The sequence below is a fragment of the Notolepis coatsorum genome (genome assembly GCF_963971535.1).
Source record: "Notolepis coatsorum genome assembly, chromosome: 18".
NCBI lineage: Eukaryota > Metazoa > Chordata > Actinopteri > Aulopiformes > Paralepididae > Notolepis > Notolepis coatsorum.
Genome location: NC_140182.1, coordinates 101944270 through 102088448, shown reverse-complemented (window position 1 = coordinate 102088448; position 144179 = coordinate 101944270). Strand labels below are relative to the sequence as shown.

General features: G+C 45.1%; 2 protein-coding genes across 3 annotated transcripts; both read left to right on the top strand.

Moving 5' to 3' along the window:
* The first annotated feature begins 58417 nt into the window (after window positions 1-58417).
* On the top strand, window positions 58418-117907 carry cat (catalase). Of its 2 annotated transcripts, none has more exons than XM_084334960.1 (13): window positions 58418-58555; window positions 65526-65697; window positions 69082-69192; window positions 80896-81026; window positions 82556-82660; window positions 90616-90741; window positions 99013-99204; window positions 101039-101191; window positions 103170-103308; window positions 105613-105743; window positions 108306-108413; window positions 111914-111997; window positions 113532-117907. In XM_084334960.1, exons 1-13 carry the CDS (start codon window positions 58490-58492, stop codon window positions 113595-113597), a joined length of 1584 nt encoding a protein of 527 aa, XP_084191086.1. In that variant the 5' UTR covers window positions 58418-58489; the 3' UTR covers window positions 113598-117907. The 2 variants fall into 2 exon arrangements, with proteins under 2 accessions (XP_084191086.1, XP_084191085.1); XM_084334959.1 differs by having other exon boundaries at window positions 111914-112045.
* A 13310-nt stretch (window positions 117908-131217) lies between these two features.
* On the top strand, window positions 131218-132651 carry LOC311245468 (dispanin subfamily A member 2b-like; the record flags this gene model as incomplete). Its single annotated transcript, XM_084335311.1, has 2 exons — window positions 131218-131427; window positions 132496-132651. The coding sequence occupies 2 exons, from the start codon at window positions 131218-131220 to the stop codon at window positions 132649-132651; spliced, it is 366 nt and encodes a 121-aa protein (XP_084191437.1).
* Between the last annotated feature and the right edge of the window lie 11528 nt (window positions 132652-144179).

The following is a 144179-nucleotide window of genomic DNA, read 5'->3' as shown; positions in this document are numbered from 1 at the left end:
TGTGTTCTTGCTGAGTAATGTAAGTTAGTACTCAATCCATTGTATATTTTGATAATTGTTTGTTCTCAATCAATCAGGCTCTCTTCACCCCATTGGGTTTGACTTGAGCAGCCTGTGCTAATTAGTCCAATCAGTCAGAGGCAGGCTTGTGTTAAATACAGTTGCCTGTGCACACATTTCTCTAAAACCTGAGCTGACTTCACTGTGTTCTTGCTGAGTAATGTAAGTTAGTACTCAATCCATTGTATATTTTGATAATTGTTTGTTCTCAATCAATCAGGCTCTCTTCACCCCACTGGGTTTGACTTGAGCAGCATGTGCTAATTAGTCCAATCAGTCAGAGGCAGGCTTGTGTTAAATACAGTTGCCTGTGCACACATTTCTCTAAAACCTGAGCTGACTTCACTGTGTTCTTGCTGAGTAATGTAAGTTAGTACTCAATCCATTGTATATTTTGATAATTGTTTGTTCTCAATCAATCAGGCTCTCTTCACCCCATTGGGTTTGACTTGAGCAGCCTGTGCTAATTAGTCCAATCAGTCAGAGACTAGCCCCCTACAGGTGTGGGACAATATTCAATAGGGATTTAAGTATAGTCTATCCAAGCGCCAGCAGAGCGCCGGCGACCGACTAAGACAGACAAAGACTTGGAGTTTTCCTGCTGGAGTTAACCGAGGAGGCAACCGAGTGCATCAGAGTATCTACTGCCCCTCACCTGCCCTCCTCTAGCAGGCCACTCCTTTGTACCTGCATTTTCTGGTCTTGCCTTGTTAGCTTGTCAACTTACTCGACCCACTGGTTTTAGCTCCTTAGCTAAACCTTCAATCGGCTTCATACACATAGCCTTTAGCAGTTGATCCATAGTACTTCGTATCTTTATTTGTTCCTGCTCTACCTGGTGTAAGCTTGGCTATGTGTTCTGTCTGTCCTGTCTGTCCCTCTCTCCTAGAAAGGTTAACTCTGTTAGAGAGTCGTGTCCTTGAACTTGAGTCAGGAAAACAGTTAGCTTTAGACGTCCCGGACACTATAGGCTTTTCTGAGGAGCCTCTAGCGAGGTCTTCTCGTCTGGAGAGTCCCAGACATAGTGCTCAGGACAAGGCCTTTGCGCCCATTACGGAGCGGCAGTGTAACCGCTCGGCCTCAACAGCACCTGCTCCGCAACATGATTTTACACGTGTTGCGGGTTCCGGTCCCAGTACGCAGCGGCTTCCACTGCAACCCCGTCTTCCCGTCCTTGTGATTGGCGACTCCATCACCCGGCATATTATGCTAGATAAGCCAGCCGAGATCAAATGTTATGGGGGAGCCAGAGCTACCGACATTGAAGCCAACCTGAGATTTCTGGCGAATAGCATAGTCAAGGCAAAAAGTAACCCACATATCCCACCCACTGAAGATAAATTCGACCATATTGTTATACACGTCGGAAATAATGACTGTAGGATGAAAGTCTCTGAGGTCACAAAGATCAACATAGTTAGGCTTTCTGACCTCGCCAGAAAGATGAGTCGGCATCGAGTAATCTTCTCTGGCCCCCTGCCTGTAAACCGGCATGATGATGAGTTCGTGAGTAGGACAGCTTCTCTACACCGATGGCTGGAAAAATACTGTAAAGAACAGGGCTTAGGGTTCGTGGGTAATTGGTCCTCTTTCTGGGGGCACCCTGGCTTGCTGAGAAAGGACAGCGTGCATCCTAACATGCAAGGCGCCTCTCTCTTATCTCGCAATATAGACAAGATTATAGCTTCGGGCTGACAGCCACCCCACAAGCATGCCAGGGTGCAGGCTCTTAGCGAGCCTGCTAGTCATGCTAAACTGATGGACCCTGCCAATCCTTATACCTTTCTTGCACCCTCTCTCCCTTCCTCTCTTACTCTGGCCCCCTTGATCTCTTTACAGACAAACTTAATGCCGCCCTTCATAGCACGCTCGACATTGTCGCTCCCCTTAAACCTAAAATGAAACGTGCTCCGCAAAAACTAACTCCCTGGTTTACGGAGGAAACGCGCTCCTTTAAAAAGGCTTGTCGCAAACTTGAACATAAATGGCGTTCGACCAAACTCGAAGTATTCCGCCTCGCCTGGAATGATAGTTTACGTAACTACAAAAAGGCACTCTCACTTGCCAAAACCTCTTATTTTTCCAGGCTCATAAATGAAAACAAAAACAACTCAAAGTTTCTGTTTGACACAGTTGCAAAACTTACGCAGAAACAACCAAGTGCCCTAAACCATGCGTTCTCGGCTAACGAATTCATGACATTTTTTACCAAGAAAATTGACCTCATTAGAGATGAAATTGTTGCTTTACTCAACAATCAGAGTCCCTCCCAACCTTTGACGGGCATTCCCCCTGACTTTGATTCCAGTCATACGCTATGCTGCCTTGAAAACGTCTCACTTAGTGCCCTCTCTAAACTGGTTGGCGCGGCTAAACCTTCAACCTGTCTGTTTGACCCTCTCCCAGCAACTCTCATCAAAAAACTCTTCCCAACTCTAGGCCCTGCCCTACTCAATATCTTCAACACCTCTTTGTCTACTGGCGTGGTGCCCCTGGCTTTTAAATCAGCCGTCATTAAACCACTACTTAAAAAACCGAACCTCGACCCTCTAATCTTGAAAAATTACAGACCTATCTCCAATCTTCCATTCCTATCCAAAGTGTTAGAACGGATCGTCGCAACGCAACTTACTGACCATTTATCAAACAATAATCTTAATGAATCATTTCAATCTGGCTTTAGAGCCTTACACTCCACCGAAACGGCGGTTACCAAAGTCACAAATGACTTACTGCTCTCTCTTGACTCAAACCTCACTTCTGTGCTCTTATTGCTTGATCTCAGTGCAGCCTTTGACACTATCGATCACTCGATTCTTCTAGGTCGGCTTGAGAATCATGTTGGCATCCGGGGTCTCGCACTAGCTTGGTTTAAATCCTATTTAACTGATAGAACACACTGCGTGGTCTATAATGATTTAACATCTGAGACCCTCCCAGTGCAATGTGGTGTCTCACAAGGCTCTGTCCTGGGCCCTTTGCTATTTTCGATTTACATGCTACCCCTCGGCGATATCATACGCAAATTTGGCATAAACTTTCATTTTTACGCTGATGACACCCAATTATATATACCTATTAAGCCAAATGATTCCTCCCAACTACAAAACCTTGAGGCCTGCTTGCTTGCCGTCAAAAAATGGATGTCGCAAAACTTTCTACTCCTTAATGCAGATACAACTGAGATGTTAATTGTTGGCCCCCCAAACCACAGAGGCCTGTTTCAGGACATCTCCCTCAACTTTGATACCTGTCATGTATCCCAGAGCCCCACCATAAAAAACCTCTGAGTCATTTTTGATTCCTCCCTCTCATTTAATGCACATATAAAAAATGTCACCAAAATTGCATTCTTCCATCTTCGTAATATCGCAAAAATACGCCCCATTTTAACTCTGGCTGATGCTGAAACCCTGATTCATGCTTTTGTCTCATCACGTCTGGACTACTGTAATGCACTTTTTTCAGGCCTACCTAATTCAAGCATCAAAAATCTTCAACTCGTGCAAAATGCGGCTGCACGGATACTAACTAGAACTAGAAAATTTGATCACATCACACCAGTTTTGTCCGCCCTACACTGGCTTCCTATCCAAGCCCGTTCTGACTTTAAAGTGCTACTCCTCACCTACAAAATTTTAAATGGGCTTGCACCGCTCTATCTATCCGATCTCATCTCCCGATACTCGCCCGCTCGTGCTCTGCGCTCACAAAATGCGGGGCTTCTATCGACCCCTAGGGTTAAAAAGAAATCCGCCGGCCACAGAGCCTTTGTCTACCGCGCTCCCTACCTGTGGAACAAATTACCTGCCGTCATCAGGGGCGCCTGCTCTGTCGAAGCTTTTAAATCCCTGCTTAAGACTCATCTTTTCTCTCTCTCCTTCAACCTACCCTGATCTCACCTGGTCGGGGACTGACCTTTAGATTAATCTGTGTAGTTTAGTTATGGTACAGGGTACTACATGGTACCACTGGGTAGTTTACTACAGGGTAGTTTAGTTAGGGTACAGGGTACTACATGGTACTACATGGTACTACATGGCACTACATGGCTCTACATGGCTCTACGTGGCACTACATGGCACTATAGGGTACCACAGGGCACTACAGGGTACTACATGACTCTACAGGGTACTACAGGGTACTACATGGTACTACAGGGTACTACATGGCACTACAGGGTACTATTGGGTACTACATGGCACTACGGGGTACTACATGGTACTACATGGCACTACAGGGTACTACATGTCTGCTCCTTTGCAGCACCACAAACATGGGAACTCTCTAACTCTCCCCCCCCCCCTCTTCCCCCCCCCCTCTTCCCCCTGTCCCGTCTCCCTGTCTCCCTATGACTTGCTGTCCTGGAGTGTTGACCGGAGTGTTGGACATCCCGTGACGAAGGCCGGGAGGTTGCGACCCCCTCTGCGTGCCCCCCTGTCTCCGGAGGTCTCGTAGTGGTGACCGGAGTGCCGGATGTCCCGCGATGATGTCGGGGAGTTCGCGACCCTCTCTGCGCCGCCCCCTATCTCCCTGTCTCCGGCTGTCCCTGAGCAACGACCAGAGTGTTAAATGTCCCTTGACTAAAACGGGGAGGACGTGACCCTCTTTGCGCCGCCCCTGTGCCTCAAATAGATTCGCTATCAGCTCTATCTTTAATCTTTCAAAATGTTCAGTTGCTATCGCTATTAGCTCTATCTTTAATTTTTCAAAATGTACAGTTGCTATTGCATGCACTCATCTGTGTTTCACCACACACATGAGTGCATGCTTACCAACTGTCCGTCTGCAACACTACTATCACCAACATCTAAGAAGGGAGATCCCCCCTTGAATGGCCCTTCTAAGGTTTCTCTCCTCCACACTGCCTGTGGAGCTTTTTTCCCTATTGTTAGGTTTTAGTGAGTTTTTCCTTACCTTCGCGTGGGGCATGTCTGGGAGTGCTTGCATTCTTTCATTTATTTGCATTCATCTAAAAAAATTTGGATCTTATGGTGTTCTTGTGCTGTTCTTGACTTATTGTTATGTTTTCTTCTTGACTTGTTTAAAGAAGATCTGTACGGCCCATGGGGACATTAACGTGTGTTGTCGGGCCCTATAAATAAATTTGATTTGATTTGATTTATGTGGGATTTGATGGGGAGCCAGTGCAGGTGGATGAGGGTGGGGGTGATGTGCTGCCAGGGTTTGGTGCGGGTTAGAACCCTGGCAGCTGTATAATGTACATGTACATTATAGTGAAATGCTTGCTTCTGGGCCCCATAAGATTGTGCTTCATACAGTAAAAAAGAGTAAAGACCTAACACTATACACATTGGTCTTATAAATATACATTGATCCCCCTCACTACTTCTATTGGAGAGTTGCTTACACACACCTGCAACTGTCACCCAGTTTTTTTTACTGTAATTTCATGTATTACATACCTTGTAGTTGTAATTGTATGTGGTTGTGTGTTTTAATTATTTCCCTTCTGTGATGTACGTACTATACCATCTGTCTCTTTTCTATTTATTTTATTTGTCCCCTTTCCCTGTTACCCTTCGAGGGGACCTTTTGTCCTCTTGCCAGGCCTCAAAACCCACCTGTTCTCCCTTGCCTTCAACCCCCCCCACCCTTAACCCCCCCCCCCCTCCCCTCTAACCTGATTGATGTCTGTCTTCAGTCTTTTTTGTGCTATCATGCTGTCTCCCCTGTTCCCCCCATGGTCTCATGTTCCTTTTGTTTTTGTTTCTTTGTTGTTTCTTTGTTTTTGTTTCTTTGCTTTCATTTCTTTGTTTGTACTCTTGCTCCCGACTACTGTCAGCGACTTCGGGTTATTGAGAAGCGCTATATAAATTAAATGAATTATTATTATTATTATCATTGAAAATAAGAAATTGTTCTTAATTTACCTGCCTGGTTAAATAAAATACGAAATATACAATATACAAAATGCAAAAATGAGATAGAAGAGGTAGTGCAAATATTTTAGGAATTAATAGATAAAATATGGTGTAGTGTTTTAAAAAGTGTCTAAAGTAAGTGAATATTTAAGGTGAGTGTTTAAAGTGAGCGTGAGAGGGCGGCTAGGTGGTGTAGTGGGCAAGGCGCTCGCCATCAACGCTGGAGATGCTGGGTTCGAATCCAGCTCTCGGCGTTGCTATCAGCTTGGCTGGTTGTTCATATGTTGTATATTCCTATATGAATATCCATTAATTACAGCACAGTAGTGAGGTTGCTAACTAGAGGAAGGGAAAGATCACAGTGTGATAGAAAACATGGTCCTCATCTGAGCTCCCAAATTTAGCCAGTAGAGAATAAGTGTATACAGCCAGACAACCAGCAGCTATGGTCCAATATTCATTTAATTGCAGCGTGGGCCGAGTGGAATAATGCATTGGTTACACACAGGACACTTCAAAACATAATACATGATTGTACAAAAGGATTTGATGCAGGTAAATCACAATAGCCCTCGTTGGCTTTTTACATCAAAAGACAGTATTGTACATACATTTTAGTCATGTTATGTTAATGAAATAAGACCATAGTACTCTCTGTCACCACATGATAAAACCTGGGCCTAAGATAGGCATCTTACTCTAGTTATCACATTATTCCATATACAGTTTCTACTCACATAGGGACAAAGTAGACCATGGTCGTGGTGGTGGTGGAGACCAAACTCAGACCCCCTGGGTAACGGTGTGTGGCGGGTGTCCTGAGCTGGCCTGGCCCTCCTCACCAAAACCCACTGTTTTATACCCTGACTTCCCACATAGTTTCCTTGCCTCCACACATGGCGCCCCTCCCCAGATGGTCAGCCTCCCCTTGACCTCCCCGCCGGTGTCTTCTTCCAGTTCCCAGCAGCGAGGAGGTCCAACGACCTCAGACCTTTTAACATTCCTCTCTGGGGCTTATTTCTGGGGCTTATCGGTCCCAACATGTCCTTCCTTGTGGGTTGTGGCCCCCTCCTTTTTGGACAGAGGGGTGGTTTGACTGTGGCCCCCTTTTGAATGAATCTATCATGTTAACATTCCTTCTATTTGGTTCTCCTGTAAGTTACTTTTCTAATAGGTTACTATACTCTTGTTTTATTATTCCAACATTGTTTTTCATTCTAAACTAATATAATGCAATTATGTTTCCTGTGACCTCTAATCTTGGTTAGCGCAGCTGTCTTTAGGTCACCGTTTTTCTGTGGTGTGTGACTGAGTAAACAATGTCGTCATGAGGTGTCGCCTGGTGGTGTTCAACTGATGAGGTCTGGTGACTTCTGCCTTAATAGTGTTTGTGTTGATATAATATTAACCCAGTATAGTCAGTGCGTCTTAGGTTAATACTATTCAGTCCACAAGAGCCATCCCAAAACCCCATCTACCAAACTGACACTTTGTATTACTCTATGAAAGGAACCAGCTTTGGCATTCCTAAAAATGGTAATCTATTATTGTATAGATTCAACCATATTTGTCTTGTCTCACAGAGGCATCTACGCTTTCAGCCTCTCTTGCTGTGCTCAACCATCACATGTCTAAAAGGTGTTTGGTTCTTGGGGGACTGGAATGGCTCTTTCTCAAACAACCCTATCATTATAGGCTTGGCCTGCAGGCTTTCTCCAAAATGTGCTCTGAGAGTCTATGTAATGCCTCACTACAGATATTTTCAGTTTTCAGGGTTAGTCTAACAATTTGATTATGAAATTATGAAATTATGAAGTCAAGGTTACCACAGCTCCTCCCTTTGACATTTTACTAATGTCATATTACAATTATCTTGACTTAATTTCTATACATACTAGCCATACAATTTAACATAATAACAAAAATCATAAAAATTTGAATTTTTCTCAATTTTTCTTCTCAATTTTTTCCATTCTTCTTTGGTCCATCTCATCAATTTTTGCCTTCTTGTCTTCTTCTTTTCTTTCCCACATTTCCCCTGACTATGGCCCCCTCCCGGGGAATCCAAATGACCCATTCATCCAGAACCCCAATTAACCTACTCTGCCTTAAATGAAACAGTGTTTACCACTCTTTCATCAGGCCTCGTCCTCTGGGCACGTTGAATATGCTAAAAACAATTAAAACAATTTAATCTAAACATTACACAATTAAAGTCTAATCAATCACAATTTTTTAAAATTACAGTATCCGTTTACCTGATCTGAGGGGAGACAAGATCCATTAGTATCACAATATTTTCATTTTACATTCATTCTCTGAAATAATCTCTTCTTATTTTTCCTTAAGATAGTACAATCACGTCTGCACATTTAATTAATTGCTTCCCACCTATCCTCCCCCCTTTTATGACACATAACGGTCATAAACTTGTCACTTCTTGTTCCCTCAGCTCAGTTTTGGCAGAGGAAAACAGAATTTCAACGAAAATTTTCTTTTACCCATTCTCCTCACCCTGGCCATATCCTTACTTATGTGAATGCATCTATATCTGACCCTGCGTTGTGTAATTTACCCGCCCTTTGCCTGCGCATTTTACCAAATCAATGTGCACAAGACAAAGCCCATCAGTATCTATCCAGTCTCGTCCCTGTCCCCGCAGTCCAACCACAACTCCCCAGAGAACCTTGTTTACACACTGTCAGCTCAGTCTTCAGACTGGCCCCGCCCCCCCCAGGCCAGGTCATCCCAGGTCCAGCCATTGATTATCTCATGACAACCCGTCGTCAGATGATTATAGCACGGAAGTTCCTCCAAACCACATCTGTTCAGTTTTTACAACCTGGCCCCACCCGCATGGGGTTCGTACAGGCAGGGGTCTCTGTGTTACAAGAATTCTCTCACCTTCATTGGACTGCAGAGTAACAGGGAAAAATGAAACCCTACGTCACTGCTTCTAATGAAATGTATTCATGTGTCCCCCATCGTCGATCTGCCTTCCCCCTCCCTTTTCTGAGCTGTTGAAGACACAAGCACAGAGCAAATTTTTTTACACTATGTCAACATACTCAATAAGGGAAGCCATTAATTCCATATTCAAACCGTGGTGGCACTACTTAACTGTCATTGATTTGATCCAATGCATCTCCTCTTCCAACAGTCCTCTCCCCAGATCATTAACAAAAAAACATTTGGGAAGAAAAAGAGAAAAAAAATCAAACAATTAACCAAATATAACACATCCTCCGACCACATGCCTTGCAATTTCTACATGTGAGACTATCAACCACATGCCTTGCAATTTTTACATGTGAGACTATCATTCATACCTAAAACAGCAAATCAATGAAACAAAATAGAAACCAGGTTTTCCAAAACCATCCATTCAACCTCTATCATCAATTCTCACACACACCCTCAATTGGAACAGCATCCTGTCCCTGAGACTCGACACCTCTTAAGTCAGCACAATCACCCCTACTGGTTCCTATTCAAACACCTCTCAGTCCACACAACTACAGATCAAAACACTTAGAAAATAAATTTAAAAATGTACATTCACGCTCACTCATACATACAAAAATCAAATTTAAATAAAAGTAGTATCTGTACCAAAATAAAACTTTAAACCTTGAATATGACCTAATCAAACGCTTTCATCCAATTTCTCATTGTCACAACCCATTCAATCCTGAACATCAGAGTTCTTAGAAAAGAAATAAAATCCAAAGCCAATCAAACCTCACAATTCAACATCATCCACACATCCTGAGCACAGGCTGTTACCTTAACCAAAACAAACTCTCATTCAAATGATATGAACTGAAATCAAAAAATGACATCGCTCACTCCTTCACTCCTGCATCAAAATCCCTTCTATACAAAATAATCTCTCAACCACACAAAATAACCAACATCCTCTCTCATTCTCAGCCACACAGATCATCTCCATCCTTCATATTATAAACATATACTTCCACCACACTCGTTAATCATTCCACATTCTTGACAAACAAAGGTTAGTTCGCTTCTCCCTCTCCTGCTCTTCCATCAGGCTACACTCATTATCAGGCTAATACCATCTCTTCTTTATCCCTGCACTCAAAAAGGTCTAGCAGAACCTCTTTTTCAACCTGTAGACACCCCAGCCTGCTAGAACTGGTTATCTCCAGGTTATTCCTTCAATCAAACAGGCCGCCCTAATCAAATGTAAATAACCTCATCTGATTTGGCTCCTATTCAACAGTCTCCTACCCTCTTCTTAAATTAGCCGCTTCCTGTCTCAACCTCTCCCCCGTCGTAAAAATAACTGTCATCACTTTACAACTGTCTTCTGCATCTTCACCTCTGACCTCTACTTCCCCTGCTTCTAACTGCCTAGCTCCATTCCGTCTCCCTGTTTGCAGCTGTACAACTGTACACTCCTATCTTCACCTCTGTGACCTCTCTCCTGTTGCGTCCAGTCTCACTCCCTGCTTGCCCCCCTCGGGCCGTTTACTGCTTAGTAAAGATAGCCCGGGTCACTCTTTATGAGTTCCCGTGACCTAAAATAAATCTCTTTACCCCATGACCCCCCTGAAATTCAACAAAAGGTTAGTCATTACACACACAAATCATTTATAATAACTGCTAAAACACAATCTTACATCAAGACAGCTACTAAACAAACCCCCTGTCACTATTATCCCACTGTGACCCAAGGATTCTGCAACCAATATAGATATACCATTCTAACAGCAATTCAACATAGCAATGCAACAAAATACATATATCAACAAGTCCATATCTAAAGATTTGCAGCTAAGCTCACAATTGTACATGTCACACAGATCAAAACAATTACTTTTTTAACACAACATCATCTAAGTAATAAAATTACCACCTAAGCATATCCCACAGACTTAATGTATATTTTTTGTTCCCACTTTTAAATGATACATTTACCCAGAGTAGTTAAATTGTGTGTCTAACTTGGTCACAGGCAAACGAAATCATTCTCTACTGATAGACACACTGCAATGTTTTGCAGTATAAACCCCCATTGATTTTCTCCCCAATGACTATCTCCCATAATCTACAACATCACACATGTACACACTTGTTTTGTGCAGTGCACACAGTATTTCCCTTCTCAACCACTAGTCACTGATAAGGTTAGTTTTGTGAAATCCTAACCTATCACCGGCAACGTTCATCAACTCATCCCATTATTACTCCCAAACTGTGTATCATGTATGCAATAAAAGTTATGATGTATTTAAAACGGGGGACTCCATTTCTGGTCTGCCTCCCCTTAACAACTGTATGTTTTTATCTGTACTATTTTTAATCAACTACTCATTCCCCCCTGGTTAAAAATATACCTGTGTATCAAAGACAACAACACAACCTACCCAGTTCAGCCAGTTTTATGAATCCCAGCTTAATTTATGGGCATGTATATTAAATCATCCACACTCTGACAACGTCCGCAGCCTATTCTCAACTTTCTCCCTTAAACCAACCACTGATAAGTCACCTACCTCTACCCCTGCGTACACACAAATACAATATACAAATATAACCATAATACATAATATAGAATATCCTCTCACCCGTTATTCCTGTCCCCTGAGCGAATTACGAATTACGAATGCATTGATCCACGTTGTATCGCGCATGCGCAGTGGCCAACGTTGCTTCCCGGACGATGTATTCCGGCAAAGCATAACTACACACTGCCACGACATTCACAACATGCCACGTTCTCTACTGCGTCCACCACTACTCCCAAAACACCATTTCTCATACTCTAATCATCCCATATGTCGCCCGCAAACTCACAAAACAGCCGCATGCAAGCTAATAGCCTAGCCAGCCTCCATGCGTGGTTCAAGGCCCTCACGGGAGCCGTGCCTTCCAAGATCCATTCATCCACGCAATTCGCTCAGTACCAATCAAAGCATAAACAATCCACACATGTCTAAAAACCCACTTTAAAAGAACAAACTATTGTAAAAGAATTTAAAAACATTCTCATATATCAACGCCGTTACACAGATCAACATTAATCATTTCTCCTACCCTTCTCTCTGCCTGGCCCCGCGCGCCGCGAACGTTACACACTCTCCATTCAACACCATGACGTCATCATCATGCGACTTCTTTCATTCACCATGACTAACCATGACGTCATCATCCTGCGACTTCTGTCATTCACGTTACTCTTGTACACAATTTCTATCGCATCATATACAACCACTAAAACGACCCCAATCACTGCAACGAACGCATCGACTCGCCTTCTAACAACAATTTCTCTCACAGCGTTTCGCAAATGTCTTCACAACGGCGCTCTAACATCTCTAGAATACCGCATCTTCTCCGCCAAGCTAAACCAGTTAGCTCCAACCTCCAATACGATTTGCTCCAGACTAGTATTGATCCGATCCACGTCACAACCTTCGTCAAGCTTGCTACTGATCACATACAATTTACACAAATACACAAATACAAACAAACCGAGACATCGATTACATGGCGCAACGCTATTAACCTTGGATTCTTGTGTAAGCCGACTTCTCATCTAAAAAATGATCACTGAACATACACTACACTACATTCTTTCCTTAAATATTTTACCTAAACTAAACCCTTGCTTCGTACATTGTCCCTCACTTAGGCCGCTCCCGCACGTCGCCTCCTAACTAGAGATTCCTCATCACTCTTTTCTCTTCGCGGAATCAGGATTTCCTGTACTACACCACGGTTCTCAGTACCCTACACTCCACTCCGTTCTCTGTTCTCTTCGTGGAACCAGGCTGCCCTGTACTAGACCACGGTTTTTCTCTTCGTGGAACCAGGCTGCCCTGTACTACACCACGGTTTATCTCTTCGTGGAACCAGGCTGCCCTGTACTACACCACGGTTTATCTCTTCGTGGAACCAGGCTGCCCTGTACTACACCACGGTTTATCTCTTTAAACTCTTTACCTTACCCCCTAATGAACCACTACGTCACGCACAGTCCCACTTCCCGCTATCTGTGACTAATCTCCGTTCTACTGCTCCTACGCCGGTCCCCTCAAACATGACTAATAACTCTTCGTCGGCTGCCGCTCTTATATAATCAAAAAAAAATTCGCAAGTTTCATCCTCCTGCTCACAACGACATTGCACAAACACGCTGCTCGCATTCACTGTAATACAACTCAAAATAAGCAGGTTCAGTTTTGGACATCCTAATCTAACATCACCACCAGTCCTGTAAGCAAACAATACACATATCCACCCTGGGCCCTACTGTGGCTATACACGACCATCAATATTCCTATTCACCCCATGTCTCTCTCATCCTCCAGACAGCCTCTCACCTCACTCTGTACTGCAAATTTCCAACCTCCCGGTTCTTTTTCTGCATGCTCATTATGTGAACAAATCAGAACGGGTCTTAAAAACGGCACTAACTGTTGTATATTCACAACATGAATATCCATTAATTACAGCACAGTAGTGAGGTTGTTAACTAGAGGAAGGGAAAGATCACAGTGTGATAGAAACAATGGTCCTCATCTGGGCTCCCAAATTTAGCCAGTAGAGAATAAGTTGTATACAGCCAGACAACCGGTAGCTATGGTCCAATATTCATTTAATTGCAGCGTGGGCCGAGATTGGAATAATGCATTGGTTACATACAGGACACTTCAAACATAATACATGATTGTACAAAAAGGATTTGATGCAGGTAAATCACAATAGCCCTCGTTGGCTTTTTACATCAAAAGACAGTTTTGTACATACATTTTAGTCATGTTATGTTAATGAAATAAGACCATAGTACTCCTCGTCACCACATGATAAAACCTGGGCCTAAGATAGGCATCTTACTCTAGTTATCACATTATTCCATATACAGTTTCTACTCACATAGGGACAAAGTAGACCATGGTCGTGGTGGTGGTGGAGACCAGAACTCAGACCCCCTGGGTAACGGTGTGTGGCGGGTGTCCTGAGCTGGCCTGGCCCTCCTCACCAAAACCCACTGTTTTATACCCTGACTTCCCACATAGTTTCCTTGCCTCCACACATGGCGCCCCTCCCCAGATGGTCAGCCCCCCCTTGACCTCCCCGCCGGTGTCTTCTTCCAGTTCCCAGCAGCGAGGAGGTCCAACGACCTCAGACCTTTTAACATTCCTCTCTGGGGCTTATTTCTGGGGCTTATCGGTCCCAACATGTCCTTCCTTGTGGGTTGTGGCCCCCTCCTTTTTGGACAGAGGGGTGGTTTGACTGTGGCCCCCTTTTGAATGAATCTATCATGTTAACATTCCTTCTATTTGGTTCTCCTGTAAGTTACTTTTCTAATAGGTTACTATACTCTTGTTTTATTATTCCAACATTGTTTTTCATTCTAAACTAATATAATGCAATTATGTTTCCTGTGACCTCTAATCTTGGTTAGCGCAGCTGTCTTTAGGTCACCGTTTTTCTGTGGTGTGTGACTGAGTAAACAATGTCGTCATGAGGTGTCGCCTGGTGGTGTTCAACTGATGAGGTCTGGTGACTTCTGCCTTAATAGTGTTTGTGTTGATATAATATTAACCCAGTATAGTCAGTGCGTCTTAGGTTAATACTATTCAGTCCACAAGAGCCATCCCAAAACCCCATCTACCAAACTGACACTTTGTATTACTCTATGAAAGGAACCAGCTTTGGCATTCCTAAAAATGGTAATCTATTATTGTATAGATTCAACCATATTTGTCTTGTCTCACAGAGGCATCTCCGCTTTCAGCCTCTCTTGCTGTGCTCAACCGTCACATGTCTAAAAGGTGTTTGGTTCTTGGGGGACTGGAATGGCTCTTTCTCAAACAACCCTATCATTATAGGCTTGGCCTGCAGGCTTTCTCCAAAATGTGCTCTGAGAGTCTATGTAATGCCTCACTACAGATATTTTCAGTTTTCAGGGTTAGTCTAACAATTTGATTATGAAATTATGAAATTATGAAGTCAAGGTTACCACACATACTAACACAATTGGCAGTGTTAGGGGTGGGAAAGCTGATGGGTGGGTCCTGGGCATTGTGGACAGAGACCCCTACAGTTCGGTCGGGGTGCCTGCACAGAGAGGGTAGGATCTGGAGGGAGGTAGTGTGACCTTCCACACGTTACACTCTCCCGGTGAGAATCTGCGCTGCCAGGCTGGCTGCTGGCTGGCTGCACATGCGTCGGAGGAAAGCATGTGACAGTCTCCGGCCTCCCGGACCAACAGTAGGGGGGAGTGCGCAACAACCAGGAAGGGGGTTGGGAATTGGCATAACGACTAACAGTGGGATGGGAGAAAAAGGAGGGGAAATTAACCGATTAAAAAACAATCCGTAAAAATGAACCGATTTAAAAAACAATCCGTTTCGACAATGTTGACTGCAAACAAGTCATTGATAAGCGACGGCCATATTAGACAATTTAAGATATAGTTTATGCATTCGCAAATATGAGAGCTCTGTCATTGAAGTGGAAGACGGCAGTCGTGTAGCGCGGAAACAGCTGCTCGCGCGTCACTCGGGGGGCGTGCTTCAGCGGCCAATCAGAGCGCAAAACGGGAACCCGGAAACACAACTGCGTTGGTAAAAGCACGCAACCCGGACATGGACATCCTGCTGACCAGGGCCTTGGAGCAGATGCTGAACTACGCAGACAACTGCACAGACAACCAGGTTGAGACGGATGAACCCGAGCCGGAGGAGGTCACATGTCCGCACTGTCCGCTTCCAGTCATTGTGCTAAGCTAGGCTATCTTTCAGCCAGATAGCTTTCTACTGAACGCACAGAGAGGAAACTGGTATCTATCTTTCTTTCTTTTTTTATCAAATTTATTTTTATTTTCAACTTCAACAAACGACAACACAATATTAACTCATTCAGCGCCAGCTATTATCCCTATCCCTGTAGTCAATGGGCCACGCTTTAAAAGATAGGCATTTTCACTGTGCGTCACAATGTTTGCAGAGCTATATCTATATTCTATAATAGATATAGATATAAGTGAGATGTGAATTGGAAGAATGCGCCAAAATGAGAATTAGAGACATAGACCCCATTAATATAAACCCACATAGCTAGAAAACAATGCTAAACACTGGAAAAGGCCATTTATAAGATAGTTCCCCTTTAAGTGGTGCTAAGCACAGGCAACGACCATAATCACAATAACCAATCACAGGCAACGACCCTAATCACAATAACCAATCACAGGCAACAACCCTAATCACAATAACCAATCAACAATAATAATTTTATTTTTTTATTTTTTACTGCTGTGAAGCAGACTGCAATTCTTGTATGAAAGGAGCTATACAAATAAAGTTTATTATTATTAATAATAAACGATAACCAATCAACAATACTAAACAATGACCAATCAACTATAATAAACAATAACCAATCAACAATAATATACGATAACCAATCAACAATAATCAACTATAATAATAAATTCTATTTGTAACGCACTTTATATTTGTAACAATCTCAAAGTGCTACATGAAAGGAGATACATATTAAAAAAATTAAATGAATAAAACAACCAATGAAATGGAAGAAACATTCAGATCAAAATCAAAAAACCAATCAACAATAATAAACAACAATAACCAATCAATAATAATAAACTATAATAAACGATAACCAATCAACAATAAGTTGAGTTTGACTCGCCTGCACTCTCCCCCTCCCCTGCTGGAAAGAAGCACTTGTCTTTGTGCCCCCCCCCCCCCCCCCCATCCTCTAATCACAACTGTTGCTTCCCTTTGTCAGAGGAAAGCGGTGGTGGTGACTGGAAGGATGAAGAAAATACGGTGGGGTTTGAGACAAGTTCGTTTTGGATATTTTAGATTTAATATTATATATGCATACACATTTTAGTTTCTATTTTAACCTTGTTGCACTGCTCTGGGCTGGAGGAACAGTTTTGTTTTTTTATGTATGGAAATACACAAGAAATTACAGTAAACTAAATCTTGAATCTTTGCTTGTGAGAAAACATTGCATTATAACGTAAGGTTATCCTATAACCCTAGTTATATGATACTGGCTGAGCGTCTCGCTCTGCCTTCTGAGATAACCCATTATCTCCAGCACCTAGTGTGCTCCGGGGAACAAAACAAATGCACCCACTTGCACGTGACCACGCCACTCCCATGCGTCCCCTATATTACGCCGGAAGTGGTCACGCCTCACCAGTAGCGGCGCCAGAGAATTGGCCTCGCGGGAGCTTTGGAGGGGCTGGATTGTTTATAGCAGGGGCTAATGAATTTTAATGCAACAAACAAAATACCGGCTAATATAGGCTAGGGGTCGGCTATTAGGTTTGGCCACGGGCCATATTTTCCACAAGCCGTTTCTTGGCGGGCCAGGATCAAAAACAATGGCTAATTTAATATACTGATATTGAAAAAAACTAAAAACGTTTTTCTCTGGTCTGCATCCCCTTAACAATTGTGTGTATTGCGCCGTACTGTATTGTACCCATTCTGCAATCTGTTTTTCATTCATTCATTCATTCATTCATGAACAGCAGATCAGCTGTTGCAGTCAGATCACCGCGGCGGGTGACGAACAGATCAGAATGCATGCAAACACGACTCACCCTACCTTGTTTGTTGTTAAGTCCTCCAAAATCCCTGCTAATGTTTGAAACATGTCACATATCCACTCGCCGCCCTCCAATTCCAGATTGGCGTTGAATGCAGCAGCTACTTTATCTGCCAACTTGCCTCGTTGTTGTTGTTGTCGCCACATATTATGCAGAGAGGACGTCGGCTCGGCACGCAAGAATCACCGACCTGTTGCGATAAACCCGTATTTTATGTATGGCTCCTGTTTATTAAAAGAAGCGTTATATTTCCCCGAATCGTTCTTATTTATATCCAAAGATGTTTGTTTTGTTTTTTGAACTCGCACACATCTCGAACACGGAAGTGAAAGTGCGTTAGGGACTATTGGTGTAGTCCCGGTGGGACTATTCCATTGGTTCTCCCAGTCCACGTGACCATTTCTAGCATTTCAATTGGCTATAGTGACAGACATGCTTTTGATGACGTCCGGTAGATAGATACAGCTTCACAATAAAAGAGGTGGAGATACTCATCACGCAAACCCACGATAATGTTGCCGTCTCTCTGCCAAATTTCTCAGTTCTTTGCTAAAATACATTCGTAATGTATTTTATATATAAATAAAATAAAAAACATAACTGGGAGGGGGGCTTAGAGGGGGCTAAGCCTTTTTCAGAGGGGGCTTAAGACCCTGCTAGCTCCTCCCCCCCGCCGCTACAGCGCCTCACCCTTCTCAGTTTGATTTCCATAAGCGGAAAACATCCAAGGGACCTCATAGCGCTAAGAGCGAGACGCTCAGCCAGTATCATATGACTAGGGTTATAGGATAACCTTACATTATATATCAGCTGGCCTCGCGTCTCGCTCTGCCTTCTGAGATAAAGGGCAGAGCGGACGCGTGGCCCCGACAAATGCACCCCCTGAGGGCCCGTAAGCCTCAGCCAGGGAGGAGGGGAGTCCCGTCCACCCGCCCGTCCTAACGAAGGGGGGGAGGCAGTCAACTCCACCAAAGTGCGAAAAAAGTGGGAACCAGGCACCGCTGAACGCACAGCGCAAGCGGGACCACGTGTGACACAGCACCCCGCGGTCCACACCCACACACCCCTGCTAGCCCACCTGATGGCGGGATGCAGGAGAGGTCCCGGACCTCAGGACCGCCTGGGAGACAGAACCCCCAGTCATGTCCATGAGGTAAAACCTAACGAAAGGACTCGGGGAGGACCAGGAGGCCGCAGCACAAATGTCCTCCACGAGGCCCCCCCTAACAGGGCAGCAGAGGCCGCCACATCACAAGTGGAGTGCGCCCTGACGCCCCCGGGGGGAACCTGTCCAGCCAACGTGTAGCAAAGGGCAATGCCCTCGCACAACCAATGTGTCAGGCACTGCTTGGACAGCGCCTCACCTGCGCGAGGGCCACCGTAACAAACAAACAGTTGATCGGAAGCCCTGAGACCCTGCATGCGACTAAGGTAAACCCCCAGCGCACGGACAGGACACGACAGGTGAAGGCTCGACTCCAAACCACTAGCGTGAGGAGGAGGATGAAATGCCTGAATCACAATATCCCTGGAGCGAAAAGAGCTCCGGATATTCTTTGGCACGAAGACCGGATTAGGCCTCAGAGTCGCCCCGCTATCGGCCCGAATAGACAGGCACTCAGGCCGCACCGAGAGAGCACAAAGCTCACCCATGCGTTTAGCGGAGGTGATGTCCAAAAGGAACGCGGTCTTAAAGGACAGCCGATCGGCGCCTGCTCAAGAGGCTCAAATGGGGCCTCCGACAACCGACCCAGGACCAGTTGGAGGTCCCAACTCGGAGACAGCGAGAGCGCTCCACAGGCTTGAGACGCTGAGCGCCAAGCAGGAAACGTTTCACTAGAGGGTGGCTGAACAGCGTACCGCCCTCAAGGCCCACGTGACAGGAGGATATAGCCGCGACGTATACCCTCACCGTCAAGGCCGACAGCCTATCCAGGATAGACTGGAGGAAGGAAAGAACCGAGTCCAGGGGGCAAAACACTGGGTCCAGGCCCCCAACCGCACACCACTCTTGAAAGATACGCCACTTCCCAGCGTAAACCGCGGTGGACGGAGCACGCACGTTTCGGATGGTGTTAACCACAGTAGGGTTCAGACACATCTCCTCCAGATTCACCCTTTCAGCAGCCAAACCATCAATGGCTACCCCAGAACAGGACACAGAAACAGCGTCCTGTGAGCCTGGGAGAGGGCCCGCGGTGACTCCGGAACAGGCCACGCCGGGGCCACCAAGAGCTGAATCAGGGCCGGGAACCACACAGCCATGGCCCGGTCCGGCGCGACCAGGATCAAAGTCCTGCGCTCCCGACGTACCCGCTCCAACAGCTGAGCTATCAGGTGTATGGGGGAGGACGCGTACAGAATTCCGGGCGGCCACGGATACATCGAGAAGGCATCCACCCCCAGAGGGGGGTTGTCCTTCCGACTGACCGAGAACTACAAGGGGCACTGGTGGGACTGTCTGCTCGGAAACAGGTCCACCGTGGCCTTCCCGAATTGGTCCCAGACCTGTCTGACTATGTCTGGACCGCCCCGCGACATCACATCTGCACCCACACTCTCCCTGCCGGGGATGTGGAGAGCCCTCAGGCTGCCCAGATTGAGAGACGCCCATGGCCCAGGCCGAGCCGCTTGAGGACCAGAAGGACTGCCTTCAACACATTGATATGTAGAGCAGACCGGGCAGCATGGTACTGCCATCTGCCCCCTACTATGTGGGCCCGACACGCCCCCCCCCCCATCCCGCAAGGGAGGCGTCGGTGAAGACCGTGACGTGTGATAGCCTGCTGCCCATGGGGACCCCGCTGGTGAGGGCACCAGGCCTCCCCCAGTGGTCAAGATCCCCCAATACTGACATGGGAACCTTCAGCCGCTTCCACTTGTCTCTCACCGGTTCTATTTTCATCCTGGAAAACCACCTCTGTATCCTCCTCATGAAGAGGAGGCCAAGAGGAACCACAGAGTGAGCAGATGCCATCATACCGAGCAGGCGCATCACGGACAGCGCCGTAATCGTCCTGCCAGGACGGAACCTCCTGAGCGCACCGAGAATATCCTCCCGCCGCTGCTCTGAGAGGGTTGCCCTCATGGGCCTTGAGCTTAGAACCAAGCCCAAGTACTCCACCTGTTGACTGGGAAGAGGAGTACTCTTCTTCCAGTTCACAGCAAAACCCAGACTGGTGAGGAATTCCACCACCAGCCTGGTATGAGACCTGGCAATCTCCTCTGACCGGCTGAGGACCAGAATGTCGTCGAGGTAGAATAAGATTCATATCCCCTGACGACGCAGAGGGCCCAGCGTGGTCTCCACGCACTTGGTGAATGTGCAAGGAGCCAGAGAGTAGCCGAACGGCAGCCTCTGGTACTCGTACGCTATGCCCTGAAACAGGAAGTGTAGGAATTTCCTGTGAGGAGGGAAGATCGGGATGTGAAAATACGCATCCTTCAGGTCTATGGAGGTGAACCAGTCTCCCACTCTGACAGCGCTTAAAAGGTGTTTGACGGTCAACATTCTGAACTTTCTCGCCACAATCAGTCGATTGAACTCGGACAGGTCCAGTATAGGTCTGACACCTCCCGATTTCTTGGGCACCAGAAAATACCGGGAGTAAACGCCACACATCGCATCCTCCCTTGGGACCACGACGATGGCCTGCTTTGCCAACAGCGATTGGATCTCGTCGGCCAGAGCTGTCACTGCTGCGGACCCTGACAAAAGGGTCTGTACCAAACCCAAAAACGGAGGGTGGGGTTGTGTAAACTGTAACACAAGCCCCTCCCTCAGCGTTCTCTCCATCCACCTCGACATATGGCACTCCTGTAACCATACGTGATGATAATCCCAAAGCGCACCCGCCGCCAACTGGCGCTGGTCCGCCAGGAACCGCAGATAGGAGGCCCGGTCCCTCCCGCTGTGTGTTGCCAACCCTGGACTCGCCAACCGCACGAGCAGGGTGTCTCGCGGAGCCGGGATATTGCACCCTGACTACCAACGAGGCAATCGCACCCAAGGGGGGACCCCGACAGAAAGGGCCGGCCTGATATGGGGAGAGCGGCCATCACCCCTGGTGACATAGGCTCCCCCGCTGAGCATCTTCCCGGCATAGACTGCTGAGGACAGCCTGCTCTGCAGCTGGACATGCAAGGTGTGTGGTCCCCATGCTGCCCGATAGGGTGAGTCCCTACACACCGTAGCCCTGTAGTGAAATTACTACCACCCAAATCACGCATGCCTGACTGACCACCGCCGGTCTTCCGGTCGGGGGAGGCACTAACGTAATACCCGGCCTGGCGAGGGCGGGGCTGGGGGAACCCATGCTGCGACCTCCTGGGCCTAGAGTTCCCCCTCTGACAAAATTTTTACAGGGAACCCTGCTCCGTCGACAGACACAAGACCAGGCTCACCGAACACAGACGCAGGATGTGTGGTGTGGGAGCCGCTTGACAGCACAGCATTCTCATAGACAGACCCAGGCCTAGCTAGCAACTGGGTGTCAGCCCCTGTCTCCATGAGAAGTGAAATGTGGGGCCGCTTGCGCTTCACTGGAAGAACGCGGCCCGCAGCCAAAGGGGACAAATCAGAGCCCTGTGTCCCGTAGTGTAGCGGGGGGGAGTAACCGGAGAGCGTGCTAGACACAGCTAGATGCCGACGGTTTTTTAGGGCGTGCCCATCTAATGTAGCCAATCCCTCGGCCGCCGAGGCTGTCGGCCTTGTGATCACCGGTTTTCCTTGTGCCCAGGGTATCTCAGGCGGGGGAAAACATGGCCGCTGGCTGGGGGCCTCGCCGCGGCCGCTGGCGAGGCCATGCTCTCACCTCTGGCTGCGCGGTGTGGAGCCCAGGTCAAATACCGCCCGCGCCCCTGCGGACAGACCAAAAAGTCCATCTGCGGAGATGGGAGCCCTGAGGAGGGGAAGTCTCCTCTCCTCCTCAATGGGAGATTGCTCCAACCAAAGATGCCTGTCAACAAGCGTTGACAGCATCCTAGCCCTCCCTGCGGTTATAGCTTGCGGCTGGGTCAAAAGCTGTATAACCTCAAAAATTCACGCAATGTTTTTGACATCGGCTGGCCCTAAGCCCTGACAAAATGGTGTCGACTACCCGACACCATTTTGGACAAAAAAGCAGCCAATTGAGCAATGTTATTGGTTGCTGCTCAATTCCGTCCCGCGGCGGTATAAGCTTCATCAGCCCACTCAGCCACCTGCCGGGCCGACTCGCCCTCCGGCGTCGGCTTCCGGGTGGGATACCGTTCAACCATGCCAGGGCAAAGGACCGATGCTACCTGCTCCTCTAAGCACGGCACACCTGTCTTGAGCCCTGTCGTCAGCCCATCCACCCGTGTAAAGGGTAAAAAAGCCTCAGCAAAACCCTCAACATTAGACACCGATTGACCTTCAGCAATAAAACGGTTAAGAGGAGGGAAGAGTGGTGAAAACCCCGGTGGGGCACATGGGAATGGCACCCCAAACAACTTAGCATTAGCAGTAGCTGCGCGCTAGGATACTTGGAAAAACATCCAAAAGAGAGTCATGACGACCACGTTTATCCAAGCATCCCGCCCCCTGCGCCAATACATCACTCGGTCGTCTCACAAGACAACGAGCAGTATTACACATGCCAGTACCAATGCCTGCTGGCGCAGGCCCTACCTGGGCACGACATGGCTCGACTGCCAATCGTCGTGCGAAGTCCCTCGGTCCGCTGTCGTGCGACGAGGAAAACACAGGATAGGATCACCGCGCTGTTAGGACGTGCCAAAAAGGTTCCGGGGGCTGGCGAACTTCTGCCGAATTCCCAACATTGTGTAATTTCTCCTTCTGCTTCATAACAATCTCCAGTTCAGAAGTGCATCTGAGCTGCTTCCGCGTTGGAAACGAATGAGGAAGGGTGAGGCATGACCACTTCCGGCGTAATATAGGGGACGCATGGAAGTGGCGTGGTCACGTGCAAGTTGGTGCATTTGTTTTGTTCCCCGGAGAACACTAGGTGCTGGAGATAATGGGTTATCTCAGAAGGCAGAGCGAGACGCGAGGCCAGTTGATATATAATGGTGAGCCTGTTCCTCTTGTGGAATAATGATCCTTTCCCCCCCGTCAAACAATCTCCAAGTCATGTTGAAACGCCCCTCCCATTCCCATCCCCATCCATTCACCTTTTGTCTCTCACCTTCAACCCCCTCCAGCCTAACCCCAACCCATGTTTTCCCCCCTCCTCCTCCTCCTCCTCCTCCTCCTCCTCCTCCTCCTCCTCCTTCTCCTCCTCCTCCTCCTCCTAATTGACTCCTCCAATCCAATCGTCCCTCTCACCTGGGAACAGCCCATCTTCTCTGACTATAGATCAGCGTTTCCCTCGTCTCTGGGAGCTCGTTTATGAGACCCCACGGCCAGGGGTTTCACCGGGTCTCTCAAGACAATTCTCATGGGTTGCAAGCTAAATAAACCTTGTTAACTACATTGTCTACATTTAGTCTGAATACTTCCGTACTCATGTTCTATTCCTCTCCACTCTTCCAGGGAGATGTTGGAGCGAGCTCTGGTGAAGAGGCTCAAGGACTCTGACTGGGACTCTGACGAGGCAGAGGCAGAGGAGAGCAGCAGCACCGAGAGGAGCAGCACAGACAGACCCACAGACATCCTGACCACAGACAGACCCACAGACATCCTGACCACAGACAGACCCACAGACATCCTGACCACAGACAGACCCACAGACATCCTGACCACAGACAGACCCACAGACATCCTGACCACAGACAGACCCACAGACATCCTGACCACAGACAGACCCACAGACATCCTGACCTCAGACAGACCCACAGACATCCTGACCACAGACAGACCCACAGACATCCTGACCACAGACAGACCCGTGGTGGACACACAGGTACGGCCGTGCAGCATGTCAGACCAAGTGGGTATTATTACCCAAATCAACCAGAGGGCTAATTCCACCTAATCTCTCATTTTATATCACCTCGCCATCATCATGACCAAGATCTTGTCATTCTCAAGTTCAAGTTTCAAGTTTAGTTTCATTTGTCACAGATATAAGGTACATGTACATTACAGTGAAATGATTGGTTATGTATGAGCCTCCTGCGAATGTGCTTCAATCATACAGTAAAAAAAAGTTAAAAGAATAAAGACCAAACACTATACAAAATATACAATATGCAAAACTAAAATGTACAAGATGCTAAAATGAGGTAGTGCAAATATTTTAGGAATAAATATAAAATATAATAAAATAGGTAAAATATGGTGTAGTGTTTAAAGGTCCACAATTGTTCACTATTTGGGCAATTTTACACAATTCAAAGTGACGGGATTGGCTGCCTTATTTCGACACATAGCATGTTGGATCTCTCTGATGGAGAAGAAGTTTATTATATCTAAATACAACTTTGTCCATTGACCCCAAACTGATGGTTTTTTGACTTCATACAAAAAACAATACTTCACATCAATAGAGACCTCAACAAATAACAATGGGTCTCATTCACCAACATTGCCATAAGATTTCTCTGAGAGAAAGACTCCTCTGAGAGCTTTATTTATTTATATATATATATATAGAGAGAGAGAGAGAGAGAGAGAGAGAGAGAGAGAGAGAGAGAGAGAGAGAGAGAGAGAGAGAGAGAGAGAGAGAGAGAGAGAGAATTCCTCTTTTAGCCAAAGCCTTTAGTTAAATACTATTACAATGTGCTATTGAAACAACAGGTCGTCACGTGTCACCAATGCCCATAGTTCAGAGAACACCAAAGTCAAACCTACTTATTTTTTTTTTTTACTTAAATTTTTATTAACAGTTTTAGACAAACAGCAATTACAAAAAAAAAAAAAAAAAAAAAAAAAACAGTGCACATAAATATTTACATGGGTATCATGGTTAGTTGTCTGGTTCCCCTACAGTTGTTTTCCAGGTACTTAATACAAAGGCTGATTGTGTACCTCCCTTAAACAGACATAAAAAAGTAATTCCTACTCAAAGATGATAAATACTGACTAAGGCATGTATGTGTGATCTGGGTCCAGAGACCCTCCTTGAGCTTCTTTCTTCCCTTATCCTTCGTCCTTTTTTTTTTTTTTTTTTTTTATTAACTTTCACTTTGCCTTTTGATTCACCCATACACAAACCACATCATCCCTGAATATTAATATCACACCGTTAAACAGACATAAATAATAAAGTATAAAAACATAAAGCAAAGGAATGTACTTGTTGAGTGTTGTGCTAACGAGCTAACACTTGGCTAACAAGCTATATGGCGGATTATACACGTTTATCAAGCTCTCCTGCCCTGGACGTTTCAACTAAACAGTGAGTCTCTCTCTCTCTCTCTCTCTCTCTCTCTCTCTCTCTCTCTCTCTCTCTCTCTCTCTCTCTCTCTCTCTCTCTCTCTCTCTCTCTCTCTCTCTCTCTCTCTCTCTGTGCTTAACGTTAACGTTTGTAAATAGTTTTTTTTAGGAGCAGTACTGTTAGGCTACTGCTGGCCATTCATGAAGCGAGACATTGCTGATTGTTTATTTATTTTATAACACAAGACTATGACTACCAACTGCCTAGCCAGCCGTGTATCAATCTTGGATGCAATAATAACGTTACTTACCACACTGACTATGTCGATGGCTCATTGATTTAACTACTGCAGCTCTCTCGGATTGAAAATACGTGGATTTTGGCTTGTTCAATATCGTCTATGTTTGAATGAATGAATGAATGAGAACTTTATTAACAGATTGCAGAATGGGTACAATACAGTACGGCTCAATACACACAATTGTTAAGGGGATGCAGACCAGAGAAAGACGTTTGTCTTGTTTACATCAGGGTCCCAGATTTTCGATTCATATCGATAGTTTAATAGCTAGCCTTGGCTCGTTTAACAATATGCAAAATATGTGTACAGCCCTGTACTCATACTGAAGTTATTCTTGGTATATAATAGGTCTGATTGTGTAACGAATCGATTCCACGTCGCGCTGTGTGTGAGAGAGAGAAGGAGAGAGGGAGAGATCTGCCTGTGTTTGGAGACGGGCGAGTTTTGTTTCTAACTTTTCTATTTATATTGTGTTTCAAGTTGTGAATTAGAGTCTAGACTATACTTTATTTGACTGGTTGTGTGTTGTTGTAGTAACAGCTGAGCGACTCGTTCATAAGAGCCGATTCATTGCCGTGAGCGTGAGTCGAATCGCTCACGTCTTGCCATGAGTCTTGCGTGGTACAGTACTGTACTGTACATGTTTGCAAAATATTTGGTATAGCGCCCCTAGTGGCGAAGTACCCACCGGCCGCCACTGTCTTTGACAAGGCAACACGCATGTCATCCTCATGTAGATTAGATATGTACAATTGCAAAAATTACACAAGATTATGCACATATTCTTGAGGATACTACATCAGCACACACACACGCACGTACTGTATAGTCTATGTGCGTAATTAATGAACGCAGTAGGCTTATATTAATATTCTAATGACATCTCCACAGAGTCGGGCCTGAGTGGACCAGACTCCACAGTCTCCACAGTGCTGCACCGGTGTCCCACAAAAGGCTGCTTGTTGGTTGACATCGAACTGCATTAAATGTAGTAAACTGCCACGAGAAATGTAGGACATTTGTACGCGGTGGTAAGCTTGACTGAAACCTCAAACAATTGCGGACATGCCGCGCAGAGTCTGGTCCGCTCACGCCCGCTAAGATGTACGTACTGTACTACTGAGATGATCCTTTATTGATCCGGGTGTCAAAGCAGCATGGGGGGGGGGGGGGATACAGAACCCCACTCTGCATAGCTTCACAGTCCTATACACACTATAGGTACTGTAACTGAGGGGTACAATTCCCTGACTGTATTACTAGATATGATACTTACTACCACTACCTTTGTACTTTATATTCGGCCACCCAGTACTCGGCATAAATATATTATGATAAACACTCTCACGTAGATGAAACGGATCCAACACAAATGTACGAAGTCGAAGTATGTATTTATTACTACACAGCAATGGTGTGTAGAGCAAGCACTTAATCACTTAATTACATTTATGAATTGAAATAGTATGCACTTTTATGGCAAAGAGTATTCGTCGGTATATCAATAGAGAATGTCCAATCTCTGATGGCGCAGGTGGTAAATATACGACCTGGAATAGTTAAGGAATAACAGCAATGATACTTTAATGATTATAAGACTGGATACACTAGGGGGGGTAATCCGGTCGCTTGTAAGACAACAGGAGTAGGAGGGGGGGGGGGGGTAGAGTCTGGCTGCCTCGTCCGGCTAAGGGTATCCTGGGTGAACCCACAGTAGTGCAGTTCAATGCGCCAGCGATCCTTGGACCACAGATGAAAGCAGCTGGACTCTCTGTGGGCCGGCTCTCTCCGGTCCACGGAGGAGAGACGTGAAGCGGCCTCGTCTTGCAGAGCGCCTCCTCACCTTGCGTCCTCTCCAGGGGGGGGGGGGGGGGGTTCCCAACACACGGCTGTGTCGGGGGTCTTTATCCATGGAATAATCAACGTATACAAAGCATAATCCGTGCCTGGGAAGGCGGGCTGTCGTCGGTAGAATAATCCGGTATACAGGTCCACTCGCTCGTCGGCTCTGGGGCTCCTCGGGTGCAGTCTCACATGGGGTCGATCATCCTGGATAAGCAGCCAGTTCTCTGCCCGAAACGATGGGGTGCTGACTACGGTAGTATTCTCACCGTACGAAGCACTATATATTAACAGACTATTATTAGCTTAATAGACTACGTCCAACTCGACGATATAGTGCCAAATATGACTATTCAAATATTAATATACACGATGTCTCAATACCGATGGTAGGCCGAACTTGGCCTTACTCCCACACGTGGCGTCGCGGGGAGGCTTTACGTCTGTCACTCTATTGGAGGGTAAGAAACTGGACTGAAAAAGAAGTCCTACTTTAGTAGCGCAGTATATATACGCACTATGAACAAATAGTACCGTTAGTGGTGCGGTAGCCAGATTCCTACGCGGAACTAGGACTTGTTCGTACATGTTGAGCGGTACGTTTGAACTGGGTCTGGGGGGTATGGCAGCCTGGCACCAAGGTCTCGACCAATAGTAGAATGGGGACTATTATGGGATGTTCAGTAGGCTAGAATGGATATTCAATGCATATCGTACAAGGAATATACAAGGGATATCAAGGAATATTAGAGAATATACAAATACAATTAAATATATATATATAAATAAATATATATATTCGGTTTAATCTGGCCCTTCACAACAGCCACCCCCTGATTGGTCCCAGACCTAATCAGTTAAGCAGAGACAGATTAATCGCGTTGTCTATTTACACATAAGGGTTTGCTGTAGGGGTCAGTCAACTTCACAAAGTCATAGGGTTATAGGGTCATGGTCATCATCGATTGTGTCTGGGAGTCGGGGCAGTTCTATGAGCCTCGCCACGGGACGGGTGTAAGTGCGACCCTGGACAAGCACTTCAGCTGCTCGGACCTTGCCGTCGGCACCGGTGATCACTTTGCTTACGCGGCCGGCCGGCCACATAGCTCTGGGCAGTGATTGATCAATAATCATGACGACTGTTCCTTCTGTCAAATTGTCTCTCTCCTTTACCCACTTCTGGCGGGTCTGTAGAGACGGTAGGTAGTGCAGTAGGAAACTGCTCCAAAACTTGTCGGCTAATACTTGGCTGTACCTCCACATTCGTCGGCCGTTCGCTTCTTCAGGCCGGTACATTGTCTGGGGTAACGCGGGATCTAGCCGCCCCATCAGGAGTGTGTTGGGGGTAACTGGGTCGATATCCGCCACATCGCTGGAGACGTAGCCGAGGGGCTTAGAGTTCAATACTCCCTCAATCTCCGTGAGGACTGTCATTAGGACTTCTTCCGCCACAGTCTGGGCCCCAAGTACTGCGTACAGGGCTGTCTTTATGGAACGCACTTCCCGTTCCCAAGTACCACCGAAGTGGGGTGCGTTTGGGGGGTTGAATTGGAAGTCAATCTGTGCTGGAGCGAGGTGGGTCTTAAGTTCTGGGCCCATAGCTTGGAAGCTCTCTCTCAGCTCTCTTTCGCCGCCTTTGAAGTTGGTCCCTTTGTTGTGCACTCTCTATGGTAGTGCAATCATCTATGTTGGGGTCTGCGGAGATAACAGTGCTCAATCCACAGAACACAGGCTTCTTGTTCTCAGCCTCCTCCTGACTGGCTTCCCTCGGGATAGGCGTGGGCCACTCTCCTTCCGGGAGCTTTAGGAATGCTGGGCCGTCACTGTAGACATTGCGACGGGTGAGGTCATCTAGGGGCATTCCCCGGGTGATGACGTCAGCTGGGTTCTGTTTTGTATCAACGTAGCGCCACTCTGTTTCTCCGGTTAACTCTTCGGTTAAGTCTTGAATCTCGGTGACTCTGACTCCCACGAAGACTTTGTACTTGCATGAGTCCGATTTGATCCAGGCGAGTACTGTCGTGGAATCTGACCACAGGATTGTTCTAGACACCGGTATGGTGAGCTCACGTTGGATGAGCGTGGCTAAGTGCGCTCCGGCTAGGGCTGCGCAGAGCTCTAGACGTGGGATAGATTGTTGCTTGCGTGGGGCTATTCTCGAGCGGGCGAGGACAAATGCTGTGTAGATCTCTCCCCCCTCTTCTTGGGCCCGCAAGTAGGCTACTGATCCGTATGCGACCTCTGAGGCGTCACTGAAGACGTGTAAGTCCATTTTACATGTCTCTGGCCTCACCGTGGGTGGGAAGTAGCTTCGGCGCATATTAACGCCTGGGAGTGAGTGGAGCTCCATCTCCCACTCTCTCCAGGTGGATGCAAGGTGTGCGGGAATGGGGTCGTCCCAGCCCTGGTCCTTGTCCCACAATGCTCGTACAATCATTTTTGCCCTGGTGGTGTACGGTAGAATACATCCTAGCGGGTCATATTGTCGGGCGAGTGTTGTGTACACACTCCGTCTGGTGGTCGGCGCCGCCGCCGGCCTTCCCTGCTCCGTAGTCAGGGGCTTGTGTCTGTAGTGAAGCGAATCTGTTTTGAATCGCCACACCAATCCCAGGGTCATCTCCTGGGCTTCTCCCGGGATTGTAGCCATCCAGGTCTCGCTGCTGGCTGCCTTGTCCTCGGAGGAGAGGCTGCGCAGTACTTGCGGATCGCTGCTGGCCCACTGCCTGAGATCAAAGCCGCCTTTGATCAATGAGGCGCGGAGTTTAATCAGGAGAGCCTCGGCTTCTTCCTGGGTTGAAAGGCTTTGTAGACAGTTGTCTACGTAGAAGCTGTTCTTTACGCTGTGTCGGACCTCTTCGTCCGCTGCTGGGTCCTCTGCTACATGTTTCTGTAGTGCAAATGTAGCACAGCAGGGGCTGCACGTCGTTCCGAAGGGGAGGACTTCCCATTGGTAGATGGCTGGGTGCTCATCTCCTGGCTTCTCTCTCCATAGGAACCGTAACAGGGGCTTGTCCTCCTCTACTAATCTCACCTGCAGGAACATTCCTTTAATGTCCCCGCTGATGGCCACCTTTTCCTGGCGGAAGCGGAGTAGAACGCCGAGTAGGGAGGGGCCGAGTGTGGGACCGGGCAGTAACTCTTTATTCAGATTTTGGGATCCGATCTGGTAGCTGCAGTTAAATACTATGCGGTCTTTACCGTTGTGATGGACCTTGTGGTGAGGCACGTACCACGATTCAGTGGTCTGGTCAGCCTCTTTAATGTCCATCTTTGTGACGTGTCCCGCTGTGATGAGCTTCTCAATCTCAGCGCGGTATACACTCTCTTGGGCGGGGTTCTTGGCTAAGCGCCGCTCCGTGTTCAGCAGGTACCGTTCTGTGGCGTCTGTCTTGGCGTGGAAAGTAGGCATTCCTTCTCGCCGCAGGAGTGGCGTGGCGTATCTCAACACGCCGTTGACCGGGACTCTCTTGGTCCCTGTCTCGAGGAGGTGAATGGCGTAAATGTCATCTTTAGAGCGAATGTCTTTCTTTCCGTTCTTAAAGGGCATTTGTTCCAAGGTCCATAGCCGCTCTACGTGTTGCAGGAGTGCGGTTTCTCCCTCTGTGACTCGGGAGTGGAGACATCTAGTGGCTGTACTTCGGTTGAGAGATTTGGCGAGCGGGCCTTGGAGAGTCCATCCCAAACGGGTCTCGACTGCTGCAGGACAGCCTCGGGGTCCGGTATGAACCCGGTCTATCGGGACAATGAGGTCTGCATGGTCGGAGCCTATCAACAGGGTCGGCATAGCATTGTCTATGAGCGGGATCGGTAACTTGCGCAGATGTGCATATTTCTCCATCAGCTTGGCGACGGGGTATGTGTACCGCGACAGTCCTATTTCTTGGCTGGTGAAAGCGTCTGTAATCTGGTACCGTCGCTCAGGCTGGCCGCTTGCTGCGATAGAGAATGAGACATTCTCGCCCTTTATCGTCTTCAAATCTCGTCTTATTGTCCGAATTGTCATTTGGGTTTCGCTTCCCCGCAGCCCTAGCTGGGCCGCAGCGGAGGCGAGCAGAAGGGTCTTCTCTGACCCGTCATCGAGGACGGCGTAAGTGTCCAGGACTTTATTCTGGTAGCTTAGTGTCACACGCACTACTTTTAGGAGTACTCGGGCTCCACTGCTGCTGGCGGGATCGATGTACATGACGCTCGCTTTGCTGCTGGATGGTGCGGGTGAAGGGAGCCGTCTGTTACTGTCGTGAAGTATGTCCAGATGGGCTCCATCGCACTTGGTGCACCTTTTCTTTAAGCGGCATTCGGCTGCCATGTGTGAGCGCGCACAGCGAAAACAGCGCTTGTTGGACTTTATCCATTGACTTGCTTCCTCCGCGTTCAGCTTGGGGAAGGAGTCACATTGCGCTAGCCAGTGTTCTTTCTCACAGTAGGGGCACACTATCTTCCACTTCTCCGTTCTGGAGGGGGTACTGTGGCTCCTGCTGCTCGGTACTGACTCCGATTGGTGCATCACAGTCACCGATCTTCTTCCATCATTTAGTCGTCTGGTTCCTTCTCTGGAGCCAGGGGTGCTCCGTCCAAATGTATCTAGCCGTAGGCTGCTGACTTCTCTCGCCAGGAAGTCTGCTAGATCGAGGAGGTTCGGTTCGGGGCCATTCGGGTCTCGGTGGTCTCTCTGCCGCCTAAAACGCTCCTGTCGAGCGGGCGGCAGCTTCTCCAAGATCCTTTCCACATTTGAGTTGGCGTAAAGTTCATGCCTCCCCTTCTCTCTCTGCGCTCCCAACATCCCTACCAGGGACTGCACTCTGATGGACAGGTCGTCCAGTGCTCGATTGTCTATTGCTGGGGGTAAGCGGTCGATGTGTCGGATCTCCTGGATCACGTAATCCCATATGCGCCCATACCTCTGGTCCAATGCTACCAGCGCTGCTGTGTATGGGGTGGTGGAAGTCGCGTAGGCGAGCGCTATATTATGTGCGCGGGGTACCTTTAAGTGCTTCAGTAGGATGGCGTATTTATGGCGTTCATCCAATACATCCACCAACATGGTCTCCAGACACATGCGGAGTTCTGTATACTGGGCCCGGTTCTCTTGGGTGAAGTCGGGTACCATAGGCGTGCCAATGTATGACGCTGACTGTGGATACATCGGCGAGCGTTGGGGGAGAGGCCTCCTAGGCGAGTCTCCTCCCGCTCCTTGGTATGGGCTGGTACCGGCAGTGTACCATGGCCCGCTTGTCCAGGTGCTGTTCCTCGGTGCGGGTCGTGCGTCGTGCTCACCCGGGTATAGAGTCGGGGGTCTGTAGCGCAGCTCCGCGGGAGTATAGCCTGGGCTGTACCGGACCTCCTGGTCCGGTAGAGTACTGTGCTGTCGTCGGGCGTGGTTCTCCTCCTCTTCCTCTTCGTCTTCAGTTAGGTCATCCAGTGCTTGTAGTCTCTGGTTTAGCCTCTCCACAGGATATGCTGCTCCTTCCCGGTTGCTAGGTCTCGCTTGGACCGGTGGGGGGAGGTGGTCTGTGGGGGGTATAGACCTCGTCTGTTGGTCAAGTTCAGGGTTGTTTACTCGGCTAGGGGATGCCGCCCTGGAGGTGTGTCTAGACGAGTTCCTGGAGCCTCTGGCGGAGGGAGAGGGTGTTGTCCGTCTGATCAGCTGTTCTATTAGTTGCGCTTGCTGTCTGTCGCGCTCTGCGTCCCGTAGAGCACCAGCAGCTGCTCGCTGGCTGTCTGCTTGGTCTCGGGCCACATTCTCTTCCCTCTGAATGCGTCTTATTTCTAGACGTATATGCTCTTCTTCGCTCCGCTGCTGGATCTGCAGTCGGTCGCGTTCAGCAGCGGCGTTCAGGCTGATGAGGAAGGCCTGCTGTAGGGTCCTCTCTGCCTCGCTGGGAGAAGGCGGTTGTATAGGGGAGCCTTCCCTCGGGGTACTCCTTGCGGAGCCTTGGAGCTCTATCTCCACGGTGCTCTCCCCGTCTTCTTCCGTGCCGAGTTCTCTCTCGGTAGCGTTGTATTCCTCCCGGGACTCATCGGGGACTACTTCTTCAGTACTGGCGGGGTGTGAAGTCATGTCTGGTTCCCACTGGTCCCCACCGTGAACTTGGTCAGTTACATTAGAACCCGTAGGGGCCTCTATGGTCGGGGTAGTCTGGGCGTTGGGGTTAGACATACTTTTACTTTCTAGTTTTACCGCGTTTACTGTTAGTAGAAGACTAGGTTGTTGACTGACAGCGTAAGCCTCTAAGTACTGAGGGAGCCGTCGTTCGCGCTGCGGGTGTTGGTTAGGAGGATCGTTTCGTGGAGTGTTCATCATAGGCCATTTCAATATTAATAACACTATATTAATATTACACTAATTACCATCCGGCTCGAAGGACCAATTGTAACTGAGGGGTACAATTCCCTGACTGTATTACTAGATATGATACTTACTACCACTACCTTTGTACTTTATATTCGGCCACCCAGTACTCGGCATAAATATATTATGATAAACACTCTCACGTAGATGAAACGGATCCAACACAAATGTACGAAGTCGAAGTATGTATTTATTACTACACAGCAATGGTGTGTAGAGCAAGCACTTAATCACTTAATTACATTTATGAATTGAAATAGTATGCACTTTTATGGCAAAGAGTATTCGTCGGTATATCAATAGAGAATGTCCAATCTCTGATGGCGCAGGTGGTAAATATACGACCTGGAATAGTTAAGGAATAACAGCAATGATACTTTAATGATTATAAGACTGGATACACTAGGGGGGGTAATCCGGTCGCTTGTAAGACAACAGGAGTAGGAGGGGGGGGGGGTAGAGTCTGGCTGCCTCGTCCGGCTAAGGGTATCCTGGGTGAACCCACAGTAGTGCAGTTCAATGCGCCAGCGATCCTTGGACCACAGATGAAAGCAGCTGGACTCTCTGTGGGCCGGCTCTCTCCGGTCCACGGAGGAGAGACGTGAAGCGGCCTCGTCTTGCAGAGCGCCTCCTCACCTTGCGTCCTCTCCAGGGGGGGGGGGGGTTCCCAACACACGGCTGTGTCGGGGGTCTTTATCCATGGAATAATCAACGTATACAAAGCATAATCCGTGCCTGGGAAGGCGGGCTGTCGTCGGTAGAATAATCCGGTATACAGGTCCACTCGCTCGTCGGCTCTGGGGCTCCTCGGGTGCAGTCTCACATGGGGTCGATCATCCTGGATAAGCAGCCAGTTCTCTGCCCGAAACGATGGGGTGCTGACTACGGTAGTATTCTCACCGTACGAAGCACTATATATTAACAGACTATTATTAGCTTAATAGACTACGTCCAACTCGACGATATAGTGCCAAATATGACTATTCAAATATTAATATACACGATGTCTCAATACCGATGGTAGGCCGAACTTGGCCTTACTCCCACACGTGGCGTCGCGGGGAGGCTTTACGTCTGTCACTCTATTGGAGGGTAAGAAACTGGACTGAAAAAGAAGTCCTACTTTAGTAGCGCAGTATATATACGCACTATGAACAAATAGTACCGTTAGTGGTGCGGTAGCCAGATTCCTACGCGGAACTAGGACTTGTTCGTACATGTTGAGCGGTACGTTTGAACTGGGTCTGGGGGGTATGGCAGCCTTGCACCAAGGTCTCGACCAATAGTAGAATGGGGACTATTATGGGATGTTCAGTAGGCTAGAATGGATATTCAATGCATATCGTACAAGGAATATACAAGGGATATCAAGGAATATTAGAGAATATACAAATACAATTAAATATATATATATAAATAAATATATATATTCGGTTTAATCTGGCCCTTCACAACAGGTACACTTAAAGTATAGATACAAATACAATATAATATAAAAAAAAGTACAAACACAAGATAGTCCAGTGATGAGAGAGAGTCCAGTGATATCCAGAGATAGATTAGATATTAGTGCAAAATACAAGATAGTCAATACGGTGATGTGAGTCTCTAGTTCTCAAGTCGTGAGTTGTGACAGTGATAGTTCTGGCAGCAGATCCGGCCGAATGTTTATTTTTACTGTATCTAGCACACTCTTAGGGTCTTGTAGTATTTTCCCAAGCTATATGCTTCTAATATGTATCAGAACCTGCTCTAATCTGCTCTGCGTTGTGATTCAAAATCTTTAAAGCCCTGGAAAATACTTTAAACAAAGACTTGAGGGTCTTTGTTATGCCGATCAGCGGTGCAGCAGGAGGAATCAGGAGGAGAAGAGGGTATATTACCAGCAGCTGTTTAATCAAAGTTAAGAGTTGTATACAAATTACAATAAAGAATGCTATAAAAGATTCAAGGTACCAGAGCACTATGCCGCTCGCCCCACTAAGAAATCAGATTAAAGAATGATAGTTGATAAGTTTGGTGATGAGCTTTGTTCTCTGGCTGATGAACAAAGCAGTCTATTCTCCCTCCAAAGTTCTTTGTTGTTCTGCTCCTCTGCCCGCGTTGGTGTGTAGATCTTGGTGTGGTTCCTCCTCGGTGAGTTGGGTTTCAGAGTCCCCCTCTCACCGTCACCCCACCCCAGCTTATATCCCAAACCTAGAGCCTTCTGCATGATGTCATCAAAAATGACATCATCAAATCCTTTACTCCAATGCCAGGCCTGCTAAGTTTGGATTTGAAAATAGGGGTTTGGCTTATACAGCCAACTCTATACTTTCCTTTGTTTAAGTCAAAGAACAACCACCATCTAACAACCTAATACTTGCATTTATTCATTTCATACTATCTATATTTGAATTACCCTTAATTACATGAACCCAGAGATATCATACTTAAACACATTTCTTATCATTAAGACTATTTTCACCTTAAGTGAAAACTAATCTTATTCTGCAGGGGATTTAAGTTTATACTCTAGCGTTCATTAATAATATGCTTTTATACAGTTTAATATGAATTCAGAATTATTACCACAATGTAAACAGGCATTTTGCAGTTGTTTCACATTGTTTTGAATGATTGTCTCTGAGCTTAGTATAATCACATCATATTATCACACCACTCTATTCAGCCTCATCAGTCCAGCCTAACAGTCATATATGCAGGTATGTCATATTGATGGTAAACATCCTATCTCTTTAAACACACATTTAAGTTATTTAACTATAATTCCTATTTGAGACTTTTCATACTAATCAGACCAGTTGGCTACACCTGTGTTGTCCCTAGGCCGCGGGGCAGCCGATACCAACTGCATGTGATCTGATCATCTCATTGTGTTAGCTGTTTACCCACCCCCCTTGTAAACAGTTGCTCTATTGTCTTGAAGGAAACCGGTTCTGTCGCACCTTCCAAGCTGTTGATTACTTCCTCCTGCGCTAACTTGGCCCGTGGACTGACTGAATAAGACAGCTGTTTTGACTAAATCTTATGTTTGCTTAGAACCTTTTTGATTGGCATGTTTCTACAAGACTATTACACATTAGTTTGATTTGTACCAGTTATGATCTATTGTTCATTAAAAACTACCACAGTTTCCACACTCGGATAGTTCATCTATCCTTAATTATGTCGAACATAGATCTTAACTTCTACTTACTACTATCTGGATAAGAATTAAAACATTTTAAATCATACTTGGATAAAATACATATGGTTTGCCACACTCAGATCCTAAAATTCAACCTAACATTCTTTTTCTAAATCTCCTTCTTATGCATAATTATAAATTCAAACACCTTTATTAGCAGTTTCGGTTTTTGTGCCCCGTGTACAGTCTTTGACACGCTGTTTCGTACCAAGATCAATTTCCATTGGTTTCCAATGTGATTTGTCAAATTCCGACTTGGAACAGTGAGGAGGGGGGGTCAATGTTTTCTAGATCGACCTGGCCTCCTCCTTATTTCTCAGAGCTGGTGCAGTTCACGACTGCTGAATGCTACCACCAACTCTGGGAGGTGGAATTAGAAAGCCAATTGCCTTTCTATCACACCCCGTCTTCTGTCGAGACCTCATGCCTCGGGTTGAACTCTATAGGGGTAGGACCCCCTGCTGTATTACTCTGTCGCTGTCACAGCTGTGAGGAGGTCGTCGCTGGCTGCTCAACCCCCGTTGACCCTCGGATTAGTGGAAGAGGTTTGCTTCTCCCCCCCTTCCGCCTGGTCGTTGATAGGGGCGATAGCAGCTCCACCCTTTCGCTTGTTGACCCCCTGGTCAATTGCTAAGGCCTTGCAGCCCATCTGTTGACAGCCGGAGTTGTTGCTGAGGCCTAGCAGCCTGTCTCCTCGTAGGTTGCCTGTCGTTTGGCTCCTCTCGTTCCCCTCTGAAGCCTCAAGACCCGGTCACTGCGTTGGCCGGAACTCTCCACGCTTGAGAGTTAGGCTTCTCCTGGATCTCTCGGTGCCCTGCCGTGTTGTGATTCCCCATGGACCTCTGGGTAGACACTAGCCAGTGTCTGGTTCCCCAGTACCGATGGAATCCTTGGGTCTGCTTCGTACCACACTCGGATGCATGTCGGTTCCCCAATCTCCCATTTGTATCCTGCAGTGAATATATATCGCTTCGGGGACAGTGCAGGTTACTTCTACCACAACAATTTATTGAGAATCCATATTTTTCCTCCCTCAGACACTCTTTACTGGTCTGAGTTCTGACAACTTTCTTTTCCAAATAATTTTTCTATATATTTTATGGCTTCTTGATCATTAATATTCAAAATTCAGAAAAATTCACATGGCTCTCCTTATATTATGCTGTCAAAACAGTATAACCCACCACCCTTCGATGTGGAATAACATTCAAACATCGTTACCTTCGTCCCTGGACAGCTGCTTCCCGGCCTGGACAGTCAGAACTGACACACCCACTCTCCCAGTAGTCCTAGGTGTATGGCAACAAATCACAGTCTGCCTTAAACACACATCTTCCACATGCTCCGTCAGCCTTCACCAAGCCAACAGCGTCCCCCACAAGCCAATTATCAATTGCACATGTTCACACCCTACACAAAGACTAATTTGGCCAATAGCGACCAAAACCTATTGAGCTTATCAATGTACAGAGAATCATGCTTCCCAACACTTTCACCAATCACGACACCCCCCCCCCCCCCCCCCCAGCTCCTAGAACCGGATTTTTAATGGGCGGAGAACAAAAATCCATGAACCAGCTCATGTCCATTCACTTTGTTCCCAGTCCATTTTATAGACATATACTACCCCGTCCTGATGTGTCGAGATCACTCCCAGCTTGTCAGGTACCCTAAGAAAAAATATATAGAAAACAAACAAAAACATACAAAGAAAAACCATGCCTAAACCAATAAATGAAAAAATAAACTAAACTTGTGAGCTTTTCTTTTTTCTTTTCAACTAATTTTTAGAAACAAAATTAACCTATTATCTAGAGGCTTATGCACCCCCGTATTAACTAAGAAACAAAAAAATGGAAAAATCAAATGAATAAACAAAATGAACGCTCCCGGCCTAAGTCAGGAATTGCTCGTAATACTCTAGAAAAGAGAAATTCTGCAGAAATAAAAATAAACACCTATACCTATTACTCATAACTGTTAATATCCATCTATCAATACCATAATGCAGTCCACCCTTTGACCAATCTGAATGTTGATCAAGCATGGATAATCTGTTGACCACTAGCTTCCGCAGTGTCACATCATCACACTGTCTAATATTGAATACCTAATATTAACTGTTTAACATAATCTGATTTTCTTGTTAGTCTGATTAGTTCATGCATATGTCAGTTAATCATACACCCCATTTTTAGTAACTTCCATTCATAATCTAATCACCTAACCCCTCTATTTATTTTGTATTCTATTTTTATTCTAATCTAATCAGGAGCATATATTATTATTCAATCTATTCCATCTTTACCCTAATCAGTTGCATATATTTTTATTCTGCTGGTGGCCTCTGCAGACACGACCTTTGAAAATTACCTTTCAGTCCACAGATCCAGCAAACCTGTCCGTGTCCCCTGGGTTGTGGGACCCGGTGGGTCGCCCGCCTGTGATCGGATGGCCCTGGGGTCATCGGGCCCAGAGCATGTAAAGCCACGTACCTATTTGGTTCAGTCACAGTTCCTTGAGCCTGTTGTTGGGAGGGGCCCGCTACCTGTCCAGACAACGGGGCACACGGCATTGCTCGATCACAGTGACCTAACACCGACGCCCGAAACATGATCTCAATAGCTGTACCATCTAGTAGTGCAGTCTTTCTCGCCAGTTCTTGTTCCAATCGCTGAGTCTCATGTGCAGCTTGACCGATCTCCAGCTGTGTCTTCATCAGATCTCGATGAACTGCCTTGTGTCTTTCGAACGCTGTCACAAACGCTCTCTGTTGTCTATAGGACGACGCCTCTTCCCCCATCTCAGCGCTGGCGGTTTGACTTCCCATCGCTGGGCCCCGCCTCTCATCTTGGCTTTGGTGCTGAGGGGGTCCTGGACAGGGGGAGCTTGCGGGCCGTGAACACTGTACTTGATACCGACCTTGGTTTTGCCCACGCCCACCTCCTCCGTTCCCCCCTCGAGTGCCTCCTGTCGTGGATAGATAGCCCCACTCACATTCTCGAGAAATGTGTCCGAGATTCCCGCACCTCCAACACACAATTGACTGTGCTCTGGATCTCTTCGCACTCCCTCTTTTGTTTCCACCTCATCCCCGTGACTGCCCAGGTTTTCCCATTGGCCTTTGTTGTTGTTCTTGAGGGAGGCACGTCCCCAGCTCTTCCTCCACCTTGGCCCTTGCTGCCTGGCTCCTAGTCAGTGGGCCACTTCTCTCAGTCTGGTACTGATGGTGGGGGTGGGGGATACCTAGGCACGGGACACAGGTGGGCTGTAGAAACTGTTCATGTATTATCCCATACCTGTTGTCAGTCTCTATTTCCGCCGTACGGCCAGCGTCAACTCCCTGGGACTGCTGTAACAACATCGCTCTCCTCAGTTGCTTTCGTTGTCCCTTGGTTAACTGGCAGTCTCCCGCAACGGACACTTCAGCGTGGATCGGCTGTAATACAGTTGTCTCTGGGTCGCTCGCAACAACGACTCCCTGTGGCGGAGTTAAAGACATTATTTCCAGTCCCTCCGTCACACTGGCCACCTGAGAGAAGTCCATCCTATCCCAATCAACCAAAATATCATCACTGGTCAAATCTATCTGGGAAATGTCTGCCGAGGTCCTCTGCTTTCTCCTACCATTGGCCTGACCACTGTTGGCCATTTTTATATTACTTCTATTTTTCATACTATGGCTTAACTGACCTAGACTATTTGTCCAGTTTTGGTTACCCTATTTTTGCTCCTAATTGCTCCTATCAAAGTTAGTGAATCCGCTCTATATTACTCATTCACACGTGCTCTCATACACTCAGATTCCACCGTTTAGAAAGCAAGTTTCTCTGTATTCAAACTATTTTTACCAAACTTGAGTTAATTTCACTCACACTGGTATATTGGTGCCAACAGGAATTGATAACTCGCTGTGTGATACTATACCCCGACTTTCAACAGTCCCTTTGATTTCCCTGTCTGGAGTTCGAAATTGTCAGCACTGGCCTGTCCGCCCTGGAGCAGCTGTGAAGAGAGAAGAAAAAGCATACACTTAATTATCAGTGGCATTTCCCGTTCACAATCCATCATTTATCTTTAAGCATGGAATGTCGGGCATCTCCTATACTAAAATCACTTGAGAGCATTTGTGCAATTTTCGTTTGAATTATCAACGACACAGCCTTAATCGTTTTTCAGTTGTCTTCATCGGAAAACTGGATCTCCCAATCCCGTTGTCATGTTCCTTCTCACAACTCCGGGGAACCCTATATCGCATCAGCCTTTTCCCTTCTGTTGGTCAATCAGAAATTTGTTATTTACAGCCTATCATTTCTAAACATCTGTGCTGGATATGGTAATTTAGGTGAATAAACTCACTTTAACTCCTATAATTCAGGTGAATAAAAGCACTTTAACTCTTATTGCTCTTTGCAAATGGCTATGTGTATATTTGATCCTAATCTTTCCTTCTGTGTAACTTTATTTATTTCTATCCGTGAAAGCCTAAAAATGTATACCGCTCATATTACATTTTACATACCAGTAATACACCTATTTCACACACAATTCTGCACATAATTACTACACATTCCCCCGTAACACCTAACCACTTAGGTGTTAAACCCACTTCTCACGAGAATAGAAATCAATTTTCAGAGCCTTATGTCACTGAAGTCCCGTGCATTCGGAACAGTGTCATATACAACCTGTTTAATAAACCACAGGTGCCGACACTACCCCCACATTGAAATCCCTGCAGACCAATGACATCTCACTGGTCAACCCGACCTGTGGCCCACGGCGTCACCCCCAGTTTGCAACCTGGAACGCGAAACCCCGGGCCTCCTACTCAAGGATATCCAAAGTTCATATCACTCTCAACCACTGCTGCTCACACACAGCACCTCCGACACCAATCAACCACCGTAACCACCGTCACCCAAATACCCACACACAATATAACCCAATGCGCGTAGTGTGGCAGCGAGCTTTTGACGAGTGCACGCATAGCGCATCCCTGTTAACGCGCGGTGGTAGACAGCGAGCCCACCCCCGCCACGACGTCTAGCAGTCCCCGTACCCCCGTTAAAATGAAAATGTGCGCAGTGTAGCAGCGAGCATCGACGAGTCGCACACATAGCGCATCCCCGTCAATGCGTGGAGGCAGACAGTGAGCTACGACGATCTGTCTCCCCAGGTGCAGCCGAGCAGAGCAACCCCCACACGCAGGTCCATCTGCGTGGAGAGCCCCCAACCTGTCCTCAAAATATGCTCCAACTTACGGCCCACCAACATGAACGCCACACAAAAGACACTGACACGGAGTCTACCGTGCCGCTCCGTGTCAGCCGCGCTACACTTCTCCATCAAATCAAGAGACCGGAAGGCGGCCTGATACCTGGAGAGAGCCAGATATGTAAGGATATGTAAGGAGAATATAAATTGTGATTTTTCACAATAACACCATGCTAAAAATGACCAGACATGAAAGACTGCCATTGAGCTCGTTCAGCACCTGCCACCTTCTTGAGATCACATGTACAAAATATCTAAGCAAATTAATAAAGGAAAGATGATTAAACAGAAGGTTTTGTAAATACAGTACTGAATTCTGTTATCGGGACACATGCAATTATTTGAAATATTATTATAGAATTTATAATATTTAGAATATCAGGCCTATAAATTACCTTATTATAGCCATGTTGCACATCTATGGATCGGGCCAAATATACTCTTTCCAATGGCAGAGTTCAATCTGGATTTAGTATCACAAGAACCATGAATGAAATCTACTGTAAATACAGTTTTAATATTGGACACTGCTCCACCATTTTGAATCCGATTGCAACGTGAATTTTTGCTAAACAATCACAGAAATGTAGATAAACTAACTGCATTCTCATTTATGCCAATAACGTTCAGTTTTGTGGTACGTAGATAACCCCCCCCCCAATTACCAATATACCGATATTGTCCAACTCTTAATTTCCGATACCGATATCAACCGATACCGATATATGCAGGGTTTCCCCCCCCCAAAAAATTTAATAATTTCAGGTAATTAACATTACATATCTCTTGTCGTGGAATTAACACAACATTATGCATACTTTTGACAATAAATTAAATCAGAATGTGTTCTTACTTGCTTGCCTGGGTAAATAAAGGTTAAATAAATGTAAAAAAAAAAGAAGAAAAACGATACCGATATTTTTCGATATCACATTTTAATGCCAATATCGGCCGATAATATTGGTAGGCCGATAATATCGGACATCCCTACCTGTAACCAAATACATTTCAGAACCATCTCTCGTTTCTACGCTTCAAAATTATATTTCCGAGTCTAAATGAGAAATAATTCATACTATGAAAGCCAAGGTGTTGTTTTATTGTGTTGCCGTTCTCTCCATTTGATTATTAATAGGGATGCACCGAATGGGAACCGAATACCGAAAATAGGAAACACAAATGCCGAAAGGCAGAATATGATTCATATAAATTTGTGCTGTCAGGCGATTAAAAAAATCGAATTAATTACAGGATTTGTAATTAATTAATCTAATTAATCGCATTTTAATCGCATAACCATTTTAGGCCTGATATTCTATAATCATATTTCAAATGGCATGTGTCCGGATGGCAGAATTCAGTACTGTATCTACAAAACCTTCTGTTTAATCATCTTCCATTTATTCATTTGCTTAGATTTTCCAGGTCTGCTAAATTTTAGCATGGTGTTATTCACATTCAAAGAAAAAAAAATGTATTGATATTCTCATTTGGTTCATTACAATTTACTTAAGCCTAGTAACAGACACAGTATTTCTGACACTGGGAATACATTCCCTGAGATCCATAGATGTCCCTAGAATCAGATACCAAGAACATGCAAATGAACCATATTAAAAAAAAGTCTGTAAATGTGTATTCTACGTTCGTATGGAATGAATGAGTTAAAGAAAATATAAAAAAAAAAAAAAATGTGTTATTCATTTTTTTAGTTAATTTTCATAACGTGATCATTTGCTGTGTAATTAATTAATCTAATTAACGCGATAAACTGACAGCACTACATAAAATATAATCATATTTAAAATGGCATGTGTCCGGATGGCAGAATTCAGTACTGTATCTACAAAACCTCCTGTAAATCATCTGCCCTTGTGAGGTTTCTGTCCTTGCTCCCTCACTCGTTCTGTTCCTTTAACCACCCTCGCTCTGTTTTCATTTGTTTTTCTGTTAATTATTTCAATTCCCTCATTCACACGCTTCTCCCCAGTGACGTCATCAGAGACGTCGCTGATTGGTTCTCTCAGGACCGCACGCTTTTCAATCACATTCCCCAGCTGTCACTGCTTTTCAATCAATCGATCCCTTATTATTTATACCCCGTTTCTCCACTCTAAGTTTGTTGGATCGTCTTGATTTTTCTCTGGTTGCATTTCCCCGTGTTGCTGCTGCTGCTGCTTTTGCTCCTTGTGCTATCTCCAGGAATTTCCAAGAAGCCTTCCCTTGGACACCTGTTCCCGTGGCGCGCCCTCGCTCCGCTGTTTTGTTCCAGCACCATTACGCATTACGTCTGGGTGAGTTTTTATTGACTGTCTTGATCTATTCCGTTTTTCGTGTGTAACTATTACACTGAAGACTACCACCTTTTGTCAGACAGTCACTCACCCAGCTTTTCTATTTTTGCTTGTTCCCTTATGGGATAATATTTTTGGGACCTTCCATCTCCCTCTGTGTGTTGCTCACACCGAAGATATTATTTCACTATTGGATTGTTTTGGACTTCACTAACTGTGTGTATATTACACGAAGATATTCACTGGGACTGTGTTTGGATTTTTGCTAACGGTGTGTACCTTACACGAAGATATTCACTGGGACTGTGTTTGGAGTTTTGCTCACTGTGTGTATTACACGAAGAGATTCACTTGGGCTGTTTTGGAATTGTGCTCACTGTGTTTAAATTACACGAAGAATTGTTCACCCTGTTCTCCTGCTCGTTCAAACTGCACTGTGTTGACTCGTACCCTCTCTCCCTCTCTCGGTCTCGCAACACATCTGAGATTCTGCAGAGAGAATTCTGCAGAGCGGTTCAGACGTCAACACCTGCTATCCCCAAGACTACCATCACGGGAGAAGCTGCAGAGCAGCAGAACTTTGCCCCTTGTCCTATGTACCTGTCTTGTTGACTTGCCTTTCCTGTACTCTTATATTTAGTATCAAATAAACAAGCCCTCGTATTTGGCAACTCTGAATTCCTACTCTCTTGTGTCGTGCGTTTGGGGTCGGTATCAAACCATAACATTACGATCCAACCAATATGACGACCCCAGCCGACACAGAGAGGGTCAGAACCGCACTTGCAATTCAAGTCGAGTTGACCAGGGATCACGGTCTCCAATTAGAGCGGGCTGCGGCTGCGGTGCAGAACCTCAGGGATCAGGTCCTGCCTATGCAGGGTTCAATGGCCGCTATGGCGGGACAACAGTCCGAGATTCTCGCTCAGCTTCACTCGCTGGGCGACACCGTTAATACCTTTAATCTCTCACACCCTTCAGGAACATTCCCCGCAGCCCCAGCAGATCTCGCATCTCGGGAACCCCGTCTCTCCGTCCCACGGCTGTTCGACGGTAATCCCGAGGAGTGTGCCACATTCATCATGCAATGTGAGTTGGTTTTCCGTCATCAACCAAGCCGTTTTTCTGCTCATGGGTCCCAAGTGGCTTATATAACAAACCTACTTTCAGGCCATGCTGCCCAGTGGGTCACTTCCTCCTGGGCAATGGAAGCAGATTTTTTGTTTTCCTACCCAGACTTCGTGGCGGAGCTCCGCAGAGTGTTCCACCATCCAGCCCGAGGTCTGGACCCTGGAGCCCGGTTGGGGACCTTCCGACAGGGGAGCGGCAGGGTGACGGACTATGTCATGGAGTTTCGACTGGCGGCGGTGGAGAGTGGATGGAACGAACCTGCTCTTCGCCTAACCTTCTTGAGGGGGCTCAGTGACGCAGTCCGGGACCAGCTCGCTACCCGGGAGTTGCCCGACTCCCTCGAGGAGCTGTTTAGCCTTGTCATCCGTATTGACGGACGCCTCCTGGAGAGAAGGCGCGAGAGGACCCGACTGTTACCTCCTGAAGCACCCCGGACTCCTGGACGCCCCGTCCCCAACACTACTGGTGGTAACAGGCTTCCCCGCCGGTTCGCGAGGAGGAACCCATGCAGCTGGGACGCTCTCATCTGAGCCAGGCGGAGCGTGAGGCAAGGCTCAGGTCCGGTCTCTGCCTCTACTGCGGAGGTGCGGGACACCGTATCGCCGACTGCCCTACCCGGCCAAAAGATCAGGCTCACCGAGACCCCGGGAGATCCTGGTGAGCCGTTTTTCCCATTCCCAGCGCCGCGCATCACCTGACCATCTGATGAGCGTCACCCTGGCCTGGGGGGACCAACGTGCCACGGTGGAGGCCCTCATCGACTCTGGGGCAGACGAGAACTTCCTCGACTTCGAGTTTGCCACCCGAGCCAACATACCTCTTGAGGACCTTGTGAGACCCTTGGAGATCTTTTCGTTGGACCAACACCGCCTGGCCGACATCTCTCAACGCACCGGCCCAGTCGTGCTGACCATCGCTGGGAACCACGTCGAGAGAATCCAGTTCCTCATTACCCAATCCCCCCTTGTCCCGGTGGTCCTGGGTAGGCCCTGGCTCGCGCTGCACGAGCCCCACATCGCCTGGTCCTCCGGTACCATCAGGGGCTGGAGCTCCTCCTGTCACGCCCGCTGTCTGCAGGCGGCGTCCTGTCCCCCGCCCCGGAGGCCGGCTGGTGAGTTGCCCCCGGACCCCTCGTCCATTCCTCCCGAGTACCACGACCTCATGGAGGTATTCAGTAAGACCAGGGCTCAGGCCCTTCCACCTCACCGCCCCTATGACTGCGCCATCGACCTCCGCCAAGGGGCTCCCCTTCCCGGCAGCCGCCTCTACAGTCTGACTGTCCCGGAGAAGAAGGCGATGGATCTCTACATCTCTGAGTCATTGGAAGCAGGACTCATTCGGCCTTCCTCCTCCCCGGTGGCGGCCGGGTTCTTCTTTGTTGGTAAGAAGGATGGGGACCTGCGACCCTGCATCGACTATCGTCAGCTCAACGAGATCACCATCAAGAACAAATACCCCCTACCTCTCATGAGCTCCACCTTCGAGCCACTGACCCAGGCCTCGTTCTTCACCAAGCTGGACCTCCGAAGTGCCTACCATCTTGTCCGTATCCGTGAGGGCGATGAATGGAAGACCGCCTTCAAGACCCCCAGGGGCCACTACGAGTACCTTGTAATGCCGTTCGGCCTCACCAACGCCCCGGCGGTATTCCAGGCACTCATGAACGACGTCCTCCGTGACATGCTGGAGGTGTTCGTGGTGGTGTACCTGGACGACATTCTCATCTTTTCCAGGACCCTCGAGGAACACATCCTGCATGTCCGCCGTGTGCTGGAGCGCCTCCTCCACAATCGGCTCTTCGTCAAGGCGGAGAAGTGCCGTTTTCACTCCAACTCCGTCGACTACCTGGGCTTCATCGTTGAGAAGGGCTTGACCCGAGCGGATCCTCGCAAGATCCAGGCTGTGGAGGATTGGCCAGAACCCACCACTCGGAAGGAGTTACAGAGTTTCCTCGGGTTCGCCAACTTCTACCGAAGGTTCATCCGGAACTACAGTCAAGTGGCGGAGCCACTTACCAAGCTGACCTCCCCCGCTCTGCCGTTCGACTGGTCCCCAGCGGCATGCGCTGCGTTCCGCTCCCTCAAGAGAAGGTTCACTTCCGCCCCTATCCTGCTCCACCCTGACCCCAAGAGACAGTTCATCGTGGAGGTGGACGCCTCGGATTCTGGCCTGGGTGCTGTCCTATCCCAACGTTCTCTTTCAGACCAGAAGGTGCATCCTTGCGCCTTCTACTCGCGTCGCTTCCTCCCCGCCGAGAGGAACTACGACACCGGCAATCGGGAGCTGCTGGCGGTCGTGGCTGCGCTGGAAGAGTGGCGTCATTGGCTAGAGGGTGCCGAGGAGCCTTTTACCATCTGGACGGACCACAAGAACCTGACGTTCATCCGCGCTTCCAGGCGCCTCAACGGTCGGCAGGCGAGATGGGCCAGTTTCCTCAGTCGGTTCGACTTCTCGCTGACCTTCCGCCCCGGTTCCCGCAACACGAAGGCCGACTCCCTGTCCCGGATGCACTCCAAGGGGGCTCCACCCTCTGAGGACCCTTCTCCCATCCTCCCGGAGGCCCGAGTGGTTGGAGCCATCACCTTGGGCATCGAGGGTGTGGTGAGGCGTGCCCTGCGCTTCCATCGTGCTCCAAGCAACGTCCCTAGGAATCGTCTCTTCGTCCCCGACTCTGTCCGGTCCCAGGTACTGCTGTGGGGCCATACCAGCCGGTTCGCCTGCCACCCAGGCGTCCATCGCACGTTCTCCTTCCTGGCTCGTCGTTTCTGGTGGCCCACCATGCGGAACGACGTCAAGGAGTTCGTGTTGGCCTGCGCGGTCTGTGCCCGCAGCAAGGCCTCTCACCAGGCACCCTCCGGGCTCTTGCAGCCACTTCCCATTCCGAGCCGTCCATGGTCACATGTGGCGCTCGACTTCGTCACTGGTCTACCCTCCTCCCAGGGGAACACCTGCCTTCTGACCGTGGTGGATCGATTCAGCAAGGGGGTCCACCTCGTGGCCCTCTCCAAGCTTCCCTCTGCGGCCGAGACGGCGGACCTCCTGACGCACCACGTGTTCCGCCTTCATGGCTTTCCCCAGGACATCGTCTCTGACCGGGGGCCCCAGTTCACCTCCCAGGTATGGCAGGCTTTTTGCAAGGGGTTGGGGGCAACGGTCAGTCTCTCCTCTGGCTATCATCCCCAGACAAACGGGCAGACGGAGAGGATGAACCAGAGCGTAGAGTCAGCTCTTCGGTGTGTGGCAGCCGAGAGACCGGCATCCTGGAGCCGTTTCCTTCCCTGGGTTGAATACTCCATCAATTCAATGGTCAGTTCCGCCACCGGCCTCTCCCCTTTTGAGGTCTCCCTGGGCTACCAGCCCCCTCTTTTCCCCGCACAGGAGACGGAAGTGGCAGTTCCCTCCGTGCAGGTCCACCTCGACCGCTGCCGACGAGTTTGGGAGATCACCAGGACCGCGCTGCTCCGAACATCTGAGCGCGCCTGTCGTGGTGCCGACCGGCGCCGGGTTCCTGCGCCGACTTACCGCCCTGGGCAGAGGGTGTGGCTCTCCGCGAAGGACCTCCCGTTACGGTCCTCGGCCAAGAAGCTCAACCCCCGCTTCGTCGGGCCTTTCGAGGTCCTAAAGGTACTCAGTCCGGCGGCCCTGCGCCTGAAGCTTCCTGCATCCATGCACATCCACCCCGTGTTCCATGTCTCCCGGGTTAAGCCCGTCTCCCTCAGTCCCCTTATGCCTCCAGCTCCTGATCCGCCGCCTCCCGTGTTGGTGGGTGGTCACCCCCAGTGGCAGGTCCGCCGGTTGATGGGCGTTCGTCGGCGGGGCCGGGGGTTCCAATACCTGGTGGACTGGGAGGGTTATGGCCCTGAGGAGCGTAGCTGGGTCTCCCGGCAGCTCATCGTGGATCCCGGCTTGATCACCGACTTCCATCGAGCCCATCCTGACGAACCGGGTCGGCCTGGTCGCCGGGTGGCTCCCGTGGAGGGGGGGGTACTGTGAGGTTTCTGTCCTTGCTCTCTCACTCGTTCTGTTCCTTTAACCACCCTCGCTCTGTTTTCATTTGTTTTTCTGTTAATTATTTCAATTCCCTCATTCACACGCTTCTCCCCAGTGACGTCATCAGAGACGTCGCTGATTGGTTCTCTCAGGACCGCACGCTTTTCAATCACATTCCCCAGCTGTCACTGCTTTTCAATCAATCGATCCCTTATTATTTATACCCCGTTTCTCCACTCTAAGTTTGTTGGATCGTCTTGATTTTTCTCTGGTTGCATTTCCCCGTGTTGCTGCTGCTGCTGCTTTTGCTCCTTGTGCTATCTCCAGGAATTTCCAAGAAGCCTTCCCTTGGACACCTGTTCCCGTGGCGCGCCCTCGCTCCGCTGTTTTGTTCCAGCACCATTACGCATTACGTCTGGGTGAGTTTTTATTGACTGTCTTGATCTATTCCGTTTTTCGTGTGTAACTATTACACTGAAGACTACCACCTTTTGTCAGACAGTCACTCACCCAGCTTTTCTATTTTTGCTTGTTCCCTTATGGGATAATATTTTTGGGACCTTCCATCTCCCTCTGTGTGTTGCTCACACCGAAGATATTATTTCACTATTGGATTGTTTTGGACTTCACTAACTGTGTGTATATTACACGAAGATATTCACTGGGACTGTGTTTGGATTTTTGCTAACGGTGTGTACCTTACACGAAGATATTCACTGGGACTGTGTTTGGAGTTTTGCTCACTGTGTGTATTACACGAAGAGATTCACTTGGGCTGTTTTGGAATTGTGCTCACTGTGTTTAAATTACACAAAGAATTGTTCACCCTGTTCTCCTGCTCGTTCAAACTGCACTGTGTTGACTCGTACCCTCTCTCCCTCTCTCGGTCTCGCAACACATCTGAGATTCTGCCGAGAGAATTCTGCAGAGCGGTTCAGACGTCAACACCTGCTATCCCCAAGACTACCATCACGGGAGAAGCTGCAGAGCAGCAGAACTTTGCCCCTTGTCCTATGTACCTGTCTTGTTGACTTGCCTTTCCTGTACTCTTATATTTAGTATCAAATAAACAAGCCCTCGTATTTGGCAACTCTGAATTCCTACTCTCTTGTGTCGTGCGTTTGGGGTCGGTATCAAACCATAACAGCCCTTTATTCATTTGCTTAGATTCTTTGTACATGTGATCTCAAGAAGGTGCTGAATGAGCTACATTTTTCATGTCTGGTCATTTTTAGCATGGTGTTATAATTCACCATCAAAGATAAAAAATAAAATAAAAAAATTAATATTGATATTCTCCGTTGGTTCATTACAAATGTACTCAAGCCTAGTAACAGACACAATATTTCTGACACTGGAACATTCCCTGAGATCCATAGATGCCTAGATACCAACATGCTAATGGTCCTTGTAGAAGTGGAGCAATCTTCCATTTACTTAGGTTACGTATGTATTTTTAGGCAAGTTTTCTGAAAATATGGCTAGGGCTTAAAAGGTTAAGACCATATAGGAATAACATGTATGAATTCACTGTCTTAGACCATATAGGAATAACATGTATGAATGAGAGAGTGACAGAGAGAGAGACAGAGAATTAGTACCTTTGTGAGCCTTGGTCGATGGAAGCCTGGAGTTGCTCTATGTCGTCCAACAAGGCTTTGTCGTTTAGAACCCTGTCAGAGAGAGAGAGAGAGAGAGAGAGAGAGATTCATTCTGAGTGGTGCATGTTACAAATACTGACTGAACTGTCATGGGAACATTATGTCAATTCTTTAAATGGGAGGAATACATCTTATCAGATGGGTCTCTGGGACTAAATCTTATCAGATGGGTCTCTGTATGTTCTGTGGTCTGATGATAACATTTGGGAAGCCTAGAGAAGACTGATGCCATCTTTCTCTCTGTGAGTCTCTACTCCATCTGCTGGGCTTCAAGAGTAACTACACGCAGCCTGACCGCAACCACAGGAAGGAACACCACATCTCACATTGCTGTTGAAACTCTTAGTGGATCAACAGTTCTAGAAGTTAATGGACCAACAGTCCTAGGAGTTAGTGGACTAACAGTCCTAAGAGTTAGTGGACTAACAGTCCTATGAGTTAGTGGACTAACAGTCCTAGGAGTTAGTGGACTAACAGTCCTAAGAGTTAGTGGACTAACAGTCCTAAGAGTTAGTGGACTAACAGTCCTAGGAGTTAGTGGACTAACAGTCCTAGGAGTTAGTGGACTAACAGTCCTAAGAGTTAGTGGACTAACAGTCCTAAGAGGTCGTGGACCAACAGTCCTAGGAGTTAACGGAACGTAGACCAAATGCGTCCACATTTTTATAGGATTCTAGCACATTTTCATAACAATAGCGAATATTACCGTTTTCATTGAGGTCTTACAAATTAACGATGCTTTGTGTTGTCCTTTATATGCCGATTATCATTCAAATCTTAAATTGTACCATATGTCCCCCTTTAGACAACATATGTGCTACCAGCGCACTTTTGTTAAGATAATTAGTTTACCATTCGCGGTCGCTATACCGAGGTCGCAGTAAACAGTTTACCGCTGTTCAGATCAGGTCGAAGAATAGACACATCCCAGTGACCTGTGACCTGTGCTAACGCTCTTGGGAAATGTATTCATGTAGTTTTCAACATGTTCACCTTTTAATTTTAAAACAATGCTGCCATCTACTGACAACAGAAAGTGTTGTCTAATCGTCACCTTGAGAGCCACTTCCGTATACAGCGTCGCCCGAAAGCGTGTTGCTTTTTAACAGCGGAGCAGTGCAAGAATGTGACAATTTGACCATGTGACCGCGGCAACGCGGGAGGCGTGTTGCTTAATGACAGCGGAAGAGTGCAAGGGCGCTTCCGCATTCTTCGCCGCGCATGCGCATGAGGTCCTCGCTTAGTTCAGACGCCCCATTCAACACGGTGAATCCCAAACTCGAAACTCCGTTAAGCTCCAGAGAGAGAGGCTGAAAACCGCCAGTTCTTGCCCGACGGATGCAATAGTATCTCGACGGATGGGAGCCGAATCGGGATCTGAGTTTTCTGATGAATAGCCCCAAAACATGGAGGTCGCGATTCGCGAACGGCGCCAGCTTCGCTGACCAGAGCTCTCTCAGATTCAAAATTGCAGCCTGGAACATACATGTTTCGGAACCAATGTGTAACTAGACAGTTACAATATAACATTTATATTAATTAACCCAGTTAATGCCTTAACACTTTGGCTGCCTAAGGTTAAATTCATGATATACCATAGATTGCCAGCGCTATTTGTCTATGGAGAAAGTCCCCTTCTTTGCAGGGCTATAACCTTTTAAATTCTATTGCTACATTGCCATTATTAGGGCCCATTCAAAGTCCTATATGTATTGTTCATTGTGTAGCAACGTTAAACTTTTTCATTCACATATTCATAGTAAAGTATGGTCTAATGTATAAGTATGTTTTCATCTCTTTCTGCAGCTTTCTCCAGAACGTGATATATAGCCCCAAATGCATTATATTGATGATGAAATACAGTTTGATGGCAATCAGCGCGATATAAAAAATTCCAACTAGACGTACTTCTAGAAGTTACTACACGTCATCTGATGTTGACCGGATGGGCGAGGGGGCGTTTATAATTCCGTGGGCAGCGTTATACCAATCATCTAATGTGGGTCAAATGTTGATAATAGCAGTTAGTATCGAAGACGGTAACGTTACACGCTGAAACTCACCCCAGTCTCCGCGCGCCGTTGGGCGATCATCGTAGAGTAGAAATCTTATCATTATGGGATATATTTTTACCCGGTCCATCTCCAGCTTGTATAATGGTATATACGTCCAAATCATGTTGTTTATCGAGTTATTGCCAATCGATCACCGTGTAGCGTGACGAGCCAGAGTCCCATGACCTATAGCGAGCGCCCGGAAGTACTACGGACGTCTAGGACAACCTCTATGCAACATCCTGTTTGGCGATTGCGCCGATCGGCCACCAGATGGCGCTCCTGAACCGCCAGAGAGCTCAGTGGGTCCTGCTGGTGGATCTCAGGCCAGCGGAGGGGACATATGAATCCGATCGCAGATTTTTGAAATATTGATATAAGGACGACGTAACACGTCCTCCGGCAACTTTAGCATGGCCAGCAAAGACGTCTAAAGACGGTTCCCGGCAGTCAAAGTGAAGAGAGAGTCTGGTGGTCAATTACTACGGAAATGTTGTGACTTACTAATCTAATAACTAATTCCGCGGTCAATATAAGTCTCTGTGATACTTTCTGAATATGATTTGGGAATGGGCAGGGTTATATTAGAAGAAAGACAGTGTAAACAATATAATTAACTCTGAATATAATAATGACGAAAAATAAACAGGATACACAACACAACAAGGTGCACTACCCTACCCTGTTTATTTTTCGTCATTATTATATTCAGAGTTAATTATATTGTTTACACTGTCTTTCTTCTAATATCACTGTACATCACTTCTGAATGATTATGAAATGCGCGAGGCAGATTCACTTCTGAATGATTATGAAATGCGCGAGGCAGTCACTGTACATCACTTCTGAATGATTATGAAATGCGCGAGGCAGATTCACTTCTGAATGATTATGAAATGCGCGAGGCAGATTCACTTCTGAATGATTATGAAATGCGCGAGGCAGTCACTGTACATCACTTCTGAATGATTATGAAATGCGCGAGGCAGATTCACTTCTGAATGATTATGAAATGCGCGAGGCAGTCACTGTACATCACTTCTGAATGATTATGAAATGCGCGAGGCAGATTCACTTCTGAATGATTATGAAATGCGCGAGGCAGATTCACTTCTGAATGATTATGAAATGCGCGAGGCAGTCACTGTACATCACTTCTGAATGATTATGAAATGCGCGAGGCAGTCACTGTACATCACTTCTGAATGATTATGAAATGCGCGAGGCAGTCACTGTACATCACTTCTGAATGATTATGAAATGCGCGAGGCAGTCACTGTACATCACTTCTGAATGATTATGAAATGCGCGAGGCAGTCACTGTACATCACTTCTGAATGATTATGAAATGCGCGATGCAGATTCACTCGTCACTGTACATCACTTCTGAAGTATAAACAAACTAGCTGACTGAACTAGAAAGCGTAACGTTATTATGTTATTTCTCGTTTTTAACAACCAACTACCAGATTCAGTCGTCACTGTACATCACTTCTGAAGTATAAACAAACTATACTGCTGTGACGATTTTGAATATCTTAACATGTATTTAGAGCACCTGGGGGAGCCTCATGGTGGTCAATTACTACGGAAATGTTGTGTCTTACTAATAATAACTAATTCCGCGGTCAATATAAGTCTCTGTGATACTTTCTGAATATGATTTGGGAATGGGCAGGGTTATATTAGAAGAAAGACAGTGTAAACAATATAATTAACTCTGAATATAATAATGAGGAAAAATAAACAGGGTAGGGTAGTGCACCTTGTTGTGTTGTGTATCCTGTTTTTTTTTTTTTTTCTGAACTAAGCAAGGACCTCATGCGCATGCGCGGCGAAGAATGCGGAAGCGCCCTTGCACTCTTCCGCTGTCATTAAGCAACACGCACGCGGGAGAGCGGCAGTGCGGAAATAGGCTGTCTCTAAGACAAACTCTAACCTTAACCAGCTCCTTAACAGCGCCTAAACTTAACCGTTCTAACCTTAACCAACTCCGAAACAATGCCTAACCTTAACCTTAACCTTAACCATGCCTAACCTTAACCGGCGAAAGAATACACGTTAAAAAAAAATCACGTTAAAAAAAAAGATTTATGGGATTCGAACTCGTCAACAACGGACCGCAGGACCGCTGCGCTGCCAGGTGAGCTGAGCGCCGAATGAAAATCATGGCGGATTAGGGCGGTTACATAATTCCGCAAGCTCTGCCGCTCCGCTCTGCGGTTGCCGCGCCTGCCGCGGGGCGTGTCGCAGCCAATCAGGGAAAACGCGGAAGCAACGGCAGCACTGCTCCGCTGTTATTAAGCAATAGGCCGCCCGAAACCCATTCTAGAGATTCCCACTTTTTACTGGGAATGGGGCGTGGCCGTATTTGGTCCCAGACAATAAGAGTGGCTGCGATTGGTCACCGTGACGTTAGTGGACTAACAGTCCTAGGAGGTAGTGGACCAACAGTCCTAGGAGTTAGTGGACTAACAGTCCTAAGAGTTAGTGGACTAACAGTCCTAGGAGTTAGTGGACTAACAGTCCTAGGAGTTAGTGGACTAACAGTCCTAAGAATTAGTGGACTAACAGTCCTAAGAGTTAGTGGACAGTCTAACAAGTTAGTGGACTAACAGTCTAACAGGTTAGTGGACCAAGAGTCAATGCCGGTATCTACCTTGTCCAACACTCGGGTCGCTCCTGCTCCTGTCTGTGTCTTGCCCTTCTCTCCTCTCTTTCCATCCCCTGCTCCCTTCTTCTTTTCCTCTCCTAGCTCTATTTTCAAGATCATCAACATCAAGATCCTTAAATATACCGTATAAATGTATTCCTTAAATATACAGTATAAATGTATTATAGAAACATCAAGATCAGATCAGAATTCAAATATAATTCACACCTGTTGTTTCTATAGCCTAATATTAGGAGTAGTATCCCTCATGGGAACATTTACATTGCAGCAAGACTCATCACACAATATCCCATATTGAACAGGAATATAATAAATATAGTTTCTGCCTTCATAACGTTTTATAACATAGTTTTTGCCTTCAAATAGCACTACTTTACTAATAATTTCATCTGTTTTTTATGCTATTGTAACACTATTATATGTTATGGTGGTGATGCACTGGCCAACGTTTTGGGTGGATTGTACAGCTCAGTTTAGATTTGTGAATGAAGTCTCTGAACTCACTGAATACCAGCGAGACTATAGTGATGATATAGTCACTCCATCAGTCCATACTTATCTGGATGAAACAGTACTGTATGTCTGTATGTCGTGTATGTCATAAATGTCATGATGAATTGAAAATGGGGGACCCTGATCATGTAAACAAGATGAAAGTCTTTCTCTGGTCTGCATCGCCTTAACACTTGTTTGTATTGAGCCTTAAGTCTGTATTGTACCTATTCTGCAATCTGTTAATAAAGTTTTCAATCAATCCTCCTGGCGCTACTCCATAGACGGTGAATAGTGGAACAATTCCTAGGACACAATAGCCCCTTTCGCACATGCACTGTACTCCTGATCTTAACTGCACATTAATCGAATGCAAGCGTTCAAATTATTATGATAAACTGAGCGGTTGTCAGAACACAAGCAGATCATTGTTCACAGAATACACACAGCAAGCGAGTGAGCATATTGATTAACGTCATAGATGAATCATGTTCTGTACACAAAGATAGTTAAATGAAAACGTATGGCTTGTGTTGTGGATCAAATGTATATTTGTGTTATCTTCATTTTCTTAATTTCCTTGCTGACTAAGGACAAGACACACAAGGCATTTGTCTCATCAAGATATATTATTATGTGACGCCACCCGCCACAATTATATTGTATTAAATGTGTGGCTTCTACATTGTATTGTATGAAACTATTATTAAGTGGTCATAATTTGTTAAATAGGCTTCGTTTCAGGCCCCGTTTTGTGGTATTCAGCGGTTATAAATGACCAAGTATGGCTCTGTCAGTATTCCAATGTACAGTGTGTGTCCCCCCCCCCTACCCAACCCCCCCCCCCCCCCCACCTCCAATGTACAGCCCCCCCCCCACCCACCCACCCAACCCCACCTACCCAACCTCCTCCAATGTACAGTATAGATGTAGCAGTACTGTCTATCTGTATGTCGTGTATGTCATAAATGTCAATATGAAATGAAAATGGGGGACCCTGATGTAAACAAGACGAACGTCTTTCTCTGGTCTGCATCCCCTTAACAATTGTGTGTATTGAGCCGTACTGTATTGTACCCATTCTGCAATCTGTTAAATAACGTTTTCATTCATTCAGTAGTGCACCGCACAGTACAGGCCCCCAACGCACAGTACAGGCCCCTCCTATGTATGGCGTTGCGGCACTGCAGTTTTACCCTACTCCTAACAGTAGGTCAGTTGCCTCCCCGTAGCCAATGGAAATAGAGGAGGAGGCGGAGCCAAATGGTGCAAAGTCCAGGAAGAATTTTTCGAGTATTTGAATCAACAAACATTTGTCTCTCTCCTCATCTACGGACGTCTGACGCTGCCTGTCGAGATCATGGCTGACAATAGAGACAAATCAACCGATCAGATGAAGCTATGGAAAGAGAACCGATGTTCTCAGGTCTGTATTTTCTGCGTTTGATCAAGTATCGTTGTGTTGTTGTGCTGCTGTGCAACTCTGTCTGTTCCAGGGAAATGGGTGAGAGGTCGTTTGAGGATAAGGTTTGACATCTCAAAGAAAAACGGTACTAACACGTCATTAAAGGCCGTTTTTGTAAACATCATGTCTTAACGTTATGCGTTAGCAGGTGATTTAGAATGACTGATTTGCCAGCTGCACGTCCTGATAGTAGTGCTTCTAGCGATGTAAGGTCGCTAACGTTAGCTAGCTAGCTGGCACAGATGGGTGATTGATTGATTGTTTGATTGAAAACTGTATTAACAGATTGCAGAATGGGTACAGTACAGCTCAATACATACAATTGTTATGGGATGCAGACCAGAGAAAGACTTTCGTCTTGTTTACATCAGGGTCCCCCATTTTCAATTCATCATAACATATGACAATGCATACAGATAGACAGTAGATGGGTAACATTAGTTGTGTTTTAGTGACATGGCTGGTATCTGGGTTCCTACAGTACATGTCTGCTACTGTTAGATAAGCAGGTAGAGTTTGTCCACACTATGATGAATTGAAAATGGGGGGACCCTGATGTAAACAAGACGAAAGTATTTCTCTGGTCTGCAATCCCATTCTGCATCTGTTAATAACATTTTCAATCAATCAATCAGTCAATGGTTGTTTTTTTGGTGCAAGATTGAAGCTGAGCAAACAAACAATAAACGACTGGAGGAGAGGAGACAGCCCAAATGCCATTAAAGGAACACGGCAACATTATGGAAATGTGCTTACCATCTTCTCCAGAGTCAGACAAGAAGATAGATGGATACCAATTTCCTATCTGTGATTGATTGATTGATTGATTGAAAACTTTATTAACAGATTGCAGAATGGGTACAATACAGTACGGCTAAATGCACACAATTGTTAAGGGGATGCAGACCAGAAAAAGACTTTCGTCTTGTTTACATCAGGGTCCCCCATTTTCAATTCATAACGCGTTCAGTGGAAAGCTATCCGGCTGAAGCGAGCCCAATTTAGCACAAATTCACGAGATATTAAATTGTTATATCTTCTTGTCTGAGTGACTCAGGAGAAGACGTGTTCTGTGCTGTAAGTGTTTTTTTTTTTATATATATATAAATCTTTTTCCTCCTTTTTTCCGTTTTTTCTCCCCTCCCAATGTTAGTCGTTATGCCAATTCCCACTCCCCTTCCTGGTCGTTGCGCACTCTACCCCCTACCGTCGGTCTGGGAGGGCGGAGACTATCACATGCTTCCTCCGACACATGTGTACCCAACCCACCGCTTCTTTTCACCTGGCAGCGTGGACTCTGACTGGGAGAGTGTAACGTGTGGAAGGTCACACTACCCCTCTTAGATCCTTCCCTCGCTGTGCAGGCACCCCGACCGAACTGTAGGAGTCGCTGTCCACAACGACCCAGACCCACCCACCGGCTTCCCTCCCGCTTATTCTAGCCAGTATGACGGCCGGCCAAGCCGGAAGCAACGCTGACAGCTGGATTCGATACCAGTGTCTCTTGCGTTGGTGACGAGCGCCTTGTCCGCTGCACCACCCAGCCGCCATTGTAAGTGGTATTTCTTTACATTCCGACAGCCATCATTGATGTAGAGTGCTTGGTCAGTAACACGGGTCTCCCAGTCTATTTATCCAATCAGGGGTGAACCCTAGATAAAAAAAAAACTTGTTTCAAGAAGTCTTATCATGCCAAATTTAAATTTACTTTCAAGCACATTTGTTTTTATTTCTTATTGTTGTCGGACCATTTTTGCAGTATGGCGTTTTCTCTCCTGATTGGATAAAGTGGTAAGGGATACCATGCAATGTTTTCTTTTACTGCAGAGTGGAGGGACTGGGAGACCCATGTTACTGACCAAACACTCTATATCATTATCAGTGATGGCTGTTGGAATGTAGAGCTACTATTTTAACATGTAGACCACTTATTTTAACAAATACATACCACCTACAGCACCTTTTTAAGTTCAGAAAATTAAGTTAAGAAACATTGGCTCAGTAAATGGATATTTAAATTAATTGGGGTAAGTAAAGGCAATAAGTATGTTTGACATTGGCTATTTGTAACGTTTGAGCATACTTTTAGGCATGAACTGCTGTTATTTGGCCTAACCCTAATTTGAAATCTATTCTAATGTTGCCTTTATTACTATCATACTCGTGGCATAGCTGTAACATTATCAGCGCTGGGGAAAAGGTTCACTATAGGTCGTTGTCCTGCATCGGCCCGATTCTAGTTGAACTTTAACCATGACAGCTCATGGTTATCGAATGGTTCTAATCAAGAGAAGCCAGACCATAACAAGACCATCATGATCAATATGCCTATGTTTGTTTAAAGACCATAACTAGTGCAGACAAAAATTCTGCAACGTCTGCTGCAGCCTGATAAGATGTAACCTAACTTGGTCCCATCCCCAAGTTAAACATTCAGTACAATACAAATTCTGTTTTTCAATCTTGTTGCATTTTTCTACAGAAGGTACGTTGATGTAAAATTACCATAAATGTTAGAACTGTTGTTGTTGTGAACATGATGACTAAAACCCTTTGATCTCTATCCCCCTGGATAAAAGCAAGCCATTTCAAATATCCAATCTACTTCCTTTGAAATATTGCATAATCTACTCTGTTTACTCTGGTTGGTCCATCAGTCAGTATGTCAGTTATCAGTAGTTGTAAAGGATATCAGCTAGCTAGTCCACAAACAAGTCATTAAACTAGTTGGCTACAATTTAGTTAATTTTAGTGGTTCAAAAACATCCACAGCAATTGTGGCAATTTATTTATCACCTGCTAGCACAGGTTAGCCTATGTTAATCTCCCATGGCAACCGATCACACTGGTCCAAATAATTTGTTAACATGTGAAAGCTTGATGTATTATGAATGATACTAACTTGACATCTCCTTTCAATGAACAGAATATCACTCTTGATAGTATATTAAAAAGTGTAGCGACTAGGGATATACCAATACTGGTATCAAATATCATGCCGATACTAGGCTAAATCAGAGCACGCGTATCAGAGAATTACCCTAAGTACCAAGAGACACGAGTAACCTGTCAGAAATCAAAGCTATTTTTCTTTTCTACATTTTTGACAAATGGAAAGATGTTAGATCTGTCTTAACGCAGAACTGAATTCTGTCTCTTAAAGCTGAAGACACCTCGTGCACAGTGGTGCTTCTCTGTCTCTTAAAGCTGAAGACACCTCGTGCACAGTGGTGCTTCTCTCTGTCTCTTAAAGCTGAAGACACCTCGTCCACAGTGGTGCTTCTCTCTGTCTCTTAAAGCTGAAGACACCTCGTGCACAGTGGTGCTTCTCTCTGTCTCTTAAAGCTGAAGACACCTCGTGCACAGTGGTGCTTCTCTGTCTCTTAAAGCTGAAGACACCTCGTGCACAGTGGTGCTTCTCTGTCTCTTAAAGCTGAAGACACCTCGTGCACAGTGGTGCTTCTCTGTCTCTTAAAGCTGAAGACACCTCGTCCACAGTGGTGCTTCTCTGTCTCTTAAAGCTGAAGACACCTCGTCCACAGTGGTGCTTCTCTCTGTCTCTTAAAGCTGAAGACACCTCGTGCACAGTGGTGCTTCTCTCTGTCTCTTAAAGCTGAAGACACCTCGTCCACAGTGGTGCTTCTCTGTCTCTTAAAGCTGAAGACACCTCGTGCACAGTGGTGCTTCTCTGTCTCTTAAAGCTGAAGACACCTCGTCCACAGTGGTGCTTCTCTCTGTCTCTTAAAGCTGAAGACACCTCGTCCACAGTGGTGCTTCTCTCTGTCTCTTAAAGCTGAAGACACCTCGTCCACAGTGGTGCTTCTCTGTCTCTTAAAGCTGAAGACACCTCGTCCACAGTGGTGCTTCTCTCTGTCTCTTAAAGCTGAAGACACCTCGTCCACAGTGGTGCTTCTCTCTGTCTCTTAAAGCTGAAGACACCTCGTCCACAGTGGTGCTTCTCTCTGTCTCTTAAAGCTGAAGACACCTCGTGCACAGTGGTGCTTCTCTGTCTCTTAAAGCTGAAGACACCTCGTGCACAGTGGTGCTTCTCTGTCTCTTAAAGCTGAAGACACCTCGTCCACAGTGGTGCTTCTCTCTGTCTCTTAAAGCTGAAGACACCTCGTGCACAGTGGTGCTTCTCTGTCTCTTAAAGCTGAAGACACCTCGTGCACAGTGGTGCTTCTCTCTGTCTCTTGAAGCTGAAGACACCTCGTGCACAGTGGTGCTTCTCTGTCTCTTAAAGCTGAAGACACCTCGTGCACAGTGGTGCTTCTCTCTGTCTCTTAAAGCTGAAGACACCTCGTCCACAGTGGTGCTTCTCTGTCTCTTGAAGCTGAAGACACCTCGTCCACAGTGGTGCTTCTCTCTGTCTCTTAAAGCTGAAGACACCTCGTGCACAGTGGTGCTTCTCTGTCTCTTAAAGCTGAAGACACCTCGTGCACAGTGGTGCTTCTCTGTCTTAAAGCTGAAGACACCTCGTCCACAGTGGTGCTTCTCTCCTGGGCGCTTGCTGCTGCAGGGTAAACCAAAGACAATATTCCAACGAGCACACCAGGATACTTAGATTGACACTATTTTATTAATGGATTACATAAATGTATGAAAGCATTGAATGTGATGAAGCAAGACATGCAAAAAAACATGCCGTTCTGTTCCTTTTGGTTTCATGTAATCCATTAATAAAAGAGTGTAACTCTAAGCGTGTGGTGTGGGTTGGAATATTTTTATTATATCTCTATCATTGTGTTTCCAGGTGCCCCGAACAAATGGTCTGCTATGAGAACGTACTAGTAATAGTGCTTGGATACTTAAGGCTTAGAATCGGTATTGTCAGTGAAAAAGTGGTATTGTGCAATCATCAAGGTTTAGGCCTACCTAGGTCATTGCAGATGGTAGGTGTAGGCCTAGGTCATTGCAGATGGTAGGTGTAGGCCTAGGTCATTGTAGATGGTAGATTTAGGCCTAGGTCATTGCAGATGGTAGGCCTAGGTCATTGCAGATGGTTGGTTTAGGCCTAGATTATTGCAGATGGTAGATTTAGGCCTAGACCATTGCAGATGGTAGGCCTAGGTCATTGCAGATGGTTGGTTTAGGCCTAGATTATTGCAGATGGTAGATTTAGGCCTAGGTCATTGCAGATGGTAGGCCTAGGTCATTGCAGATGGTTGGTTTAGGCCTAGATTATTGCAGATGGTAGGTTTAGGCCTAGGTTATTGCAGATGGTAGGCCTAGGTTTGCCTAGCACTAGCAATCATAATGCTATTTATTCCACAACCAAAGTAGATGTTCTAGTCCAGTGGTTCTCAACTGGTCTAGCCTCGGGACCCAACATTTTCCTTAGTCATTAAGTCGCGACCCAAAATTTTGAACCACTATGATTTATGTAAAAAAAAAATATTTGCAGTAATACGCAATCTTTCAAAACATGAAATAAACACAAAAAGTGCAACAAAAGTGCAACTATTGCTAAAAACCCAATGAAATAAAAGAATAATAAATAATGCTTCTTAGCAGATTTCTTAGCTTAACATAACAGACCTAAATTTGGGGGAACTAATGGGATAACTGAGTTTGCAACAAAAGTGCAACTAGGGCTAAAACCCAATGAAATAAAATAATAATAAATAATATGCTTCTTAGCAGATTTCTTAGCTTAACATAACAGACCTAAGGTTGGGGGAACTAATGGGATAACTGGGGTTGCAACAAAAGTGCAACTAGGGCTAAAAACCCAATGAAATTAAATAATAATAATAAATAATTATGCTTCTTAGCAGACTTCTTAGCTTAACATAACAGACCTAAGTTTGGGGGAACTAATGGGATAACTGGGATTGCAATAAAAGTGCAACTAGGGCTAAAAACCCAATGAAATAAAATAATAATAAATAATATGCTTCTTAGCAGATTTCTTAGCTTAACATAACAGACCTACGTTTGGGGGAACTAATGGGATAACTGGGGTTGCAACAAAAGTGCAACTAAGGGCTAAAAACACAATGAAATAAAATAATAATAATAATAATAAATAATATATCCTTCTTAGCAGAATTCTTAGCTTAACATGCAGGGGACTAATGGGATAACTGGGGATGATGTTTGCTCCTGACAAGAGTCTCAAAGTCTGGGGTGATTGTAGACAAAGCAACTCTGAGGTCATGCTCAATGTCCAATCTGTTCCTCCGCTTTGTCTTCAGCTGGACCAGAGCTGAGAAGCCACTTTCACAAAGATAGGTAGTGAAAAAAAAAATTACTTTTTTTTTTTTTCTTTTTACACACATCCGCGACCCACTCAAAATGGCCCCGCGACCCACTTTTGGGTCGCGACCCACCAGTTGAGAAACACTGTTAAATCTAGTCAACAGTGAGAGTGGGCTTAAAGGTGCACCATGTCGTTTTGTGTGAGAAATGTGAAATTCTATGTTACAGCCTATTTAAATATGCGATCAACTCGGTCTTCACAGGAAAATTGCAATTCAGATTACTTTATTCACCATATTGTATATATAAATGGAACGTGATTCGACATTACAGTGCATGATTTCTTTTTCACAATAAGAATAACATAATAATAAATAAGTGCAAAAATTGGAACACTGTGTGAAACTAGAAAGCTACCTGAAAAGTCACTGTCTCACCGTTGTTTACAATAGAAGGGGCTGTCATTTTGTTAAACATTTACTATTCAAAGAAGTCTCTTCTAGTCTTACATGTTGTTCCCTGCGCCTCAAAAGTATTTGATTTCGATTTATAATAATGGCATATTATAGAATAAATGTAGACCTACATGTATAGTAGTGAGTAAATATGTTCTGAAAACGAGTCGCAAGCTCAGCACATGTAAACAAACTTCTCTCCCCAAACTGAAAAGTGTATGTTTCAACTCGATAGATAAGTCTGGTTTGTAATTCTGTGTCCTTAATGTCAACAGACGCCAGATACGTTGACCACGGGTGCCGGGGTGCCCATCGGAGACAAGTTGAATTCGCAGACGGCCGGCCCCAGGGGGCCCCTGCTGGTGCAGGATGTGGTCTTCACAGACGAGATGGCCCACTTTGATCGGGAGCGCATCCCAGAGAGAGTTGTGCACGCCAAAGGAGCAGGTAGGGCACACATTTTAAATGCATTATTCCTTTCCCTGGATGGCTAGTACCCCACACCCAAGAGTAATGGTACAAACTGGGCAGTGCATAAGGCAGGCAGTGCTCCCAGCTCCAAAAAGCACAGCTAATTAATTAGTTAAAGCTCATTAATTGTTTAGCTCGACAGCTTTTTTTTGGCTTGGTAATCTGAAGACTTCAAACCCTGGCCGACTCAGTACCTACATCATTACCATTAGCAAGTAGTACTCATGGTCAACTGAAACGAGGAGGAATACCCCATACTCAATCTAGCTCCATGTAGATTAATTAATCACCAACATTGTGACAGTGAACTGTCTTCATCAGGGTCACTGAACTGCAGTTCACTGTCGAAACGTTAGCGATTAAAGAGTCTATATGGAGCAAAGGGAACCGCTCCCGCCTACCTCCGATCAATGGTCTCTAACTACACACCCTCAAGACCCCTACGCTCTGCATCTTCTGTCCGCCTCAGACATACTCCTATCCGAGCTCCGGGAGGGTCATCAAAGAGAAGTCGCCTATTCTCAGTCCTTGCCCCACAATGGTGGAAGGAACTTCACACCACAGTTAGGACAGCCGGAACCCGTCCAATCTTTCGTCGACTAAAGGCACACTTTTTCAACCATTATCTGAAATTATTATTATTATTATTATTATTATTATTATTATTATTATTATTATTATTATTATTATTATTATTATTATTATTATTATTATTATTATTATTATTTTTAAACCTAACTAACCTTACTGTCATGCACTTGTCCTAATATACTAACCTACACTGTAGCGCTCAACACTTTGTTACTCAGCTGATAGAGTTGTGCCCTTCCTGATGACTTGTCGTACAGAACTTGTAAGTCGCTTTGGATAAAAGCGTTCAGTTAAATGACTCAAATGTAAATGTAAATGACATGTGTTGGTATCCCCCCATTTTAAGCTTGCTGCCAATACTAGCACTGCATAAGGACTGCAGTGTTTGTTTACCTACTCTTTCATTGAATTAATAATAAACATTAAAAACAAGTTTAAAATACAGAGGTATATTGTAGAAAATAATCAAATTTGATACAGCAATATTTTGCTTGCCGATATCATTATTGATAGTGATGCCAAGCATCGCTATATATAAATAAAAATGTTGCTATAAAAATATTGGAATGAGGTGAACAGACTGAAAACGTTATCTTATTGGAGGAAACGGAAGATGTACTGTATATATATATGTGTTGCACATGTATCTTTATTAATTCAAAAAAAAATGTAATCCTCTTTCTCAGATTTTTCTCTGTTTTCTCCCCGTTCCGATTTAGTCGTTGTGCCAATTCCCCCTCTCCCTTACCTGGTTGTTCTGCGCATGTTCTCCTACTGGTCGGTCATCCACACGCTTCCTCCGACACGCGCGGCGACAGCCAGTGACTCTTGTTTCACCTGGCAGCGAGAACTCTCATTGGTGAAGTGTAACGCGTGGGAGGTCACGCTGCCTTCATCAAGTCCTGCCTCCGCTGAGCAAGAGCCCAGACCTGACCTGTGTGACGCTGTCCACAATGCCAGATTCCCACCCATGACTTGCCCTCCCCCTAACCCAGCCAAACGGGTTAGTATGACGATCAGCCCAAGCCTCAAGCAATGCTGACTCCGGGAGTCGAGACCGCAGCCTCTTGCATTGGTGACGAGCGCAATCTCCGCTACGCCACCTGACCGCCATGTATTGCACATGTTAACAAAGTTTTCCGTAATTTGCAGTTGAAAATATATCGCAAATTATATATATATATATAGCAAATTACAATATCGTGACTAGTATTGTGATAATATCGTACCACGGGGCCTCTGGTGATTCACATGTTGCTACTTCTGACTAGTTCATGAGCCAACACTAATCTCCCCTAAAGGCTAAAAGATGATGGCCAGCGTGGTCATATGATATTTGTTGGCCCATTCTTTCCCACGAGGTCTACATTTCTTCCAGGCTACTGTTGGGAAATAAGCAACTAATCTGCGCTGTAAATAAAAAGTATGTCATTGGGGCACTTGCAACACAGTAAGATATGTGATAGAAATCTATAATGATGGAACTATTGATTGATTATATAAGAGCTGTTGGACATGTAGGTTCAATGCTTGCATATTTGGAGAAGGAAAAACAGGAGTACCCTTTACTCCTGACTGTTAAATCAATAGAGCTTAACCTGCTTCTTGGTCTAGTTGTTTAGCTCACTATTTTTCTCCAACCTCAGAAACCAGAGCAACTGGCTCATGTTTAAAATGGGATATATTATGGAAACTGGGTTTTGCCTAGTCTTTGTATAGATTTGGCAGTCTGAACTGTGTTTAGGAAATTACATACTGTATGTCCTTGCCGTTTGTGATGTCACACTGGGGACACAAGCAATCAATTAGCTTTAATTAACCAATTAGCTGCTGTGCCTTTTGGAGCCCAGAACAATGCTTGCCTAATGTACTGCCCAGTTTCTACAAGTTTCTTACTATTATGGGGTAAGCAGGTAGGAAGTAAATAATTAATAAAATATTTGGTGTAGGCTATACCCACCAAAAACAGTTCAAAGGAAGAAAGAGGTACTGGGAAATAAACAATTAGAATAACTAAGATTTAGACTAGTTTCTTTGTGAAAAACCGAATAAACATGTTCCACAGATTCAGATGTCCACCACTAAAATACATCTTTAAAGGACAGTACCAGTGTTTTTCGTTTAATTCCCTTGATACACAAATTAAGTCATAAATTATTTGTCATAATCTTTTACCATTACTGAAAATGTGGTAGTTCTTTCTTTGTGGATTCACCACCGCCATAGGCCTCCTACATATCTGAAAATGTGTCTTAAACTCTGCATAAACCTGTGAAAGTCACTACACCTCACTAGAATGTCATGCCAACATCTGAGATGCATTTATTTTCAACGAGTTGAAAAGAGGTTGTCTAAAAGAAGAGGAATCCTTCCTCAGATGCTGTATTAAATCACAACAGCAAAACCTTTCAAAAAACAAGTGATGCATAAGAAGTTAGCGTGGCATTTTAGTAAGTTGTAGTGACTTTCATGTGTTTTTGTCGTGTTTAAAATTGTTTCAATGTATGTACATTTTCAAGCCTATGGCAGTGGTGAATCTGCAAAAACATAACTACCAACGTTTAGCACAATGGTGAAAGATAAACTGATACATTTTATAATTTGTGATTACATTTTTGTTTCAAGGTAAGAATGACTTGGGAACCACATGTCAGAAACGCTGGTAATGTCCTTCAAGACTAGATTCAAGATGAAATTACTCTTTCCAGTGTATAATGTTATCATTCTGTAATTTTTTTTAATTCGTACTTTCTTTCATTCACTCCACAGGGGCATTTGGCTACTTGGAGGTCACACATGACATCACTCGCTACTGCAAGGCCAAGGTATTTGAGCATGTTGGCAAAACGACACCCCTCGCTATCCGCTTCTCCACCGTAGGTAAGACAAACTGCACTTCCATGAAAGCAAATGACGTAAGAAGTTACGGAACTAGATAAGAGAGTGATATTAGTTTACCTGTGAATGTTTGCATTGATGGTAGGAATCCTGGACTGTGTACATATTGACACTCTTTCTTACACAGGCTTACACTTTTGCCTGCTAATGCTTTTGTAACATGCACCTATGAATATCATATCACAATATTTTTCTTAGTTTTGACAGTATAACGGTATTTAACTGTATTTTGTTTGTCCTACTTTATGTTGTAATACAATTCATAGTATTCCCATGATGTTTGTCTTCATACAATATTGCACAGAGCCACAGCTCATTGGCCACAGTTGTCATTTAACGATAATCACCTGCTATTTGATTACAATCACCTGTTTGCGACCAAGATGTCTGCGATCAAATACTATGAATTATCATGTTGCAGTTGAATTCAAAATGGTCTCTTCCCATTTACTTTTTGAAATATTGCTGCAAGGAACAATTTATTTGATAAATAAAAAAATATATAATTTATTTTTACGATATGTATCGTGGACAACAATATAGTAAAAACCAATACATTTGCATTTATTGGTAACACTTTATAATAACACTCAGTTATAAGACCTTTATAAGGTATTTGTAGATAATGAACTAATCATGAACAAATCATTTATATACATTCGTAAATTATTATTAAATCATTTATAACTATATTTGTATAACATTTACAAATTAGTTCTACATTATTTATAACTCATTATCAACATTGTTTGTACTTGATTTGTTCATTATTAAATAATGTTTAATGTGTAGTAACACATTTGTAGATGCTTTGAAAAATGGATATGAAAAAACGACTATACTGTATCTCCATTTATTTGTTCATGTTCAACAAATGATTTGTTAAGACATTCATAAAACATCTATAAATCATTTGCAGATGCTATTGTGTGCCCTAATCTGAAGTGAAGCCTATTCATCATTAACAAATGTCTAATACAGTTAATTATTTGTTGACCTTTTCATCACCGGTTACAAATGTTGTAGACGGCTTTCGGATACACCCTTCTTTGTGACATCAAACAGTGACAGAATTAGGACTAGATAAATGCAATTTTATTAACATATAAAATACATGTGCATGACATATAGTATAACATGGGGGGGGAATAGGACCCAGGAGTACCCTGGCCAGGGATTGAAGAGTATCTAGAGAGGAAGTCTCACGCGAGTGAGACTTGACTTCACATGTGTTGCCGTCTGTTTGAATGGAAGCACCGTGCTGCCCCACGCTTTTAATAAGGTATGAGCAGGTTAAACACCTTTTTTGTTGGTAAATCTATTCCATCATTTCCGACCTACAAACAACTCTTATATGTTGTGTAGACGTACTTTATGTGGTGGGCGCTAACGTTAGATTTGTTCCTAATGTGTGCTCAGTGCTCAGTATATTGCGGTATGTGATGATGACATGACACACAAGAGTAATAATTATTTGTATTTTCAGGCTGTATCGGCGCCTATACAGCCTGAAAATACAAATAATTATTACAATTTTTTCTTTTTTTTTTTTTTCTTATTATTGCAAAACAAAAATTATTAAAAGTCAGTACTCAACACACAATGCATAATGAAACTTTCAGTAAAGGTGGTTAAAATATATGCAAGTACAGAAACAAGATAAAACAAAAATAGTCTATAATAACATTTTAACCGTATACAGTGTATATCCAGCGAAATTACAATTATATAAATGTTAGTATATAATATACCCCTAATACCTATTTTCTAAAACCCTACACACATATGCTCCAGCTCGAACCCCCCCCTCCCGGACCCCCTCTTGGATAGTACCTCCATTATCCCTCACTCCTAACCAGACACTACCATTATAAGCTAGCTTTTATTCTCTCCACCACTTCTAACCACATTGACATTTTGGATTCATTGAGACCCAGAATTCTTGCTGTAGATATTTCTTGATATATCACATTGAGATATGTAAGAAACCACACTTTTCGGCACATTTTTTCCGGTTGAAACCAACGTGATGCGATCAGTTTTTTAGCTACTGTGATACCCGATAAAACCAATCTCTTTAGTTGTGGATTCACTGCAAACTCAAAAACATCATTCAATAGTAATACCGAGGGGTGTACAGGTATATTCCAAGATACGAGTATTGATAATTGTTGGGACACATCTTTCCAGAATGCCTTAACTGGTGGGCAGTCCCAATACATGTGCATAAATGTTCCTTTGTCCCCATTTGTACATTGGGAGCATTTGGAGTCTTGTTTAAGCCCCATTTTGCACAGCCTTATAGGAGTCAAGTATGTCCTGTGAATATAGTTCAGATTGATTTGTTGATGATCCGGGTTCCTTGATGTAAGTCGGACATTTGCCCAGGCTCCTTGCCAATCAAAGTCATTTTCCAGGTCTGGTATATCCCTCCTCCAGACAGTGTCTAGTTGAAGGGTTTCATACGAGGACGTTAGTAATTGATAATAAAAACCTGATACAAAACCTCCCAATGTTTCTCTTTCATAGAAAAATTTGTGGTATCTGTGGTGTTCAATTGGTATGAGTAATGGAACACCGTGAGACCTCAGACAAAGTCGTAACTGTATGTAAAAAAGCCACGTGGACTCGGTGAGGTTAAACTTTGTGCATATTTCGACATAACTACAGAGGCCCTGGTTATTAAAAATATCCCCTAATGAGTGTATGCCTTGCTCTTCCCATATAGGGAATCTTATAGGGCGTTTTCCCATTAAGAGTGCATTGTTATTGAATATGGGAGTGTGATTATGCCATTCTTGAGGGTTAGGATATTTCTTTTGTGTTTCCCGCCATGTTCTGATTGCATGGGTAATTATTGGGCCAAATTCTCGCTCACAATGCTTGATTGAAAGTTTAGTGTGTGCTATGTCTTTCAGTCTCTGTGGGGCTACTATGTTTTCTTCTAATTCTCTCCAAGATACCAAAGCCTGGGGGTCAAACCATATCTTCAGTGGTCTTAATGTGAAGGCCTTAAAATATTGTAAAAAATCTGGAACTGCCATGCCACCGTCTGCTTTATTTCTCTGTGCGGTGGATCTGTTTATGCGAGGTGGTTTGTTATTCCAAATAAATTTGTATGTGGAGGTTTGTAATCTTTTCCAGTAGCCCTCTGGAGGAGGTAACGGAAGCATTGAGCTGAAGAAATTGATTCTTGGTAATACATCCATCTTAACTATTGATACCCTTGCCTGTACTGAGTTTTTAAGTTTTGCCCACCTGTCCAGGTCGTCTTTGATTTTGTTCTGTATTTTTGTGTAATTGTGCTTCACCGTTTGTCTTATGGTGGGAAATATTTCCACACCCAAGCATCTAAAATGTTTGACCATGGGTATCGCACCTGGGAGGGTTGTGTCCTTTTTTGCACTGATGTTAAGAGGAAGAAAAGCCGACTTAGGCCAATTTATTTTAAATCCCGATAAATCACCAAAGTTCTCTATCAACTTGAGTATATGCGGCAATGTGTTGTTGGGGTTTTGCATGAACAATATTACGTCGTCCGCATATAAACTAATTTTATGTTGTGTGCCCTTGATTACTATTGGTTCTATGTGTTGGGATTGTCTTATAAATTGTGCTAAAGGTTCTAATGATAGATCGAATAGTCCGGGACTAAGAGGGCAACCCTGTCTGGCTGAGCGTGATACCGGAAAGATATCGGAGATGAATGTGCCTGTTGTAATCCTGGCCGATGGGTCCTTGTATAGTACTTTAATCATATCAATGAATCCTTTTCCTAACCCCATCCTTTCTAATACTGCCCATAGAAACGACCATTCCAACCTGTCAAATGCTTTCATTGCATCCAGGGATAGCATCGCCTTAGGTGTGGTGTCCTCTTTGTCTGCGTCTAGTACGTGCAGTATTCGCCTTATGTTATCATTGATCAGGCGACCTTTTATGAAGCCTGTTTGGTCCGGATGAACTAAAGACGTCATATGCTTTTGCAATCTGATGGCTAATATCTTAGAGTACAGTTTGACATCGGTTCCGAGGAGGCTTAAAGGTCGGTAACTACCGCACTCAGTGGGGTCTTTGTCTTTTTTGTGAAGAACTGAAATGAGTGCGATATTTTGGTGTTTATGGAAGCTTCCCTCTTTGACTGAGTATAAGATCATATTTAGTAATAAGGGTCCAAATATGTCCCAGCAAGAAATGTACATTTCTGATGGGATACCGTCAATTCCCGGAGCCTTGCCGTTTTTCATTCCGGATATGGCCTTCTTGAGTTCTTCTAATGTGATCGGTGCTTCTAACTGTTTAGCGTCGTCCTCCGAAAGTTTAGGGAGAGTAATTTGATTAAGATATGTGTCTAATTTGTCTTGATCAAAGGTCGTCTCTGAATTATACAAATCGGAGTAGAATTCTTTGAATGTATCGTTCATTATTTTGGGTTCTGTTACTAGAGCTTGTTGTTTCCTAATGGCAGTTATATCTGCAAATTTTGCATTAATTCTTAGTCGCATGGCTAATAGGTGACTAGGTTTAGATCCTTGGAAGTACTGCTGTTGTCTTGTGCTGCGTATTTGCAATTCCGATTTGTCTGTATATTGCTTTGATCTCTGTCTTTAGAATGTTAACTTGGTTTTCTAGTCTAGTAGAGTTGTTGTATTTTAAAGAATTAAAAAGCGTTGAGTAAAGCGTTTCCATTTCAGACAGTTTTGTGTATTGATTTTTGCGCAATATGGAGGAAAATCTATCCGTGAAATCCTTGATCATACTCTTTACCGACATCCATAATATTCTGGGATCTTGCACCGAGTTTGCATTATCCCGTAGGAATACTGTGAGAGCTTCTTTAATTTGTGTAATGAATTCCTTGTTGTTAAGCAGCATAGAATTAAAACGCCATCTTGGGGCCCGGGAAGATAGTGTACCAAATGTTGCTTTCAGGATTAAGTAGCAGTGATCTGATAGCGCATTGGGTGTCATTTCCACTTCATATTTATCAAATATTCTCGGGGATGCAAAGACGTAATCAATTCTGGATAGTGTGTTGTGTCTCGCCGAACGACAGGAGTACTTGCGGGTCATGGGATTAAGTGAACGCCATAAATCAATTACCCCTGTTGATTTTGACCAATCTTTTAATGCTTTAGATGAATTTTTTTGTTCGCTGGAAAAGGTAAGGTAAGTTTTGTCCATCCTTGGGTTCCAAATGGCATTAAAATCCGCACCTATTATATATGAGTACTCGGGATGGTTTAACATTTCTCCGGTTAGTGAAGTGAAGAAACCCACTTCGTACAAAAATTGGGGCATATACCGCTGCCAACGCAATTTTCCTGTTATTGTGTATAATCCTAGCTATAGTTATGCGCCCCTCAGCATCCGACCATACCCCTTTCAATTCGATATTTAATTTGCATCTGACGACTATGGCTACCCCTCTAGTTCTCGTAACAAAAGAAGAGTGACTAATATTATGGTATATGTTATCCGCTAACGTATTTATGTCTTCCTCTAAAATGTGCGTTTCGCTTAATAGAGCCACGTCCACATGTTCTTTTTTCATCAGTGTGAGCACGCTTTTGCGTTTGTGTTGTTTGTTTATCCCACCGGTGTTCCATATCATTATATTCAAACTAGCCATAATCTATGCATGTTTTTGTGTAGTTTTTGGTAATGCTTCTGGAGTGCGAAGCTACAATAGATGTACATCCAATTAATGAGGTCCCGTTGAGAGCTGAGCTTAAAAACATATATATATACAAATAAAAATCCCCTATTTTCCCCTCACCCAGAAAGTCGTACAGGCCTGTGTCCCAAAAACACATCCTCCGCGATTGACTTTCTCCCATAGTCCACCGGATTGCCCAAACTGAGCATTGTAATCTTAATCTTCCTATGCTAATTGCCATAGGATCTAACATTTCCATTCTATTGCAATAGAATGTCGCTTTTGGTCTTGCACCTTCCCTTACTGTAATGAAGTATTGTGATAAATGACAAAAAATAAAAAATAAAAAAAGAGAACAAACTTTCATCGACATATTCATTTGAACCCTCTACTAACGTGTGGGAAAAAAGGAAAAAAGGAAAAGATTGTAGAGCAATATTGACACCTTAATATGAAGAACAGTGGAAAAGAACAATGTAAGTTAAAATATATATAAAAAATAGAGTAATGAGAAGAAAAAATTAAATTAAATAAAAATTAAAGGAAAGATATAGATAAGGAATGAGAGATAGAATAATTATCAACGTGGAGAAGCCACTAGAACCGAATTAACAGATTAGATAAGATAGAAAAGCAGAGCCTTTTAGAGCTTCAATGTGCCAGTCACCATCAATGGAGTGATTACTTAAATTGTTAGAATAACCTTGTAGTGTTCATACGTTTAGGTGTGGTTAATTTTTAAAGTATTATTAAGGACTGATTGAACTTCATTCAATTGATTATCTGCTATGTGTATACACACCGGATGTTTATTGTTAGAGTTGTAGGCCTTCGTTGTCATGGTGCCTTATATTCTAGAAGGTTGTAGAGTATACTAGTGCAATAGACTATTTTTATGTTCCAGAATGATCTAAGAGACCCAGGGCATTTGAGCGATAAACCCAGAATATTCCAGATAGATCTTTTTGCAATGATATGTATTTTTCTCCCCAGAGACCAGAGTCTGAAATTATAATGTATTACGAATCGTATTATACACAGTACATATTGTTATAGACGGCTTGCATATCGTCTGCTACCTTGATGAACACAATAAAGTCATTCTAACACTGGTATACATTGAGAAAGAGGCTTATCTGTTTCCGGCATTGTCGTCCTGCCTTGGGTTATTTGCTCCATTTCGGTTCAGAAAATCCTCAGCTTCTTTAGGTGTGTATACACCAGACCTGTGGCCGTCACTGCCCACGAATGATAACAGCGCCGGATATGATAACCTTGGCTTGTGACCAGATTTGAACAGCTTTTGCATCACCTCCTTGTATGGTAGACGTCGAATGATGGCTTCTTTGCTCAAATCTTCGTAGATAAATATTGATTTATCACCATAATTCAGATTCCCACGTTGGATGCGAGCAAATTTGATGATGTCATCCCTTGTTGTAGTCTTCCGCAGAGTAACAATGATGACTCTTGGCCCGATGTGTCTTTGCCCCCGAGAACCGATTCTGTAAACATGGTCCACTTCTGGCACTGTGTTTGGATCGTTGTTACCCAAAATCGTTGAAAGCACTGTTGGAAAGTTGGCATCTTCGCAGTTTACTGCTTCATCAAGCCCTACAATGCGGATGTTATTCCGCCTGTGGTAGCGTTGGGATTCTAGTAGCCTCTCCGTCGCTTCGTTTTTAAGCAATTGTATTTCCCTCCGGTATTCTTCTTTCACACTTTCTATCTCTTTTTCCATCTCTGTCATGCCACCTTCGTTCGCCTTGACTGCCCGTGTAATTTCTGTCACCGTATTCTCCACTGTCGTGATTCGCATGGACTGTACAGCGACCGCTCTCATAACCTCTTCGAGTTTAGCATCGATGTGTTCGAATTTAGTATCGATGTGTGCAACGTGTAATTTGAAAGCGACCATCTGTTCTTTTATCAGGATAGTCAGAGAGTTGAAGTCGGGTTGTGTAATTGCACTGCTTGTGTCGGTTGATGTTATGGGTGCAGTGAGGGATCCGATGGATATGTTTGCTATTATCTTCTCAAAATCACCTGCTTTATCCTTCACGGTACTTTTTCCTGTCGTGCCTGTTATGTTGTCATCTATTGTCTCCCTCTCGGGGCCAGTGGTCCTTGGTCCCGGTGTATTCTCCTCTATATTCCCCACGTCGGGGCTTGTCACCGACGGATCTGCCGCAGCGTCGCCTGTTATTTTTCTTGAACGTGTTTCAATCGGCGCTGTTGGAATTGCTGTTTCTTGTTTCTTTCCACCCTTTTTCTTATCCTTATCCATGTTGTCTTTTGATATAGTTAGTAGAAGGTCTTATCAATACATACGATGTGGTTTAATCTCTTTTGGTATTGTCCAAATAAGGTTTTTAAACGAAATTAACGTTAACGGGAGCGGAGCTATAACCAAATGCGTGTGCTACATATTGCAGCTAAACCGGAAGTCCCCCCATAATTATTACCCTTGTGTGCATCACATACCGCAATATACTGAGCACACATTAGGAACAAACACATAATTCAAATGTAACGTTAGCGCCCACCACATCAAGTACGTCTACACAACATATAAGAGTTGTTTGTAGGTCGGAAATGATGGAATAGATTTACCAACAAAAAAGGTGTTTAACCTGCTCATACCTTATTAAAAGCGTGGGGCAGCACGGTGCTTCCATTCAAACAGACGGCAACACACGTGAAGTCAAGTCTCACTTGCGTGAGACTTCCTCTCTAGATACTCTTCAATCCCTGGCCAGGGTACTCCTGGGTCCTATTCCCCCCCATGTTATACTATATGTCATGCACATGTATTTTATATGTTAATACATTTACATTTACATTTAGTCATTTAGCTGACGCTTTTATCCAAAGCGACTTACAAGTTCTGTACGACAAGTCATCAGGAAGGGCACAACTCTTATCAGCTGAGTAACAATGTTCATCAAAGTGTTGAGTGCTACAGTGTAGGTTAGTTTATTAGGACAATTGCATGATAGTAAGGTTAGTTAGGGTTAGATATATATATATATATATATTTTTTTCTTCTTTCAGATAATGGTTGAAGTGCGTCTTTAGTCGACAGCGACAGGTTTCGGCTGTTCTAACTGGGGTGGGTAGTTCATTCCACCATTGTGGGGCAAGGACTGAGAATAGGCGGCTTCTCCTTGATGACCCTCCCGGAGCTCGGATAGGAGTAGGTCTGAGGCGGCCAGAAGATGCAGAGCGTAGGGGTCTTGAGGGTGTGTAGTTGGAGACCATTGACCGGAGGTAGGCGGGAGCGGTTCCCTTTGCCGCACGGTATGCTAGGTCGAGGGCCTTGAAGCGGATTCGTGCAGCAATGGGGAGCCAGTGCAGGTCCCTAAGAAGTGGGGTGACATGGGCCGACTTCGGTAGGTTTGAGATCAGGTGGGCCGCTGCGTTCTGAATGAGTTGAAGAGGCTTAGTGGCAGTGGCCGGGAGGCCAGCGAGCAGTGCGTTGCAGTAGTCGAGGCGAGAGATGACTGTTGATTGGACGAGGAGTTGGGTGGCTTCTTTTGTCAGGAAGGGGCGGGTCCTTCTGACGTTAATAAAATTGCATTTATCTATAGTCCTAATTCTGTCACTGTTTGATGTCACAAAGAAGGGTGTATCCGAAAGCTGTCTACAACATTTGTAACAGGTGATGAAAAAGTCATTTGTTAATGATGAATAGGCTTCACTTCAGATTAGGGCACACAATAGCATCTGCAAATGATTTATAGATGTTTTATGAATGTCTTAACAAATCATTTGTTGAACATAAACAAATAAATGGAGATACAGTATAGTCGTTTTTTCATATCCATTTTTCAAAGCATCTACAAATGTGTTACTACACATTAAACAACATTATTTAATGATGAACAAATCAAGTACAAACAATGTTGATAATGAGTTATAATAATAATAATAATAATAATGGATTGGATTTATATAACGCTCTTCGTGACACCCCAGAGACCCCAGAGCGCTTACAGAGTCCATTATTCGTTCATACACAGTCATACCGGTGGTGGTAAGCTACAATTGCAGCCAGAGCTGCCCTGAGGCAGACTCACGGAAGCGTGGCGAATAATCATCGCCTACGGCCCCTCCGACCACCACCAACATTCATTCACATGCATACACATTCATACGAGGCAAGTAGGTTAAGTGTCTTGCCCAAGGACACAACGGCAGTGGGATGGACATGGGCTTGAGCGGGATTCGAACCACCAACCCTTCGATCATTGGACGACCCGCTCTACCCCTGAGCCACGCCGCCCCACTAATTTACTAATTTGTAAATGTTATACAAATATAGTTATAAATGATTTAATAATAATTTACGAATGTATATAAATGATTTGTTCATGATTAGTTCATTATCTACAAATACCTTATAAAGGTAATGTATTATAACTGAGTGTTATTATAAAGTGTTACCCATTTATTCATACCTTCTTTAAAAAAAAAAAAAAAAGATTTTAATTGTATTTCTGTTATTAGACCGTACAGTGAGAAAGTACAGGTCATCAGGGCGAGAAGAGAATCAAGATAGAAAAGTTTGTTCCACCCCCATGCTTTCATGTCATACGGATACACTGCACTATATAAATTAAATAGGAAAATATGGAATGCTGATTTGCAGTAGAACCACTCTCTTTGTGCGAGTGTCTTTAAGTGTACATTTTCTAGTTTGTAACTGTTTTCAATACCATAATATGTTGAGTCATTCTGAATGGAGCAGCTCCACGATGCACAGCAGTAGTGAACAGTACTACAACGTGGCTCACAGCCACTGCACTGAAGAACCATATTACCCCATTTTAAACGTTTTCTCCCGGTCAGCTCCCAGGCTCTCTAACTCCCTCCTGCAACACACGGAGTCTCAAGACCTATCTCTTCTCCACTGCCTTCCATCCTAGTGTGTTTGTGCTCCGCTTGTCTCACTACCGGAGCAGCCCCTTAGTGTAAAGCCTGTTTGTGCTCCGCTTGTCTCACTACCGGAGCAGCCCCTTAGTGTAAAGCCTGTTTGTGCTCCGCTTGTCTCACTACCGGAGCAGCCCCTTAGTGTAAAGCCTGTTTGTGCTCCGCTTGTCTCACTACCCGAACAGCCCCTTAGTGTAAAGCCTGTTTGTGCTCCGCTTGTCTCACTACCCGAACAGCCCCTTAGTGTAAAGCCTGTTTGTGCTCCGCTTGTCTCACTACCCGAACAGCCCCTTAGTGTAAAGCCTGTTTGTGCTCCGCTTGTCTCACTACCCGAGCAGCCCCTTAGTGTAAAGCCACTTTTGAGTTCTAGAAAAGCGCGCTATATAAATCCAATCTATTCCCGTCTTTAAGTATGAACACAACACTATTTTTAATTTTTTTTATATATCTTTTTCCCCCTCCATTTTCCTCCGATTTTCTCCCATCCCAATGTTAGTCATTATGCCAATTTCCAATCCCCTTCCTGGTCGCTGCGCACTTACCCCCCACAGTCAGATCATCTGGGAGAGTGGAGGCTACCACGTGCTTCCTCCGACACACGTCCAGCCAATCAACCGCTTCTTTTCACCTGGCAGCGCAGATTCTCATCGAGAGGGCGTAGCATGTGGAAGGATCACACTATCCCACTCAAGTCCTATCCGTGCTTAGCAGGCGCCCCGACCGAACTGTAGGAGTCGCTGTTTACAACGACCCGGACCCACCCCGCCAGCTTCTCCCACCCTCTAATACTGCCAATTGTATTAGTGCAGACGGCCAGCCAAGCTGGTGACAACCCCGGAGCTGTGAGCTGGATTCGAACAGGCGATTCTAGCCGCTCCGGGGTTTGGTGATGAACGCAATCTCCGCTACGCCACCTAACCGCCTTGAACACAACACTCTTAACATATCATTTTAGTTAATACAGTTTGAAAACAATGTTCCTTCCTGAAAACCTAAAATGGAGTTATATGGTTCTCGAGGTACTCCAATTGCACTGTCCCAGATCGTAGGAATAATGCTGGTGAATGAAGACATTTTTCTTTGTTAACATGCAGCCGGGGAGTCTGGCTCGGCAGACACAGTGCGTGACCCACGAGGCTTTGCTGTCAAGTTTTACACAGAGGAGGGTAACTGGGACCTGACGGGCAACAACACCCCCATCTTCTTCATCCGGGACCCACTGTTGGTGTGTGTGTGTGTGTGTGTGGGGGGGGGGGGGCGCCTGATTACTTTTACCAACGGATTTCCAGTTTCGCGTTCTGCGATCTGATTGGCCACTGACGTTTCTGGTCGTGTGACATCTGCGCCAATAGTGTGACGCCTGTTTCTATCACCGGTTAAGCTTAGGCACTCTTTCGAAGTTGGTTAGAGTTTGTCCTAGAGCAGGGCGATAGAACACCTGCCCTGATTCCAAACTCTAACCTTAACCAACTTCGAAAGAGTCGCCTAAGCTTAACCAGTGATAAACTAGGCGTTAGGTAGTTTGCAGGCTGTTCGAGGTGGAAATGGGCGCAGAAACAGGCGTCACGCGATTGGGCGCACATGTCACATGACCAGAAACGGCAGTGGCCAATCAGATCGCACCAGAAACGTCAGTGGCCAATCAGATCGCAGAACGCGAACGCGGAACTGGAAATCCGTTGGTAAAAAACTAGACGCGGGGGGGCACACAAATAACATTACTTTAGATTTTATTAGTACGCTTCAATGTAATCAACTGTACAAAGTCTTAGGAGCTACAGATGCCTACTGATTCTTGCCACGCAGATCCATGAGGAGTATCTGTTTCATATCTGTTTATCTTCAGGGCTGATGATGGGTCTGTCTCCCCCAGATTTGTATCGGTTTTGATCAGTTTCACCATTCGTATCAAATGTGTTGTTCCTGTGAAGACACGATTACATTAATCTGTTGTTCCTGTGAAGACACGATTACATTAATCTGTTGTTCCTGTGAAGACACGATTACATTAATCTGTTGTTCCTGTGAAGACACGATTACATTAATCTGTTGTTCCTGTGAAGACACGATTACATTAATCTGTTGTTCCTGTGAAGACACGATTACATTAATCTGTTGTTCCTGTGAAGACACGATTACATTAATCTGTTGTTCCTGTGAAGACACGATTACATTAATCTGTTGTTCCTGTGAAGACACGATTACATTAATGTGTTGTTCCTGTGAAGACACGATTACATTAATGTGTTGTTCCTGTGAAGACACGATTACATTAGCTAGGTTCTAATTAAAACACACCGACGGACAGAGATACCGTTTGTCTGTTCCGTCTCCTGTTTTGTGATGATCCGTGTGGCCGCTCCCTTATTATTAAGTATATAGTTATCCTATAGATGGATCCGTGTGGCCGCTCCCTTATTATTAAGTATATAGTTATCCTATAGCAGGACGATCCGTGTGGCCGCTCCCTTATTATTAAGTATATAGTTATCCTATAGCAGGACGATACCGGGCTAAATTCCGGGATCCACATTGGGGAATTTTCCCATTACTAAAATCTGAATATTGACACCTTTTTGGGGAAAAAATGTCATTGCTACAACTTCCCGTTTTGTAATGAGATAGAAGTCACATTTCAAGTTAGATTTTCTGCTACTCATAATCTGTATCTGCATGGGGGGGGGAATTGGTATCCGCGTGCATCCCTGTCATGAGCCCCAACTGAAGAGCCCCCCCCCCCCTCCTCCCCTCTAGTTTCCATCCTTCATCCACTCCCAGAAGCGCAACCCTCAGACCCACATGAAGGACCCTGACATGGTGTGGGACTTCTGGAGCCTGAGGCCCGAGACGTTGCATCAGGTAACCTCCTGACAATAGATCTCTCATGTGTGTCCTGACAATAGATCTCTCATGTGTGTCCTGACAATAGATCTCTCATGTGTGTCCTGACAATAGATCGCATGTGTGTCCTGACAATAGATCTCTCATGTGTGTGTCCTGACAATAGATCTCTCATGTGTGTCCTGACAATAGATCTCTCATGTGTGTCCTGACAATAGATCTCTCATGTGTGTCCTGACAATAGATCTCTCATGTGTGTCCTGACAATAGATCTCTCATGTGTGTCTCTGACAATAGATCTCTCATGTGTGTCCTGACAATAGATCTCTCATGTGTGTCTCTGACAATAGATCTCTCATGTGTGTCCTGACAATAGATCTCTCATGCGTGTGTCCTGACAATAGATCTCATGTGTGTCCTGACAATAGATCTCTCATGTGTGTCCTGACAATAGATCTCTCATGTGTGTCCTGACAATAGATCTCATGTGTGTCCTGACAATAGATCTCTCATGTGTGTCCTGACAATAGATCTCTCATGTGTGTCCTGACAATAGATCTCTCATGTGTGTCCTGACAATAGATCTCTCATGTGTGTCCTGACAATAGATCTCTCATGTGTGTCCTGACAATAGATCTCATGTGTGTCCTGACAATAGATCTCTCATGTGTGTCCTGACAATAGATCTCTCATGTGTGTGTCCTGACAATAGATCTCTCATGTGTGTGTCCTGACAATAGATCTCTCATGTGTGTGTCCTGACAATAGATCTCTCATGTGTGTTCTGACAATAGATCTCTCATGTGTGTGTCCTGACAATAGATCTCTCATGTGTGTTCTGACAATAGATCTCTCATGTGTGTCCTGACAATAGATCTCTCATGTGTGTCCTGACAATAGATCGCATGTGTGTCCTGACAATAGATCTCTCATGTGTGTGTCCTGACAATAGATCTCTCATGTGTGTCCTGACAATAGATCTCTCATGTGTGTCCTGACAATAGATCTCTCATGTGTGTCCTGACAATAGATCTCTCATGTGTGTCCTGACAATAGATCTCTCATGTGTGTCTCTGACAATAGATCTATCATGTGTGTCCTGACAATAGATCTCTCATGTGTGTCTCTGACAATAGATCTCTCATGTGTGTCCTGACAATAGATCTCTCATGTGTCTCCTGACAATAGATCTCTCATGTGTGTCCTGACAATAGATCTCTCATGTGTGTCCTGACAATAGAGCTCATGTGTCTCCTGACAATAGATCTCTCATGTGTGTCCTGACAATAGATCTCTCATGTGTGTCCTGACAATAGATCTCTCATCTGTGTCCTGACAATAGATCTCTCATGTGTGTCCTGACAATAGATCTCTCATGTGTGAGTCCTGACAATAGATCTCTCATGTGTGTGTCCTGACAATAGATCTCTCATGTGTGTCTCCTGACAATAGATCTCTCATGTGTGTCTCCTGACAATAGAGCTCTCATGTGTGTCCTGACAATAGATCTCTCATGTGTGTCCTGACAATAGATCTCTCATGTGTGAGTCCTGACAATAGATCTCTCATGTGTGTGTCCTGACAATAGATCTCTCATGTGTCTCCTGACAATAGATCTCTCATGTGTGTCTCCTGACAATAGATCTCTCATGTGTGTCCTGACAATAGATCTCTCATGTGTGTGTCCTGACAATAGATCTCTCATGTGTGTGTCCTGACAATAGATCTCTCATGTGTGTCCTGACAATAGATCTCTCATGTGTGTCTCCTGACAATAGATCTCTCATGTGTGTCCTGACAATAGATCTCATGTGTGTCCTGACAATAGATCTCTCATGTGTGTCCTGACAATAGATCTCTCATGTGTGTCCTGACAATAGATCTCATGTGTGTCCTGACAATAGATCTCTCATGTGTGTCCTGACAATAGATCTCTCATGTGTGTCCTGACAATAGATCTCTCATGTGTGTGTCCTGACAATAGATCTCTCATGTGTGTCCTGACAATAGATCTCTCATGTGTGTGTCCTGACAATAGATCTCTCATGTGTGTGTCCTGACAATAGATCTCTCATGTGTGTGTCCTGACAATAGATCTCTCATGTGTGTTCTGACAATAGATCTCTCATGTGTGTGTCCTGACAATAGAGCTCTCATGTGTCTCCTGACAATAGATCTCATGTGTGTCCTGACAATAGATCTCTCATGTGTGTGTCCTGACAATAGATCTCTCATGTGTGTGTCCTGACAATAGATCTCTCATGTGTGTGTCCTGACAATAGATCTCTCATGTGTGTTCTGACAATAGATCTCTCATGTGTGTGTCCTGACAATAGAGCTCTCATGTGTCTCCTGACAATAGATCTCATGTGTGTTCTGACAATAGATCTCTCATGTGTGTGTCCTGACAATAGATCTCTCATGTGTGTTCTGACAATAGATCTCTCATGTGTGTGTCCTGACAATAGATCTCTCATGTGTGTGTCCTGACAATAGATCTCTCATGTGTGTTCTGACAATAGATCTCTCATGTGTGTCCTGACAATAGATCTCTCATGTGTGTCCTGACAATAGATCTCATGTGTGTCCTGACAATAGATCTCTCATGTGTGTGTCCTGACAATAGATCTCTCATGTGTGTCCTGACAATAGATCTCTCATGTGTGTCCTGACAATAGATCTCTCATGTGTGTCCTGACAATAGATCTCTCATGTGTGTCCTGACAATAGATCTCTCATGTGTGTCTCTGACAATAGATCTCTCATGTGTGTCCTGACAATAGATCTCTCATGTGTGTCTCTGACAATAGATCTCTCATGTGTGTCCTGACAATAGATCTCTCATGTGTCTCCTGACAATAGATCTCTCATGTGTGTCCTGACAATAGATCTCTCATGTGTGTCCTGACAATAGAGCTCATGTGTCTCCTGACAATAGATCTCTCATGTGTGTCCTGACAATAGATCTCTCATGTGTGTCCTGACAATAGATCTCTCATCTGTGTCCTGACAATAGATCTCTCATGTGTGTCCTGACAATAGATCTCTCATGTGTGAGTCCTGACAATAGATCTCTCATGTGTGTGTCCTGACAATAGATCTCTCATGTGTGTCTCCTGACAATAGATCTCTCATGTGTGTCTCCTGACAATAGAGCTCTCATGTGTGTCCTGACAATAGATCTCTCATGTGTGTCCTGACAATAGATCTCTCATGTGTGAGTCCTGACAATAGATCTCTCATGTGTGTGTCCTGACAATAGATCTCTCATGTGTCTCCTGACAATAGATCTCTCATGTGTGTCTCCTGACAATAGATCTCTCATGTGTGTCCTGACAATAGATCTCTCATGTGTGTGTCCTGACAATAGATCTCTCATGTGTGTGTCCTGACAATAGATCTCTCATGTGTGTCCTGACAATAGATCTCTCATGTGTGTCTCCTGACAATAGATCTCTCATGTGTGTCCTGACAATAGATCTCTCATGTTTGTCCTGACAATAGATCTCTCATGTGTGTCCTGACAATAGAGCTCTCATGTGTGTGTCCTGACAATAGATCTCTCATGTGTGTCCTGACAATAGATCTCTCATGTGTGTCCTGACAATAGATCTCTCATGTGTGTCCTGACAATAGAGCTCTCATGTGTGTGTCCTGACAATAGATCTCTCATGTGTGTCCTGACAATAGAGCTCATGTGTCTCCTGACAATAGATCTCTCATGTGTCTCCTGACAATAGATCTCTCATGTGTGTCCTGACAATAGAGCTCTCATGTGTGGGTCCTGACAATAGAGCTTTGCGATTGCACATAAATTAGGTAAATAAATATTAACAAGGTGATCGATTGAATGAAAATTTTATTAACAGATTGCAGAATGGGTACAATACAGTATGGCTCAATAAAGACGATTGTTAACACTTTGGCTGCCATGGGTTAAATTCATTATCAACCGTAGGTTGCCGGCTCTATTTGTCTATAGAGAAAGTCCCCTTCTTTGCAGGGCTATAACTTTTTAAATTCTATTGCTACATTGCCATTATTAGGGCCCATTCAAAGTCCTATATGTATTGTTCATTGTGTAGCAACGTTAAACTTTTTCATTCACATATTCATAGTAAAGTATGGTCTAATGTATAAGTATGTTTTCATCTCTTTCTGCAGCTTTCTCCAGAACGTGATCTATAGCCCCAAATACATTATATTGATGATGCAATACAGTTTTATGGCAATCAGCGCGATATAAAAAATTCCAACTAGACGTACTTCTAGAAGTTACTACACGTCATCTGATGTTGACCGGATGGGCTAGGGGGCGTTTATAATTCCGTGGGCAGCGTTATACCAATCATCTAATGTGGGTCAAATGTTGATAATAGCAGTTAGTATCGAAGACGGTAACGTTACACGCTAAAACTCACCCCAGTCTCTGCGCGCCGTTGGGCGATCATCGTAGAGTAGAAATTTTATCATTATGGGATGTAGATTTACCCGGTCCATCTCCAGCTTGTATAATGGTATATACGTCCAAATCATGTTGTTTATTGAGTTATTGGCAATCGATCGCTATGTAGTGTGTCGAGATTGAGTCCCGGGACCTATTAGCGAGTGCCCGGAAGTAATACGGCCGTCCAGCACAACCTCTACGGCACTTCCTGTTAAGCGATTGCGCCGATCGGCCACCAGATGGCGCTCCTGAACCGCCAGAGAGCTCAGTGGGTCCTCCTGGTGGATCTCAGGCCAGCGGAGGGGACATATGAATCCGATCCCAGATTTTTGAAATATTGATATCAAAGACGCTGTAAAGCGTCTTCGGCAACTTGAGCATGGCCGGGAATGACGTGTTTAAGCGTTTTCCGGCACCCAAAGTGTTAAGGGGATGCAGACCAGAGAAAGACTTTTGTCTTGTTTACATCAGGGTCCCCCATTTTCAACTCATAATGAATTGTAAGTAAGGGTGCAATTAGCACCGTGCAATCCATTCTTTGTGGATCTAGCCCTGAGACTTGTTACGCGCGATGCTAGTCAGTCGACAGAGTTGTCTCGGAATGGATTTGGTAGCTTTTTTCTGCGTCTCCGTAGACCGTGCCGCACCACTGTTTTAATGTCTTAGTGAAGATTGATTTATATGAAAACCGATGTATGTATAATTTAGCTATCTCGCCAACTTTACTGTGATTACCCGTTGAGCTGACAATAGATATCTCATGTCTGTCGCTCATCATTATTCTGCCCTGATAAGGGAGTCCGGCTCAACTCGTCTCCTGTGCCTATGGCAAAAGGAACTAGTTATTAAAATACTGCTCCTGGCCTTGTCTGTGGTTCACAATCTCATAATATAGATTTCTGTCTTTGATAAGGCGGGGGCTTTTAAATTTTTAAGCAGCAGGAAGAATATAGCTTAACATTGCAGCACAGGCTCCCCAACATCACCAGCTTCAGTGCATTCTTGTTAAAGGGGTATAATGAAATTTCAACATCTGCTCTTTTAGAAATGTGGCTCTTAAAAATAGGCAAATTAACAAAACATGCTTAATTCTTTATTGTGCTAATTCTTCTGCAAAACGGCAGTTTCCCTCTCGCCCCAACTGGTGCAGAGAAGATTTCTTTCAAAATTACACTTGAGAGTTCTATAATGTATACAGTTTTGTCTCTCTGGATAGATATGTCATAACCAAAGTTGGAAAGAGTACTGAACTATATTACTCAAGTGGAAGTACTGTTATGCCTAGCTACTTCAGTGAAATTCTACTATAAGAGTATTTGTTTAGAAACATGTAATGTTAATGAGTGGCACACTAAAAAAAAGTACTTGCATGCTCAGTTACTTTGAACAGAAATGCTTCCGATTTTGTGCACATTCCAAAATCTTCCCTCCGAAATTAACAAGAGTACTTTGGTGTTGTCTTCACAAATATTGTGACGGGTCAGTGACGGCTCAAGGTTTGGAGATGATCCAATCAGTTGATAAAGTCCAAAAGTAAAGTCCAGAATATTTGTTTTTCATTGTAAACAACAGAGAGTATCATTCTACATACTACTCTTTATAACCACTTTGAGTGGAAGTAAAGCTACAGGCTCCAAAAAAAACAGTCTTACTTTTAACCCATAAGAACCCACACCCATTTCTCCTTCAAGGAAAATTATGAGGGGCATAAGACTGACTAAATAGACTACAAAGAACACATTTCTGAAATTTTCAAAATAGCACCCCCTAATGGCAAAGATCTGAAATGTTACATATATGTCACATTGGGCATTAATGGTTCAACTTAAATGTTACAGATATATGTCACATTGGGCGTTAATCATTAAACTTATTCCTCATTGGAAAATAAATCAAGCTGACAATCTCTGTCTGTTTGTCTTTTTATTTGCATTTCCTCAAACTATAACTTTCCTTGTTCTGTTTCCCATAACTTTCCCTTCGGTTTAAAAAGAAAAACACAACATTTTGCTGAACACAACTGAACTTTTCAAAAAGGGTTTAGAAACGATGTTAGGTTTTAGTACCATGTTTAAACCCTAGGCCAAATGGAATGATTTGAAACCATTTCTTTGGGTGGCACTACATGGTACTACATGGTACTACATGGCACTACAGGGTACTACATGGCACTACAGGGTACTACATGGCACTACAGGGCACTACATGGTACTACATGGTACTACATGGCACTACAGGGTACTACATGGCACTACAGGGTACTACATGGTACTACAGGGTACTACATGGTACTACAAGGTACTACATGGTACTACATGGCACTACAGGGTACTACATGGTACTACAAGGTACTACATGGTACTACATGGCAATACAGGGTACTACATGGTACTACAGGGTACTACATGGCACTACAGGGTACTACAGGGTACTACAGGGTACTACAGGGTACTACATGGCACTACAAGGTGCTACATGGCACTACAAGGTACTACATGGTACTACATGGCACTACAAGGTGCTACATGGCACTACAAGGTACTACATGGTACTACATGGTACTACAGGATACTACATTGAAATATGACTATTTGTTTTAATATGTTAGTTTGAACAATTGAACAATATAAAATATATTAACTAAATATCATTGAATCAGACAAATTAACTGAGCAGATCATAATAATTGTTCTTATTGTGTCACATTACATTTTCATGAACATTTTAAGGTTAAATGCCCGGTATGTGTCACAGCGATTTCTATCGATTGTTTTATCATTTTGTTCAAGAAATGTGTTCACAACAGGTTATATATAATGAAGAACATGTTATGTAAGCATTATAATTCTTAAATGGGCAAATCTTACCTTTTAGCAACAAGAATCTAGCTTTTGAATGCTAGCTACTTCTGTCAGCTAAGTCACCACCATCAATCCGCATTGTGGAAAGGTGGTTATGGGAGCACAACATCACATGACCTGTCACATGACCCCACCAGGATGTTCCACCGGTGTCCCTTTGGGACTTCATGAGGTAAAATCGTGGATAAAGCATTATATGGAAATTTCCAGAACATGTAAAGTACATGTGACACCTGTGTCACTGTGGGTCCTTATACATCTACTCAATTGCAGTAACTAGAGTAATTCGAATTAGTTCCTTTCCAAATTCTGGTCATAACATGGGGCGACAGGGGCTTAGGATAGTGATTGTCTTTTAATCATTCCCGGTTCCATTCCGGCTCCTCCCGGGCAGTGTGTCCTTGAGCAAAACACTTAACCCCTAACTGCTCCAGAAGAGTAGGTTAGGTTGGCACTTTGCCTGGTTGCCTCTGCTGTGAGTGAACGGGTGAATGTGAGGCATAAGTTGTAAAGTGCTTTGGATAAAAGCTGTTGTATAAAAGCAGCCATATAAATGCAGTCCAGTGACCATATAACTTGTTTATCTTAAAAGCATGTCTTCAAACTATGCCCCTTCCCATGTGACTGTGTTGACTCTCTCTCTCTCTCTCTCTCTCTCTCTGGAGGTGTCCTTTCTGTTCAGCGACCGTGGCTTGCCTGACGGCCACCGCTACATGAACGGCTACGGCTCGCACACCTTTAAGCTGATCAACGCAGAGGGCCATCCTGTGTACTGCAAGTTCCACTTGAAGGTAATGTGTCATCGAATGAATGAATGAATGAAAACTTTATTTAACAGATTGCAGAATGGGTACAATACAGTACGGCTCAATACACACAATTGTTAAGGGGATGCAGACCAGAGAAAGACGTTTGTCTTGTTTACATCAAGGTCCCCCATTTTCAATTCATAGTGAATTGAATCGACACACCTTGAGTTTGAAAGGCTCATTACATCTAGCTGCATGGGTCAGTTTGGTAATGCTTAAAGACCCTACATGGGCGGCTAGGTGGTGCAGTGGGCAATGCGCTCACCACCAATGCAGGAGACGCTGGGTTCGAGCCCAGCTCTCCGCATTGCTATCAGCTTGGCTGGTCGTTCATACTAATACAATTGGCAGTATTAGGGGGTGGGAAGCTGATGGGTGGGTATCGGACGTTGTGGACAGCGACTCCTACAGGTCGGTTGGTGCGCCTGCGCAGCAGAATCAGGAAGCGACGGGGGCGGCGTGCCCTCCAAAAACGCAGACCCCCGACGCTGAGAGATCGCGCTGTGCAGGTGCTGCTTCCTCGAGTACCGGAGGGGACACGTGATGTAAGGCTTAGTCCACATTGCAGCCGGCTTGTGGGAGGCATGGCCTAACGGCGTTCGAGACAGGGGAGGGTAGAATTGGACGATATGAAATTGGGATGGGAGAAAAATAGAATAATGGGAGAAAAAGTAGATACAAAAAAAAAAATACCCTACAATGGTCTGTGCCCGCCCCCTCTGAGGGAATTCATAGAAAGGAAGCCTGATAGAGGAATCGGCACTAGGGCAACCACTAGATGGGATTGCAAAGTGGCCGGCCGGCAAACCGCCTTCGGTAAAGACATGCTCTCAGACTGCGGTTACACCTTTCGTTTCATCTTCGTATTGTTGTCATATGCGTTTCGCCGCGACGTTGTGCGCCGCGAGTCACACTTTCGTTTTTTTTTCGTTTTTGTCACCCGAGCACACTGATGTAGTACACTGCCAAAGCAGTAGGTGGCAGTAGGTGGCAAACATGAAGGCAATTTCAACCAATCAGAACTTTAATGTGCCTGCAAAGCAAATGTCAACAAGGCGGCCACCATCTTTTGCCTAGTTACCCAATGCAGCAATTCTTTTTCAGCAAAGCCTAATAAAAGTGCAATAAACAAAACGGATACATTCACTGTGTGTTCTGCCTGTCATTTGTTGATGAAACAAAACTAACATCAACACAAGTGACCACCAAGAGCGGATAGTTTAGTCTAAAAAAAGATCGGTAGCATTGTTAGCTGCATGCTAACGTCAATGGAGTATGCCATTATAACAATATAGCATTGTGGCTAGAAGCTAACGTTAGCTCACGCTACTTAGCCAGCACCAAACTGATGATATCGCGAGCTATCAGTAGTTAGATAACATTAGAGACAACGCTGTGTGTATTAAACAAAGGTGAATAGATGACTGGGCCGTTTTGTTTAATGCTTGTTAAGTTGAAAGAGGAGCTCTGGGCCCCGTTCCCCGTACCTGGTTCAACTAAGTCGATCAAGATGTCATTATCCAGCTTCAGTTAACCCGATGTTTGAAGCCGGGATTTTCCTGTTCCTCGAAGGTGGATTCAGTCTCGTTAACTCGATTCAGACTTGGGCCCCAGGATAAATGCGCGCGGCCGCTTCAGTTGAAAAGCCAGCACGTATCGATGGCAGAGATCCTGATTCTCTAACGGCATTGATTGATTAATTGATTTAAAACTTTATTGACAGATTGCAATACGGCTCAATCGCCTCGCCGACAAGTTAAATGCGTTATCTAGGCTAATTTTAAGTCCCTCATTACCTCAATCAATCAGATTATATTTCTTTAAACTTGCCTGCTGGATTGAATAATCAAATGAGATCTTGCTAGCGAAAATAATTAGTTAAACTGTTATACAGAATTACGATACGGCTCTCTTACCCATTGATTGATGTGTGGTCGATCTTTTACTTATCTCCACTGTGGTCTAACGGGTTGTTCTTTTGACTTTCACGCAGACGACCGGGGTTCGAAACCCTAGTCTTTTCCTTCTTTTTGCAATATAGGAATAATTCAATTTGGTGCACGTTGAGAGCTATATAAAGAATGACATCCTCAATGCATGTAGATTTATAATATTTTAACTTAAAACCAGGCTACTTTGGCGTATAATCATTAATATTATATTCAAAAAAATTATATTGGAAACACAGGGTTTCGAACACCGGTCGCTGGGTTGGCAGGGTTGAGCACTACCGCTGCGCCACTGTGCCAGATGGGATAAATTCATTGTTTATACTAGTGCTGTCAGGCGATTAAAAAAATTAATCTAATTAATTACAGGATTTGTAATTAATTAATCTAATTAATCGCATTTTAATCGCATAACCATTTTATGCCTGATATTCTATTTTCTATAATCATATTTCAAATGGCATGTGTCCGGATGGCAGAATTCAGTACTGTATCTACAAAACCTTCTGTTTAATCATCTTCCATCTATTAATTTGCTTAGATTTTTCAGGTCTGGTCAATTTGAGCATGGTGTTATTCACAGTCAAAGATAATAAAAAAAAATTGATTGATATTCTCATTTGGTTCATTACAATTTACTCAAAATAACATTTTCATTCAATCAATCACCGCGCAGATTGATTGATTGAATGCAAATGTTATTAACAGATTGCAGAATGGGTACAATACAGTACGACTCAATACACACAATTGTTAAGGGGATGCAGACCAGAGAAAGACTTTCGTCTTGTTTACATCAGGGTCCCCCATTTTCAATTCATAATGAATTGTAAGTAAGGGTGCAACTTGCACCGTGCAATCCATTCTTTGTGGATCTAGCCCACAGTATTTCTGACACTGGGAATACATTCCCTGAGATTCATAGATGTCCCTAGAATCAGATACCAAGAACATGCAAATGCACCATATTAAAAAAATCTGTAAATGTGTATTCTACAATCTTCTGGAATGAATGAGATACAAAAAAAAAAATATTAAAAAAAAAAAAAAAATTGTAATAAATTTTGAGTTAATTTTCATAACGCGATAATTTGCTGTGTAATTAATTAATCTAATTAACGCGATAAACTGACAGCCCTAGTTTATACATTAATGAACGAGAGACCCGTGTTTAGAATATTCTTTATTTTGAATGAAGTTTTATTTCTTTATCCTCATTCATTAATGTGACGTCAACGGCTCATTCAATTTCTCAAATCCGTCAAACAGCGCATCTCATCAGACATCTTAATCCCAGTTACAATTAAAATAACCACAAAGTCATAATGTGTACATCGCACCGAGCGAGCGCCACGGTATATATAACGTGCATTATTTAGGACAAAGTGAATTTAGTATCAGCATTTTGGGTCTATTTTACATTTCAAAAGCCCCCTCTGGAAGAATGGAGCACAAAAATGTAATTCAGAATGGTATAATGCAGATCGTAGACTGTGGGAATAATTTCAGGAAACGGGCTGTCACTTCTTTGCGGGGGCGTGGCGATGGTTGATCCGGCTAACTTGAACTTAAACCCTGCTTTCGACCAGGCTCAAACTTTTGGATCTGTTGTCATGGTGATTTGGAAAATCCAGGTACGGGGAGCCGGAAAGTCCGGCTTAAGTCAGACTTAACCGAAAGTTATCCGGCTAACTCAGTTATCCAGGTACGGGGAACGGGGCCCTGAGCTAACGGGGTCTGAATCCTGATAGCTCACGTTAGCCAGCTGCTCATGCAATCGGTAATGCTAGCAGAATGAATGGATGTAAACTTTATTTAACATATTGCATATGGGTACAATACAATACGGCTCAATACAAACAATTGTTAAGGGAATGCAGACTGTTGTAGCTTGGACTGGGGTCCTTATAACAATAACTTGACAACACATGGTAGCTCTCAGCTCGGAACTCGGAACTCACTCAGCTCGGAACTAGGCAAAATCTGCATATGGCTCGCCGACAACAAACTATCATTACACATGGGCAAAACAGAGTCTGTTACAAAGGATCAGATTAAACCGAATATATATATTTATTGATTGATATATATTGCATAGTATTTGTATATCGTTTGATATCCCTTGTATATTCCTTGTACATATACACGGAATATCCCTTTAGCCTAGACCAGACCATAATATTTCATTCTCCTATTGGACAGCGGTCCACAGGCGCCAGGGCCATGCCTCCGGAGTCAGGTTCAAAGCCACCGTCAAGACATGTCTGTACATGCCCGGCCTTGCCCAGGAATACGAGACAGAAATGAGGTTGGCACTAGATTGTTCGCCGTGCATATAAATATGGCGCAGGTGAATACAGAAGTAGAGTTACCCAATAAGTTGAAGCCTCACCCACGATACTCCGTGCGGTGAAGTATGGCCTGTTTGGCCCCAAATAGAGCATTGAGACCGCGTGCGAATTAATAACTGAATTGTCAGAGTTTGGCGCTATACCGTCGAGTGCGACATATTTCTATTAAGTCAGTAATAGTCTATTTGTGTATAGTGTATCGTGCGGCTAAAGTTCTACAGTGACCAGCATCACCAACGCTTCCTCGTACCAGCTAGAGTGCTTATCCAGGCTGGGCTGCTTTCATGGCGCTTTCACCCGAGGAGACCTAGACAAGAACCGTGTGGACATGTACACTGGATTAATCTACCCGACGACTACATAGCCCTTTGCGGCTGGATTATATTTGTTTTGGTCCTGTGATTTATGGAGTGGAGAATCGCCGACGCCTACACGTGTGGGATTTACCCTGTGAGGAGCCACGTCGAGTCTGCGCCTCAGAGAGCCTGAGGCCGGCTAGCTTTCTTCACTGTGGAGCTACAGTCTACGGAGAACAGCTGTATTCGTCTGTGGATCAAGAGACTATTGCACCTTCTCCTGTACTTGGAGTCTCCTTAGTCATCGTTGACCAGACTCTCTACTACCGACAGATCCTCTACCCCTGCTGGCTTACAACCGGGGGGACCCTTCCAGTATCTCCCGCTATATATTACTAGTGTACCATAGATATAATTCCCTAAGATTCAGGTTGTATAATTACCTCCTGCGTAACCAGAGAATGGACATTCATTATTGATTTGCCTACGCACATTCCTTTGCCTTATAAGTGCATCCAAAGTAAAATAGAGAAGTATATTATGTACCTTTTGCTGCAATAAATACTTAATTACCACTTTGTGTGGAACCGATTCATTGTGGGAAGTGTTCATCATATTTATATATCATGTACTGTATGGCCAGTAATTAAAGTACATAAAGCGGTAGTGGTTTAATGATACCATACTTATCAATACAGTCAGGGAATTGTACCCCTCAGTTACAGAGTCCATTCTCTTCGGTTCAAATAACAAACTCAGCAAAACAGACGGCTTCTCAGTTACAGTGGGTGACAATATTGTCACAAGGAAAGATGAAATTACCTACCTGGGTTCCATCCTAGAGGCTAATCTTTCCTGTGACAAAATGGCATCCAATGTAATAAAAAAAAAGTCAATCAACAAACTCGATTCTTGTACCGGATCTCCTCCCTGGTAAACAAGAATACCCTGAAGACTCTGGCAGGAGCACTCATTCAAGGGTACTACGACTATGCTTGCACCTCATGGTACCAAAGCACCTCAAAGGCACTAAAAACCAAATTACAAACATCTCAAAACAAACTAGTCAGACTACTGCTTGACCTGACTCCTAGAACCCACCTCACCCCTGCACACTTTGCCAACCTAGGATGGCTTAGAGTAGACAACAGAGTACAGCAACTTGCAATGGGCCTGGTCTACAAGATACACTACACGACCAAGGTACCCATGTACATGTCAAAATACTTCCCAAAGGTCAGTGAATACCACGATCACAACACCAGAGGGAGCTCCACAAATCATGTAAAACCCAGATTCGGCTCAAACAAGGGACTAAACACGTTTCGCAATTATGCCACAACAATGTGGAACGCCCTACCCAAAGCTGTAAAGGAATGTAAATCACTACCCACCTTCAAAAACACTCACAAAGAACACCTACGGGAGACTGCAATTCAAAACTGGCCCCTACAAATGTCCTAACCCAGTTGTACAATAAAGACCAAGCATGGCTTTGTCAGTATTCCAATGTACAGCGCCACCCAACCCCACCCCACCTACCCAACCTCCTCCAATGTACAGTTTCCATGTCAAATGTATGTCAGTATTCCAATGTACAGTGTGTCCCCCCCCCCTACCCAACCCCCCACCTCCAATGTACAGCCCCACCCCACCTACCCAACCTCCCCCAATGCACAGTTTCTATGTCAAATGTATATACTCTTCTTCTGGATTTTTTTAGTATCACAAACAGTACTGTATTTGAAAATCTGGTATGTCATAAATGTATAGATGTAGCAGTACTGTCTATCTGTATGTCATGTGTGTCATATGATGAATTGAAAATGGGGGACCCTGATGGAAACAAGACGAAAGTCTTTCTCAGGTCTGCATCCTCTTAACAATTGTATGTATTGAGCTGTACTGTACTGTACCCATTCTGCAATCTGTTAATAAACTTTTCAATCAATCAATCAATCAAGCTGAAGCTATTTGGGACACGGAGCTATGTCCCAAACACAAACACACACACACACACTGTTGTCACCGGAAGGGCACGCAGATGGTATCTACTGCGCATGGGCGTTTTTGCAACAACAGCTCTGTGCAGACTACACGCTGTTGTCGGCGCGTTTTTTAGCGTATCTCCAAAACGCAAACACAATTTAGCGTTTCAGCCGTATCCACCAAAAAACGCATTTCTGTGTAATAGGGACATGAAACGTATTCAAAAACGTATAAAAAAACGCCACAAATACACTAGTCTAACCATGGCCAAGGCTGTTTAATCTGGAGTGATCTACCATTGACCATAAGAGATTGTGCATAATTTCCATCTTTTAATTTCAATTAAAAAAAAAATTGTTACTCGACAACCAAACCTGTGACCATGTATAGTCTAATTAGTAGTGCACCATGACAACATCCTACAACTTTATACCTTGTACTTTGTTTTTTGTATGTTTTTATGCTTTGTCTCGTAGCATGATATGCTTCACTGCCTGCCTGTTTCGTTTTTATGTTTTGTGTGGGGACTGCGGATGAAAACTAGCATCCTTGCTAAATCCTGTGTATTTAGTTACAAGCTCTTAACTCATTGACCGCCGGGCATTAGACTGACCCCGTTCTAGCACTTCCACGCTTTAAAAGATAGGAGTGTGTCACCTTGTTTGTAGAGCTATAACTATATTCTATATTATAGCTATGGATACAATACTATGGCCCATTTGACATCACCTATCTATCGTTCAATATGTGAAAAAGAATAAATTTTTCTATCCATACGTTCCTGTGTTATACCGTGGTGAATATAAGTATCGTTATAGCGTGGTCTGGGGTAATTCCCGAAAGGCTGAGTAATAGGCTTATACGTCAATTATACTATAAACATTGCTGTTTCTTGCCTGTACACGCTATTATTCCCAAATCAAATCTATATCATAGGTATTATGTTCTATCATGAATGCATGAAGGGGGGGGGGGGGGGGTCGTTTCTGATTATTTGATTGCCAGTAACGGCATTCGTATTGAACACTAAACACGCTTATCAGCCCGATCGGTATAAAAGCATTGCACGATCAAGCAAAAATTGACGTCAGATAGTCCTTACCTGTGATCGGGAGTATTACAAAAATAATATTCCAATTGTTTGATCGCCATCTGGTACATCCGATGTCCATTTGGTCCACGGCATAACCCACCACAACATATGGATCTGGGATATTTGACGCGCTTCAATGGAACCGGCAGAACCGCTCCATTCGCCCGACAAAGAAAAGTGAGCCCGGTGACATTTGACCGTTGCACAGGCCAAGATACAAGGTTTCAAATGCTGCTCGATACCGCCGTCTAGCTGGATGCGGCCGGTATTGCACTTTGGCGATCTCAGACTCATTCCCTATGGTAACACCGAGGTCCCCGGACTAACATTTCTGTTAATCGGCCATGTGGGCCGGACCAATGACTCGGTCTATTACCATGTGGGCCGGACCAATGACTGTCTATCACCATGTGGGCCGGACCAATGAATCGCTCTATCACCATGTCCTAAATCACTAGTCCTAAAAGGGGGCTTGATTGGGCTTCCGAAAAAGTCTTATGTCCTAAGCCTTCCCTTTCAGAAGAAGAAGAAATTGATTTATAATTACTCATTTAGCATAATGTGTGTTTTCGTAGACTGACCAAGGTATAAAGAACCTCACAGTGGAGGCCGCCGATAAACTGGCTGCAACCAACCCAGATTACGGCATCTCGGACCTCTTTAACGCCATCGCCAACAGCAGCTTCCCCTCCTGGAGCTTCTACATCCAGGTCATGACCTTTGAGCAGGCCGAGGAGTTCCCCTTCAACCCCTTCGACCTCACCAAGGTACTACGCATTTCTTTTTCTTAAGGAGAATGGGAAGTTCACTCCCATTATCTTGTCTTTATTAGATGATAGGGTTTATGATAATGATTCCAATTCTGCTTTTCGATTTCGGTTCTTACTGATTCTAAGAGTCAGAGTCAAAACGGGTCAATTTCTTTTTGTTTTTTTGTTAAAACCTTTACACAAGTCATATTCACAATTGACTTCATGAACTTGTAAATTATTGGATACAGTTTAATTTATTCAGTAATAAATCCATTCTTACTGTAAGTTGCTATAACTGCAACACATAACGTAACATTTTGGAAACTGTTCAAATTTGGAACCGATTTTCAATGCAATGTTTTTTGACTATCTGACTCTTAATAATAAACACTGCACAGACTCTGGTGCAGTGTGTTATAACTTACTACGTTATGGACCATGTATATTATCATCACCACTATTATTACTGTCTGATTGAATCCTGCCATTCACTACTTCACTACTGTTATCACTATTACTTTGCTCTTTGTTTTACGCTGTAGCATTATTATTATCTATTCTACCTGTACCCCCCCCCCCCCCCCATGCTGCTATGACACCTGAATCCATGCTGCTATGACACCTGAATTTCTCTGAGGATTAATACAGGAACACTTGACTTTACCTGGAACGACCACCACAGACAACAAGCCAATAACAGGCTCACTCAACTAGGGATGTCCGATATTATCGGCCTACCGATATTGGCATTAAAATGTAATATCGGAAATGATCGGTATCTGTTTAAAAAAAAAACAAGTGTTTTTTTACATTTATTTACCCAGGCAAGTAAGAACAAATTCTTATTTTATTTATTGTGAAAATAAATATATCTATTTCGGTATCGGAAATTAAGAGTTGGACAATATCGGTAAAAAAGCCAATATCGAACATCCCTACACTCAACACAATACAAAGTATAATTCCCACAATCCAGGACAGGCTATAAACTGAGTCGTAGCGGGCCACTCCAGTGTAGCTGGTTTGACTCACTAATGTCCTCCCTTTAGGTGTGGTCCCACAAGGACTACCCGCTGACTCACTAATGTCCTCCCTTTAGGTGTGGTCCCACAAGGACTACCCGCTGACTCACTAATGTCCTCCCTTTAGGTGTGGTCCCACAAGGACTACCCGCTGACTCACTAATGTCCTCCCTTTAGGTGTGGTCCCACAAGGACTACCCGCTGACTCACTAATGTCCTCCCTTTAGGTGTGGTCCCACAAGGACTACCCGCTGACTCACTAATGTCCTCCCTTTAGGTGTGGTCCCACAAGGACTACCCGCTGACTCACTAATGTCCTCCCTTTAGGTGTGGTCCCACAAGGACTACCCGCTGACTCACTAATGTCCTCCCTTTAGGTGTGGTCCCACAAGGACTACCCACTGACTCACTAATGTCCTCCCTTTAGGTGTGGTCCCACAAGGACTACCCACTGACTCACTAATGTCCTCCCTTTAGGTGTGGTCCCACAAGGACTACCCGCTGACTCACTAATGTCCTCCCTTTAGGTGTGGTCCCACAAGGACTACCCGCTGACTCACTAATGTCCTCCCTTTAGGTGTGGTCCCACAAGGACTACCCGCTGACTCACTAATGTCCTCCCTTTAGGTGTGGTCCCACAAGGACTACCCACTGACTCACTAATGTCCTCCCTTTAGGTGTGGTCCCACAAGGACTACCCGCTGACTCACTAATGTCCTCCCTTTAGGTGTGGTCCCACAAGGACTACCCGCTGACTCACTAATGTCCTCCCTTTAGGTGTGGTCCCACAAGGACTACCCGCTGACTCACTAATGTCCTCCCTTTAGGTGTGGTCCCACAAGGACTACCCGCTGATTCCGGTGGGGAAGGTGGTGCTCAACAGAAACCCGGTCAACTACTTTGCAGAGGTGGAGCAGCTGGCCTTTGACCCCAGCAACATGCCACCGGGCATCGAACCCAGCCCGGACAAGATGCTGCAGGTAGGGCCATACAGAATACACCGTCCCATGTAGACCACTGTAGGTCCAGTCATACAGAATACACTCTCGTGTAGACCACTGTAGGTCCAGTCATACAGAATACACCGTCCCATGTAGACCACTGTAGGTCCAGTCATACAGAATACACCGTCCCGTGTAGACCACTGTAGGTCCAGTCATACAGAATACACTGTCCCATGTAGACCACTGTAGGTCCAGTCATACAGAATACACCGTCCCATGTAGACCACTGTAGGTCCAGTCATACAGAATACACTGTCCCATGTAGACCACTGTAGGTCCAGTCATACAGAATACACTGTCCCATGTAGACCACTGTAGGTCCAGTCATACAGAATACACCGTCCCATGTAGACCACTGTAGGTCCAGTCATACAGAATACACTCTCGTGTAGACCACTGTAGGTCCAGTCATACAGAATACACCGTCCCATGTAGACCACTGTAGGTCCAGTCATACAGAATACACTCTCGTGTAGACCACTGTAGGTCCAGTCATACAGAATACACTCTCGTGTAGACCACTGTAGGTCCAGTCATACAGAATACACCGTCCCATGTAGACCACTGTAGGTCCAGTCATACAGAATACACCGTCCCGTGTAGACCACTGTAGGTCCAGTCATACAGAATACACTGTCCCATGTAGACCACTGTAGGTCCAGTCATACAGAATACACCGTCCCATGTAGACCACTGTAGGTCCAGTCATACAGAATACACCGTCCCGTGTAGACCACTGTAGGTCCAGTCATACAGAATACACTGTCCCATGTAGACCACTGTAGGTCCAGTCATACAGAATACACTGTCCCATGTAGACCACTGTAGGTCCAGTCATACAGAATACACCGTCCCATGTAGACCACTGTAGGTCCAGTCATACAGAATACACTCGTGTAGACCACTGTAGGTCCAGTCATACAGAATACACTCTCGTGTAGACCACTGTAGGTCCAGTCATACAGAATACACTCTCGTGTAGACCACTGTAGGTCCAGTCATACAGAATACACTCTCGTGTAGACCACTGTAGGTCCAGTCATACAGAATACACTCTCGTGTAGACCACTGTAGGTCCAGTCATACAGAATACACTCTCGTGTAGACCACTGTAGGTCCAGTCATACAGAATACACTCTCGTGTAGACCACTGTAGGTCCAGTCATACAGAATACACTCTCGTGTAGACCACTGTAATAGTTCAGCAGGAACGAGGCAAACTAGAGCCCTCTGCCAGACGGGAGGGAGGTGTGCTAGAAATAACAATATCAATAACAATATCAATAATAAATAAGATTCACTGGGAAAAAAAGTATTATTAAAAAGATTGATCTTGGCGGTTAGGTGGCCGAGCGGAGATTGCGTTCGTCACCAGCCCCGGAGCTGTGAGCTGGATTCGCCTGTTCGAATCCAGCTCACAGCTCCGGGGTTGTCACCAGCTTGGCTGGCCGTCTGCACTAATACAATTGGCTGTATTAGAGGGTGGGAGAAGCTGGCGGGGTGGGTCCGGGTCGTTGTAAACAGCGACTCCTACAGTTCGGTCGGGGCGCCTGCTAAGCGCGGATTGGACGTGAGGGGGATAGTGTGGTCCTCCCACACGCTACGCCCTCTCAATGAGAATCCGCGCTGCCAGGTGAAAAGAAGCGGTGATTGGCTGGACGTGTGTCGGAGGAAGCACGTGGTAGCCTCCACTCTCCCAGATGATCTGACTGTGGGGGGTAAGTGCGCAGCGACCAGGAAGGGATTGGGAATTGGCATAACGACTAACATTGGGATGGGAGAAAATCGGAGGAAAATGGAGAGGAAAAAAAAAAATATTGATCTTGGAATTTTGGAAGAATATATTAAATTCAAGTGAATCTATTTGATATAATAAAAAAAAAATCTATCTTCTCCTGACACTAACGGAGTGTGTTTTGGCACTGAGGCTAATAACGGTGTGTCTCCTCGACAGGGCCGTCTGTTCTCCTACCCCGACACACACAGACACCGGCTGGGGGCCAACTACCTGCAACTGCCCGTCAACTGCCCCTTCAGGACCCGCGTGGCAAACTACCAGCGGGACGGGCCCATGTGCATGTTCGACAACCAGGGTGAGTCAGAACGCGTAAGTCGCTTTGGATAAAAGCGGCAGCTAAATGACTAAATGTAAATGAGTCGCCAATTTAGAATATTCTAAATGTTTAGAACTGCCATCCCCTCCTGTGTTTGAAGAAACAACAGTTGCTACCTTATTTTAGGGCACAGGCAGCCAAAATGCACGCTTAAAGGTGAATGACACCAATTAAAATAAATAATCAAATAGAAATATATATTTTATATATATATGTAATAAAACAATTCTATGTATGTTATTCCTGTGTCTCAGGACCATTCAGTCAAATTCATTATTTGTGAACATAATGCACCACTGTCTCCAGGGAGAAACCCTGTTTGTGATGTCACCTACACATAAAACCTGGGGCTGCGCCATAGACGGTGAGCTGAAGTTACAAGATCAAACTACCTTGGGGTCAGTGGCCTAGTCCTGTAGTGATCTCAAACATCATAGTTATGTGAACCTGTATCATGATCTCAAACATCATAGTTATATGAACCTGTATCGTGATCTCAAACATCATAGTTATGTGAACCTGTATCATGATCTCAAACATCATAGTTATATGAACCTGTATCATGATCTCAAACATCATAGTTATGTGAACCTGTATCATGATCTCAAACATCATAGTTATGTGAACCTGTATCATGATCTCAAACATCATAGTTATATGAACCTGTATCATGATCTCAAACATCATAGTTATGTGAACCTGTATCATGATCTCAAACATCATAGTTATGTGAACCTGTATCGTGATCTCAAACATCATAGTTATATGAACCTGTATCATGATCTCAAACATCATAGTTATGTGAACCTGTATCATGATCTCATCATAGTTATGTGAACCTGTATCATGATCTCAAACATCATAGTTATGTGAACCTGTATCATGATCTCAAACATCATAGTTATGTGAACCTGTATCATGATCTCAAACATCATAGTTATGTGAACCTGTATCATGATCTCAAACATCATAGTTATGTGAACCTGTATCATGATCTCAAACATCATAGTTATGTGAACCTGTATCATGATCTCAAACATCATAGTTATGTGAACCTGTATCATGATCTCAAACATCATAGTTATATGAACCTGTATCGTGATCTCAAACATCATAGTTATATGAACCTGTATCATGATCTCAAACATCATAGTTATGTGAACCTGTATCATGATCTCATCATAGTTATGTGAACCTGTATCATGATCTCAAACATCAGTTATGTGAACCTGTATCATGATCTCAAACATCATAGTTATGTGAACCTGTATCATGATCTCATCATAGTTATGTGAACTTGTATCATGATCTCAAACATCAGTTATGTGAACCTGTATCATGATCTCAAACATCAGTTATGTGAACCTGTATCATGATCTCAAACATCATAGTTATGTGAACCTGTATCATGATCTCAAACATCATAGTTATGTGAACCTGTATCATGATCTCATCATAGTTATGTGAACCTGTATCATGATCTCAAACATCATAGTTATGTGAACCTGTATCATGATCTCATCATAGTTATGTGAACCTGTATCATGATCTCAAACATCATAGTTATGTGAACCTGTATCATGATCTCAAACATCATAGTTATGTGAACCTGTATCATGATCTCATCATAGTTATGTGAACCTGTATCATGATCTCAAACATCATAGTTATGTGAACCTGTATCATGATCTCATCATAGTTATGTGAACCTGTATCATGATCTCAAACATCATAGTTATGTGAACCTGTATCGTGATCTCAAACATCATAGTTATATGAACCTGTATCGTGATCTCAAACATCATAGTTATGTGAACCTGTATAGTGATCTCAAACATCATGGACATCATGGTTGTAAAAGAAAAGGTCCCTCTTAAGTCCCTTCCATCCCATGTGTTATTTGTTCAGTGGTACTGTGGGACCCTTGTGTACATTTGAATAACAAATTAAGTTGGGAATTACCCCTTGGTAGGTATACACAATGAGTCTGTTTTCAAAAGATTGCCTTGCCAAGTAATTATAAATCATTGGAGAACAAATGTAAAAGATATGTAATTTAAAACTAATTTAAAAGGCTATTATGAATCAAAACACGACATACTACTGTGACACTCCTATGCATTGATTATTTTCACTGCATAGATTTAAGTTTCCATTCTGAAGCATTTTCATCAGGATCTCAGAAGGTAGATTTTTTTCTTTTCTTTTCTTTTTTTTATCCAAAGTGAATCTACTTTATTCCCAACAAACTAATTGATGTTCTATTCTATGTCTGGCCTCTAGGTGGTGCCCCAAACTACTTCCCCAACAGCTTCAGCGCCCCAGAGATCCAGCCTCGCTTTCTAGAGTCCAAGTTTAAGGTGGCGGCTGATGTGTACCGCTACAACAGCTCGGATGACGACAATGTCACGCAGGTACAGAGGGGGAGCAGGTACAGAGGGGGAGCAGGTACAGAGGGGGAGCAGGTACAGAGGGGGAGCAGGTACAGAGGGGGAGCAGGTACAGAGGGGGAGCAGGTACAGAGGGGGAGCAGGTACAGAGGGGGAGCAGGTACAGAGGGGGAGCAGGTACAGAGGGGGAGCAGGTACAGAGGGGCAGCGTGTGCTTTCTGTGCCTCGACATCAACGCTGAGCTGCACTATTTCACTTTCATGTCCCCATATAAACGCCACGTTGCACGAGTGGATTGAATTCAACGTCTTTAGGAGAAAAAGGCCTGGATATTGACTGTTAATGTGGGGGTTCTGCTACCACTGGTCCCATGTCTGCCCCAGCAGTTCTTTATTTCTGCCCCAGCAGTTCTTTATGTCTGCAATGGTGACTAAAACCTTGGTCATATAGACACCTTGGTAATATAGACACCTTGGTAATATACAGTAGATACCTTGGTAATGTAATATAGACACGTGGTCATATAGACACCTTGGTAATATAGACACCTTCTCATTTACAGTCTCATTTAACTTGACTAAACCCTGGCTACAGTCTCATTTAACTCTACTAAACCCTGGCTACAGTCTCATTTAACTCTACTAAACCCTGGCTACAGTCTCATTTAACTCTACTAAACCCTGGCTACAGTCTCATTTAACTTGACTAAACCCTGGCTACAGTCTCATTTAACTCTACTAAACCCTGGCTACAGTCTCATTTAACTCTACTAAACCCTGGCTACAGTCTCATTTAACTCTACTAAACCCTGGCTACAGTCTCATTTAACTTGACTAAACCCTGGCTACAGTCTCATTTAACTCGACTAAACCCTGGCTACAGTCTCATTTAACTTGACTAAACCCTGGCTACAGTCTCATTTAACTCGACTAAACCCTGGCTACAGTCTCATTTAACTCTACTAAACCCTGGCTACAGTCTCATTTAACTTGACTAAGCCCTGGCTACAGTCTCATTTAACTTGACTAAGCCCTGGCTACAGTCTCATTTAACTCTACTAAACCCTGGCTACAGTCTCATTTAACTCTACTAAACCCTGGCTACGGTCTCATTTAACTCTACTAAACCCTGGCTACAGTCTCATTTAACTCTACTAAACCCTGGCTACAGTCTCATTTAACTCTACTAAACCCTGGCTACGGTCTCATTTAACTCTACTAAACCCTGGCTACGGTCTCATTTAAATTGACTAAGCCCTGGCTACAGTCTCATTTAACTCTACTAAACCCTGGCTACAGTCTCATTTAACTCTACTAAACCCTGGCTACAGTCTCATTTAACTCGACTAAACCCTGGCTACGGTCTCATTTAACTTGACTAAACCCTGGCTACAGTCTCATTTAACTCTACTAAACCCTGGCTACAGTCTCATTTAACTCTACTAAACCCTGGCTACAGTCTCATTTAACTCTACTAAACCCTGGCTACGGTCTCATTTAACTCTACTAAACCCTGGCTACAGTCTCATTTAACTCTACTAAACCCTGGCTACAGTCTCATTTAACTCTACTAAACCCTGGCTACAGTCTCATTTAACTCTACTAAACCCTGGCTACAGTCTCATTTAACTCTACTAAACCCTGGCTACAGTCTCATTTAACTCTACTAAACCCTGGCTACAGTCTCATTTAACTCGACTAAACCCTGGCTACAGTCTCATTTAACTCGACTAAACCCTGGCTACAGTCTCATTTAACTTGACTAAACCCTGGCTACAGTCTCATTTAACTCTACTAAACCCTGGCTACAGTCTCATTTAACTCTACTAAACCCTGGCTACAGTCTCATTTAACTCTACTAAGCCCTGGCTACAGTCTCATTTAACTCTACTAAACCCTGGCTACAGTCTCATTTAACTCGACTAAGCCCTGGCTACAGTCTCATTTAACTCTACTAAACCCTGGCTACAGTCTCATTTAACTCTACTAAACCCTGGCTACGGTCTCATTTAACTCTACTAAACCCTGGCTACAGTCTCATTTAACTCTACTAAGCCCTGGCTACAGTCTCATTTAACTTGACTAAGCCCTGGCTACAGTCTCATTTAACTCTACTAAACCCTGGCTACAGTCTCATTTAACTCTACTAAACCCTGGCTACAGTCTCATTTAACTTGACTAAACCCTGGCTACAGTCTCATTTAACTCTACTAAACCCTGGCTACAGTCTCATTTAACTCTACTAAACCCTGGCTACGGTCTCATTTAACTCTACTAAACCCTGGCTACAGTCTCATTTAACTCGACTAAACCCTGGCTACAGTCTCATTTAACTCTACTAAACCCTGGCTACAGTCTCATTTAACTCTACTAAACCCTGGCTACAGTCTCATTTAACTCTACTAAACCCTGGCTACGGTCTCATTTAACTTGACTAAGCCTTGGCTACAGTCTCATTTAACTTGACTAAGCCTTGGCTACGGTCTCATTTAACTTGACAATGGGATCTTGTTTAGATCTGATCATGATGATGTAATGCATTCCTGCGTGTCCGTGCTTCTGTGAACGTGTGTGTGTTGTATTGCAGGTGCGTACGTTCTACACTGAGGTTCTGAACGAGGAGGAACGACAGAGGCTCTGTCAGAACATGGCTGGGGCCCTGAAGGGAGCCCAGCTCTTCATTCAGAACCGCATGGTGAGTCTGTCACTCACTGCAGGTGAACCATGACGTCTTCATCCCCATGGACCAGCCCTGTGCCGCGTCGCATGTTTTTATATTGAAATGTCATTCTACTTTATTTGCGGGAAACACCACTTGGCAGATCAAAGTAATCTGATTGGTTGTTAAGATTCAGGCCACCCTGAGGTTTTGAAGTGTCTGATTACACGGCCTGGGACAGTCGGTCACAGAGACCAGATGTATTTTTCTCAGAACATTGAATTTAATGGTAGCTGTTGGGATGTAAAGAGAATTTTACCAAATATTACCAAAACATTGAGCTGGCCAAATGTCAAATCATGGAAGCAAAACACTTTCTTAACGTAATTTCGTAGTAAGAGACGACTTCAGGAAATAACCTCTGTATTCTGGGGCCGCGTGCTTTTCTCTGAAGGGGATGTCTGCTCCAGCTCAGCTCGCTGCTGCCCCAACTAAACACTGTGGGGGGGGGGGGGGGGGGGGGAGGTGCTCAGGCTAAAACACTGTGGGGGGGGGGGGGGGGGGGGTTGTTGTGGAGGAGGTGCTGAGGCTAAAACACTGTGGGGGGGGGGGGGGGGGGGAGGTGCTCAGGCTAAAACACTGTGGGGGGGGGGGGGGGGTTGTTGTGGAGGAGGTGCTGAGGCTAAAACACTGTGGGGGGGGGGGGGGGGGGGGGTTGTTGTGGAGGAGGTGCTCAGGCTAAAACACTGTGGGGGGGGGGGGGGGTTGTTGTGGAGGAGGTGCTCAGGCTAAAACACTGTGGGGGGGGGGGGGGGGGGTTGTTGTGGGGGAGGTGCTCAGGCTAAAACACTGGGGGGGGGGGGGGGAAGAGGGTTGTTGTGGAGGAGGTGCTCAGGCTAAAACACTGTGGGGGGGGGAGAGGGTTGTTGTGGAGGAGGTGCTCAGGCTAAAACACTGTGGGGGGGGGAGAGGGTTGTTGTGGAGGAGGTGCTCAGGCTAAAACACTGTGGGGGGGGGAGAGGGTTGTTGTGGAGGAGGTGCTCAGGCTAAAACACTGTAAAAAAGCGAAAGGCCTCTCCTCTGTCCTGATTCTCCTAGATCTATCTGCAGCCTTCGACACAGTCAACCACCAGATCCTCCTCGCGGCCCTCGCAGGAATGGGAGTGGCTGGCTCTGCGCTGACATGGTTGTCATCATACCTCAATGACCGCTCCTACCAAGTGTCATGGAGAGGGACCCTGTCGGCCACCTGCCCCCTGCGGACGGGTGTCCCCCAGGGCTCGGTTTTAGGACCCCTTCTCTTCTCCCTCTACACTAAATCACTGGGTAACATTATCACGTCTCATGGCTTCTCCTACCACTGTTATGCCGACGATACTCAACTCTTCCTCTCCTTCCCTCCCTCAGATATCCACGTCTCTGAGCGGATCTCGGCCTGTCTGTCCGACATCTCCGCCTGGATGACGACCAACCACCTCAAACTGAACCTAAGCAAAACAGAATTGCTCCACCTGCCGGCCAAATCCTCCCCCCTGACCGACCTTTCCATCACAGTCGAGAATGCAGCTGTGACCGCGTCCCCGACCGCCAAGAACCTTGGTGTTGTCCTCGACGACCAGTTGAACTTCTCTGCTCACATCGCAGCGACAACCAGAACCTGCAGATTCCTCCTGAGCAACGTCAGAAGGATACGCCCCTTCCTGACAAAAGAAGCCACCCAACTCCTCGTCCAATCAACAGTCATCTCCCGCCTCGACTACTGCAACGCACTGCTCGCTGGCCTCCCGGCCACTGCCACTAAGCCTCTTCAACTCATTCAGAACGCAGCGGCCCGCCTGATCTCAAACCTACCGAAGTCGGCCCATGTCACCCCACTTCTTAGGGACCTGCACTGGCTCCCCATTGCTGCACGAATCCGCTTCAAGGCCCTCGACCTGGCATACCGTGCGGCAAAGGGAACCGCTCCCGCCTACCTCCGGTCAATGGTCTCTAACTAGACACCCTCAAGACCCCTACGCTCTGCATCTTCTGGCCGCCTCAGACCTACTCCTATCCAAGCTCCGGGAGGGTCATCAAAGAGAAGTCGCCTATTCTCAGTCCTTGCCCCACAATGGTGGAATGAACTACCCACCCCAGTTAGGACAGCCGGAACCCGTCCAATCTTTCGCCGTCGACTAAAGACTCACTTCTTCAACCATTATCTGAATTAAAAAAAAAAAAAAAAAAATCTAACCCTAACTAACCTTACTGTCATGCACTTGTCCTAATAAACTAACCTACACTGTAGCACTCAACACTTTGATGAACATTGTTACTCAGCTGATAGAGTTGTGCCCTTCCTGATGACTTATCGTACAGAACTTGTAAGTCGCTTTGGATAAAAGCGTTCAGTTAAATGACTAAATGTAAAACACTGTGGGGGGGGGGGGAAGAGGGTTGTTGTGGAGGAGGTGCTCAGGCTAAAACACTGGGGGGGGGGGGGGGGGGGTTGTTGTGGAGGAGGTGCTCAGGCTAAAACACTGTGGGGGGGGGGGAAGAGGGTTGTTGTGGGGGAGGTGCTCAGGCTAAAACACTGGGGGGGGGGGGGGGGGGGTTGTTGTGGAGGAGGTGCTCAGGCTAAAACACTGTGGGGGGGGGGGGGGGGGGGGGGGAAGAGGGTTGTTGTGGAGGAGGTGCTCAGGCTAAAACACTGTGGGGGGGGGGGAAGAGGGTTGTTGTGGAGGAGGTGCTCAGGCTAAAACACTGGGGGGGGGGGGGGGGGTTGTTGTGGAGGAGGTGCTCAGGCTAAAACACTGTGGGGGGGGGGGGGGGGGTTGTTGTGGAGGAGGTGCTCAGGCTAAAACACTGTGGGGGGGGGGGGGGGGGTTGTTGTGGAGGAGGTGCTCAGGCTAAAACACTGTGGGGGGGGGGGGGGGGGGGGGTTGTTGTGGAGGAGGTGCTCAGGCTAAAACACTGTGGGGGGGGGGGGGGGGGGTTGTTGTGGAGGAGGTGCTCAGGCTAAAACACTGTGGGGGGGGGGGGGGGGGGGGGGGGTTGTTGTGGAGGAGGTGCTCAGGCTAAAACACTGTGGGGGGGGGGGGGGGGGGGTTGTTGTGGAGGAGGTGCTCAGGCTAAAACACTGTGGGGGGGGGGGGGGGGGGTTGTTGTGGAGGAGGTGCTCAGGCTAAAACACTGGGGGGGGGGGGGGGGGGGGTTGTTGTGGAGGAGGTGCTCAGGCTAAAACACTGGGGGGGGGGGGGGGGGTTGTTGTGGAGGAGGTGCTCAGGCTAAAACACTGTGGGGGGGGGGGGGGGGGGGGGGTTGTTGTGGAGGAGGTGCTCAGGCTAAAACACTGGGGGGGGGGGAAGAGGGTTGTTGTGGAGGAGGTGCTCAGGCTAAAACACTGGGGGGGGGGGAGAGGGTTGTTGTGGAGGAGGTGCTCAGGCTAAAACACTGTGGGGGGGGGGGGGAGGTGCTGAGGCTAAAACACTGTGGGGGGGGGGGGAGGGTTGTTGTGGAGGAGGTGCTGAGGCTCGGTGGTGTCCTTCCTCCCGCAGGTCCAGAACCTGATGGCTGTCCACTCAGACTACGGCGACCGGGTCCAGGCCCTGCTCAACAAGCACAACGCAGAGGCCCAGAAGGTGAGCCTGATCCCTCTCCGTCACTCACCCGGTGCAGAGGCCCAGAAGGTAAGCCTGATCCCTCTCCGTCACTCACCCGGTGCAGAGGCCCAGAAGGTAAGCCTGATCCCTCTCCGTCACTCACCCGGTGCCCACGGTTCCCCCGGGAATAACCTGCGTCTGTTTGTAGAGATGGGTCATCCTGTGTTAGTCGACCCGCGACTACAAACCCACCCTGGGCTTTTATTTTATTTATTTTGACAGGGGGTCCCCACTCCCCGCCACAAAGTCCCATTGTACTTTTGGATGTGTGATATTTCACTCCGATACAGATGTTGGGCTACTTTTGTTCATGCATCTGTGTAGAGTGAAATAAAATAATAAAACATTTCCCCTCATCCTGCAACTCACCTGGCCCCATGCTGGGGACCCAAGTATGTAAACCACTGGTCTCTAGACCTTAAAAATAGAATCTGTAATGCTGTCAAACGGCGACTTCTAGGCGAAAGAGCCCCGCTTGGTATTGCACTTGGAGTTGAGTGGGACAGGGGAGGGGTTGCTATGGCTGTCCAGGGCTCTGCCACGAGGGGTGTGGAGAAATCCACTGTATAATAAGTTACTATATAGTTACAGACCCAATGCCATGATTCAGCCCCATTGTATTGGACTGCAGATATATTGAAGGGCTGCCCCTTTAAATTATGTGTTTATTCAACGTTATATTTTACATTACATTATTTGTATGCAGTTGAGACTATGGTCCTCGTACCAAATTAATCTTTATAACAAATGGCACATAGTTTTGTAAATAGATAAAAAACGAATCTCAATTTTCTGTAATTAATCTAGATTAATCTATTTAAGACTGAAGTTTGTAACAGATATTTACTTGAGTAGAATCATGGAATTAATGTAGAATCAACACAAAGAAAGTATATTTAGATTCAAAGCTTTTTTTGATCTTTGAATACAGTTTCTCTCCTGTGAAATACAAATGTTCAACAACCATCAACATTTTAAAGACCTCTTTCTTATATCCACGGCGCTAACAGAAATAAAAACAACCCAAAAAAGTGCAGATTGGCTTAGAGGACGATAATGTCTTTTATGAACTACCAGTAATATAAATCATATTAACAACAAAAATGTGTTCCATCTTCATGTCAGATGATTTTCAAAAAGGTGCATGAGTCATACAAAAAAAGAACAAGCAATGATGCTGCTGAAAGTTAAGAACATTGAAAATGTTTCACTCCATAGATTAATCTAGATACATTTTTTTAATGCTTTAAATAATTTAAATTAATCTCAAATTAAAGCATTAACTTTGACAGCCTGTCTTTTATCCAATCTGGTGCATTCCATGTGGTGAAATAGGAAGTAGGGAGGGGATACATGCACACAACATCTCAACAACAACATTCATATATCAATCATTTAGCAATGTCTCTACACCTTTCTAAAAGCGATGTGGGTATATTCTTAAAAAAATTAAACGATTGCCCCTTTTAAACACTTTCTCTTCTCTCTCTCTTGCTCTCTTTCTCTCTCTCAGGACACAGCTGTGCGTGTGTACACCCGCGGAGGTGCCTCAACCATGGTCGCATCCTCCAAGATGTGATGCTTTAATGTTCCACCAGGGGGGAGGGGGGGGGCACACGCCCCATCATCTCCCCACAAACCATTGCACTAACTTGCCAACAGCTACTAAGGAGTAACAACAAGATTGTATTGCTAACCGCTAAGGCTGTCCTCCCGATTAACATGTTCTTTGGGTTTGGAAGCTCCAGCCGAAGAGCAATGCTGTTGATCTGTGGAAGTTCTCATGATGTCCTTGTCTGAGAAGAACTGCTTTTCAAAATTAATATTGGATCATTATTTCTACAATTTCTTGTAAAAAAATTTGAGTGGCAAAAAAAAAGCTAAGAAAAGCAGGCATTGGAAAAGTGATTTCGACATTGATTACCACGGCAGCGATTTGAAGTGTCAACGCATTCAGGTCACATCCCTACTAACCGTCCGGCGCTGCTACGTCCATCCAAATCACACATGTTTATTTCAGGTTATTCCTCTGGCTATGTGTGTGCACGTCAGAGAGAGTCCTGATATCTTGATCAATATTTGATCAAAAAGATTTGGAAGTAGAACCCCCCCCTAGAGTTATCATTTAGAGACTTATTTCATTGATCATGTATGACAATGTTTCTGTCCATGATGACCAAAAGCAAAAAAAATATCCGCCACGAATCGAAACGTTGTCATATTTGATCGATAAAGAAGTAACACCCCGGTGTGCAGGTTATATACTCTCAAAATCATGTTGATCCTTTACGTGATGTGTTGATCAAACTCATTTGTTTCGCCAAAACTCTGAGACGAGAATGTGAGTGTGAGGCTGGTGGCGGTGGGCAACATGAAGATCGGATCACACTGAAAATGATCAGGGAAATAAAGGTCCACCCTAAAATAGAAAATAGTTAACCCTTTCACTGCGACAATACAGAAGGTTAACCATTTCACTGCCACACGACAAATGGTTAACCCTTTCACAGCCACACTACAGAAGGTTTAAGGGTTAACCTTCTGTAGTGTGGTAGTGAAAGGGTTAAAGCCGAACACCAGAGAGACTAGTCTCCACATGATGATGATGATCATCAAGAGACAAATCCCGGAGCTGCTCCTTAGACGGTAAATAGTGAAACGACTCCTAGGACACTATGACAGCACCCATGGTGATTTTACTGGGGATATGGGTAAATTTTCTGATTCGGAGCTTAAAATAAAACTCATTTGGATCTAATATCTCAAACAAACAACTACAAGCACACAGGCTGTCACCAATTAATTGTCAACGGACCAACTCCAGAAAGTGTCACTTGATGACATCACAAAATCCTGGTGCTCTTGATTTCCAGCTTAGGGAGACGGATGTCTTTGTTCCTAGATATTGACTTAACTGGATCACTGGAATGGTACGCTGTAGGTTCTATTTTTATGGTGGATTTTCGCTTCAAGTGTTACCGTACTTTCAGATGCAACGCAAAGAGAAATGTTGTCCCGCTTTACTTGCATCAGCTTGACCGTTGAAGGCTAGAACAACTGATGTGAGTACATGCTAGTGAGTTTGGGCTCAACAGTAGCATTGTTGAAATTTACAAAAACTAAAAAAATTTTTTTTTTTATTGATCTTTTCCCCCTCCTTTTTCCTCCGATTTTCTCCCATCCCAATGTTAGTCATTATGCCAATTCCCAATCCCCTTCCTGGTCGCTGTGCACTTACCCCCCACAGTCGGTCTGGGAGAGTGGAGGCTATCACGTGCTTCCTCCGACACACGTCTAGCCAATCAACCGCTTCTTTTCACCTGGCAGGGCGGACTCTCACTGAGAGGGTGTAACGTGTGGAAGGATCACACTACCCCCCTCAGATCCTATCCGCGCTGAGCAGGCGCCCCGACCGAACTGTAGGAGTCGCTGTTTACAACGACCCAGACCCACCCCGCCAGCTTTCCCACCCTCTAATACAGCCAATTGTATTAGTGTGAACGGCCAGCCAAGCTGGTGACAACGCCGGAGCTGTGAGCTGGATTCGAACAGGCGAATCCAGCGTCTCCGGTGTTGGTGACGAACGCAATCTCCGCTACTCCACCTGACCGCTCAAAACTAAACCATTTCTAAATGTAACCTATTCAATATATACAGGCTACAGAGCAAGAGCATTCATATTCATTAAGATATACCTATAATTTGCTCCATCATGCCTGCCGGGTTTTTTGCTCAAGTTGAAAATGTTCAACTCAACGAAGCTGGGTCTGTTTGCCTCCATTCGCGTCTTTCCGTTGACTTTGTATGCATTCGTGCTGCCTCTAAAATTCCTTTTGCGTTGTATCTGAATGCACTATTATACAAAATGAGAGTTTGGTTGGGTTGGACATCCATAAGAACCTAGCCAGTCCCAGAGGGAATGCTATCTCACTAGGTCAAATTAGATCCAATATTCACGTTGAATGTGAGAAACTGTTCAAAACCTCCAGAATTGCATGGAATTATTTTACCTGGCATTATTTTATCTGTGTTACCCTGCTTCTTAAAATACACCCGTCATCTAAGGCTGGGCGATAAGAAATTCATATCACAATAATCATCTGGAATGTTTCCAATATCAATATACCGGTGTGTATATTTATCACAATATGTGAAGAACCGTATTCAAAATCACAAGATAAATAATCCAATTGCTGTTCATTGCATTGAACTGCATGATCATGTTATAAACTCTATAATATTGAAGATCTCATTTTGAGAGAAATTTGAGTTAATATATTGTGATCATTCATTTAGAATACTGAATTGTGAGCAACGATATCACAATATCATAATTGTATCACGGTATATCAATACAATGAGCAATAATATAGAATTGTCGTCCAGCCCTAAACTGATCTCCATCAGTTACATCTCTAATAGCATTTATGGGAAACCATCAGTCATGCACTTTCTTTTTTGAATATTTGAACCACTATCATTCCTAGCATTCTATTGACCTAAGCCCTGCCCTCTATTTGTATCCTCCAATCACAACGGTCTCTTCCCTCGGACAAGGGAAGCAACAGTTGTGATTGGAGGATCAGGAAAAGAGCGCCGGGCTATTCCATCCCCTTTCCCTTAGGAATCTGTGTCTGTTGATGTGAATCTTGAACACTAACAGCACAAAAGTGAACAAAGGCAAATATTTTCATAACAGCATCACTTTGGTCCGAGAGATCTCATGAGCCACGCACTCATCACCCTGGGCTGAGCTGCTGAGAAGCAATCTCCTCTATCAAACATTAAACATACATTTAATTTGGTATGATAACCACAGAAATTAGGATTGATCAGCATTACCATGCAAGTATGTTTTAGGGCTCAACTGTTGCTGGTTTGCATCAGGAATATAGCACCTATAGAATATACCAAGTGCTGGGTGGCACAGCGGACATTGCGCTCGTCACCAACGCAAGAGACACCGGGTTCGAATCCGGCTGTCGGCGTTGCCTCCGGCTTGGGCCGGCTGTCATACTGGCTCAATTGGCAGTGTCAGCGGGTGGAAGTCGATGGGTGGTAATCTGGACGTTGTGGACAGCGACTCCTACAGGTCGGTTGGGGGACGCCTGCACAGCAGAGACAGGAAATGGCGGGGGTAGTGAGCCTCCCACACGTTACACCTCGCCAATGAGAGTCCGCGCTGGCAGGTGAAAAGATGTGAGAGGCTGCCTCCTCGTGTACCGGAGGGGACACGTGATGCAAGGCTTCTATCCTCCCTACAACCGACCAGTGGGGGGCATATGCGAGCAAAGTTCAAGATAGGGGACGGGAGAATTGGAAACAGCGGAATTGGGATGGGAGATAAGGAGAAAAAGTGGATCAAAAAAAGAATATACCAAGTGCTCAGCTGTGATTCAAAGTTGCTTCCTTCAAAGCTAAACCCACTCTGCAGTGCCTTGCAACTGCTACATACAAAACTTACAAAAACCTTTTATCGTGAGTGACAAAAATCACGAGTTTCCCTTTTTCTAATTAAGCCTTTGGACAAAAATAACCTTGTATAGAAAGAAAGAATAGTTTGTTCATGGTTTGTGTCTTAATACATCTGTCGAATTCAGATTAATCGTGCTTGAATCTGGAGACCTTTAGTACTCTGAAAGCACCCTCATTCAAGCAGAACAAATGAAGAGACTCAAGGGAGGGAGTAACATTTTGAAACTGGATGCATCAGGAGTTGCAGTCGTCATCCCTAACCTCGTCTGTTCCTTTGTAACTTAACCCAATCGTGTCGTCTGGTGGAATAGAAGTGATTTTTTTTGTGAGCTTCTTTCAACCACAAAATGAGATGTAATATTGTATATTTAGTGCATGTATCAATTAATTTTGTAATTAAAGCTTATGAGCGATTAGGATTGTGATGTCTTTTTCATTGCTGTATGTTTCTCGCATCGTTTTTTTTAAAGCATATCACATCGTCCAGGATCTTGTGTTCGTTATAGTTGGCCAATTTATAGGGCCGGTTTGTCGATTTTCAACCTTAATCCACATCGTTTTGTTGCGTGGATGTCATGCGATAGTCGTCGTACATCAAATGTATGCGGCCTAGCTCTCAAGACACAGAATGCTGTATGTTTTATGTCCTATTATCACGTGTCCTCACAACAGAACTGGTCCTTTAAATTGGCAACTATAATGAACACCAAGATCCTGGACGATGCAATCTGCTTAATGGTGCACAGGCTTTAGCAAGGAGAAGGTGTGCTGGGCCACTGCAGCCCTGGTGAACAGAACATATTGAACCATCTCTTATTGAGTGGGTCAAACTAAGATCTGCAGTACAGAAATGACATACAGGTGCATCTAAATTAATTCGAATATCGAGGAAAAGTTCATTTATTTCAGTAATTTCAAAAAGTTTAAATTATATAGATTTATTACAGAGTGAAATATTTCAAGCCTTTATTTCTTTCAATTTTGATTATGGCTTACAGCTAATGAAACCCCAATCTTCTGTATCTGAGAACATTTTAATATTACATCATATATATAATATATATATATACAGAAATGTCAGCCTACTGAAAAGTATATGCACTCAATACTTGTTGGGGCTCCTTTTGCATGAATCAATGAGGCATGGCATGGAGGCAACCAATGCGGCATGGTAGTGTAGTGGTTAACACTGTCGCCTCACAGCTAGAAGGTCGTGGGTTTGATTCCCGCTTGGGGACCAGGTTTCCACGTTGCCAGGTACCCAGTTTGCATGTTCTCCCCGTGCTCTCAAGGGTTTCCCCTCCCGATAAGATAAACCCAATGGAAAAACATGCACAACAGATCACTGACGAAGACGGACAGGAGCACTTGGATTGGTCCCCGGGGCGCGGCGCTCGCCTGCCCTTGGGGGGGGAAGGCCGACGGGATGGGAGGTGCAGAGAACATTTCGTCAGCGACTCAGTGCATGTGTGTGTGTGTGTTCCTGTGGGTCGCCCATCGCATGTGTCAAGTCAAGAGTTTTAAGGCATACAGTGAAATGCGGGTGGTCATGCCCGCAGCGATTGTGCAATAATACAAGTAATAAGAATAAGACATAACCGGTATAATGTACATAAAGTTTTCAAATGCATGGTAAAAGACATGCTGAGGTCCTGCGATACAGTGTTAAGCTACGGATGAGGCACTGGGTCTTATAGATGTGTGTGTGTTAATCTGATGACAAATGAAGACTTATACTTATAATATATTTCCTCAATATTCACATTTATTGAGATGCACCTGTATAGCCGTTCCTTGCATATTGGAGTTCATGGAGAATATGGGGAGTCTACTTTCTGTGGGAGAATTGTGTTGACATAATTAGAGTGTGAGACCATCTAATATCCTTCATATACACAATGCTGAATGTTTTGTGCAACCTGGCAACCCAGAGAGAAACAAACTTGCACAAATGTCTCTCCACCTGAATCATTTTCCTTTTTAATTGCAATGTTAACAAACACCTCGTAAATTGTTTATGGCAGATTTCACTCTTGATACTCTCAACCCGAGATGTAATAAGCATAATGTATAGCTAGTTACGGACTGGAGGTGCTTGGTTGATTTGATGCATTTGAAATAGAAAAGTAACTAGCCTACGATTGGAACAGGAAGTGGAAGATGGCAAACTGATGCCTAGATGTCTGCAATCTATATGGCTTGTAGCTATTGGAGTGAAATGCATAGCTTCCAAATGCAAGAACATATTTAAAGATTGATGGTAAACTCCTGTATATAGCTTATGCTACAGAATTAATTGAAGAATATAAATGTAAGTAGGCTTATTAGCCAAAATAAGAATGCTTAAAGGAGCACTATTTGCACACATTTGTCGTCAGCCTGTGACTGCAACTTGTTCCTGTTTGCGGACGACTCAGCCCTGCTGATCTCTGACAAGAACAAGTTGCAGGTTGAAAAAACCCTCAGCTCGGAACTAGGCAAAATCTGCATATGGCTCGCTGATAACAAACTATCATTACACAGGGGCAAAACCGAGTCCATTCTCTTCGGTTCAAATAACAAACTCAGCAAGACCGACGGCTTCTCAGTTGCAGTGGGTGACAATATTGTCACAAGGAAAGACGAAATTACCTACCTGGGTTCCATCCTAGAGGCAAATCTTTCCTGTGACAAAATGGCATCCAATGTAATAAAAAAAGTCAACCAACTAACTAGATTCTTGTACCGGATCTCCTCTCTGGTAAACAAGAATACCCTGAAGACTCTGGCAGGAGCACTCATTCAAGGGTACTACGACTATGCGTGCACCTCATGGTACCAAAGCACCTCAAAGGCGCTTAAAACTAAATTACAAACATCACAAAACAAACTTGTCAGACTACTACTGGACCTTACCCCCAGAACCCACCTCACCCCTGCCCACTTTGACAACCTAGGATGGCTTAGAGTAGACGACAGAGTACAGCAACTTGCAATGGGCCTGGTCTACAAGATACACTATACGACTAAGGTACCCATGTACATGTCAAAATACTTCCCAAAGGTCAGTGAATACCACAACCACTACACCAGAGGAAGCTCAACAAATCATGTTAAACCCAGATTTGGCTCAAACAAGGGACTAAATACGTTTCGCAATTATGCCACATCAATGTGGAACGCCCTACCCAAAGCTGTAAAGGAATGTGAATCCCTACCCACATTCAAAACCGCTCTTAAAGAGCACCTACGGGAGGCTGCAATTCGAAACTGGCCACCGTAAATGCCCAAAACCCCCACCACCTCCTAATAGACAGTCTCCTCCCCACCGCATGTATATCTCTCTCCCACCCACCCACCCCCTCCTAATGTACAGTCCCCTCCCCATCATATGTATATACTCTGTCAGAATCTAGGGGTAACAGTACTGTATATTTGAATACCGTTTATGTCACAAATGTATCGGTACTAAATACCTATATGTCCCTATGCCATAAATGTCATGTATGTTGTGTCTGTCATAAATGTCTATATGAATTGAAAATGGGGGACCCTGATGGAAACAAGACAAACGTCTTTCTCAGGTCTGCATTGTACCCATTCTGCAATCTGTTAAATAAAGTTTTCATTCATTCACTTCACCAAAAAACATTGCTGATGTATTTGCACATAATCTCCCTCACATCCATTTATACGAGTTTGAATATGGGCACTAGTGATGTCGTCTGGGACGTTGAATCCTTGTGTTAATTACAGTACCAGGATAGATAGATAGATAGATAGATAGATAGATAGATAGATAGATACTTTATTAATCCCCTTGGGGAAATTCAGGGTATCTCGCAGCTCACATAGTATACAGACATTGACCGTTCCCATACAGTTATTGCACGTTATGTCTGCATCATGAATTAAAAATAAGTACATGATAAAATTCAATTAAATCATACCCATCAATATTAAATATGAGTGTGATTAGATAAAAGCAGGTGTATAAAAAAACAGGTGTAAAAACAGGTGTGTGTGGGTCAGAGGTCAGGTCCCCCGCACTATAATACGCTGTTGTACAGTCTGATGGCTGTGGGGACAATATTCAAATGAATTTTCTCTCAATAACTCAAAACTAAATGAATGTGTGCAAAACATGTAAGGTAGCTAAGATGTTTAATAATCAGCATCCTTTTTTCACTGTGGTATACTGGGGGTGTAACTAACACCAACAACTGAACGAGCTGGTGAGGAAGGTTAGCTCCGTAGTCCTAATTGGTGGAGGACTAGAGGCTGTTATCCTGGAGAACCCCTCCCACCCCTTTCCATGAGGACCACGTTCCGCCTAGGCCAGTCCTTCGTGCCAGCGACCATCAGGCTCCACAACCGGGGACATGGACTGCTGCCAGCGGCTGGAGAAATAATGGCAGCAGAACTTGAGAACTGTTACAAATGTCTGACACTTGACCACTAAAACCTGCACGGACTCTGGCACAGTGTTTTGTATGACAGATAAGGTATACCAGCCCATACAGACCCTCATCTGCACCTTTTTGTCCACTATTTACTTCTATATTTTATATTCAATCAATCAATTAATTTATTACATGTATTGTATTTCTATTACCCTACCCCACACTGTACGCCCCCTCCCTCCTCCCCCGTGCTGCCATGACACCTGGATTTCTCCAAGGGGATCAATAAAGGAATAACTTATCTTACTTCCCCTTTCTGTTCCAGCTTGAACTGATGCCCCTACATTGAGAATAGGCAACAGAGTTCAAAGTTCATACAGTATGAGTAACAGAGTCTAATGCTGCGTCCCAATTCTCCCCTTGGCCCTACAGCTCCGTTTTGTGCATTCCCGCGAAGTGTAGGGGTGTCCCATTTCACTTTGGATCAAGGGGTAGTGACGTTTCAGCCCTCCAAATGGCCCTCCAAACGGAGTCTGCCTAGATGCAGGCTCGATTTCAAGGGAGAGATGGTATTTCCCAGAATGCACTGCAAACCGCCGCCAGGTGCTGGACTTCCTCCCTGTAGGCCGTCTCATTGATAACACTGCTGTGTCATCTACAAACTTGATAATGGTGTCTGTCCAGTCAGACCCGGCGCCATGGGCGGGCATTAGGGGGCCTGGCCCGCCCACTGAGTCAGCTCTGCCCACCCTGGTAAATTTTTTTTTTTTTTTGTCAATCAAAGTCGACTATCCAAATCCTTAGTCGAGGACAGCCCTAGTGGGCACTAATGTCAACAACAACACTACTGAAGCTAGCACGGCACTCTGTGATAATTAGTTTTCTACCCTCAAGAACGTCTTTACAGAACATCGCCTTAGTATGCTTCATCAACGCAAGGCCAATTTAATTCAGTTGGCATTTGAGAAGGACTTAAAGGGGCTATGCGTTATAAATGTCATTTTTCAGTCTCTAGCATTGTATTATAGTAATAGGAGTTCGTATCAATGTGTTTTTGGGCCTAAATACTATATTGACGAATTCCTCAGCTACAGCCCATCCCCTGTTTGCCTCTAGTAAATCAGGTCATGTTGATTTGACGACCTGGTGCACGTCACAGGGCGCTGTTTATAGCGCACGGTGATGTGATTGGCTCTGTGGTTTTAGTAATGCCCGCCTCCATTCTTCGACAGACAGACCGGCGTTAGCTCTCGGGACTCGGGAGCGATCGCTAGCTAGTTAGCACCAGCCGGGGCCGGCGTTAGCAACCGGGGGCGTCGCGGAGCATTCAGCCTGCTGGCTACCTAGATCCACTTCAACCAGCGTCGCGGAGCATTCAGCCTGCTGGCTACACAGCTTGTCGGTGTGCTAATAGCCTCTGCAAGCTAACGGTAGCTGGCTCCAGGCTATTAGCACATCGACAAGCTGCTGGAGCTCCCGACGCTCGGCTGGTTGAAGTGGATCTAGGAATGCTCCGCGACGCTCCCGGTTGCTATCATGTGCAGGTCCTCTTCTCAGACCTGTGTACTGCACACGCATCATGCAAGCTACACATCGCTGCATGTTGATCAATGGTGGCCCACTCGGTGCATCACAGTGGGCTACTATTGTGCTAACAACAACCGCGGTGTCCGGCTTGTCGGCCGGCATGAGTGCTCGATTTAAAATGGTTCTCTCCTCTTTGTATACCTTTGTCCTCACAAGTATTCTGCCAGGGAACTTATGGATACGACAATAGTAGTAGTTATAAGGTGTTTGATCATTGTGTCGTTGTACATATTGTGTATACACCGTTAGAAGCTAACGTAGCTTAGCTTGGTAGCTATTGTGCTAACAACATACCCCGACGTCTAGCTTGTTAGCCGGCATGAATGCCCGATTTAAAATGGTTCTCTCCTCTTCGTATACCTTTTTCCTCACAATTATTCTGCCATTCTAAGGTGTTTGAGCTTGTAACGTTAGTTAGCTCATAGCTATCGTTTGAGCTTGTAACGTTAGTTAGCTCATAGCTCTCGTGTACCACGATAGCTATGAGCTAACTAACGTTACAAGCTCAAACACCTTATAACTACTACTATTGTCATGTCCATAAGTTCCCTGGCAGAATACTTGTGAGGACAAAGGTATACAAAGAGGAGAGAACCATTTTAAATCGGGTATTCATGCCGGCTAACAAGCTAGACGTCGCAGCATGTTGTTAGCACAATAGTAGCCCACTGTGATGCACCGAGTGGGCTACTATTGATCAACATGCAGCGACATGTAGCTTGCATGGTGCAGTGCTTTGCCCCACAGGTCTGAGAAGAGGACCTGTGGTACCCTTGACTGAGATTTCATAATAAAAACTGTTAGATCAACCCTGAAAACTGAAAATATCTGTGGTAATAGTTCATAACATGGACTCTCAGAGTGATGGAACCTATGTTAGCTTCTAACGGTGTATACACAATATGTACAACGACACAATGATTTACATTATTACAAATATGGTAACGTGGTTGTGGCTTTTACAAATAGTGGTAACATATATATATATAGATAGACAGTACTGCTACATCTCTATATTTATGACATACCATATTTGTATGTAACCTGAAACCTAAGGGGGGACCCTGATGTAAACAAGACGAAAGTCTTTCTCTGGTCTGCATCCCCTTAACAATTGTGTGTATTGAGCTGTACTGTATTGTACCCATTCTACAATCTGTTAATAAAGTTTTCAATCAATCAATCAATCAATAAGACCTCCACCTGGATGGAATGACGGGGAGATGGGCGGAGCTATTTGGTGGGTGGCTGTCACTCAAAGTGTGGGTGGAGCCAAGCCAATAATAGCCTGCTTTCATGAGGCTGAAAAATGCTGGTTTTGAGTACAAGATTAGAAATATAAAACAATGATTATTTTTGGAATAAAAATTACACATGTGTTACATAGACTCACAGGAAGTGTGTAAAGTTGCCCAAATAGTGCTAGGAATAGCACTGCATGACACCTTTAACAAAAAAGTTCAGGAATGAGTGGAGGGACAGTGTTTTAAGAAAATTTCACTCTGTCCCCAAACGCCGCTTGCCGCTCTACTAATGATGGTGAGTAGCCTGTGGAGGAATTTTGTTTGCTTTTTTATGCACTTATTTTTGTCAGTTCCGTTCAGTTTGTCAGTGAATTCAGAAGTGTTGAATAAATGGAGATTTCTCAAAGATATAGAATAGAATAGAATAGAAATGTATTATCCTGAGGGAAATTTGACACTGCAAATCACTCATCATTAAACATTTAGACAGAACAAGTCACGAATAAGAATAACAAAACAAATGGCCTATGAATGAAATGAAATAGAATAAAAATAGAATAAAAAATACAGTAAATAAATACAGTAAAAATATACTGAAGTCTACAGTAGGTGTAATATTGCACAGTGCTGTTTAAAAACTAAGAGTCCAGGAAGATGGTAACTGTCACTGTGCTCAGTGATGCAGTGAGGCACAGTGATGCATTGTATAAAGTCTGATGGCTGTCGGAATGAAGGACTTCCTGTGCCGTTCAGTGCTGCTTTTAGGTAGTGTGAGCCTATAACATGCTCCTCCTGTCAGCCATGTCTGTGTATAGTGGGTGGGAGGGGTTTTCCCTGATGGCCTGGAGCTTAGCAAGGTTCCTCCTCTCCGCCACCCTCGCTAGAGTCCAGCTCCACCCCAACCACGCTATCTTATCCAGCCTGTTTGTGTCCCCTGCTCTCAGTCCGCTGCCCTAGCAGGTCTGTTATATATATCCGTTCAGTCTGTTTTTGTATAAGTGAATGTTCTTAAGATAGAGAGAAATTTGATTTTTCAATGGCCTCTCTGCTGTTTAGTTCAGCACCGTGGGCAGCGCCAAGCAAGCCACAGCGCCGTTGTCCCAGCTGAAACGTATAAAAGGGAACCTGTGTTGAAAAACCATTGTGCCCCCCCCGAGAACATTTTATGCCCCCCCACTAATTTGTTTCTGCAGCCTGGTCTGGTCCAGTGAGGGTGAAAGGCCAGATTTGAGGTGAGCCAGGACCAGCCCCTCAAAGCACTTCATGATAACGGGGTTGAGTGCAACAGGGCAGATGTCATTGAGGCTCGTGGCAGACTGTGACAACTGCCTGGGCTAGTGACAGGTTGAAGATGTCAGTTAAGACCTCAGTCAGCTGCTCAGAGCAGTTCCTGAGCACACGGCCGGGGATGCCATCAGGGCCAGCCATCTTACGTGCATTAGTCCTGCTCAGTGCGGTACACACATCGGTGGGAGAGAGAGAGTGAGGGGTTGGAGGTCAGCAGGGAGAGCAGCCTTGGTGGGCACCTCCTGGTTGTCCCTATCAAGTTGGGCATAAAAGTTATTCAGCTCATCAGGGATGGAGGGGTCAGTGGTTGGGGGAGAGGTGTTGGTGGGTTTATAGTCTGTGATGGCCTGGATGCCCTGCCACATGCGTCGGGGGGTTGGAGTTGTTGAAGTGCTCATCAACCCTTAGCCTGTGGCTGTGCTTGGCTCGCTTTATTCCCCTATTCAGGTTAGCCCTGGCTGAACAGTAGGCCTGCGTGTCACCATGTTCACCTGCCTTTAGCAGTATATGGACCTCTGTTCATCCACAGCTTCTGATTGGGGAATGTAGTAATCCAGGGGTTCTCAAACTTTTTTATACCACGATCCCATTTTATTTAGGAATTTGTTTGGGGACCCCACACTTAATGTATGGCGTGATTTCAGCGTGGAATTAAGGAATATCAAAATAAAAGCACACGTTATGTTCTAACTGTTCTAACTGAGGGCTTCACACGTTTGTTGAGTGGGGTGTACTTGGGTAAAAGGAACAAAGGAAGGTGGTCTGATTGTCCCAAGTGAGGGAGGGGAACAGCTTTGTATGCACCTGTTATGTTGGAGTAAATAGGTGATTGATTGATTGATTGATTGATTGAAAACTTTATTAACAGATTGCAGAATGGGTAGAATACAGTACGGCTCAATGCACACAATTGTTAAGGGGATGCAGACCAGAGAAAGACTTTCGTCTTGTTTACATCAGGATCCTCCATTTTCAATTCATAATGAAATTTGCTACACTAGTTTGTTTTCCGGTGCCTGACAGAGCCTGGTTGTTAGGAGGATTGCTGACTTGCTGATTTTAATGGAACAAATCATTCAACTAAAACATTTTAAACATCCAACCAGTGCTGCATCTCCCCCTGAAGTAGGTTACGGACACTGCGATTTAGATGTGTGTGGTATTACATATTAGTAAATTAATCATGGACACGCTCCCCAAAGTCAAAATAAATAAATGCTAATTATAATAATGAGGCAAAATGATACAAAGAAAATAGATGCAACTGAAACGTTGATCCTTCTCCACCTGCAAAACAAACATTGAATTAACTCAAAACAGACACCAGCTGAGACGTGAGTGAAGGCGTGTGTCTCTGTGCTGTGTTTAGGCCAAACTGATTGAATAATTGGATAATATGACAAACACCAACGAGTTGGAAGTCTTCTCCAAAGTTTCAACTGATTGGATAGTGATGTCTTCATAGCTGGGGCTGGGGGCGTCTATACTTTCCATAGCCGCATTTCTGGCAGACGCTCTCTGATTGGCCACTGTTGCCCAATCGCGTGACGATTGATTGATTGATTGATTGATTGATTGATTGATTGATTGATTGATTGATTGATTGATTGATTGAAAAGTTTATTAACAGATTGCAGAATGGGTACAGTACAGTACAGCTCAATACATACAATTGTTAAGAAGATGCAGACCTGAGAAAGACTTTCGTCTTGTTTCCATCAGGGTCCCCCATTTTCAATTCATCATATGACACACATGACATACAGATAGACAGTACTGCTACATCTATACATTTATGACATACCAGATTTTCAAATACAGTACTGTTTGTGATACTAAAAAAATCCAGAAGAAGAGTGTATATACATTTGACATAGAAACTGTGCATTGGGGGAGGTTGGGTAGGTGGGGTGGGGCTGTACATTGGAGGTGGGGGGGGGGGGGGGGGGGGGGGGGGGGTTGGGTAGGGGGGGGGGGGACTGTACATTGGAATACTGACATACATTTGACCTGGAAACTGTACATTGGAGGAGGTTGGGTAGGTGGGGTGGGGTTGGGTGGGGCTGTACATTGGAATACTGACAAAGCCATGCTTGGTCTTTATTGTACAACTGGGTTAGGACATTTGTAGGGGCCAGTTTTGAATTGCAGTCTCCCGTAGGTGTTCTTTGAGAGTGTTTTTGAAGGTGGGTAGTAAGTAAGTAAGTAAGTAAGTAAGTAAGTATTTATAAAGCACCTTTCATACATGTCATGTAGCTCAAAGTGCTGTACACAATTATAGGCATATATAACGATAAAAGCAATAAAGTCATAGTGATCAGTTAAGATCAATGTTAGAAAAAAAAAAATAATAATAATAATAATAGTAACGTAAAAATGAAAATAACGTAAAAACAGTCATTTGCTTACCAGTTTGGGAGAACAGGTCCGCACAAACATTTCCGCTCAGTGGCAACCGGAAGTGCACTAAACCAATGCACTTGTATGGTAGGTAGCAATGTTTAGGTCTTATAATGCTAGTGTAGTTACGTTTTTATCAGTGGTCATAGTTGGGTCCATAGTGCTTTACCAAGTCCCACGGATCCATCAGTGGCCGTGTATTGTGTGCGTATGTACCCGTTCGCTCATGTGGTCAGTGGCCAGAGTTGGGTCCACAGGACTTATCCAAGTCCCATGGACCCATCAGTGGCCGCGTCTTGTGGTAGAAAGAAAGAAAAAGAAAAACGTATAAAGAAAACAGTCTAAAGTTTGAAAGTTTGGGAGGTCCGCAAAAACACGCCTTCAGCTCAGAAGCTGAGGTGTGTCAAAAACTTTTGAAAAACTGGAGGCGTGTCTCCTATTGTACCCATTCCTTCATCTAAGAAGTTTGAAAGTTTGGGAGGTCCGCAAAAACACGCCTTCAGCTCAGAAGCTGAGGCATGTCAAAAACTTTTGAAAAACTGGAGGCGTGTCTCTTATTGTACCCATTCCTTCATCTAAAAAGTTTGAAAGTTTGGGAGGTCCGCAAAAACACGCCTTCAGCTCAGAAGCTGAGGCGTGTCAAAAACGTTTGAAAAACTGGAGGCGTGTCTCCTATTGTACCCATTCCTTCATCTAAAAAGTTTGAAAGTTTGGGAGGTCCGCGAAAACACGCCTTCAGCTCAGAAGCTGAGGCGTGTCAAAAACTTTTGAAAAACTGGAGGCGTGTCTCCTATGTACCCGTTCCTTCATCTAAAAAGTTGGGTCCACAAGGCTTATCCTAGCCTCATGGATCCATCAGGTTTTTCCAAGCCATAACTATTTGTAAGCTAGACTGTATAGGTACGTTTTTAATTTTCCTTTAAAAATGTGTATAGAGCTGGCGTTTCTGATGTGTGTTGGTAGTGTGTTCCATAGTTTTGGGGCATAGTTGGCAAATGCCATACTTCCTATCCTTTTTTGGTTTCTGGGCGTGTCTAGTAAACCTGTAGTGGATGACCGTAGCGTTCTTGAGGGCAGATAACTAACTAGGGAATTTGCTATGTATTTTGGGCCTTGCTCATTAAGAGCTTTATATGTTAGGAAAAGGACCTTAAAATCAATTCTATGAGTTATTGGAAGCCAGTGCAGAGTGGCCAGGACTGGAGTGATATGTTCTCTTCTCCTTGTATGAGTTAGTAATCGAGCTGCAGAGTTTTGGATAAGCTGAAGCTTCCCAATGGTTGCTTTGGGAAGACCAGTGAACAGTGCATTACAATAGTCAAGCCGACTTGATACAAAAGCATGAATAAGTTTCTCTGCATCCTTTTTATTTACGAAAGGTCTTACTTTCGCTATGTTTCTTAGGTGGAAGAATGACGTTTTCATGGCCTTATTTATATGAGACTTAAAGGTCAGGTCTGAGTCCAAGATGACACCTAGGCTTGTAACCTCAGTCTTTACATAGGATGACAGACTCCCCAGGTTTTTACAAAGCACTTCCCTTTTCGCTTTTGGGCCGATCAATAGGATTTCGGTCTTGCTTTCGGTAGTGATTTACATTCCTTTACAGCTTTGGGTAGGGCGTTCCACATTGTTGTGGCATAATTGCGAAACGTGTTTAGTCCCTTGTTTGAGCCGAATCTGGGTTTTACATGATTTGTGGAGCTCCCTCTGGTGTTGTGATCGTGGTATTCACTGACCTTTGGGAAGTATTTTGACATGTACATGGGTACCTTGGTCGTGTAGTGTATCTTGTAGACCAGGCCCATTGCAAGTTGCTGTACTCTGTTGTCTACTCTGAGCCATCCTAGGTTGTCAAAGTGGGCAGGGGTGAGGTGGGTTCTAGGAGTAAGGTCAAGCAGTAGTCTGACTAGTTTGTTTTGAGATGTTTGTAATTTGGTTTTTAGTGCCTTTGAGGTGCTTTGGTACCATGAGGTGCAAGCATAGTCGTAGTACCCTTGAATGAGTGCTCCTGCCAGAGTCTTCAGGGTATTCTTGTTTACCAGAGAGGAGATCCGGTACAAGAATCGAGTTCGTTGATTGACTTTTTTTATTACATTGGATGCCATTTTGTCACAGGAAAGATTAGCCTCTAGGATGGAACCCAGGTAGGTAATTTCATCTTTCCTTGTGACAATATTGTCACCCACTGTAACTGAGAAGCCGTCTGTTTTGCTGAGTTTGTTATTTGAACCGAAGAGAATGGACTCTGTTTTGCCCATGTGTAATGATAGTTTGTTGTTGGCGAGCCATATGCAGATTTTGCCTAGTTCCGAGCTGAGGGTTTTTTCAACCTGTAACTTGTTCTTGTCAGAGACTGAGTCGTCCGCAAACAGGAACAAGTTGCACGAGCTGTGTCTTTGCCCATTTCCGCGTCGAACAGCCTGCAAACTACCTGCCGTTCTATCGCCGTGCTCTAAGACAAACTCTAACCTTAACCAACTTCGAAAGAGTGCCTACGCTTAACCGTCGAAAGAACTTGCCGTCACGCTCTAAGACAAACTTTAACCCCAACTTCGAAGAGTGCCTAAGCTTAACCAGTGTAGAAACAGGCGTCGGCCAATCAGAGAGCGTCTTGCCATAAATGCGGCTACGGAAAGTATAGACGCGGGCTGCGTGGTGTGTGTGCGCGTTGAGTTTGCCACACTCCTAAAATCGTTGCCTGACTGCTTGACTGTGTAGAACAGGTGTGTAGAACAGGGTGTGTCGACACGTTAATTGGAGTCGTCAAAGACTGCGCAAACAAGTTTATTCCGACTATTTTTTTTGTCTTTAAAGGGCCGACATGGCGTCTCCACCATCATACAATCCGGAGTTTGTCCAAGGGAACAGGTTCGTGGAACTTGTCGACCCATGCGGAGACGGAATGACGCCGGTTCAACACACCATCGTGAGGATGCCGCCACCCAGGGACCACATCGTATGGTCCATATGCAGCCTCGTCTACGTGAACCTATTCTGTCTTGGATTATTAGCGCTCTACTTCTCGGTCAAAGTACGTTGAATGTGCCAAATTGTGCTAATGTTTCCACGTCACTATGACAAGCCTGTGTAATTTTCTTTGCTGGTCTTTTCCCGTTTCCCGTGGGCCCATGGTCTACAAGATACACGACTAGGTACCCATGTTATGTACATGTCAAATTACTTCCCAAAGGTCAGTGAATACCACGACCACAACACCAGAGGGAGCTGCACAAATCATGTGAAACCCAGATTCGGCTCAAACGAGGGACAAAACACGTTTTGCTATTATGCCACATCAATGTGGAACGCCCTACCCACAGCTGTAAAGGAATGTGAATCACTACCCACTTTCAAAACCGCTCTCAAAGAGCACCTTGTGGGCTTAATGGGGACATTTGCGTTTCACCTAAATAGTTTAATGTTAAAGTTCCAATTTGAACCAAATTGCCAAATGTTGCAGATAATGCACTGATGCTGGTGTCTTCGGGTGATCTGATCTGCAATGCTAAGCACATTTTGGCTAGCTGTAATGCAGTCCAAATGATAGATGGATAATAAGTTCTGAACTTGAAGATGCCAGCCTGTGAGGCTTTTTTGACACAAATCAACTTTGTATCGAAAGAAAATAAATATAAAAATACCCCCCCACCCCTTGGAAATCTAATTGTGGGGCAGCATTAGGTTGGTACTTGGTAATATTTTTCACTTCAGGTGCTCTGCAGTTAAGTGAGACAGTTGTCCTAGGTCTTCTTTACACAGTGAATATATCTGGTCTGGAGGAGTGGGGAGGGTATCGGTCCAGCTGGGAGCTGGCCTGTAATGGGGACGGTTCCATGATTGTTACCAGTGTCGAGGCCTCTGCGCCTGTAATGGGAGAGAAATATGAGGGTAAAACATTTTGTCTGAATGAATGGGGGGAAATACTTTCACGTTTAAAAACTGCATTGATGGGTGCTGTGTTTTTAAAATTGTATTTGTTATTGTATAAACCTATAACAATTCATTCATCATTTAATTTCTTAACTATAGGGACGAGGGATGGACTTCAGTTTCTGTGCTGAGACGGTTATTTATTTCTATTCCCATCGTATCCTTCCAGTCAAGGGACCGGAAGCTGGCTGGAGACATGATGAGTGCCAGAGAGTACGGCTCCACCGCCCGCTGCTATAACATCATCGCCCTGACGCTGGCCATCACTGTCATTGTCGCTGTCATTGCACTCATCCTCTCCTTTTACTACATTACCATGGCGTGAGTGTTAGGCCGTGTGTAGAGTCATCCTGTCGTTCAGCCCTGCGATGTGGCTTCTAAGTGCTGGAGTTCTCATCACAACTATGTGATGCACATTTTTACTGGTTTTAAGTTCTATTTGTCCTCCTTAATATAGGTCACCACAATGGTTTTATCTTGTTTTAAACACAAAGTTCCATGCAACCTGTATAACATTTAGGTTGACATGGTAGCCTATACATTTCAGTGTGATTGCATGCAAAGTTTGTCATTTGAAAATTTCGCTTTTTTACTATCTCCTCGATGTCTTGATTGCAGTGTTTTGTATTGAATTATATATATATATATATATATATATATATATATATATATAAAAAAAAAAAGGATGAATAAATGACTTTATTAGGATCCATGTTGGCTATACACTTGAATTCTGGGCCCTGTGCACAAGTTTTAGTTTTTTATTTCGTTTTTAAATTCAGTATAGTTTCAGTTTCCAGAGTGAGTTTACTAGTTTCAATTTAGTTTACAAAAAGTTTAATTTTAATTTATTTTGTATTATCACCTATGTTCTTAATATTTTAAAGTCACTTTAAAGGTTCCATATTGTGACGTATTTCTGACTGAAACAGGATAGGCAGGCAAGACATAACGTTGGGAGGAATTTGATTAAGTCAGGAACCCTTATAAGGGATGCAACCAGTCTGAGGCAGAATGATCAAAAGATAGATGATAGATAGATACCCTGAATTTTATCTCGCAGTTCACACAGTATACAGACATTGACAGTTCTCATGCAGTTGTTTCACGTTATGTCTGCATCATGAATTAAAAATAAGCACATGATAAAATTCAATTAAATCATATCTATCAATATCAATAAGAGCGTGATGAGATAAAAGCAGGTGTATGAAAAACCGGTGTAAAAACAGGTGTGTGGGTCAGAGGTCAAGGTCCCCCGCACTATATTGCGCTGTTGTACAGTCTGATGGCAGTGGGGACAAAGGACCTCCTATGCCACTCAGTCCGTGAGTGCAGGGAGATTAGCCGTCCGCTGCGACTGCTGCTCTGCCCAACCAGGGTGTGGTGGAGACGGTGGTTGGTATTGTCCATAATGGCCAGCAGCTTGCTCTGCGTGCGGCTCTCCACCACGGTCCCCAGTGGGTCCAGTCTCCTCCCCACCACTGAGCCAGCCTTTTTCACCAGCTTATCCAGCCGCCTGGTATCCCTGGCCGTGGTATTACCACCCCAGCAGACAGCGGCATAGAGGAGCACACTTGCCACCACTGCCTGATAGAACATGAACAACATTTCCCCACACACATTAAAAGACCTGAGCCTCTTAAGAAGAACAGCCGATGTTGTGCCAAAATCCTACCCCTTGCCATAATTTTACCCCACCCACTCAGTCAGCGTTGGTTAATACTGCTGGAGCATTGGTTCATTTGGCTCTGTCCTTTCTTGTAGAGCGCTTCCGCGTTTGCAGACCAGGCCAGCTTATCGTCAAGGTGCACACCTAAATATTTGTATGTCTGCACCAGTGCACCGTCGCAATGTTGTTTCCCCGTATGCTGACTGGTTGCAGAGGTGGTTTCGACCTGCGGAAGTCCAGTATCATCTCCTTGGTCTTTGTTGCGTTCAGGAGAAGGCCGTTCCGTTCGCTCCAGTCACTGAAGGCTCGCACCTGGTCCCTGTACTCTCCCTCCTGTCCCTTCCTCACACACTCCATGACATGTCGTCAGCTTGTGACTGCAACTTGTTCCTGTTTGCGGCCCTACAAACGGAGTCTGCCTAGATGCAGGCTCGATTTCAAGGGAGAGATGGTATTTCCCAGAATGCACTGCAAACCGCTGCCAGGTGCTGGACTTCCTCCCTGTAGGCCGTCTCATTGATAACACTGCTGTGTCATCTACAAACTTGATAATGGTGTCTGTCCAGTGAGGGTGAAAGGCCAGATTTGAGGTGAGCCAGGACCAGCCCAGTAGTGGGTGGGAGGGGTTTTCCCTGATGGCCTGGAGCTTAGCAAGGTTCCTCCTCTCCGCCACCCTCGCTAGAGTCCAGCTCCACCCCAACCACGCTATCTTATCCAGCCTGTTTGTGTCCCCTGCTCTCAGTCCGCTGCCCTAGCAGGTCTGTTATATATATCCGTTCAGTCTGTTTTTGTATAAGTGAATGTTCTTAAGATAGAGAGAAATTTGATTTTTCAATGGCCTCTCTGCTGTTTAGTTCAGCACCGTGGGCAGCGCCAAGCAAGCCACAGCGCCGTTGTCCCAGCTGAAACGTATAAAAGGGAACCTGTGTTGAAAAACCATTGTGCCCCCCCCGAGAACATTTTATGCCCCCCCACTAATTTGTTTCTGCAGCCTGGTCTGGTCCAGTGAGGGTGAAAGGCCAGATTTGAGGTGAGCCAGGACCAGCCCCTCAAAGCACTTCATGATAACGGGGTTGAGTGCAACAGGGCAGATGTCATTGAGGCTCGTGGCAGACTGTGACAACTGCCTGGGCTAGTGACAGGTTGAAGATGTCAGTTAAGACCTCAGTCAGCTGCTCAGAGCAGTTCCTGAGCACACGGCCGGGGATGCCATCAGGGCCAGCCATCTTACGTGCATTAGTCCTGCTCAGTGCGGTACACACATCGGTGGGAGAGAGAGAGTGAGGGGTTGGAGGTCAGCAGGGAGAGCAGCCTTGGTGGGCACCTCCTGGTTGTCCCTATCAAGTTGGGCATAAAAGTTATTCAGCTCATCAGGGATGGAGGGGTCAGTGGTTGGGGGAGAGGTGTTGGTGGGTTTATAGTCTGTGATGGCCTGGATGCCCTGCCACATGCGTCGGGGGGTTGGAGTTGTTGAAGTGCTCATCAACCCTTAGCCTGTGGCTGTGCTTGGCTCGCTTTATTCCCCTATTCAGGTTAGCCCTGGCTGAACAGTAGGCCTGCGTGTCACCATGTTCACCTGCCTTTAGCAGTATATGGACCTCTGTTCATCCACAGCTTCTGATTGGGGAATGTAGTAATCCAGGGGTTCTCAAACTTTTTTATACCACGACCCCATTTTATTTAGGAATTTGTTTGGGGACCCCACACTTAATGTATGGCGTGATTTCAGCGTGGAATTAAGGAATATCAAAATAAAAGCACACGTTATGTTCTAACTGTTCTAACTGAGGGCTTCACACGTTTGTTGAGTGGGGTGTACTTGGGTAAAAGGAACAAAGGAAGGTGGTCTGATTGTCCCAAGTGAGGGAGGGGAACAGCTTTGTATGCACCTGTTATGTTGGAGTAAATAGGTGATTGATTGATTGATTGAAAACTTTATTAACAGATTGCAGAATGGGTAGAATACAGTACGGCTCAATGCACACAATTGTTAAGGGGATGCAGACCAGAGAAAGACTTTCGTCTTGTTTACATCAGGATCCTCCATTTTCAATTCATAATGAAATTTGCTACACTAGTTTGTTTTCCGGTGCCTGACAGAGCCTGGTTGTTAGGAGGATTGCTGACTTGCTGATTTTAATGGAACAAATCATTCAACTAAAACATTTTAAACATCCAACCAGTGCTGCATCTCCCCCTGAAGTAGGTTACGGACACTGCGATTTAGATGTGTGTGGTATTACATATTAGTAAATTAATCATGGACACGCTCCCCAAAGTCAAAATAAATAAATGCTAATTATAATAATGAGGCAAAATGATACAAAGAAAATAGATGCAACTGAAACGTTGATCCTTCTCCACCTGCAAAACAAACATTGAATTAACTCAAAACAGACACCAGCTGTGACGTGAGTGAAGGCGTGTGTCTCTGTGCTGTGTTTAGGCCAAACTGATTGAATAATTGGATAATATGACAAACACCAACGAGTTGGAAGTCTTCTCCAAAGTTTCAACTGATTGGATAGTGATGTCTTCATAGCTGGGGCTGGGGGCGTCTATACTTTCCATAGCCGCATTTCTGGCAGACGCTCTCTGATTGGCCACTGTTGCCCAATCGCGTGACGAGCTGTGTCTTTGCCCATTTCCGCGTCGAACAGCCTGCAAACTACCTGCCGTTCTATCGCCGTGCTCTAAGACAAACTCTAACCTTTTTTTTTTTTGATCCACTTTTTCTCCCATTTTTCCATATTTTCTCCCATCCCAATTTCGTATCATCCAATTCAACCCTCCCCTGTCACGAACGCTGTTTCTTGCCTCCCACAAGCCGGCTGCAATGTGGACTAAGTCATACATAGCACAAGTCCCCTCCGGTACTTGAGGTAACAGCAGTCGCATCTTTTCACCTGCGCAGCTCGATCTCTCAGTGGCGAGGAGTAACGCGTGGGAGGCTCACGCTGCCCCCGACACTTCCTGATTCTACTGCGCAGGCGCACCAACCGACTTGTAGGAGTCGCTTGTTCACAACGTTCGATCCCCACCCTTCAGTTTTCCCTCCCCGTAATACGGCCAATGTGTATTACTGCGGACGACCAGCCAAACTGAAAAACAATGTGGAGAGCTGGATTCGAACACGCGAATCCTAGCGTCTCCACACTGGTGGCGAGTGCCTTGTCCACTACACCACCTAGCCGCCTCAGACAAACTCTAACCTTAACCAACTTCGAAAGAGTGCCTACGCTTAACCGTCGAAAGAACTTGCCGTCACGCTCTAAGACAAACTTTAACCCCAACTTCGAAGAGTGCCTAAGCTTAGTGTAGAAACAGGCGTCGGCCAATCAGAGAGCGTCTTGCCATAAATGCGGCTACGGAAAGTATAGACGCGGGCTGCGTGGTGTGTGTGCGCGTTGAGTTTGCCACACTCCTAAAATCGTTGCCTGACTGCTTGACTGTGTAGAACAGGTGTGTAGAACAGGTGTGTCGAACGTTAATTGGAGTCGTCAAAGACTGCGCAAACAAGTTTATTCCGACTATTTTTTTGTCTTTAAAGGGCCGACATGACGTCTCCACCATCATACAATCCGGAGTTTGTCCCAGTGCAAGGGAACAGGTACGTGGAACTTGTCGACCCATGCGGAGACGGAATGACGCCGGTTCAACACACCATCGTGAGGATGCCGCCACCCAGGGACCACATCGTATGGTCCATATGCAGCCTCGTCTACGTGAACCCATTCTGTCTGGGATTATTAGCGCTCTACTTCTCGGTCAAAGTACGTTGAATGTGCCAAATTGTGCTAATGTTTCCACGTCACTATGACAAGCCCGTGTAATCTTCTTTGCTGGTCTTTTCCCGTTTCCCGTGGGCCTGGTCATGTCAAATTACTTCCCAAAGGTCAGTGAATACCACGACCACAGAGGGAGCTCCACAAATCATGTAAAACCCAGATTCGGCTCAAACAAGGGACTAAACACGTTTTGCAATTATGCCACATCAATGTGGAACGCCCTACCCACAGCTGTAAAGGAATGTGAATCACTACTGTAACTGAGGGGTACAATTCCCTGACTGTATTGATAAGTATGGTATCATTAAACCACTACCGCTTTATGTACTTTAACTACTGGCCATACAGTACACGATATCTAAATATGATGAACACTTTCCCACATATGAAATCAGGTCCACACAAATGTAACAGTCGAATATTTTATATAGCAAAAGGTATATACAACATTTACTTAATTACATTTATGATTTGAATGCACTTGTAAGGCAAATGAGTATTCGTAGGCAAATCAACACTGAATGTCCAATCTCTGGTTACGCAGGAAGCAAGTATGCAACCTGGTTCTTAGGGAATTATAGCGATGGTACTTAATGATTATAGCGGGGTATACTAAAGGGGTCCTGCCGGTTGTAAGTCAGTAGGGGGGGGGGGGTTAGGAGAGCCGTCAGCTGTATCCCATCTGGCCAACGATTTCTGGGGAGAATTCAGATACAGAACACGGTGCCCGCAGAATCTTGGTCCACAGATGAATACACTTGGGCCCTCTTGTAGACGGTAGCTGTAGGCTGTAGGTCCACAACGAAGAGAAGCGAGGCGACCTCAGTCTGGGTTTGAGCGCCGTCTCACCTGGGCTCCTCTCGGGGGTAATTCCAACACTCACCAGTGTTGGCTGTTATCCGCTCCACAAATCAAAGCACCAAAGCAAGTAGATATTCCAAGCCGTATAGGGCTCAGCAGTCGTCCGGGTAGGTAATCCAATGTGCAGGTCCCCCTCGGTCCTCGTCTAGAACTCCTCGGATGCAAGCACCACATGTGGTCTGCCCAGCCTGGTTAAGCTTCTAGATAACACGAGGAGGCGATAGGGATGCTACTCACTTTAGAACTCTATACCGCACGATGCACCATACATAATAGACTATTATTAACTTAATAGAAATACGTCCCACTCGACGGTACAGTGCCAAACTATGACAATTCAGCTATTAATTTACACGAGGTCTCAATGCCATTCTGAGGCCAAGTAGGCCATACTGCACCACACGCTGGTCGTGGGTGAGGCTTCACGTCTGTTACTAGGTTGGAGGGTAAAGGACTAAGGGTAAGGAAAGTTCTACTTTACTTGCGCCATATTTATATGCGCGGTGAACAAATAGTACCATTCGTATTTCGGTAGCCGTATTCCTACACGGAACCGGGGCTAGTAACGACATGTTCGTCGGCGCTATTGAACTTGACTCAAGGGGCTTGTCTGCTGGCGCCAGGTTCTTGTCCAATGAGAGAATGAACTATTATGGGCTGTTAGTAGACTAAAGGGATATTCAGTGTATATGTACAAAGAATATACAAGGGATATCAAACGATATACAAATACTATTAAATATATATCCATAAATAAATATATATATTCGGTTTAATCTGATCCTTCACAACAGCCGCCCCCTAATTAGTCCCACCTAATTAGCTAAGCAGAGACAGATTAACCGCACGGTCTACCACTCAAGGTCCGCTGTAAGGGTCAGTCAACTCACAAAGTCATGGGGTCATGGTCGTCATCGATAGTGTCTGGGAGTCTTGGCAGTTCTATTAGCCTCGCCACGGGTCGTGTGTAAGTCCGCCCTTGGACGAGCACTTCAGCTGCTCGGACCTTTCCATCGGCACCGGTGATCACTTTGCTTACGCGGCCAGCCGGCCACATAGCTCTGGGTAGTGACTGGTCGATAATCATGACGACTGTTCCTTCTGTCAAATTGTCTCTCTCTTTTACCCACTTCTGGCGGGTCTGTAGAGACGGTAGGTAGTGGAGTAGAAAGCTATTCCAAAACTTGTCAGCCAGTACTTGACTGTACCTCCACATTCTTCGGCCGTTCGCTTCTTCAGGCCTGTACATTGTCTGGGGTAGCGCGGGGTCCAGCCGCCCCATCAAGAGTGGGTTGGGGGTGACTGGGTCGACATCTGCTACATCACTGGAGACGTAGCCGAGGGGCTTGGAGTTCAATACTCCCTCGATCTCCGTGAGGACTGTCATTAGGACTTCTTCCGCCACAGTCTGGGCCCCAAGCACGGCGTACAGGGCTGTCTTTATGGAACGTACTTCTCGTTCCCAAGTTCCACCGAAGTGAGGTGCGTTCGGGGGATTAAACTGGAAGTCAATCTGGGATGGAGCGAGGTGGGTCTTAAGTTCTGGGCCCATAGCTTGGAAGCTCTCTCTCAGCTCTCTTTCTCCGCCTTTGAAGTTTGTCCCGTGATCAGACAATAATGTAGACGGTTTTCCTTTCCGTGATGTGAATCTTCGGAAGGCCATAAGGAATGAGTCTGTGCTCATGGTTGGAAGGAGTTCGATATGTATCGCTCTGGTGGTCATGCATTTGAATACAATACCCCACCGCTTCTCGGTTCCTCTTCCTTTCTTTATATACAACGGGCCAAAACAGTCCATGCCTGTGGAGTGAAATGGCTTGTCGCCGAGTCGGAGGCGACAGGGAGGTAGGTCTGCCATCCGGGGTATGCTGGGCTGCGCGCGCCACTTTCGGCAGTCTAGACAGGTTCGCTGGAAGCGCCGCACTGCTTCTCTCCCTTGAAGTATCCAATAGCGACGTCTGATCTCCGCGAAGACTCTCTCTGCTCCTGCGTGGTGCACATCCTCGTCGTATTTCTTTATGATCAGCTCTGTGACCTTGTGTCGGCTGTTCAAGACGATCGGGTATTTAACGTCATCCGGTAGGTCGGGGGCTCTCCGCAGACGACCACCCACTCTGATGAGATTATGGGCGTCGCTCTCGGGTGCCAGGTGGAGCAGTCTGCTGTCTGATGGGACGGGCTTTCCTCCCTGTAGACAGTCTAGCTCGTCGGGGAACGAGTCTCTCTGGGCTCGTTGTAGTAGAAGAAGTTCTGCTTCTTCGTAGTCAGCTGCTGAAATGTCAGCAGTGGGCTGAATCTCTGGGTGGTGCCACAGAAATGTCTTTAGCTGCGCACTCTGTAGGGTGAGGCAATCATCTATGTTGGGGTCTGTGGAGGCGACTGTGCTCAATCCACAGAACATAGGTTTCTTGTTTTCAGCCTCCTCTTTACTCGCCTCCCGAGGGGTGGGCGTAGGCCACTCTTCTTCCGGGAGCTTGAGAAACTCTGGTCCGTCACTGTAGATGTTGTGACGGGTGAGGTCATCTAGGGACATTCCCCGGGTGATGACGTCAGCTGGGTTGTGTTTGGTGTCCACATACCGCCAGCTCGCTGCTTCTGTTAACTCTTGAATCTCGGTGACTCTGACTCCCACGAAGACCTTGTATCTGCATGAATCAGACTTGATCCATGTGAGTACTGTCGTGGAGTCTGACCACAAGATTGTTCTTTGCACCGGAATGGTGAGTTCACGTTGGATTAACGTGGCTAGATGCGCTCCTGCTAGGGCTGCGCAGAGCTCTAGACGCGGGATAGATTGTTGCTTTCGTGGGGCTATTCTTGAGCGAGCCAGGATGAAAGCGGTGTGTATCTCTCCTCCCTTCTCTTGGGCACGCAAGTAGGCCACTGATCCATAGGCTACTTCGGAGGCGTCGCTGAAGACGTGTAGATCCATCTTGCATGTCTCTGGCCTCACTGTGGGTGGGAAGTAGCTGCGGCGTATATTGATGCCTGGGAGTGAGCGGAGTTCCGTCTCCCACTCTCTCCATATGGAGGCAAGGTGTGCGGGTATTGGGTCGTCCCAGCCCTGATCCTTGTCCCATAGTGCTCGTACAATCATCTTTGCCCTGGTGGTGTAAGGTAGAATACATCCCAACGGGTCATATTGTCTGGCGAGTGTTCTGTACACACTCCGTCTGGTGGTCGGTATCGCCGTCGACCTTCCCTGCTCCGTGGTCAGGGGTTTGTGTCTATAGTGGAGCGAGTCTGTTTTGAAGCGCCAGACTAGTCCTAGTGTCATTTCTTGGGCTTCTCCTGGGATGGTCGCCATCCAGGTCTCGCTACTGGCAGCCTTGTCCGCGGGGGAGAGGCTGCGCAATACTTGCGGGTCGCTGCTGGCCCACTGCCTGAGATCAAAGCCGCCTTTGATTAGGGAGGCGCGTAGCTTGAGTAGGAGAGCCTCGGCTTCTTCTTGAGTCGAAACGCTTTGTAAACAGTTGTCCACGTAGAAACTGTTCTTCACACTGTGTCGGACCTCTTCATCTGCTGCTGGGTCCTCTGCGACGTGTTTCTGTAGTGCAAATGTAGCACAGCATGGGCTGCATGTAGTTCCGAAAGGGAGGACTTCCCATTGATAGATGGCTGGGTGCTCATCTCCGATCCTCTCTCTCCATAGGAACCGCAGCAGGGGCTTATCCTCCTCCACTAGTCTCACCTGCAGGAACATCCCTTTGATATCCCCGCTGATAGCCACCTTGTCCTGGCGGAAGCGTAGTAGCACGCCTAGTAGAGAGGGGCCGAGTGTGGGGCCGGGCAAGAGCTCTTTATTCAGATTTTGGGATCCGATCTGGTAGCTGCAGTTAAACACAATGCGATCCTTTCCGTTGTGGTGGACCTTGTGGTGCGGCACGTACCATGATTCGGTCGTCTGATCGGCCTCTTTGATATCAATCTTTGTTACGTGTCCCGCTGTGATTAGCTTCTCAATCTCAGCGCGGTACACACTCTCTTGAGCGGGGTCTTTGGCTAGGCGCCGCTCTGTGTTCAATAGATACCGCTCCGTAGCTTCTTTCGTGGCGTGAAAGGTGGGCATTCCCTCTCGCCTCAGGAGTGGAGTTGCGTATCTCATCACTCCGCTGACTGTGACTCTCTTTGTCCCTTGCTCGAGGAGGTTTATGGCGTAAATGTCTTCTTTAGAACGAATGTCTTTCTTTTCGTTCTTAAAGGGCATTGTCTCTAGTGTCCATAGCCTCTCGACATGCTGCAGGAGAGTGGTGTCTTCTTCTGTCACTCTGGAGTGGAGGCAGCTAGTGGCTGCTGTTCGGTTAAGAGATTTAGCGAGGGGGCCTTGTAATGTCCATCCTAGGCGGGTCTCGATTGCTGCAGGACAGCCTCTGGGTCCTGTATGGACCCGGTCTATCGGGACTATGAGGTCTGCATGGTCGGAGCCTATCAGCAGGGTCGGGGTGGCGCCGTCTATGAGCGGGATAGGTAGTTGACGCAGGTGCACATATTTATCCATCAGTGTGGCGATGGGGTAGGTGTACTGTGATAGTCCTATTTCTTGGCTGGTGAAAGCATTTGTAATCCTATACCGTCGCTCTGGCTGCCCGCTTGCTGCGATAGTGAAGGAGACATTCTCGCCCTTTATCGTCTTTAGATCTCTTCTTATTGTCCGAATCGTCATTTGGTTCTCGCTCCCCCGCAGTCCCAGCTGGGCCGCAGCGGACGCGAGGAGAAGGGTCTTCTCTGACCCGTCATCAAGGACGGCGTAAGTGTCCATGACTTTATCTTGGTAGCTCAATGTTACACGGACTACCTTTAAGAGCACTTGGGCGCCGCTGCTGCTGGCGGGGTCAATGTACATGACACTTGCCTTTGTGCTGCTCGATGGTGCAGGCTTTCTTCTGTTACTGTCATGTAGGACATCTAGGTGGGCTCCGTCACACCGACTGCACCTCTTCTTTAGGCGGCACTCGGCTGCCATGTGACTGCGCGCACATCGGTAACAGCGCTTGTTGGACTTTATCCAGTGACTCACTTCTTCTGCATTCATCTTCGTGAACAGGTCACATTGTGACAGCCAGTGTTCCTTCTCGCAGTACGGGCACACCATCTTCCACTTCTCTTTCCTCGAGGGGGTACTGTGGTTCTTACTGCTCGGTACTGATTCTGATTGGTGCATGACAGTCACCGATCTTCTTCCATCGTTTACTCTCCTAGGTCCCTCTCTGGAGCTTGGTGTGCTCCGCACGAACGTATCCAATCGTAGGCTGCTGACTTCTCTCGCCAGGAAGTCGGCTAGATCGAGGAGGGATGGTTCGGGACCGTTAGGATCACGGTGGTCTCTTTGCCGCCTAAAGCGCTTTTGTCTGGCGGGCGGCAGCTTCTCTAAAATCCTCTCGACGTTAGAGTTGGCGTATAGCTCGTGCATACCCTTTTCTCGTTGCGCTCCCAGCATCCCTACCAGGGACTGCACTTTTATAGACAGGTCATCTAGTGAGCGATTGTCTGTTGCTGGGGGTAGGCGGTCAATATGCCTTATCTCTTGGATTA

What these genes read in the sequence shown, in the direction of transcription:
- cat (XM_084334959.1), top strand. Translation starts at nt 58,490, where the DNA reads ATGGCTGACAATAGAGACAAATCAACCGATCAGATGAAGCTATGGAAA. An exon ending in GCCCGGACAAGATGCTGCAG is followed by an intron (nt 101,192 to 103,169) that starts GTAGGGCCATAC and finishes TCTCCTCGACAG; the next exon opens with GGCCGTCTGTTCTCCTACCC. An exon ending in ATGACGACAATGTCACGCAG is followed by an intron (nt 105,744 to 108,305) that starts GTACAGAGGGGG and finishes GTTGTATTGCAG; the next exon opens with GTGCGTACGTTCTACACTGA.